Genomic DNA, 106,541 nt, shown 5'->3' on the forward strand with positions numbered 1-106,541 from the left:
GTCTCACATATGGTTGTTCAAATAACTCACTTTCATATTTTTTTGTGGTGGTTGTAAACTACGTATCTTACGTATATTATGCATTGTTCCTACAAACTGAGTTAAGCTCACGAGGACATACACTTTCCTATCTAATTATGTTATGTGGGAAACAAACTAAAAAAAAACCGATTTGAAATTTTGAAGTGGAATAAAATATAGTATTACGTAGATGTAATAATGTATGTATCACGTGCATGTATATATGATATGATGATTGACGATCGTTAGCTACCAATCCTGCATTGAAATTTTCTGAAATTTTTATCTAATATGCCAATAGTAGCTCTTCAACTGTGCCTCTACCCTCTCAAAAAAAAAAAAAAAAAAAACTGTGCCTCTACCCCCAACAAATATTAATCTAATAGCCTCTCAACTGTGCCTCTACCCACAAATTTATCTAAAATATATCCTCTCCTTATCTTTATTTATCACCGTATATTTTCAACCATTGAATATTGAAGTAACGTGACAAAAGTCACTTGTACCCGGAAGAAAAAAAAGGTGACAAATAAAACTTACCACAGTTAAAATGACTACTACTATATTTTTTATGGTGACAGACAGTTATGGTATGTTTGGTTCGCATGAAAGATGATGGAAAGAAAGCCTATGGATGGAAAGCACGCAAATCTAAAAACTTTCCACACCCTTTGGTTCTGATGAACAACAACTAAGGAAAGAAAGATTGGTGGGACCCACCCATAGAAACCTTTCCTCCCAGTAGAGCGCGGAAAGGATAAGAAAGGGCATGTTTTTCATGTTGTTCCACTTTTACCCCTATATGTACCTAAAAACATATAAATTATAAAATTGATAAATATATTTTCCTATTCAACGGAGCACTCGTGAGTATCTATATTTTTATAACGTTTATGTGATAATAAATATTTATATTCATGTACATATGTTAAATTATTAATATTTATGCATTTATATATATTATTAATATATTATTTAAAAGTAACATATAAAGATACAACTCATTTTTTAATAAGGATATTTATGTCATTTACTAAATATTCAATCATTCTTTCCTCTCACTTTTCATTCACTTTCACTAATACCAAACAACTAAAAAATCATCTTACTTTCTTCTCACTTTCTCTTAACTTTCATTCCTTCAACAATCTTTCCTTTTACTATCTTTCCTCACACCAGGCTAGGGTGGGAGAGCTTGATAGGTCTCCCACCGTGAGCAAGTGAAAAAAACAACTTTTGACGGTCAGATATTAAAATTCTATGATTGTTAACATACACCAACAACACCGGATACTTTTAAATTCTCACTTTGTTCTCTCTTCTCCATCTTCAACCTTCTTTCTCTGTTTCTCACCCAAAAATTCAGATCAGCAACATGAGTTTCAAACAGAGTTCACATATAAGCTTGGTCGAACACATCTTCCGTTGATCTGGAGCTCTGCCATTGAAACCAATATATTTTTCTTTGAAATACCAACACGCTTCCATGAAAGAGTAATGAGATAATTTTTTTAAAAAAACTTAATGAATTTATTTAACCAATTTAAGTGTGAAAGATTCAAGTTTTAATAGTTTAAGAAAGAAAAAAGAAATGAATTTAGTGACAAAATTTTGATTTTTCGAAAGCTTCACACATCTTTCAAACCTCTCAACCACCTTTTGGGGCTTTTAGGAACTGCAAGCAAACACCATTTTTCTTTTATGCAGAAGATGCAAGCAAATTATTGAACAAGCAGAAAATTCATTGTTTGGATATTAATAAAGGAACGCAAGTTAATTAGCTAGCTTATTTATTTTTTCTTTTACAATTTCCTTTCATTATATTAATCTTGAACTGGGACAAACCCCCTTCCTTTGTTTTCCAATTCCTTGTCAATTTTCACAATTGATTATGGATTGATTACCGCAAGGAAGGAGAAAGATTTGTTGTGGAAAACTAAAGTAGTTGAAGAAGGACAAAGAGAAGAGTGAGAATGGAAATTGATAAGGTGTTGGTAGTGCATCATAACAATCTTGAAAGCTTACAATCTAACGGTTAATAATACTCTCTCACCGTGAGAGACCTATCAAGGTCACTCACCCTAGAAGGCGCCTCCATGCCAAACACACCTTAAAGTTACTCTAGTCTCTAGTAACGTGGAAAAGGTACAGAGGACAGACTATGATATACCATTATAAAGTACCTTTGTCATGCCACTAGCCCACTACTGTAGACAGAGTGGCATGTTGTTGTCATCGTCAAATAACAAAAATAATAGAGCCTCATGCGTCATGCTCTTGTTTTTTTACGTATATTTTTTATTGTTTTTATTGATATAAACATAATTAGGTTTTGTTTTAAAGGTGACATTTAACATACATAAGTAACTCTTTTTGTGTATCATACAAAAATGAACTTTTTATCATTGATATATTAGTATTTTATTCAATGGTTAGGATTAGAGAAGGGTTACCTCTTTAGTAGGTTTATGTGATGCAATGTGTGTATTTGCAATGTTACCCCCAAATTATATGTAATTATATTTGCAGATTTTTAATTTTAATTAAAAATGTGATGAATTGTTTTAATTGATAAGAAGAACAGTTAATTTTTAGACTAGTTGAATGTTATTCTGCGCATTAGCCTCTAAAAAATTATGTAAATTCTGGGCATTAACCCCTAAAAAAATTAATTATGGGCATTGAATTTATACGTTTTCAGTTTTCACCCTTTTTAATTTTTTTTAATATTATTCTTGACTTTAATTGGAATTAATTCTGGGCACATTTAGCCATAATTTTGGGCATTAATTTTTTTTTTCATTTTAATTTTTTACTTCATCCATTGATATTTAGCCATTAATTCTGGGCATTATTATGCTCTCTAAAAAAATCTGGGCATTATTTTGGACATAAATCTAGGCATTATATCAGTGGAAGGGTTGATAACAACACAGGATCCTTCCTTTTTGTCAAAAAAACAAATAACACTATCCTTTCATTGCTTTTGCTTCTTTCCTATCGGTATCATTACTAGATCGCAAAAAATTCATTTATTAAATATCAGATTGATTTGAAACAGTTTCAGATTGATACTAGAAAAATTCCAGATCAAAAAAGGAAGAGAAAGAATTGCAAATCCATATCGCAAAATCAAAAGAAATGAGAGAGAGTCAAATGATGGTGAGAGAATTAGAATGAGTACGTGAGAGAAAGAAGAAATTGAATTTAATCTGGTGTTGATACTGGTGACATGTTCTTGATGTTCTTCCTGTTCAAACACTTCCTCTTAGTTTGGTTGATAAACATTCAAGTTTTCATTTGGTTTGATAAAAAATTGATGAAAAGTAGTATTTCATTTGGTTTGATAAAAAATTGATGAAAAGTAGTAATTGGTCAAAGTAGTATATGAGATTGATTTGGGGAGATAATTTGAATTAAACAACAATTGGGGCCAATTTAAAATTACACCTAAAACTTGCTTACCTACTATCCAAGGTTAGAAAAACATTTTGTATGATACACAAAAAGAAAGACTTGTGTATCCTAACCTTCACATAATGCACAAAAATATTATTTACCACTAGCGAAAAGACGGGCACTCACGTGTCCGTCTTTCCGCTCTTTTTATTGCGCTAACGTTTGAAAATTATGAACTGTATTTTTTTATGAAATTTTGATTTTGATTAAAACTAAAAGTATAAATTTTTGTTGCTTTCAAGTCATAACAAACAAAATTAACCATGATTATATATTTCAATGACACCAACAATATAACAAAAAAATATAATCTAAATGCGATCTTTATTATAGAAAAAGTTGTTTAAGGGTATAATTGGGGTAATGAAAAAGTAAATATAAATATACTCATCTAATTTGTTACACTTTTTAAATGATAAAGGGAAAAAATCAGGCATATATATTATATCGTGTTTGTTACATTTGTTTTAATATTTAAATTTATTTTTATCTATATGTTACATTTGTTATTTGTATTAAAAATTGCGGGTATTTTTGGAAAGAAAAAATTCAACCTAAAAGTGTTGAAAGGGATAGTTTTCTTTATATATAGTATATATTTGTTACATTTGTTATTTGTATTGAAAATTGGGGGTATTTTTGGAAAGAAAAAATCCAATCCAAAAGTGCTGAAAGGGGTAGTTTTCTTTATATATAGTATCGAATAGATTTCATCAACAAGTTATATCATATCACATTTAGCTTGATAATAAGATTTATTGATCCATCCTTAAAAATAAAAAAAAGACTTATTGATCCAACGGTAAAAAAATGTTTTTTTTGCATGAGATAAGATTTGTATCACTTTTGTACTATAAAATTGACTGAAAAAATAATGTAAGTATAAATTGTGCAAATATATGTTATGAACTAGTTATATGAGGGACAAATTAGATAAGGTTTTTTTTCTTTTATTGCAAGTGAGATAAGGTTTCGGTCATGTACAATTTAGTATTCACCATTGAATCATTAATTTACCATTGTATCAAATGAGATCTCATAAGACTTGCTGATTTAACGATGAAAAACATATTTGTGTATAATGAGGAATTATTTTATTAGTGCACATTAAACAAAGTCATATTATTAAATAAAAGTATTAGTGGTACAATGTATCAAATTTCAAAAGGTAAAATATGGTTTTTTAAGGTCTAGTTTAATTGACGATTTTGATGTTGTTAAGTTGGAGATCTTAACTCGAACTCAGGGTGGGGTTTAGTATGGGAAATGGGAGTTGTTTCCCACCATGAGAAAATTGAAATTTTACCATTAGATTAAAGAGGTGTATTGATCTTATCATAATCTTCCTCTATTTTTTGCTCAAAAAAAAAAAAAATCTTCCTCTATTTTATTCCTCCTTTAGATCTGGAATTTTACACAATAATCAAATAATCTTCATCATCAACAACATGTCCAAAACATTGAATCTAACATTAATTTTACGCTTTACGGTCCTCTTCAATTTTTCAGGAATTGGTTCAAAACATAAAAGCATAAATGATTCAACTAGTTCACACAAGCTATTGATCACAAAAACACTGCTAAGCACCGAAGGAGAATCATTGTAATAACTAAATCTTGAGTTTACATTGGTTACACTGAAACAACCTTGTCACTTGTTTGAGAAACAGAAGAAACATGAACTTTTTTTTTATACTCATTAATTTTGTTTGAAATTAAGTTTAGATTTTATGGGTTTTAGTTTAGAAGTTGTTGTTATGGATGTGCTATATCAGTGTAGATTCTATTCTCTTCTTTTCGATGAATTTTGTTTCTCTGCTTTTTTCTTTCTTTCTGTATGGGCAATGGATCCAATATTTCAATAAAAATGTATGAATTTTTTCTTTTCAATGACAAATGAAATTAAAATACTGTGAAGGTTGTGATTGTTTAATGGCAAAGGTTAAAGACTGTGTTCTTGAGGTAGAGACTAGAGAGAGAGGAGGTAGAGAGAAACTTAGGGAAATTTGATACTGACAGACCATAGTAAATATCTGTTCTTGATTAAATCTAATGGTTTAATTTAAACTTTCCCATAGTGAGAAACAAGTTCACTTACCCAGGCTAAATGCCACCCGAACTCAGAGAACTTTGTAGTTGTTTATGTGAGTTTCAGTGATGCTTACCATTTCGTCTATATAAAAAGAAGAAAATGTTGATGGATCCCACAATCAAGGGACACAAACGGGTAGACTAAAACACCAAACTAGAAACCAAAATTGATTCAAAATGTAGCACGTGAGCTAGAGAAAAACCATAATCCATGCCCCACACTTCCCCTAAAATTGACTAATAAAATAATGTAAGCATAAATTGTGCAAATATATATTATGAACTAGTTATATGATGCACAAGCAGGGCCGTTTATGAGATTTTGATGGCTTAAGGCGAATATACAATAGAATTGTTCTTCTTCCATTTAGAATTGCCCATTCCTACAAAAAAAGTCGAACGTGAATTAACTCACGTAGGTGTATTTTCAACGTCGGTCGGACATTTTTTTTCAGCGTGAGTTAACTCACGTAGCACGGGAATGAGCAAAAACAAATGGGAGAAGAGCAATTCTCAAACATCAAACTTGATAAAAAAAACTAAGCAACTTTTTTTAGGGCCTAATAGACCCCTAAAAAAAATTTGAGGACCCAAATTTCGTACTTATTTTTTTGGGCCTAGGGTGGTCGCCCTCTTCGCCCTGCCTCAGATACGGCCATGTGCACAAGTGAGATAAGGTTTTGCTCATGCACACTTTAGTGTTTGTCGTTGACTCATTAATTCAGCATTGTATCAAATGTGATATGATAATAGTTATTGATTTGGTAGTGAAAAACGTACTTGTGCATAATGCAAAACTATTTTATATGTGCACATTAGACAGAGTTGTTAATATTATTAACAGGGTTGGCCATGTGCAAGTGCATCAAGGCCCTTAGCACATGGCCAAAAACTTAAAGGGGACTCAAAATTTGAAAAAAAAAAGTAGAAAAAGATTGTACCTGCGGATAAAAATCCGTCATTAAATGTTATTTTTCCGTAAGTAAAAGTCCATAATTCAACTATTTTACGGTCAATTATACATTGTCTATAGTTAAATGTCTATTTGTCTGTGGGTAAAAGTTATGTTTGAACCATTTGCTTGTATATTTAACTAGAACTTATATATTTGTTACTCTAAGTGGAGTTGAATTTTTTTTCAATACTTTTTAAATTAGAATTGTCAAGATTACTACGGGGCCTCCGAATTGTCGGAGACGGCCCTAATTATTAAGTACAAGTATTACATTGTATCAAATCTCAAAATAGAAAGGTAAAATGTGGGTTTGATCCGTACGTAAAGTCATAGCTTAATTGACCATGATGATGTTGTTAAATCGGAGATCTTAACTCGAATTCAACTCATAACTTTTTGTTGTTGTTGCTTAAAAAAGAAAAAGAACATTGTTGTTTATGTGAGTTTTAATGAGTTTGCCATTTCTTTTATAAAATAAGAAAAATGCTAACAAGTGTCCTCAGAGTATCCACAATGGAGACTCTCCTCTTTGAGGTCTTAAATGGGTCCCACATTTACACATCACTTTTTAATAATTTTTTAATAATAGTACCTATAATAGGTACTCAACCACTCCAATGGAGACCCTCTAACCACTACACTTTTTAATTATTATTTTAATAAAAAGGTGATGTGGGTCCATTTAAGAATAAGGTCTTAATTTAGACCTTGCATTTTTTAAGACCCTCACTTTTTTTCTACAATGGGGGTACCTATTAGGTACCAGGTCTTAAATGTTTAAGACTCTCCCATTGTGGACGCTCTCATGACACTTGATAAGAAGTATAATGAGAAAATTTTATCCTGAAAATTGTGCATTTATTATATTGAAATTTTAAAAATTAACTTTAACTTTATTAAACTTATAACTTATTTCTATTTTTGTCTTCTTAACAAATATCTTTAAGACACTTGTTATTGATCCTACAATCAAAGGAATAAGCTGATAGAGACTAATTAAAACACCAAACCAGAACCCAAAATTGATTCAAAATGTCATTAGCACACAAGCTAGAGAAAATACCTAATCCATGCCCCACACTTTCCCAACTTGAGAGCCCATATTTATTGACAAAAAAAGCCTCCAGCCAATTATTTCAGCATCTGCTACATTATTAGTCTGCCATGGAGACCTCCATGAAAGAATTAAAACCAGCAGTCACACAACATGTAAAACATTTTTTGTCAGAAAAAAAACATGTAAAACATTTCTTCAAAAAAATAAAATGTAAAACATGAAATCCGTCTCCCTCCCAATAGAGTAATCCACACACCAAGCTCTTGAACGCCCACAACAATAGTCGATTTAAGATTAATCATTTACACTTAAATCTAATAATATTACCCGCCTAAGTAAAAATATCATTAAGGAGAGCAAGCATTTTAGCACCTAGGGGATCTAAGCAGTGCAAGATAATGCAAATGTAAGTGTAAAGTATGAGATTCATGAGACTAAGATATGCTTCGATTCTGTTCATTCTAATTTTCTTGATAACTCAAACTATTTTCTTCCTCAATTTAATTGATATGCGCTGACCGTATAAAATAAGTTTAATCCTCATCCAATATGAACTCATTTCCTAGCCTCTTTTTAAAATAATGTCAAATAGTTTCCCTAAAAAGAATGTCAAATAGTCAAATTTTATTGGACGTCATAGTAAAATTAGTTTGAACTAGAATGGTAAGAGGAGTTCCACCAAAGAATAAATCATTCAAAAAAACTCAAGTTTAATTTATGTTTAAAATAGATTTTTGTCGGACTTTATTTTCGTATCAACCGAACTTCAAATTATTAGAGTCATTTTTCTTTAAGAACCAAAAAGTTAAAAAACAAAAAAAAAAAAAAAGTCAGATGGACAGAACTAGGTAGAGACTAGAGAAGATAAGGGACAGTTGCCACTCTAATGACAAAAAAAAAAAATCAAACCACTTTAGATATTGTCAAATTATTGTATTTTATACTCGCTTCTAGATATTGTCAAAATTTACGGGGTTAATGAATTTCATAACACCATATATAACGATGATGTTGTATTTTAAAATTTAAAAAAAAAAAAAGAATTGTATTTTAAAAATATATTTTTAAAAACACAATAATTGTCCTCCTTAGAACCTCCTAAATTCTTTTCCGTCATTGTTTGCGGTTGTACAATATTGAAAATACTAATGGTCTAATGAAAACATTGTGACCTAATCCTTGGTGGAACTAGTATTTCACGGTAATTGAGTAGATATTTTGGAAAACATAGCTCAATATATTTAGGGTATTTTGGATCATCAAATTTAAATTGGTCAGAATTATACTCCTTCTATTCTTAATTATAAGAATATTTATAAAAAAATGTTTGTCTCTAAATATAAAATCATCTAAAAAAAATTAAATTAAATGCATTTATTAATCTTTTTACAACTATATTCTTTATTAATACTATCAATTACTAATGCAAAAAAAAAAATACTATCAATTACTATTTTGGAATATGAAAATTCAATATTAAATACATTTATGCATAAAGGGCAATTTAGTACTAATAGTTACATATTTTTCAGACAAATTTATTACTCCAACCATTTTCTTAATATCTTGATTTTTGTAAACTATTCCAATACTAATGAACGGAGGGAGTAGTTTTTTCTTATAATTTGGGGGGATAATGTCTTTGTGCTTGTAAAATGAGAGTAATTCATTGCAATGAGTCTACAAAGAGCAATACTCAAATGTGGAGAAAGCAAACTGAAAACGCATGGATATTGATAACATGCAAAATACACTAGTTTTTAACTCGATTCACACTCGTCTTTGAGTAGTTTATTGCTTTTTGTATGGTTGTTGGATGGTATTTTGTTTGCATGTCAGGTACTTGGGTGTTAGAGGCGAAAACAAAAGAAAAAGGACATAAACCTGCTTATGACGACCACATAAGTGATGTTGTATTGTTGTGTTGTTGCACTGTTGCTTCTGTACTGTTGCACCATTGTGTTTGGATCAAAGTCTCCTTTTAGAATGTTATTTTACCATGTCTAAGTAGTTTAATTGAGTCCATAACGAGAGGACCATTATACCAACGGAACTCATAAATTACATGTTTGTTAAACTCTAACGAGAATAACTTTGATGTTATGAAAATTCTGTTTTTCAACTTAAGGCTTTACCATGAAAGTAGAAACATCGAAATACCGTTTACGTGTCGAAAGAGCAAAAATGGTGTTGGACTTAGAATAATTCAGATTTTTTTATTAGTGAGTAGCGAAAGAACTTTTCAAATTAATTAAGGATTTACTGAATATGAAAATGGAATTTTAAACTTGTAGTTAAGCACTATGAAAGTAGGCAATTACGTGTTTAAAATCCGATAACGGACTGCGAAAGTATACGGTATCTCTGATTTAGTATTTTTCTACAAAAATTGATTTTTTGTTATGAATAAGCCCTGTAATTTGTATGAGTAACATAGGTAGATGAAAATCAACGTTTTGGTCTCTCATTATGATTATTGAATTATATCCACTATTTTAATTTTCTGTGCAAAACCAACCATTTAGGTAGCCTTAGCTAAACATATGAACAACAGATAGCGGTAGTTGTAATTGGTCTATGTGGATTAGACAAACCTTTTACTCCCTCCGTTGTCAATTATAAACAAATTTTAACTTTTTAAATTCATTCAATTAATGATATACATGGTTCATACTATAGATCGGATACATCATTAATTAAATGAAACTAAAAAATCAAAAATTACTTGCAATTGACAACAAAGGGAGTATATTGAAATCGATTTAGCCGTATACTTGAGTCTTATGAGCTATTGGCTAAGTATATAGCCAAGTAGACAATGAAAGGCTTGAATAGTATGGCAAGGTAGACAATGAAAGGCTTCAATATTTAAATTGATAGGATAAGCAGATGAAAGAATTGCAACCTCCTTTTGCTCCGTCAATTTTATAATCCATTGGTTGCAGTATAATATGAAAAACGTTGACATTTCAATGTGGAAATTTTGTTTTAGAAATTGTGCAAATTTATTTTTAATAAATATGTTCAGATAAATAAAAGAATTTAAATTAGAGACGAAAAATATTATGTCTCGACCAGAGACATTATTGAAGTCGTCGAACCTTTGGTGTTACAGTCGAGGATATACATTTCAATTTTAGAGATAGGATAGTCTGTTTATAGATAATTTTTTTCTATGTATCCGTACAAACTTGAGTCAATAACAACATGCAATTATGCATTCAAGACAATCATGACCATACGATCAATCCTGATAGGATGGTATTGATCGAACAATTAAGAAAAAAGATATATTTAATTTTTGTTTTATAATTTAAATGCCAACGATTGAAACTGAATTGTTCCATCAATATCAAACATTTTTTTAATGCTCAATTGTGTGGTTGTGGGTTCTTGTTGATTGTAAGGAAACCCGAACCGTATTTGTTACTGGAAAGTCAACATGTGGTATGAATTAACATAGAAACGAAAATTAGAGACAAATGTATTCCCTTTCAAACAAGTTATATCTCAACCCAATATTTTTAAATTGAGAGGATCCTATTCCTAACTCACAATCAACATATACACACATGTGGGGTTAATCATGCGTGTGCGTCAAAAAAAAATATTTGACCTGTTTGTTATAAATTAAAAAAATATTATTAATTTATACCATTAATTATAAAAACTTATTCAAAAATAATAGAAGTTATTATAAAATATTAGATATTTTGGGTCCATAGTACAAAATGACGGAGAAATAGAAGCTGATGTACATCATCGTATTCAAGCTGGTGGTTGAAATGGAGAAGAGCCTCAGGTGTTTTGTGCGATAAGAAAGTACCACTTAAGCTGAAAGGAAAGTTCTATCGGACAGCAGTCAGACCGGCAATGTTGTATGGTACGGAGTGTTGGGCGGTTAAGAGCCAACACGAGAGTAAAGTATGCGTAGCGGAGATGAGGATGTTGCGTTGGATGAGTGGTAAGACTAGACAGGATAGAATTAGGAATGACACCATTAGAGAGAGTGGGGGTAGCACCTATAGTAGAAAAGTTGGTACATAATAGGCTTAGATGGTTTGGACATGTAGAGAGAAGACCCGTAGATGCCGTTGTAAGAAGAGTAGATCAAATGGAGGAGAGTCAGGTTAAAAGAGGTAGAGGAAGACCTAAGAAAACCATTGAGAAACCATTCGAAAAGATTTAGAGGTCAATGAGTTGGATCCAAATATGGTTTTTGATAGAACAATATGGCGTCATTTGATCTATGTAGCCGACTCCACTTAGTGGGATAAGGCTTCGGTGTTGTTGTTGTAATAGAAGTTATTAAAAACTCATTTGTTATATATTAAAATAGTAATTTTGACATTCACTTATTTAAATATTCATTATTAAATACTTTTACTTAAAAAGCGAAAATGATTTTTATGAGAAGCTACTCAAATTAACTTCTCATTTTAATCATTTTAAAATTTAGTATATAAAAAAAAGTTGCAGGAAAAGATGAACAAGTTTTTTTTTTCTTAAAAAAAAATATGAACTAGCTAAAATGACCGACTTTTTTTGTCAAGTCCCAACCCATACCATGTATGTATTATATAAACATTTTCTCACTTGAAATTTATTTATAAAAAAATCTTGTTTAATATAAAAAGTTATAATAAGATATAAAACACTTTAAAAATCATTTAGAAATCCTCTAAAAAAATCATTTAGAAAAAACTGCAACAAACTTGTCTAATTTAAAATGAAGTGTAGTATCTCTGTGAACTTAACTCAATTAGTAAAAATATTAAACATTATTATATGGATCGAGATTTAAACCCTGAATACTCCACTTTTTCATATTTAAAATTTGTAAGTTTTAACCACAAACAAAAATAAAATGAAGTGTAGAATCTAACACTCACCGGTGGAGTTAATTGTAGTTGGTACCACTACCACAGTACCTTAAAAATTAAAATTGTGCTAAAGTTCCCATAAAAAGGGAACGAGCCAATGGTACCACAGTACCTTACAAATTAAAATTGTGCTAAAGTTCCCATAAAAAGGGAACGACATAAAAAGCGTTAAGATGGGTCCTATGGAATCTTAGCATAAAACTTTGGTATCAAGATGGGTCGGGGTGTAATAGGACCCATTGATGCCTCACGAGATAAGAAAATGCATAAGAAACAAACAATAAAAATAAGTATCCAATTTTCATTTTTGTCATTCTCGGTGTCATTATTAATAATTACCATACCTTATGTAAAAAAATAATATTATTATTATAGCATGGACAATTTTAGTTTTGGTCCACAGCACAACGCATTATTGCCTGTACAAATAATTCAAATATTTTATATTACTTTTCTTTAAGGGGGAATATTTTATACTATTATTTATTTATTATTATTCTTTTTATTTCTCATCAATCTCAAAATCACCTACATATTTTTTGAAGTAAAAATCACCAACATATGAATAGTAGTCTTTTATATGATTTTTTTAAAGTAGTTTTTTTATATGATATGATGTCGGATAATAACATGCCTTCTGTTATTTTAGGGTCTTGTTTTTTCCTTTAAATGACAAAGATTATTATGTTAGTGTATTTTAATGTCTTATTATTATGTTAAAATACTTGTTTTTTCATCAACCATTAAGAGAGAGAGAATTTAACAAAAGGTGAATTTTCATGGTTGAGATCAAAACACGTGAGGAGACATTATTTTATTTTCTAGAGAGTTGTCTCCCATTTCATGGGAGTTCATGTTGGAACTTGTGTTGGGGGTCTGCTGCAATAACTTGACCAAGAAGATGATGAAGATGACTATGATGAAGTGTGCACATAAATTCCAAAGATTTGTTGTATATCTTGATTGTTGGGAAGATGCTGCTGTACTTGAAACCTGAAAAGATTAATGGTTATGCATGCAAACTCAAAGCGTATGGGGTTGCCATACTAACCTTTAGGTTCGATTCGCCCCCACCAATAACTGTATATTGGATGCAATAAGGAATGACCGGCGAATCCCCTTCAGGATACTATGAGTTCCTTGACGTGTATTGCACAACCACACCAAGCGTATCTCCTAACAGTATTTTACAGATTTATGGTTCCAGCAATTCACTCATGCATTAGAGAATTGATGGATGATTTAGAGTAAGAGAATGATGGAGAATTATGTTGTTGTTCTTTTCTTTTGTCAAACTAATGCCCAAATGCCAAGCATTTATAATGCATTATATAACCCTTCATATGAGAGAAAACACCCCTTTGATTTGAAACAATGTTATGGTTCATTAAACACCCCTTTCTCAAAGGTTATAATCATATACACTTGAATCAATGCAAAGGTTCATTAAGCACCCCTTTGCCAAAGGTTATAATCATATACATTTGAATCAATGCAAATGTTCATTAAGCATCCCTTTGCCAAAGGTTCCAATGTATATGAATGATTCCCATGAAGAGTTACAACTTTTGGTTCTAAAGTGATTCCATTATTTTGGAAATCACCAACAATCCCCCACCATTTTCAAAATACTAAATCACATAAATCCGGAAATTCCATGCCTTCAGATAATGGTATCTCGCGATTTGAACCATTACTTAGTAAGTTAAGTTTTCGCTCATTCCCAAATAGTATGGTAGGCAAGCTTTGAACCAATTATTCATCAGAACAAGTGTGCATAACTTACACATAGAATCTCGGTACCATTGATAAAGAGACTTGTAAGATGACACATTAAGAAGGCCTTGTGTCATATATCCCTTTTCATGAGAATTTAAGAGTCAAACCCTTGAACTCCGTGAAGCGGCCAAACTTCATTCTCACATAGGTAGACTATATCGGAAATGTCCCATAAGTATGCATTCCAGCAAATATATGCTATATGTCCATTAAGAGGAAAACCTCATCCTACCCTTTTTCTTCTTATGGTCCAAGTACTTTTGCCCCTTGGGATGTTATCTATTGTCAAGTACTTCAATTACTCTAATAGTGTACTTTCACCATTGAACCCAAGACTTGATGCTACTCAAGTGTGGGTTGAGTTTCCACTATTGGTAATCAATTAGATTTGGGTTTGTACCACATCCCTAATAATGTCTTCAATGTATTCAACATCATTTCCAAAGACATCATTCCTTGTCAATCATTTCGTCAAATAATTGCAAGATTTTCTTTTAATTTTTATAAACTTTGAATATTCAATTCTTCACATAGATTTTGTATTCTCATAGCTATGTCTACGGATCAACTTATATACTCTTGATAGTATTCACCAACTATCATCAAACCATGACACACTTTTGTCAATTGAGTATATTGTAATAATGCACAAACTTTTATGTCATTACACCTTTGCTATAACAATATTTAACATGCATTTCAATTTGAACTTCAACTTTTCTTTTATATCTAGCCAAGATATATCATACATTGAATGCATTAAACATAGCAAAATAAAAATTGATCATAAAAGAATGTCATAACCAAACTTCATAAGATGAGATTAAACATGTAAGTCATATACTCCACATAAAATTAAATATAACACAATCATTTTGATTTTAGTTATCATATAACTAATACATATATCATAAATTCATTGTGTTAAATTCAAGTTTATGTTTAAATATGTTCAATACTAAATTTCAATAAACAATGACATAAAAGAATAAACAATGAACCAAAATCATTAATATTTTCTATGACTTTCTTCCATGAACATATATCAACTTACAATAATTCAAAACATACCCAAATTATTTTAATATCATGATAAACAAGAAATTAACCATTACTTTTCATATTATCATGTAAATATAATATCAGCACAATATTAATGATAATAATTTCTTACACAAAGTAAATAATATCATTAAATCAACCACTTGATATTTTGACAATTTATCTACACTACTTTCATAAATAAAATAGTGTTTAAACATTCTTAACATATTACTATACTCATCAAAATTCATATACTTGAACAATTTCTAAATCATGTATATATATGTCACCACATGTTAAATCTAACATATTTATATTTACTTAGATACTATACACATGCATTTAGAACACCAGATATTTCATAATAGGTAATGTAATCACTTATATGCACATTATCTCATGTTCAAATTAACATCAAACAAATTTCAAACAATAATTTCATACATATCAAAATTTATCATGCATATATTATCTATAATCACATGTAAATTTAACATAAACACATCACATATGAAATATTTATCCATAAATTTCCATAACATATGTTCATAAAAGGAATTTGTTTACCGTTCACCGTAGTCATGGATGAAAATGTAAGCTTTCATCTCTCCCAAAATTACAGCCATTAATCACAAGTAAATCATAAATCGAACCTAAAGATTGTTGGAACTTGTGTTGGGGGTCTGCTGCAATAACTTGACCAAGAAGATGATGAAGATGACTATGATGAAGTGTGCACATAAATTCCAAAGATTTGTTGTATATCTTGATTGTTGGGAAGATGCTGTTGTACTTGAAACCTGAAAAGATTAATGGTTATGCATGCAAACTCAAAGCGTATGGGGTTGCCATACTAACCTTTAGGTTCGATTCGCCCCCACCAATAACTGTATATTGGATGCAATAAGGAATGACCGGCGAATCCCCTTCAGGATACTATGAGTTCCTTGACGTGTATTGCACAACCACACCAAGCGTATCTCCTAACAGTATTTTACAGATTTATGGTTCCAGCAATTCACTCATGCATTAGAGAATTGATGGATGATTTAGAGTAAGAGAATGATGGAGAATTATGTTGTTGTTCTTTTTTTTTGTCAAACTAATGCCCAAATGCCAAGCATTTATAATGCATTATATAACCCTTCATATGAGAGAAAACACCCCTTTGATTTGAAACAATGTTATGGTTCATTAAACACCCCTTTCTCAAAGGTTATAATCATATACACTTGAATCAATGCAAAGGTTCATTAAGCACCCCTTTGCCAAAGGTTATAATCATATACATTTGAATCAATGCAAATGTTCATTAAGCATCCCTTTGCCAAAGGTTCCAATGTATATGAATGATTCCCATGAAGAGTTACAACTTTTGGTTCTAAAGTGATTCCATTATTTTGGAAATCACCAACAATCCCCCACCATTTTCAAAATACTAAATCACATAAATCCGGAAATTCCATGCCTTCAGATAATGGTATCTCGCGATTTGAACCATTACTTAGTAAGTTAAGTTTTCGCTCATTCCCAAATAGTATGGTAGGCAAGCTTTGAACCAATTATTCATCAGAACAAGTGTGCATAACTTACACATAGAATCTCGGTACCATTGATAAAGAGACTTGTAAGATGACACATTAAGAAGGCCTTGTGTCATATATCCCTTTTCATGAGAATTTAAGAGTCAAACCCTTGAACTCCGTGAAGCGGCCAAACTTCATTCTCACATAGGTAGACTATATCGGAAATGTCCCATAAGTATGCATTCCAGCAAATATATGCTATATGTCCATTAAGAGGAAAACCTCATCCTACCCTTTTTCTTCTTATGGTCCAAGTACTTTTGCCCCTTGGGATGTTATCTATTGTCAAGTACTTCAATTACTCTAATAGTGTACTTTCACCATTGAACCCAAGACTTGATGCTACTCAAGTGTGGGTTGAGTTTCCACTATTGGTAATCAATTAGATTTGGGTTTGTACCACATCCCTAATAATGTCTTCAATGTATTCAACATCATTTCCAAAGACATCATTCCTTGTCAATCATTTCGTCAAATAATTGCAAGATTTTCTTTTAATTTTTATAAACTTTGAATATTCAATTCTTCACATAGATTTTGTATTCTCATAGCTATGTCTACGGATCAACTTATATACTCTTGATAGTATTCACCAACTATCATCAAACCATGACACACTTTTGTCAATTGAGTATATTGTAATAATGCACAAACTTTTATGTCATTACACCTTTGCTATAACAATATTTAACATGCATTTCAATTTGAACTTCAACTTTTCTTTTATATCTAGCCAAGATATATCATACATTGAATGCATTAAACATAGCAAAATAAAAATTGATCATAAAAGAATGTCATAACCAAACTTCATAAGATGAGATTAAACATGTAAGTCATATACTCCACATAAAATTAAATATAACACAATCATTTTGATTTTAGTTATCATATAACTAATACATATATCATAAATTCATTGTGTTAAATTCAAGTTTATGTTTAAATATGTTCAATACTAAATTTCAATAAACAATGACATAAAAGAATAAACAATGAACCAAAATCATTAATATTTTCTATGACTTTCTTCCATGAACATATATCAACTTACAATAATTCAAAACATACCCAAATTATTTTAATATCATGATAAACAAGAAATTAACCATTACTTTTCATATTATCATGTAAATATAATATCAGCACAATATTAATGATAATAATTTCTTACACAAAGTAAATAATATCATTAAATCAACCACTTGATATTTTGACAATTTATCTACACTACTTTCATAAATAAAATAGTGTTTAAACATTCTTAACATATTACTATACTCATCAAAATTCATATACTTGAACAATTTCTAAATCATGTATATATATGTCACCACATGTTAAATCTAACATATTTATATTTACTTAGATACTATACACATGCATTTAGAACACCAGATATTTCATAATAGGTAATGTAATCACTTATATGCACATTATCTCATGTTCAAATTAACATCAAACAAATTTCAAACAATAATTTCATACATATCAAAATTTATCATGCATATATTATCTATAATCACATGTAAATTTAACATAAACACATCACATATGAAATATTTATCCATAAATTTCCATAACATATGTTCATAAAAGGAATTTGTTTACCGTTCACCGTAGTCATGGATGAAAATGTAAGCTTTCATCTCTCCCAAAATTACAGCCATTAATCACAAGTAAATCATAAATCGAACCTAAAGATTGTTGGAACTTGTGTTGGGGGTCTGCTGCAATAACTTGACCAAGAAGATGATGAAGATGACTATGATGAAGTGTGCACATAAATTCCAAAGATTTGTTGTATATCTTGATTGTTGGGAAGATGCTGTTGTACTTGAAACCTGAAAAGATTAATGGTTATGCATGCAAACTCAAAGCGTATGGGGTTGCCATACTAACCTTTAGGTTCGATTCGCCCCCACCAATAACTGTATATTGGATGCAATAAGGAATGACCGGCGAATCCCCTTCAGGATACTATGAGTTCCTTGACGTGTATTGCACAACCACACCAAGCGTATCTCCTAACAGTATTTTACAGATTTATGGTTCCAGCAATTCACTCATGCATTAGAGAATTGATGGATGATTTAGAGTAAGAGAATGATGGAGAATTATGTTGTTGTTCTTTTTTTTTGTCAAACTAATGCCCAAATGCCAAGCATTTATAATGCATTATATAACCCTTCATATGAGAGAAAACACCCCTTTGATTTGAAACAATGTTATGGTTCATTAAACACCCCTTTCTCAAAGGTTATAATCATATACACTTGAATCAATGCAAAGGTTCATTAAGCACCCCTTTGCCAAAGGTTATAATCATATACATTTGAATCAATGCAAATGTTCATTAAGCATCCCTTTGCCAAAGGTTCCAATGTATATGAATGATTCCCATGAAGAGTTACAACTTTTGGTTCTAAAGTGATTCCATTATTTTGGAAATCACCAACAGTTCATCCCATCTTCTCCCTACTAATTTCTCTTATTAGAATTGAATTGAATGGTAGCATGTGCAAATGAACTCCTTACACAAGATGGAGAAGTAGACATGTATAAAGGATGAGTTTTTCCGAGTTATATTTGACCTGAGTCCAGTCCTGATATTTTATCAGATCAATTTTTTATCTAAATTCGTCCATGAACTTAATTAAACCTTATGATGTTTGAATTCAATAATGACAGAACAGTACGAAAACAGACCGAGTTTGTCCTATGACAAGTCGTAAATACATTCATTTAAAACAATTAATAATAATAATAATAATAATAATAATAATAATAATAATAATAATGATAATAATAATAATAATAATAATAATAATAATAATAATAATAATAATAATAATAATAATAATAATAATCAATAATTTTTTTGAATTGTAGGAAACAACAACATAATCAAAAGTAGCATAGAACAACAACATAATTTTTTTCTTTTCGATAGGCCAAAAGAAAGGTTAGGCATCAAGTTGAGTCTCATCCCAACTAGGTAACAACAACATAATTAAAAGTAGGCTAAATTGCATTTTTGGTCCCTTAACTAGTTATGTAGTATCGCTTTGGTCCCTTAATTAAAATTCGATTTATTTTGGTCCCTTAACTTCTCTCTGTTACACATTTTGGTCATTTCCGTTAATTTTACTTCAAAAACGTTAGGTTTTCTTCATTTTCTTCTAAATTTTTTTTGGGATTCTTGTTGTTGAAGGTTGATGGAGATGATATGAAGATGAAAAAGAGGAGAAAAAGATGAAGAAAATCTAACGTTTTTGAATTTAAACTAACGGAAATGACCAAAATGTGTAACGGAGAGAAGGTAAGAGACCAAAGCGATACTACTTAAATAGTTAAGGGACCAAAAATGCAATTTAGCCTTAAAAGTAAGATAATCTTACAAACTAATCAAAAGTGGTAGCAACATTATGTTATAAATTGATTGACAGTTTGCGGTCAATATAATCAAAATAAATGATGTATAAATTAAAGAGTACAATCACCACTCAAAATACAATCATTTGTGACAATGTAAGGCTGATTTGGAGAAGCGACGACATGAGATTTATCCAAAGGAGGCGAGGAGCGGAGCTGTGTCAAGTGAACCCTAGGTTGAATGATAAACTTTTAGTAAGTGTACTAAAAATGCATCGAAGTAATAAAAAATTTAAGTTCGTCTCCACAAAGATTATTTCAATCTCAACTCGGCAATTTAATTATAATAAGGATTTAACAAATAAGGGGTATGCATATCATATATTTGAGTTTAACAGAAAATAAAAATAAAAATAAAAATAAATTGTTTTGAAAAATAATAGAGAAAAAGTGATCAGGTCATTCGAATCAATTAGTTCTCGTTGTTTGGTGATTGCATATAGTCTCTATAATTATTCTCCTAATTTCACGACAAATTAAAAAAAATAGTTCCGATCAATCTCCTGACTCAGAACCCTCTTGTAAAGATACAACACCCTAATCTCTTGTGTGAGTCCGTAACCGTTGAAGGTTTGATACAAACGTTAATTTAAATGTCATAACTCAACAATTATCTATCTATAGCTTAATTCGTTAAGTTAATCAGATTTCCTAAGTCAAATTTAAAAGCCATAGCTAGTAGTCATTTAAATTCTAAGACTAATTCATATATTTAAGGGTTAATTATGTTTCTAGTCCCTATAAAATAGCGACCTTGTAAGTTTAGTCCCTACTTAATTTTAATAGCATTTTTAGTCCCTATAAAAATAAAATTTACTTATAATTTTAGTCCCTGCTAAAACAAAGTTTGATTAATTATCCTTAAACTCTTAAATTTTTGAACGATTTTTTTGAGACAAGATTAGAACACTGTGAAAGGTTCGTTTACTAAAATTTAGAATTTTCTGACATGAAATGAATTAAATATGAATTTTTTAAAACGACAAAAGTTAAAGATAAAAAGTAATAAAATCTGGATGTAGAAATCAAATTTTGCGATAATTTTTTGCGGACGAACTTTTAGTAATGTTCTAAACATGTCTGCAAAAAATTGTTCAAAAATTTAAGAGTTTAAGCATAAATTAAACAAATTTGAATTGAGTAGGGACTAATACTCAGTGCAGAAAAACAAAATTAGGGACTAAAAATGCTATTAAAATTAAGTAGGGACTAAACTTACAAGGTCGCTATTTTATAGGGACTAGAAACATAATTAACCCTATATTTAAAGATAGGGTTAGTCATTCATAAACATACAAAAAACATTTCACTCAAGCAAATTTAAATAAAATTAAGATTATAATTGCATTGGAAAAAGTTTATACAATCATATGCTTCAAACAACTAAAATTATCATCTATAACCTGATCAAAGGACATTATCTACTCATGTTCATGGAAATAAACAACATAAAAAGAAAATAAAACCGAGAGTTTCGTTGTTGTCGACGTTGCTCCTAAATTTTCTTTCCAATTAGTGATGTTGTACATACCGTAGCTTCAATCTCCCATATTGTTGGCCTCCGTTTTCTTTCTCAAAAACGTTCCAAAACGTGATTGTTTGACCTAGTTTCCTTTCACCCATTTGCCATGTAACAACCCGATTTTCGTTAGATTTATTTTATTATTTATTTGTGTTTGTTATATGTGCTCTTATGTTATTAATTGCCTCTGTGTGTATTTTTGGTTGGGGTTCGTAGAATTCGGTGTTAGAAGGGTATTTTAGTCATTTTGGACTCAGGGGTATTTTGGTCATTTTGAGGGCAGGGGTAATTTTGTAATTTTTGCCGAAGGTTATTTTTAGTGCTTAGTGAGGGTTTTATTTTACTAAGTGTTGGAGAGTGTAGTAATTATTTTATTTACCGGTAAGTGACCGTTAGTGATGTATTTTACCGTTAGTGTTATATTTTACCGGTAAGTGAGTAGTAACATTTTTGAGGTTGAAATAGAAATGGGTTAGGCCCATTAAGGTTTGTGAGATAAGCCCAATTAAGTGAGCCTTTATAAACTTGTGTTAGTGAAGAGATAGGGTTACAAACATTTTCATTTCATTTCATTTCACAATTAGAGAGAGTTAGAGAGAAAAGCTCAAGAGGAGAAAAAGGGTTTTGAAGAGAAGGGACTGGAGAGAGCTAGAAGAGGCTAGAGAATCAAGGGTTGGAGCTAAAGTGAGGCACTAGCTAGTGATTGTGGAGAATTAAGGTAAGAGGGTTAGGCTTCACTCATAATTTCATAACTTTTCTCTTTTACCCATTTTCATGAAATTGATGAATTGGTTTTAATTGATCTAAATTCGTGCATAATTGTTGTTGTTATGTTTGAGAACATGATTTGTATGATAATTGTGTTGTTGTTGTTGAATTTGTATGTCAAAATGGATATATATGAATATGATATGATTTTGTGTGAAATTGATGAAGAATGAAGTTGTGGTTGTTAAATTGTGGATGATTTCATGATTGGATGTTGTTGTTGTTGTTATATGTGTTGTTGATGAATTGATGCATTGGGTATCATGAATTGGAGAATTATGATGAGATTTGTTGTTGTGGTTCAAACTTGTGAAGTTGTGTTAAGTTGTTCATGTGAAGGACCAAAATGAAATTTTGATATATGAAGTTGTTGGCTGAGTTTTTGATGTTGATGGATGAATTGAACTTGGTAGAATTTCTATTTTCATGTTGTGATTTTGTTAGTCGAGTCGTTTGGGAGAAAACGGGATTTTCGTGTGAAAATTCGAGTGTTAACCGTTTTGAAAAATGAGTATGATGTGAGGTTTTGGAAAATGATTTTGGGATGGTTGAAACTTGAATTTTTCTGTACATTATGATAGAGCTAAGTGTTAGGAGAATGTAGGCGAAAACGACATCGAAAACGGATTAACGGTTTGATTTTTATGCTCGAAAACGTGAAGGTTAAAAATCTGATGCTGTCTGTCAAACTAAGAACGTGCCAAGATGCGGGACCAACGTGCCACGATTCTGCCCAGAAATTTTAGTGTTTTTGACTCTGGAAAAATCGTGCCACGATGGGAGACCCACGTGCCACGATCCTGTTTGACAAGGAACCCTAAAAATGCATTTTTCTTCAATCCAATTGCTTCCAAACTTGTTCCAAAGTGTAGGGGCTTTATCCTAACCATCTAGGGGTGTTTTATGAAGGAAATAACTTTGTTTAAAGGGGTCTATTGAGTTCTTATGTTGCTTGGCATTGAAAGGAATTAATTAAGAGACGAACTTAGTGAATCGTATAATTTCGTTGTGTCTGGCCGATGAATTGCTTATGTAATCTCTATTGCACGCATATGTGACTTATGAGAATACATGGCATAGGCAATTAGGCTTGTTTACTTGGTTTTGACTCAAATGTTCAATTAATTTAATGTTATGATTTTGAGAGACGAACTTGACTAAAGATGATTTTTGAGAACCAATTGATTGTGAATCCTTTATGGAGAATTGTTATATGTTATGTGAAAATGATTGGTGGTGTAATTATGTGACAACTTTATGTTGTGTGATTTTTGAATGTTGTTGGTGATTGTATATATGATATATTGGTGGTGAATTATTGATGATTGCATATATACATGTATTGGTGATGGTGAGGTGATTATTGTTTGTGTGAACATATGCATTTGTAGTTGAGTCATATGTTCATGCATTCATGACTGATGGTGGTGGATTTTATATCCAAGACTGATGGTGGCGGATTTTATATCCAATTGAGGTGAGTACGATGTTTTTGTTGCATCGAAGGTGACGACCTTGAGGTGTTTTGGTACCACATGCATCTAGAGAAGAGTCTAGAACATTGCATGCATTTGAATAGTTGATGAGTTGTGTCATAATTGAATATATGACTTGGTGAATTGTGTGTTGGTGAAATTTGGTGAATCTTGTGATTGTGTGGATTGATGTATAAGTACATTGGTGGATTTTGTGGATGGTTGTGAATAATTGATTTATGCTCTAATTGCATGTCGTATTTGTTTGTACTTATACACTTGGTGAATCTATTTGATGATAATGATGAGGTGAGAATTGTATATGTATATACATAAGATGTGGTGATTTCTTTGATGATGATGATTGATTGCTTGTAACTTGAAATGATGAATTGTACTTGTTGAATTAAGCATGCTGAATTGAGTAATGAGGTAAGTGATGTGATCATTGATTGATGTTGATAAATGATGAGCTTTTGTTGATGACTTGATTAGAGGTTGAATATGCATGCTATGCTATGATAATAATGTGATAGCTTGAAATGTAAGTGATGGAGGATAATAATAATCATGTGATGCTAGTGTTCTAGGAGGAAGGGTTATGTATATGTGATACGTGTATGGTACACTTGTTGATATGAACTTGGAATGATGATATGGAATGGTTTTGAATGGTATGAGAATCATGAATACTTGTGAATACATGTATGATTTTTTATTCTGTATTCTTGAATATATCTTTCATTTCCAATGTTCTTGTTTAAATCTTTGATGGATTATGATGATGTAATGCTAACCCTCAGTGGTCTGTGGTGGACCGCCTACCTTTCTGTATGGACGGGTAGACGGCGTGCAGGATGCTTAATTGTTTGCTTGTTGATGCCGAGGAGTGGAGTTCCTCTTTTTCATGCAAGTGTCTAGATTAGGGCTCTAATCTAGGATAGTTCTTGCAAGTTGGTTTTTATTTTTGGACCATGTATTTTGGAGTTGAGATGTTATTTGTTATTTGAGATTTGGAGAATACAATTGTATTTTGTGGAGATGTTTTGTGAGTTATATGTCTGTTCCGCTGCTATGTTGTGTAACATGATCTTTATGCATGTATGTATTGTGGTTTATTCGGAGACGTAACATCTATTTCTAGAATATGTTTGTATATTCGCGCGTTTTACCGCTTATTAGAAATAGGGTGTTACAAGTTGGTATCAGAGCCGTGGTCGGTCTTGTCCATACCAAAACCTGTTGAATTCCCTGTTGTATGCGACATGTACGGGAGTACTGTCGGTACTTGTTGTGTTGTTTCGTTCTTTCAAGTGGTTTTGAGCGTAGTGGGGGAGTAGCAGTTTGTTTCAGGTTCGTTGGGTCTGGCAAGGGAAGGTATCTTTGGCTGCAGAGACTCAGTTGGTTGTGGTTTGTGTTAAGGTTCATGTTGATTTTGAGTTGGATCTTGTGTGTCTTCCGTTGAAACTTATGGACGTAATTATTGGTATGGATTGGATGTTGACTTTTGGTGTTAACATTAATTGTTTGACCAAGAGTGTAACGTTTTCTAAACCGGTAGCTGAAGAAGGTGGAAGGTTTTTAACCGCGGAGCAAGTGAAGAAGTCTTTGGATGGCGAAGCTTGTGTGTTCATGATGTTTGCTTCATTGAAGGAAAATAGTGCGAAAGGAGTTGGTGATTTACCGGTAGTGCAAGAATTTCCAGAAGTTTTTCCGGACGACATTACCGAGTTATCGCCGGAGAGGGAAGTTGAGTTTGCAATTGATTTGGTTCCAGGAACGAGTCCTATTTCGATTGCGCCTTATCGGATGTCTGCATCAGAATTGGGTGAGTTGAAGAAACAGTTGGAAGAGTTGCTCGAGAAACAGTTTATCAGGCCGAGTGTTTCTCCGTGGGGTGCTCCTGTGTTGTTGGTAAAGAAGAAAGATGGAAGCATGAGGTTGTGTGTGGATTATCGGCAGTTGAACAAGGTGACAATCAAGAATCAGTATCCGCTTTCGAGGATTGATGATTTGATGGATCAGTTGGTTGGTGCGGAAGTGTTTAGCAAGATTGATTTGAGATTAGGATATCATCAGATTAGAGTGAAGGCGAAAGATATATCCAAAACTGCGTTCAGAACGAGGTATGGACACTATGAGTATTCTGTGATGCCATTTGGAGTATCTAATGCGCCAGGTGTCTTCATGGAATATATGAATATGATATTTCATCCTTTTCTGGACCGTTTTATGGTGGTGTTTATAGATGATATTTTGGTGTATTCGAAGTCTGAAGAGGAGCATGCCGAGCATTTGAGGATTGTGTTGGGAGTGTTGAAAGAGAAGAAGTTGTTTGCTAAGTTGTCCAAGTGTGAGTTTTGGTTGCGGGAAGTGAGTTTCCTTGGTCATGTAATTTCTAAAGGTGGTATTGCCGTGGATCCGTTGAAGGTTGATGTAGTGTTGCAATGGGAATCACCTAAGTCTGTTTTTGAAGTGAGGAGCTTTCTTGGATTGGCAGGTTATTATCGGAGGTTCATTGAGGGATTCTCTAAGTTGGCGTTGCCATTGACGCAGTTGACTCGGAAACGACAAGCTTATGTTTGGGATGCTAGGTGTGAGAAGAGTTTCCAAGAGTTGAAGAAGAGGTTGACGTCAGCTCCAGTGTTGATTTGACCGAATCCGAAGGAATCTTTTGTTGTGTATTGTGATGCTTCTAAGATGGGTCTTGGTGGTGTACTTATGCAGAATCGTCAGGTTGTGGCTTATGCTTCGAGGCAGTTGAAAGTGCATGAGAAGAATTATCCGACTCATGATTTGGAATTAGCGGTTGTTGTGTATGTGTTGAAGATTTTGAGGCATTATCTGTATGGTTCTAAGTTTGAAGTGTTCAGTGACCATAAGAGTTTGAAGTACTTGTTTGACCAGAAAGAGTTGAATATGAGGCAGAGGAGATGGTTGGAGTATCTTAAGGATTTTGACTTCCAGTTGAGCTATCATCCTGGAAAGACCAATGTTGTTGCTGATGCTTTGAGTAGAAAGTCGTTGCATATGTCTGCTTTGATGGTGAAAGAGTTGGAGTTGATTGAGCAATTTCGAGACTTGAGTTTGGTTAGTGAGTTAACGCCGGATGGTGTGAGGTTGGGAATGTTGAAGCTGACAAGTAATATTCTGGAGGAGATCAAGAATGGTCAGAAGGAAGATTTGGAACTTGTAGATCGAGTGGTGTTGGTTAATCAGGGTAAGGGTGGAGACTTCAAGTTGGATGAGAACGGTGTTTTGATGTTTTGTGATTGTGTTTGTGTGCCAAGTGTTATTGAGCTTAAGAGAAGGATTTTGGAAGAAGGTCATAGAAGTAGTTTGAGTATTCATCCAGGAGCGACTAAGATGTATCAGGATTTGAAGAGGTTGTTCTGGTGGCCTGGAATGAAGAAGGAGATCGCAGAGTTTGTGTATGCTTGTTTGGTTTGTCAGAAGTCCAAGATTGAACATCATAGACCGTCAAGTTTGATGCAACCGTTGTTTGTGCCAGAGTGGAAGTGGGATAGTATATCGATGGACTTGGTGGGAGCGTTGCCGAAGACTGTTAAGGGTTTTGATTCAATTTGGGTGATTGTTGATCGGTTGATGAAGTCGGCACATTTTGTTCCTATTAAGACCGGTATGTCTGTGGCGAAGTTGGCTGAGATCTACATTGAGCAGATTGTTAGATTGCTTGGTGTTCCTTCTAGTATTGTGTCGGATCTAGATCCGAGGTTTACTTCTAAGTTTTGGTAGAGTTTGAAAGTTGCTTTGGGAACTAAGTTGAGGTTGAGTTCTGCTTATCATCCCCAGACTGATGGTCAGACGGAGAGGACTATTCAGAGTTTGGAAGATTTGTTGAGGGCTTGTGTTTTGGAACAAGGTGTCAGTTGGGTTGAATGTTTACCGTTGATTGAGTTTACTTACAACAACAATTTTCATTCTAGTATTGGAATGGCACCGTTTGAGGCTTTGTATGGTCGGAGGTGTAGAACTCCTTTGTGTTGGTAAGAGTCAGGAGAGAGTGCTTTGTTAGGACCGGAGTGGTGCAAGAAACTACGGAAAAGGTTAAGATGATCCAAGAGAAGATGAAAGCGTCTCAGAGTAGGCAGAAGAGTTATCATGATAAGAGGAGGAAGGACATCGAGTTTCAGGTTGGTGATCATGTGTTTTTGAGAGTGAATCCTGTAACCGGTGTTGGACGTGCTTTGAAGTGTCGGAAGTTAACTCCTCGTTTTGTTGGACCTTTTGAGATTGTTAAGAAGGTTGGGGTTGTAGCGTATCGGATTGCGTTACCACCATCTTTGTCGAATCTTCATGATGTGTTTCATGTGTCTCAGTTGAGGAAGTATGTGTATGATGCGTCTCATGTGATCCAAGTGGATGATTTGGAAGTAAGGGATAATTTGACTGTTGAGACTTGGCAGTTAGGATTGAGGATCGTGAAGTGAAGCGTTTGCGTGGCAAGGAGATCGTTTTGGTTAAAGTGATTTGGGTTGGACCGACGGGTGAGAGTACCACTTGGGAATCGGAGAGTAGGATGAAGGTTTCGTATCCGGAGTTGTTTCCTTCCGGTAATTTTCGAGGGCGAAAATTCTTTTTAGTGGGGGAGAGTTGTAACAACCCGATTTTCGTTAGATTTATTTTATTATTTATTTGTGTTTGTTATATGTGCTCTTATGTTATTAATTGCCTCTGTGTGTATTTTTGGTTGGGGTTCGTAGAATTCGGTGTTAGAAGGGTATTTTAGTCATTTTGGACTCAGGGGTATTTTGGTCATTTTGAGGGCAGGGGTAATTTTGTAATTTTTGCCGAAGGTTATTTTTAGTGCTTAGTGAGGGTTTTATTTTACTAAGTGTTGGAGAGTGTAGTAATTATTTTATTTACCGGTAAGTGACCGTTAGTGATGTATTTTACCGTTAGTGTTATATTTTACCGGTAAGTGAGTAGTAACATTTTTGAGGTTGAAATAGAAATGGGTTAGGCCCATTAAGGTTTGTGAGATAAGCCCAATTAAGTGAGCCTTTATAAACTTGTGTTAGTGAAGAGATAGGGTTACAAACATTTTCATTTCATTTCATTTCACAATTAGAGAGAGTTAGAGAGAAAAGCTCAAGAGGAGAAAAAAGGTTTTGAAGAGAAGGGACTGGAGAGAGCTAGAAGAGGCTAGAGAATCAAGGGTTGGAGCTAAAGTGAGGCACTAGCTAGTGATTGTGGAGAATTAAGGTAAGAGGGTTAGGCTTCACTCATAATTTCATAACTTTTCTCTTTTACCCATTTTCATGAAATTGATGAATTGGTTTTAATTGATCTAAATTCGTGCATAATTGTTGTTGTTATGTTTGAGAACATGATTTGTATGATAATTGTGTTGTTGTTGTTGAATTTGTATGTCAAAATGGATATATATGAATATGATATGATTTTGTGTGAAATTGATGAAAAATGAAGTTGTGGTTGTTAAATTGTGGATGATTTCATGATTAGATGTTGTTGTTGTTGTTAGATGTGTTGTTGATGAATTGATGCATTGGGTATCATGAATTGGAGAATTATGATGAGATTTGTTGTCGTGGTTCAAACTTGTGAAGTTGTGTTAAGTTGTTCATGTGAAGGACCAAAATGAAATTTTGATATATGAAGTTGTTGGCTGAGTTTTTGATGTTGATGGATGAATTGAACTTGGTAGAATTTCTATTTTCATGTTGTGATTTTGTTAGTCGAGTCGTTTGGGAGAAAACGGGATTTTCGTGTGAAAATTCGAGTGTTAACCGTTTTGAAAAATGAGTATGATGTGAGGTTTTGGAAAATGATTTTGGGATGGTTGAAACTTGAATTTTTCTGTACATTATGATAGAGCTAAGTGTTAGGAGAATGTAGGCGAAAACGGCATGGAAAACGGATTAACAGTTTGATTTTTATGCTCGAAAACGTGAAGGTTAAAAATCTGATGCTGTCTGTCAAACTAAGAACGTGCCACGATGCGGGACCAACGTGCCACGATTCTGCCCAGAAATTTTAGTGTTTTTGACTCTGGAAAAATCGTGCCACGATGGGAGACCCACGTGCCACGATCCTGTTTGACAAGGAACCCTAAAAATGCATTTTTCTTCAATCCAATTGCTTCCAAACTTGTTCCAAAGTGTAGGGGCTTTATCCTAACCATCTAGGGGTGTTTTATGAAGGAAATAACTTTGTTTAAAGGGGTCTATTGAGTTCTTATGTTGCTTGGCATTGAAAGGAATTAATTAAGAGACGAACTTAGTGAATCGTATAATTTCGTTGTGTTTGGCCGATGAATTGCTTATGTAATCTCTATTGCACGCATATGTGACTTATGAGAATACATGGCATAGGCAATTAGGCTTGTTTACTTGGTTTTGACTCAAATGTTCAATTAATTTAATGTTATGATTTTGAGAGACGAACTTGACTAAAGATGATTTTTGAGAACCAATTGATTGTGAATCCTTTATGGAGAATTGTTATATGTTATGTGAAAATGATTGGTGGTGTAATTATGTGACAACTTTATGTTGTGTGATTTTTGAATGTTGTTGGTGATTGTATATATGATATATTGGTGGTGAATTATTGATGATTGCATATATACATGTATTGGTGATGGTGAGGTGATTATTGTTTGTGTGAACATATGCATTTGTAGTTGAGTCATATGTTCATGCATTCATGACTGATAGTGGTGGATTTTATATCCAAGACTGATGGTGGCGGATTTTATATCCAATTGAGGTGAGTACGATGTTTTTGTTGCATCGAAGGTGACGACCTTGAGGTGTTTTGGTACCACATGCATCTAGAGAAGAGTCTAGAACATTGCATGCATTTGAATAGTTGATGAGTTGTGTCATAATTGAATATATGACTTGGTGAATTGTGTGTTGGTGAAATTTGGTGAATCTTGTGATTTTGTGGATTGATGTATAAGTACATTGGTGGATTTTGTGGATGGTTGTGAATAATTGATTTATGCTCTAATTGCATGTCTTATTTGTTTGTACTTATACACTTGGTGAATCTATTTGATGATAATTGATTGGATGATAATGATGAGGTGAGAATTGTATATGTATATACATAAGATGTGGTGATTTCTTTGATGATGATGATTGATTGCTTGTAACTTGAAATGATGAATTGTACTTGTTGAATTAAGCATGCTGAATTGAGTAATGAGGTAAGTGATGTGATCATTGATTGATGTTGATAAATGATGAACTTTTGTTGATGACTTGATTAGAGGTTAAATATGCATGCTATGCTATGATAATAATGTGATAGCTTGAAATGTAAGTGATGGGGGATAATAATAATCATGTGATGCTAGTGTTCTAGGAGGAAGGGTTATGTATATGTGATACGTGTATGATACACTTGTTGATATGAACTAGGAATGATGATATGGAATGGTTTTGAATGGTATGAGAATCATGAATACTTGTGAATACATGTATGATTTGTTATTCTGTATTCTTGAATATATCTTTCATTTCCAATGTTCTTGTTTAAATCTTTGATGGATTATGATGATGTAATGCTAACCCTCAGTGGTTTGTGGTGGACCGCCTACCTTTCTGTATGGACGGGTAGACGGCGTGCAGGATGCTTAGTTGTTTGCTTGTTGATGCCGAGGAGTGGAGTTCCTCTTTTTCATGCAAGTGTCTAGATTAGGGCTCTGATCTAGGATAGTTCTTGCAAGTTGGTTTTTATTTTTGGACCATGTATTTTGGAGTTGAGATGTTATTTGTTATTTGAGATTTGGAGAATACAATTGTATTTTGTTGAGATGTGGAGATGTTTTGTGAGTTATATGTCTGTTCCGCTGCTATGTTGTGTAACATGATCTTTATGCATGTATGTATTGTGGTTTATTCGGAGACGTAGCATCTATTTCTAGAATATGTTTGTATATTCGCGCATTTTACCGCTTATTAGAAATAGGGTGTTACATGCCACGTCACTGTCATGTCAAAACCAAATGATCTCCATATTGGACCAATGTTGAATGTTGAGCTACATTCTTTTTATTCTTATTCTTTTTGTTGTTCAGCCCTCCATATTTCCTTCTTTTTAATTAACAATAGTTGATGATACAACACTTGATTCAATAAATCAAACACGATAATTTATTCAAAACATCTCTAAGCTAAATACCAAATTAATAAAAGTAGACTAAAAACTTAATTAAAAGTACTTTAAAAATGTGATATGACGGATTGTCCTGTCATCATTGAAGTTTTGAATAAAATTAATGTGAGTATTGTTGAAGTGAAAGAGTCGTGCGTGAGAGACAAATCTAAGAGAATATATAGAATAACATTAAAAACACGATTTGTCCTCCAATTAAATTGGGACGAAATGGGTAACTCGAGGGGGGTAATCCAAACCCAGTTCATATTTCAATTATGTCCTTGTGCTGTCCCATATTTTCTGTCCATATTTTTTTAACTGCGTTAAACCCGGCCTATTGCAGTCGGGTTGGGATAAGACAGGGTCGTGTTTTATTGATATAGAGAAGTGAACTGAGACACTTTTATCTCTCTTTTTTTTAATCAATTCTTACATAAATAAGTATTTGTATAATATTTACTAATTCTGAGCTACCATTTAAGAAAAGAATAATCCCTTTCTATATAATTTTCAATAATAATTGAATTTGAATATTTTATTATTAATTTTATGATTTATAATATAAAATTAATTTTTAAATAGCTATATTTGACTGACTTTAGTAATTTAACCACAATTTTATTTTTTATTGGTCGTCTTTTATGATAAGATTAAAAATCATATGTTAATGGTATTGTGACTCAAAATTTTATGACAGAAAATAATTTTGAATTAAAATAGAGAAAAAATACGCGTTAGATTTTTTATTATAGGAGTACTAGGACCCACTATATCCAATTTATCTGCAATTTATGTGTTAGAATTTTGTCGCTAAACTATAAGAGATGAGATAAATGTAGTTTAAGATTCTCAATAGAAAATGGAGTGCAATTCTGGCTAATATATGTATAAGAGAAGATAAGAGCGTAAATTTTAATATAAGAAAGATATAAATATAATTCAGATATCTCATATGAGAGTGGAGTGTAGTTTACTTTTCTTTTAAACTAATTTGATTAAAATAGAATTTGAAGTAGAATTGATTGTTTTTTCTCTAAAAGTAAGTTGGGCTTAAAACTTCGTGTAATATTATATGAGTGAAGTTTGAAAATAACACCTGTACAAATAAAAGCATAAATTCTTCTCTTATAATTTGAGATTTGAGATTCTTTCTATCAAAATTATAATACAAAAGAGGTGTCTTCAAGATCTTTCATCGCTAAACTTTTGTTAGAGATTTTTTTGGTTTCACATAACTGACATATATCACGGTCGACTAAATAAAATAAAATAGACTCCCACTGAACTTGTTAAATCCGCAACTCTTCATAACATTATCTGAAAACCAAATGAGCTAGTTACTTTATGAGAATTTGTGGCGACGCTAAAAAAGACTAATTTTTTAACTCATGGGTGGATTTCATGGTTTTGCAAACCATCTACTTTATATTTATTGATACAAATTTTCTTCGGTTGCACCATATTTAATCATTAATGTTGCTATTAAGAAACACTGAATTGACATCTATCTTATGCAGCTCCAAAATTATAATAAGCAAACTAATATTATGACCGTTCTAATAGAGTCTTTCAATTATACTGAATATAATTTTTTTTTCCAGTCAATTCTTTATGATACTTAATGCCCTAATTCTTGAGGGTGTTGAGTTTGAACTATATGAATTAATTTCTTAAATTAAATGAGAGAAAGAACAATTAGAATGTGACCCGCGCGACGCGCAGGGTTGATATAATTTATTTGAAAAAGCACATGCACACCATACATTTTGTCATAATTGATTTGAATTTAAAGATAGCTGAATTTTTAGATGGTATGCTGAATTCTGTCTTTTGTCAACATTAAGAATAGTTGTGAAAGATATAAGTCATTATTCCCTTTGCCTTTTGACAGTTGTCTTGGTGTCTCAACTGCAAAATTTAGTCATGTAAAGTCAACAAATTTAGAGAAGAGGATCAAACTATGGATGTATTGAGACGAAGATGCATAAATTAAGTTCAAGGCAATGTAAAATAGTGGAATACATGATGAAAATGAAAAGATGTGTCAACATGTACCTATCGATAAATGTCATTAGTTATACTTCAAACAAAATCAAAATCCTACAACTAAATGCGTAACAAACCAATCCATACTGGAAAGGAACTTACCCATGGAATCATATGGACAATTTGGATTGACAAACATAGCTGTTGAGTGAGAAGATAAAGTTGGTATTGTTTGTACATCAGAACATGCAATATTTGATGTTCTTAGGAAGATGATTTTTTTTAGCAAGTGAATTGAACTTTTGGACAATAATGGAATTTAAGGACCATTACTTCAGTTTATGGTATAAACTATGAAGTAGTCAAAGAGATTGAGATCAACATATATAATAGAAGATGGTTAAAACTAAGAAAGAATGATTGGAAACATACCTTCAGAGACATAAATGAGGATTAGGAAAGCAAGAGAAAATGTAAGTGTACGTATGTCCAAGGGTGAGACCAAGAATGGATTTTTTTAGATAGACGAAATGACAAAACCGTTATACACTTCTCGTCTTAAATTCTATTGTATAAAATAATACTTCTCGTCTTAAATTATAAGTCGTTTTGAAAAAAAATTTGTCTTAAATTATAAGTTGTTTTACAATACGCATTATTGTTAATTTTTATATCATATCCTTAATTATTTTTTTGGACTAATATATTCTTCACTATTTATTAATTTATCTTTTTTTAAAAGTTGCATTTTTTTTGACCGAAAAAGTTGCATCTTTTTTTTTTGAAGGAAAGAAACTTATATCATTTCATTACTTAAAATGTGTTCAATACAATCTGGTATTTCTACCAAAATTTGGAAACTAGCTGAGGATGTGGCCGCCTTAGCTAATCTATGGGCTGCCTCATTTGCTTGTCTCCTCACAAACTCAACACTAGAGTTGACATAGTATTGTTCAAAGATAGTTTTACAATTATGAATAATCATCCCAAATTCTGTAACATCCTGATGTGCAGATGAAAAACTTTCCACCACTTTTTTAGCATCAAGCTCAAAATCAATAGGTCCTAATTGTAAGTGATGAACCCATTCTAAAGCTGATAATAGTCCAAGAGCTTCGCCGACGTGTACCTCACAGACTGGAGTAAACCATTCAGTTTTTGCCAAAACAAAAGTGCCTGTATCATCCCTTATACAAACTCCTATTCCCACTCTATTAGAAAGTTGGGAGAAAGAAGCATCAATATTGCACTTAAATCTTCCTTCAGCTGGTTGATCCATTTCACAATTCCTTCTTGTCGTAGATGTGCAGAAGATGTATTACAAATCCTACGTGCATCTTGCCAATCATGAAGCATAACTTTTGCTCTCTCGACAACATAAACTGGAGCATCAATTACCTCATTCCACACTCTGTTGTTTCTTTGTTTCCATATACTCCACAACACACAGCAAAATAAATTTGCATCATCCTTAGATAAATCCTGTAATGCTTTGAAGATAATATTCTTGCTATCCAGATCTTGTTGTAGCAAAATAGAAATAGATGAAAAGAAAGGAAGCATACTCCAAACATTTAAGCTACTTGGACATTGAAAAAATAAATGAAGTGTATCCTCATTGCTCACCGTACACAGTGTACAATTCATAGGGCATGTGACTTCTTTATCTTTTAGACGTACACGAGTTGGTAAGCAATTCCTACAAATTCGCCAAATAAATTTTTTTACCTTTGGAGGAATCTTGAGCTTCCAAATTAGATTCCAAGAGCCTTGTACCTTGAAATGGGATGTATCAAGTAATTCTTGCACACAAAAACGGTATGCACTACGAACAGAGTATTCACCATGATTTTCTTTTTTTCAGATGAGTCGATTTTCTGTCACTGATGGGTAGAGCGGTGTCTTCACTATATGTTCAACCACCTGGTGATCGAAAATTGACTGCAGGAAAGGTAAATTCCATTCCTTGCGGTCATGTAGCATGCAATCTGAGACTCTTAGATCAGCTAGAGGGAAATCTCCATCAGGATGTGGGATAAGTGTAATATCATTTGCAATCCACTTGTTATACCAAAATGAGATATCATCACCATCGCCTATCCTCCATCTGCTTCCAGCTTTGAGAATAAAATTAGAGTTACATATGCTTCGCCATACAAAGCTAGGCTTATGCCCTAAAGTCGACTCAAAGAAATTGCACTTGGGATAATATTTTGCCTTGTAAAGTCTAGCTACCAAAGAATCAGGATTTGTCATAAGTCTCCAGCCCTGTTTTAATTTGTGTCAAATGTTGCAAAAAACTTGAATAACCTAACCTTCCCTAAAAAAAAAAAAAAAAACTAACCTACCACCAAATAATGATGAATGATTATTGAAAATGATTATGTGCTAATAAAAAACAAAACCAAAAACAACCCTCTTTTCTCTTCTCTTTACATTCAACAATCGAATCAACCAACACACTTGCGATTTTGTTTCTCTTCAATGGCACTCTCGCGCCTTCGTCACCCTATCATCTCTCATTCCATCCGTATCCTCTCTTCTTCCACCAGATCCATTTCGAGGTACGTAGTACTCTCTCAAATCTTGCTACGCAATTATGATCATTTTTTTTAATATTAGTAAAGTTTTGATTTTTATCTGATTTCCTTTAACTTTGGTCGAAATTACTTAATGGGGTTTTGAGTTTTTAGCTCATAGGTTAGTTGGTAGGTTGATCATGTTTTTCATGTTCAATTAGGGGGTTTATGAATGATGATGGATATAGATTTTGTGATCATGATTTTGAACTTATTGATGTTGATTATGCATTTTAGTATTGTAGTTGAAGTTTATTTTGTGATGTTTTTGTTTAGAGTTACTTTGTGAGTTTGTTTTGTACTCAACTAGATGGTTATAGTGCTGAGTTTGGACCTTGTTTGATTAAAAAATCGTTGCATTTTATATTTGGGTATAGAATTTCTTATGTGAAATTTAGAGGATTGGTTTAGTTTAGGGTTTAAGGGTTTATGCTTCATTTGGATGAACATGAAACTGAAATGGTGCTATTGATCAGTTAGTGATAGTATTCTGCTTGTCGTGTTTACTTGCACGAGTCGTCCGGCTTACATTAGGTGAATTGAGTATTAATTTGAGATGTTGCTAGCAAGTTCTTAGTGTTGTTGGATTTCTTCCAATTTTGATTAATCCATTTATACATATAGTATATCATACATGGGGTCTGTTTGGATTGATTTATTTGAGATTATCTACTGACATAAGTTTTGTGAGGCTGTTTGGGATAACTTATGACACTGTTATAAGCTGTCTATAACTTGTTTTCGTATAGCTTATATGAAAACAATTTAACTTTATTTTATCTTTTGCAATAGAAATAACTTATACATAAGCGCTTATCATGATAAACACTTACGTTATAAGCTGTAAATAAGCTGGTTATCCAAATAGGGACATAGTATCGTTTGGTGGCATGGCATCTTTTACTTAGGACGTGCCAATTTTTACTTATTAATTGCTTTCTTTACTTTTGAAAGAATGGTAGGCTTTTTTAATGTTTGTAGCATCATATTTATTGTAATTCTGCCTTGGTGGGTTTTTCTCCTTCTAAGAATGCTGCTTCTATGTTTCTAACACACTGTTTTCTGTTATCATCTTGGCACAGAACTCCTAATTCAAGGATTTATTCCATCGTTGGTAATGGGAATCTAAGGTTTGCATCCATTAACCTGTATTTTTTCTCACTAGCTGCAAACTCAGTTTTTTTTAAAGCTATCTTATTATGTCTATTAGGATAAAAGGTGTCCCCTTTTTCGACCACCAATAAGCCATTTTCATTGATTGAGCCTAAAAATAAAAAATCTACGTCATTCTCTATCTCCTCTAGTTCATCCTCCTTCCTCAACTTTGTATGATCTAATTGACAGTTTACCATTGGTGATGTTTATCAGGCCTGCATCTTGGTCTGGGCTTACTGGAGTTTGTAACAGACCTTTAAAGTCAAGGGTTAGTATTTAAATAGATACATTTTTTCAATCATGACTACAATATTCTCTGACATCAACCGTCAACATTTTTGGCAGTGGATTGATGTTAAATTCTTCTCGTCTTCAGGTACTCAATGTTCCTGTTACCTAATTTTAAAAGCTTCTACTTGTTTAGGATTTTTGTTTTATGGTTTCTCTTTTATGATTAACAGAGGATAATCTGCAAATTCAATCATGTGTATCTAATTATGTTCTGATCATTGTTCCCCCATTTAATAGATTTTCCACATGAAGTCCTTGGGATGCCAGCTTTATCTCCTACAATGGTGAGCTTGGAGAAACAAATAGTTTTCTCTCCCTTTTCTGATCACTTTTCATTTAGGGCTTTCATGGAATTTTGACCTCTTCTCTTTGTTTCAGACCCAAGGTAATATTGCAAAATGGAGGAAAAAAGAAGGAGATAAGGTCTGTTTGCACATAGTTTTTATGTTTTGATTGTTGCATTATTGCATATCATAATTCTGTTTGCTTTGATGCTTTCATTTTGAAAATTGATTTCTTTGAATGAATTAATCATTTTCTCCTTGCTACTGTTTAATCTTACAGATAGCAGTGGGTGATATACTATGTGAAATTGAAACTGACAAAGCTACACTTGAATTTGAAAGTCTTGAAGAAGGGTATTTTTTTTCTTCCTAAGTACTGGATGGCCTTTAATTTAAAATTTATAAACTTGAGTTTCTTACTGTTGAAGTTAAAGGAAGCAACGCAAATGTTAGTCCTGTTACAATTCAACATATCCCAGCTGGACTGTTTAGCAACTTGAATGTTGCTCGTGATATGTGTATCTCAGGCCATCTTTGGAGTAATACAGTTTTGATGGTTACATGATTGATCCAGTATCAAGCTCTCTCCCAGTATGACTTGACAATCCAAGAAAATCTTCCTGTCAGATTTCCTAGTAAGGCAGAAATCTATTTAAAAACATGCCACCCCGCTCTTGGATGTGATAAGATGCCCCTCCCTTTTCTTAAAGCACGTATTAGCTATAGCTAGATCAAAAGGCGCGAAAAAATTATGATGGATTTACCCTCCACATTCACCTCTCCGAGGACATATGGAACCCCTCATAACCTCTCGATACACTCTGACATGCCCATTTAGATCCACTCCTAGAAAAATATTTTCTCCTACTGAAATTTCCTAAGCTAAGCATTCTAAATCCCCCAAAAAATTTACTTTATGGTGTTCTTATAACCATACTTAAAGGTGTCTTGTTCAACTTCAAATTTAGGCAATGATCCGATCTTGTATCCTTTTTACATCCACAATATCCTTCTTCCACTTCTTACCAACAATAATGCCTACCCCATTTATCGATCTTACATTGCCAGTGTATTAAAGCTTAACATTTGAACTGTCCAATTCTTTTGCCTTTTCACACACTCACTTAGTTTCTTGTATGCACACCACAATTGATCCTCCTCGTAATCATTGTGTCCACTATTTCCGTAGGTTTTCCTTTTAAGCATGCCTATATTCGATGTTCTAAAATGAGTCCTAATCTCATGAACTAGATTTCTTACCCACACCAATCCACAAAAATGTTGCAACCCTTTTCTTATTTTTCACTGCATCCAGGTGGTGGTGCAGCAACAACTATTACTCGTATGACACTGTACTCGAGCTATACATTGTGTTGCTTCTGGGCAACGACTTAAATTTAACGTTATTACATATTCAGTCCATGCCGTATTGATTCGACCAAGTTTTACGTTGGTTGTAAATGCCAAATACAAACCTCTCTTTTGTTTGGGTTTCGGACAACTATGCATAGCAAGGCTAACATAGGCATGCTTATTTTAATTTATTTTTAGCTTATAGGAAAAAATAAGTTGAAGTGTAAAGCTAGAGGGACTAGAGAGAATAAAGACTTAGAATTATTATGATCTTTTGATATTATGATACAAAAGACTAAATACTAACCTTTGTTCGTACTTATACTAACCTCCTAGTCGGTAGCATTAACTGAGACTAAAACATTAGCGTCGGTCACATAGATCGATTATCTGGTGCTGTATGACCATCACAATACTCGTCTAACTGGTAAGAACAAACATGTAGAAACCACCCTTGAATTGTAGTCATTCATTGTTTTTCGAAGTGACTGTCTTCTGTACTTTATATGTGTTGGACATGCATGTGTCTGTTTAAGACAATAATGTCTTTGATTTAATTTTTTTTTCTCAATGTTATTTTCTTATGCCTATTTGGGCCTTCTATTATATCTGGCTTACTATAATTGAACTGATTTTGACCCTTACTATAATTGAACTGATTTTGACCCTAGAGTGTAAATCATATAAAACATCCAAATTTTAGCATACAATTAAAATGTGTTGTAGTGATTGGATGACTCCTGCAGATTTCTGGCTAAGATATTGGTACCTGATGGTTCAAAGGATGTGCCAGTTGGACAACCGATTGCAATAACAGTAAGTCAAGCCAACATTAAGTTCCAACTCTTGTATCTATTTGTTACTGTTATGTGGACACCATAGCAATGTTTACTTCCAACATTACTGGATTCTGCAGATGAAAGTAGCTTTCCTAGACAGAAAATTAATAATGTCATTTTGCACACTGGATTTATTTAATCTCTTTTGACAAAATTGACGCAACAATTGTTTTCATTGTGTGTTCCAATGTGCACCTTTATGTTTTTTAATCTGCCAATGAAAACTTTGCAATTTATCCGTTGCCCAAGAGTTGCTTTTATTTCTCTGTCTTCTCTCCAATTTAATAAAATTGTGTTACACGCTCACTATTACTGGCTTAAATAACTTAAAGTCTTACTTTTCTTAAAAAAGACACACACACACACACACATTTGCCATAGGAAGTCTATTCCAGTTCATTGGAAAAATATAGACTTTAAATGTTAACTTAATGATTCTAACCTACAATTCTGGAGTTCAAGTGAGATTTGCATCCGAAATATTTGATCATGTAAGCTCTAACGGTGAGCCTTGACAAGGTTGAGGAAGAAAGCGACATTCAAAATGTTCCTGCTTCTGTGGGGGGTGAGAGCGGGGTTGAAGAGAAGAAACCAGCACACCAGGATGCCGCAGTTGAGGAGAGAAAACCAGAAACAACTACGATTGATACATCAAATCTTCCACCTCACATTGTTCTTGGAATGCCTGCTTTGTCCCCAACAATGGTGAGACATTTTTATGCTACTTGTAACTATTTCCGACATAAACTTTTCTTCCACGAAATGATTTTCAATTTTTTTCTTCACAGAACCAAGGAAACATTGCTAAATGGAATAAAAAAGAAGGAGACAAGGTTAGTTATGTTTTTAACATAAGATTTCAAGTGAGATTTCCTTTTTAATGTATTTTTTTAAAATTTTAAAATGTGAAGGATGTAAGTAAGTCATTACATCCGTTTTATTTATTCTGTGTTCCATGAATTAACATCTAATTATCTAATAGATTGAAGTGGGTGACATATTATGCGAGATAGAGACAGACAAAGCTACCCTTGAATTTGAAAGTCTTGAAGAGGGGTAAATGTCTTTCCTTGTACTTAAAGCCTTTCACTGTGAATATTGTGTTTGGTATAGTTGCCTGTTCGCATTGCAACATGTTGTGTTATTAAACAACATTTTTAGGCCAAGCAGCTTCATCTTAAATAATGTTTTTGCACATAATGAAGACTTGAGGCATATAATATGGGTTGTAAACATATTTATTACATGCCTGATATCTTACTGAAGTGTTTATAGACATGCCTAGTACTAAACAGTTTCCTTCAATAAAGTATGAAAGAAACCCAGGAATGGTGGCTAACCTCTTTCCTTTTGATATTGTTAATTATATTACTGACCAGTTTTTTAGCACAAAGCTGGTATTCTATTTGGTCTATTTTACAGACGATCACTATTTGTGTTTCTTTCTTCTCCTCGATAAAGTTTTGCCATCTAGCTGACCAACTTATGTCTGACATTTTGAGGGACTAGGTACCTAGCTAAGATAGTTGCACCAGAAGGTTCAAAAGAAGTGGCAGTTGGACAGCCTATTGCAATAACAGTAAGTGTGAAAATGCTTTGTAACTTCTTCTGTCAACACATTGTAAAGTTTGAGTTCCAACGATCTGGCATCTACTTTTGAAATACAAACTAAAAATGTCTGATGATGTTCCGTAAATTTATTGGTTAATTTACCAAATTGATACTCTTTGCTTTTGTCTTGAAAAGCATTGTAGTGTATGAAATAATTATGCTGCCTGCTCTTTCGCAAGGTTGAAGATGCAAGTGATATTGAAGCTGTTAAGAATTCTATTGGCAGCAGCTCAGTAAACCAAAAGGAGAAGACCACCCAACATGACACTAAAAGTGAAGTCAAAACAAAGAAAACGAACACAGCACGAATCAGTCCAGCTGCAAAGTTGCTAATTTTGGAATATGGATTGGACACATCAACATTGAATGCAACTGGTCCTCACGGCACCCTACTGAAAGGTGATGTTCTTTCTGCAATTAAATCAGGAAAATTGTCTTCAAAACCTGCTTCATCTAAAGAAAAGGCATCATCATCTCAAAGTCATCAAGTTGCGACTTCACAAGAATCAAAGTCTAGCTTAAAGCAGTCAGATAGTTATGATGATTTTCCGAATAGTCAAATTCGCAAGGTAGGACCCTCAAATATTCAGTTTTAAATATAAATAAGGTTCTTCAATTCTTTCACAGAATATGTTGCATGGTAATGAAAATTATTTTTGCCAAATAAGATTGTACGAAAAGTATTAAAAAGGGACCAAGGGAAGACATTGTTTGGTGTCTATCGTTGGGAGTTGAATGCTAAAAAATCTTACGAATTTTTATTTGTTATTACACCTAATATTGATCCTAATTGTATTTGTTGCCTCTATATAGTGAATTCAGCATATTGTTTTGGTAATACTTGGTCATTGTTGTACATGCAGAGCTCAGTTTTGTAATGTTTTTGTTCTATTATGGATGTCCTGTCCTTTCTATTTACATCTCTACTAACTAAATACTTAGGAAAATTGATAGTTAATGGACTATATTTCAACTCTGCTTCCTTCCACTCATCTCAAATATTTTTGACTGTTTTGTAGGTGATTGCCAAGAGGTTATTGGAATCTAAACAAAATACGCCACACTTATATTTATCATCAGGTTTTAATCCCCTTATGTCGTGCATATTATTGCAGAATAATCTATTTTTGTACAAACTAATTAATATAAATTTTTATTGGAATGTGTCAGATGTTACGCTGGATCCTCTTCTTTCCCTTAGAAAGGATCTTAAAGGTATGACTGATATTAATTTTTCAATGGCACATTTTAGATGTTACGGCTTGGTCCTGGTACATCTGTAATCCAATATAATCTTGATTTGGTCCTTCATTGCAGAGCAGTATGACGTCAAAGTTTCAGTGAATGACATTATTATCAAAGTTGTAGCAGCTGCTCTCAGAAATGTTCCAGAAGCGAATGGTAAACAGTTTCCTATTATTTTTCTATCCATTTGTGTTGTATTTACCTTAATTATCTTAGGTGTTAGAACTAGTGGTGACGGACCCAGAAGGTGCGGAGCAACTGACATATAAATTTATAGCTATTACATATAATTTTTGCAACAAAAATACGCAAGTACCGTATACATTACTGTGAATGTTGCCGAATTGTTGACTGAAGTGTTTATCCCACAAAACCAAACTCGCAAACTCTCTTGTCAAACGCGGCCGCTCCCGGCGCTATCGCGGCGCGGAGCGGCCAAAAACGAGGAGCCGCTTCACAACGCCACCAAGTCACGCGTTTGTGGAAAGCGGGTTTCGCGGCCGCGAAACTGCGAAGCGGAGCGGGTCAATAGCGGGTCAAAGCGCCCGCTTTTCCGGTTCGGAGCTCAAAACGACTGTGTTTTGGTTGTTTCCGGTTAGATCTGCGCTTTTACATCACTGTAGGAGAGAGATGACGGGAGGAAGAGGAAGGAGAAGGGAGGAAAGAGAAAGAGAGAGAAAAGTGAAGGAAGAGGAAAGAGAGTTAAGATCAACGGTAGATCTGTGTTTTTGTTTTGTGGTGGAATACAACTGTATTTTTTCCTTATAATAAAGTGGGACACACAGCTGTCTCGTACTACTTTGCAATCCGTTTTTATTTTTTTTAGGCAGTTCTTTTTCCTCCTTGAATTATTAGTATTATTAACAGTAAAGTTGTGTAGGTATACAAGTTTTAATTCAACTATGTGATTTAAAAAAGTCAAACTCATATAATAATAATAATAATAATAATAATTTGTTTTACAAAATTAATAGTAATAATACTTTCTGCTTCATAAAAAAAAATAGTAATAATAGTTTTTTAAAGGAATAATAATTAATACATAGTATAGTATATTGGTTTTAAATTATTGCATGATATATTATTTGTCTTTATAAAAAAAATATAATATGATATATAGTTTTTAAATTAATAAGTATATACATTTAATCTGTTTCTTAAATACATTGTTTAAGGTATTTTAGTAATTTTTTTAGCATTATGGTATATTGTTTAAGTATATTATTTAAGGTATTTTAATACTTCTTTTTTAACATTATGATATTTTATTTCAAATTATGAATACATTATGAATTTTGAGTAATATTTAAGTTGTTTTAGTATTTCTTTTTCAACATTATAGTATTTTAGTATTAAATATATTAGTGTCCGCGTCATGTAATAGCGCCCGCGTCGCGCCCGCATACCGCGCCGCGTTTCCGCTTTGACAACTATGCTCGCAAAGGCTGTTTGAAGCATACTCAAGTAGCATAAACTCATCTGGACTCCCCGAGCTTCATAACCATGTGGCTAGAAGGCTGTTGGAGATAGGTGGCTAGTGGTAAAACATAGAAAGGCTTATTCGCCTGATACTTTAACCCATATAGTTTGAAACATTCTGAGTCGAATTGTAGGATCATATCGGCAGTCAAATATGATATTTTATTTCAAATTATGAATACATTATGAATTTTGAGTAATATTTAAGTTGTTTTAGTATTTCTTTTTCAACATTATAGTATTTTAGTATTAAATATATTAGTGTCCGCGTCATGTAATAGCGCCCGCGTCGCGCCCGCATACCGCGCCGCGTTTCCGCTTTGACAACTATGCTCGCAAAGGCTGTTTGAAGCATACTCAAGTAGCATAAACTCATCTGGACTCCCCGAGCTTCATAACCATGTGGCTAGAAGGCTGTTGGAGATAGGTGGCTAGTGGTAAAACATAGAAAGGCTTATTCGCCTGATACTTTAACCCATATAGTTTGAAACATTCTGAGTCGAATTGTAGGATCATATCGGCAGTCAAATCTGAGTACATGCAGGAAATGGAGACAGAAACTGTTGCAGACAGTGATGGTTGCCAAAGACTAAAAAGTAGGACAAAAACAGATGGCATCAAACAACAGAACTGTATATTTTTGAAGCTTAAGAGAAGAATAATGGCATCAAACAACAGAACTGTATATTTTTGAAGCTTAACGGAAGAATAAGAATGGGATTAGATTATGGGGAATTGTACTGGTGATTTCCATGTTGAAATCACATATTTTTCAACCCCCGGAAAAAGTTGACTTAAAGGATTTGTTGCAAAAGGAAGGGATGGAAGAAACATTATATTTTACTGATAAGAAGTTCTTAAGATATAATACATATCAAATACAAAGCATTGGCATATATAATTGTTGGATGTTTTCCTTAATTGCAGGCCACTTCCAGCCGCCTTAATTGCGGTTACTTTAGACCGCCGTTATCGCAGCCTCCAGCACCTTTGTGCTAGATATGGCCTAAGTAGTACGTAAGGTTTGGATATTTCTCATCTTACAAGCCGATTTTTTTGAGGATGAGTTAGGCCTTAAGCCTAGGTTCTCTATACAATTGTAAAATCTACGCCAAGCATACTTAACATAACCAAATGCAGTACGATTAATAAAATAACTAGACTCCTAAACATGAATAACTTGGCTCCTTACAGAAGCCTAAATCCTCACGTATTATCAAAACCAGATTTTCTGTATAGAAGTCTCTAATGCTTAAATCCAACTTACAGCATACTGGAATGATGAGAAAGGGGAAGTCATCTTATGCGACTCCGTTGACATATCAATAGCAGTTGCCACAGAGAAGGTAATTGATGGTTGTTTCACAGTCATTTTACAAAATACTCAATCCTTTTGTGTGGCTATAGGGCTTGATGACTCCAAATTTTACAAAATACTCAATCCTTGTGTGGCTATAGGGCTTGATGACTCCAATATTAAAAAATGCGGATCACAAGACAATATCTGCCATCTCCTCGGAGGTAATTTTATGTCATTGACATAGGTTCCTATTTAATGTTTTTTCAGGAATCTTGACTGTTTGTGTTTAGGCATTTTTATTTGAAATTTTAATACTTTTAGTGGTACTTTAGGTCAAGGAGCTAGCTGCAAAAGCTCGTGAAGGGAAGTTGAAGCCGCAAGAATTTCAAGGGGGGACTTTTAGGTGAGTTTACTACTGAATGCATATATTTCCATGAATGTCGGGAAATTCTCTATTTATCATTTTTTTTTTTTGCCAAAACCAATAACTCCGGGCTTTGTACAACCCCTTGCAGCATTTCAAACTTAGGAATGTATCCTGTGGATAAATTCTGTGCTATTATAAATCCCCCACAGGTTCTCTCTCTCTCTCTCTCTCTCTCTCTCTCTCTCTCTCTCTCTCTCTCTCTCTCATACACACGCACACACACACAGCCCAGTATTTACAACATCTAATTAACTGGCCTTGTGTATAAGTGAAATTGGTTAAGTTTTTACCTTGTATTAGGGGTGAATGTTGTTAGTTAAGAGCCAATAAGCAAATAAGCTTACTGTCACAGAAGAGAATGTTATGATGCATAAGTAGTTACACAAGACAGGATACTGTTAAATATACAATCGTTAGAGAGAATTTTGGGTAGCTCACATTATTGAAAATATAATTGATTCTTGTGGGGACTGTATAAGACCCAATAAAGCACCATTAAGAAGGGTTGATTGGATAGAAGACAGGTGTTGGGTGTTTGTGGGGACTGTAGAAGACCCAATAAAGCAATAAGAGGGGTTGATTGGATAGAAGACTGTCCAATAATTAAGTATGGGGGGACCGAGAAAAAACTGTAGGTCAAACCATTATAAGAGAGTTGGAGATGAATGATTTATTTGTGAATTTTAAATAGAAAAAGGATAAGACATTATTCTACCGTATAATATGTAGCCAATCCCACCTTGTTCGGAAAAGTCTTGGTTATCATCATTGTTGTATAGGGGAGAATTTAGTCAAATGGGTTGTATATCTGCCTTGTGCAGGTCCAATTCCATTCAATTACCCACAAGTAGATTAATGAATATATACAACTTTTATTAAAATCAGTAAAAAAAAAAAAAATCTTATTAAGATTCTACCAAATTTTGTTGTATTTTGCCTGTGATCTCGGTTAATTTCTACTTTTCTTTTATTTCCAATGTTTTTTCATTCACTTTTTGAAGATGATATGATAAACCAGTTTACATCTTTTTCTACTCGTCTATTTACCATTTCAACGAAGGAGCAAAGTATCGTGGTGAACAAAGGATGATTGTCACCTAATTTGATTTTCTTTAATAGAAAGAAAGGAAATTATAACTGAAGATTTTGTTTTTACAGCTATCTTAAATAATAGTCACTTAGTCGCATACCTTTCATGAAATTACTCCTATTTTTTTTTTTTTTTACTTATTTCCCTATTTTGTAATCGTATCGTCAAAGATGTTTCATTTCAGAATGCTTGTTTTATTGATCCGAGAAACAGTTGCCCAAGTTTCCAATCCCTTTGGGGCCTGGATTTCAAAATGATTCAAGTGTTCTGTTGCTTTGTATTAATATAGCTCTTTATTAATTTGTATATCATTTGATGCAGGCTTGCATTCTTGCCGTAGGGAGAGGCAACAAAGTAGTTGAAGCAGTAATTGGAGCTGATGGTATAAATTTATGGATGTTCTGTATGCCACTTAATGCTTAAACTTTAACTTGTTTTGACATTGATTTTTATTTGCTAGGAATTGAGAAGCCATCTGTTGCCACTAAGTTGAACTTAACATTGTCTGCCGATCATCGCGTCTTTGATGGCAAAGTTGGAGGTATGTGTAATTGGAATACTTTAATTAGGTAATAGGAAGTATGAAGGCACACATGAAGATATTTTGTTTATAGATTATATGCTTGTTGACATGTGATAATATATGCCATATAGGTGACTTTTTATGTGCGGACAAATTATTTCTGGGATTAATATTGGGAAAATGACCCAAAAAGAAGATTGGATCACTACTAAAGACATGTTTGGTTTTGGAGATGTTTGGTTTTGGAGAATGTTTTCTGTTTTCAAAGATTTGTATAGGGAACATTTGAAACAAAAAAAATATTTATTTTTATCATTTCCTATACAAATCTTTGAAAATATTAAGCAGAGTAAAAACAAGGTGGTTGTTTGTAATTAAAAGTGAAAATCGGAACCATTAATACTTCATTGAGGCACATAAAATGTTACTTTCCCATTAATAATTGACATATTGAATAGAACCTATGAACCATTATTGCAGCGTTCCACCTTTTAAAGGTTGGCTTATGTGGTTTATCTCTATTTTGCAGGTGCATTTCTCTCTGCTCTTCAGTCAAACTTCGAAGATATAAGACGACTTCTTTTATAATGACATACGACACATTTTCCTGGTGTTTGATTATTGTGCTTCTCATGACAAATCATGTTGATGAACCACAACCTGGCTTGGAGTTGCATAACATAATCATTTTTGTCCATTTTATATCTTCATCGGGTTTTGTAAGATAATATATTGGGTGGCATTACCCATATCTTGAGCAAATACACACCAAGGTACCATCTAACATTAGGCTTCCAACAATTGAGATTTCAACAACTGAGATTCCAGCATGTTGGTAATTGTGTTCATTAGGCAATTTTCTGCCTTTGATGTTTAATAATTTCGTATGAACAGTTTTGTATAGACTAAATAAATACCAGCATTATTTTGATGAATAAAATTTCCATTCATGTGCTGCATCCCCTACCTAAGGTAATGTTACTATTTTCTTGTTCAGGGTGTTTCAATGTTCATCTTACTTTTTGCACCAGAATTAGGGTTTTTTCGATATAGTCACACAGTTAAATGTAGCACCTTCCATTCATTGTACATTTGCTTCTGCTGTAGCTGACCTCCCACTACGTGGTAGATGAACCTTCAAAATACAAGCTTCGTTTTGAATATGCGGTCACACACCAAAAACAGTTAATGCACGCTTAGTTTTTGAATCTATTTGCAAAGATGAAAATTTTGGTATTTGATCGATACATTCAACTTCATGAAAAGCCTCAGGAGCTCGGCCATCTGCATATTGTAGCCAACCTTACCTCGTTCATCGATGATTCTAGACAAATTCCATGTTCCTTTCTATAACCTTTCTTGAACTTATAAAGTTAATCTAACATTCAACTGTCTAAACTTTTGAATATAAAAATGTAAGTGAATAAAACATGATTTTTGGAACAAAATTGAAATAATGTTTTTTCATTATTATACCGTTCTAGTTCAAAACTATAGTTGCTAATCAAACAACAAATTTGAAGCTGCACAACCATTTTGTCACTCAAAAACTTACTAATAGAATTCTATTACATCACTCTAATTAGTGCATTTTATTATGCAAATGACAATTTCTAATCTTCAAGTTCAATAATCTTCACAACTGACGAGTCACCAACTTTCTGGCAAACAACAACTCGGTCATGTGGTTTTATGATGCCAAAAGCCTTGCCATGGTCTAAAGCAACCTTCAAGATTGATTCATTTGATCCAGTATTTGATTCGGCCTGCACGAAGAAAGGCAAATTCACTTAGTTTAACAAACTACAAAGTGATTCATTTGATCCAGTATTCGACTCGGCCTGCACAGCATTTTCCCGATTGAGGTTTTAATATCGTTCCTTGGTTACCCTTCCCCATATATAACAACACTATATGAATTTACATTTAATCATTCTTACAGGGTGTCGAGGATCCGCCAGCATAGGGAAAAGACCTCTCACAATAAGTGACTGCCGAGCCTGAAATGCACCGGTGAATGTCCATCGGAGTTGATTTGTCTTCAATTGAGGAATGACGACAGATATCACAGGCATGGTTGGTCTGTACTTAGCAAGCAACCTACATAACATAAAAAAATAAATAATTAATGATATGTTACCATGTCAGCAAGATACCAAAATTGCAACAAAATCGAATATGACTGTCATATCCGAATGTGGAACTAAATAAATACTGAAAGAAAGAAGAAGGAAAAAAAAGTGAAATCATGTATCAGCTATTCAAATATGAGAAGTCTTTTTAATAAAGGGTAATCATAAGAGAACCTTGCAGCCCTTCCAGATGAGGTGAAGCAGATGATAACAGAAGCCTTAACCTTGACGGCTGCTCGAACCTGTATGTTTCAGGAAAAAGAAGTTTACTACAAAATATATACTTCAGTTAGTATATAGTCCCTTTGAGCAAGTGAATAGAATAATGTTAATGAGAAATGTACTGCAGAGGAAGCTATTGATTCCATGTGGCTCATCGGCTCTCCCACATATTTGACAGTCTTCTTAAAATACAAATCTTGATTGTAAACTTTCTCTGCCTGGACAGTGCAGTAGAATAATTAGTTTACATTTATGATAGATCTATTTCAATTTACCATAATGTAATGATAAAATCATATTGTAATTTATATATCTACACTCCACAGAATATCTGAACAAATTAGTATGACAAGAATACAAAAGAGGATTTTACCGCAGATAACTAACAAGTGACAGGATCACAGGAATAAATTTTAATTGCAAAAAGTATGGTAGGAAGTGTTGTTTAAAGGTAAAGCACAAACTTACTTCAGCACAAATTTTTCCAACTGTAGAAATGGTTTCTACAGGGTATAATCCAGTAAGGGTCTCTGCCCCAAGGAGAATTGCATCACTGCCTGATATAAAAGACAAAAAATTTAAACATGTAAGTTACAATGCAAATTTATGCACAATGTGATGAACACAATAAACTAAAGATATATATATTGATGAACACAAGTGTTTAGACAATTCAACGACGCAATTATAAGTAGATACCCCATAACTTAGATCATACCGGACTGTTCAAATACGACAAAAAAGAACTTAGATGAGGGGGAAAAAATTACCATCCAATACTGCATTGGCAACATCGGTTGCTTCAGCACGAGTAGGTCTCAGATTATTAGTCATAGTATCGACCACACGTGTGACAACAACGGGCTTTCCCGCCATGTTACACTTATAAATAGCAGCTTTTTGGAACAAAAACACCTGTCAAATTCATACATACATATTCAGGATTCTATTCAAACGTATACTAGAGAGACGGAGGAATGCTGTAAAAGGCATATGTAGACAAAAATCTCCGTGACACTAAAAAATACAAATAAACAAAATGGAAGCATAGGATAACATCAGATTTTTCTGACCGGAAGTAGATACCGACCTTCTCAGGTGGGAGATCTATCCCCAAATTTCCACGAGAGACAATGATACCATCTGCTTCTCTCAATATCTCATCAAAATGTTTCAATCCCTATATGAATTTTAGAGAAGAAAGATTAACTTTACAACCACAATTAAGCACAATCATAAAAGACTGTGAACTACAGCATTTGTCTGGTTAGTATAAAAGCAGAAAGTCTATTGTTTAGGGATCTTCAAGTTTCTTACCTCTACATTTTCGATCTTTGCAAAAATATGTGTCTGCTTGAGGTCTTCAAATTTGGAGATATATTCACGGGCCTGCAAATGAAAATCGGACGCATTGTTTATGTTTTCTAATGGCGAGGAATACAAAAACGCAAATGATTCACTTCATCGACAGTGTTATACAAGCTAAGCAAAGTTATAAGTTGAAAAGCATGTGATAGAAAACAAAAAATTAGAGAGAACATAAAACGTAGCAGGTATATCCCTTACATGGCGAACATCTTCAGCGTGCCGGGTGTATAATGAGAGGAAGTCTATTTTGTTTCGAACCCCCCATGTGCGTATTACCTAAGTTAGTAAGTAAAATGTCAAAAGGAGCATTTAAGTATGCAATAATAATAAAATGGTATACGTATACCATTCGTGATTGTATAATGGTCAACCAAATCAGTTTTACATTTGTTATCAATGTGCAGATAATAGAATTTACCTCATCAATTGTGTAAATAGTTGTACACTTACATTTAATCTTTGGATTTGCCAAAAAAAAAAAAAATCTATTTTCCATATTTACAGACCAACAGAAAGATAAGTCATTTTACAACAAAATTTTTAAGAAATTTTGCATTGATGTAATCAAGCTGCAGGTTTAATAATATAGTATAATTCAGTTTTGTCAACCACATTATGTCAATTTCACTACTTTATGTACACAAAATTCTTTTTGTACCTCTTTATCCTTATCAGTAAGAGTAGGAAGATCGATACGAATCTGAGAGACATGTAAAGTATACAATGATCCAGAAAGTGTCGCATCGTTTTTTATGAGACAAGTTACATCGTCACCATTCACCTCGCTGACCTGTATTGTGAAACAGATACCACTTACACTTAGAGTACAAAAGAGAATGATTCTAACTTTAACTGTAAGCAATATTCTACTTTCTGCATCCTGTTTCATATAATGCTTCCTATAAATCTAACTACGAATATAAGAAGGAAATTTGGTAGACTTATAGGATCCAAAAAATAACTTGGAGAAAATTTCAGTTTTAAGATTATTTATTAACTTGTTAAGTAGAAAGACTAAGGAGAAAATATATTAATAAAGAAGTCTATGGTATTTTTTCTCATTTGATCTACATTCATAAACTGCGCTGTATACCCTTATAAGTTATAACTGAATTACCCTAAGGAGGTCAAAGAAAAGTATTTAATAACATATGCAACAGAAAATATTAAGATAATAACTAAATCAGAATAAACTATAGCGTAAGCCTTAAAGATTGAACTATGTCTGCATCACCTCTAGCCATACAGAAGTTGTTTCACTTCCTGTAAACAGATATTTACCGATAAAAATAGTATCACCCTTCTTCACAGCCTGCATAATCATGGATACCTTAGTTAAAGGAGATAATCACATTGTAGTACACATTATCATGGCTAATATGAAAGTATTGGAAAGTAAACATGTGATCCAACAAATGGAAAAAGGTAGACTGACCTTTGAAAGGCCGCTAAAATTTACTGGTAATAGATTTGAAGTAGCTTCTTTGTTCTGATCTGGAGTTAAGACAAGTGATGTGTCTGCTTCAAGGGTAATTGGGCGATCAGTTTTATTCACGACTTGTAATTCTGGACCTACAGTATCTAGCATAACCTGTAATTGAACCAAAATGCATGTATATTGTTACACTAATTACCCTTCAGAAGGAATTTGCACGTATGGAAAATAAATTGGATAGAAGCCAATGTATGAAAACCACAATCATTTAATAGTATGTCATATAAACAAGTAAAATAATAGCAAATGTGTGTCAAGTTTACCGCGCAGAGTTTTTTTGTGCTTTTGATAGCAGCCCTTAAATTTTCCAATGTCTCTTGGTGGTATTCTGGATCACCCCATGAGAAGTCAAACCGTGCAACTGGCATATGGTAAGAAAGAAACAATTAGACGACAGAACAAATGACAAAGACATGCAACTTGCAAGGACCAATCCAAATTATAACAGAAGAACAGCAAGAAACTACTATTGAAATTGAACTCATTCATGATGTGTAATTTCCACAAAGTGTTACTCCCTCCATTCCATTTAGCTAAGGTTATTTACACATAACATATATTAAGAAATCCAATAAATTTTGTTACTTGTGATAAAATTATGTCATTTACTCTTATTCCTGTAATACCATTTATCCTCTTATTCAACTTATATATATCTCTCTGCAATAAATACTCAACACTATTATTGACAAATCAGCAGTTAATGTTGCATCGAACTTTGAAAACGACAAATAATTAAGAACGAAAAATTTCTACAAAGAGACAGTTAAAAATGAAGGAGTGAAAAGTGCAGTAAATCTGATAAAGGAAAACCTATAATCAACTTATGAACAAAGATCACAAACAATGAATGAAATGTTTTAATGGAATACTACCAGACATTCCTGCATCAAGGCATCGGGTAATTGTATCAACTGATCGTGACTTCGAACCAAGTGTGCCTATAATTTTTGTCATAGCTGGAAAGAAAGTCTGCAGAATGCATTTTAAACTTTGATCAAAATCTTGACAAACACTGAAAATCTTCATTGAATAAAGTTTTGTAAACAAATTTTCTAGCAAATGTATATAAACCTTTCTTTTAGTAGTTCTCTTGATTCACCAAAACAAATGTGAAAAACAAGGAAACAACCTAAAGAGTAAATTACTTACATCACCCCCATCTCTAATCATAAATAGACGCAATCAAACGCAGCAGCATCAAAACTTACACAACAACTACTCCAAATAATAATGCAACAACTGGATCACCAAAAGCTGATTTCAATTTATTTTATAAGAATTTGTCAAAAGAAAAATTATTTTATAAGAATGACAATGCTTATGTTTGGTTTCACTTTTGAAGTGGTCCAAATTGGTTCTGGAGGTGTAGAATTGATTTTGACATAATCAATTTTACATTCAACTTACTTTTAGTAAGAATCAATTTTACATAATCAATTCATTCAAGATGAATCTATGTCACTATAGAACCAAACACACAGAAGAAGACAAGATCAGCAGAATCAAAACACAACACATCTTAGCTAAGAAACCAACAAAACTACACTAGCATTTTTCAACTTGATCTACCATACTGGACAACAACAACACAAATGAGTCACAAGAAATTGATTACTTTCTCAAAATACCAATTATTTACATCAAGAAATGAATAACAAAACCAACCAAAAAAAAAAAAAAAACATCAAACACAACACTTGAAATAAATAAATAAATGAAGAGAGAGAAGGAGATACTGACAGGTTTGGATGGCTCTAGGATGGAAGCCATCCTAATAGGTTCTTCAAGAAGCAAAGGGCTTGACTGCATTTTGTTTTTCTTCTAAACTGTAAACTGCACCAAACCTAAACAAATTAACCAGTGATGAAGAAGAAAGTAAATATATATGAGAAAGGTGTACGGCAAAGTGAATGAATACTATCAATAATACCAAACCAACTGTGATTGAAAAGGAAACTTTAACTAAACTGTGTGCATCAATACTAATGAATATATATCTGTAACCAACCAACCAACCATGTCAATCATGTAGGGAACACTGTTTCAAAAAGGAAAGAAAAATATATGACTACTAACCGTAGTCATAGATAGATGGTAAAAACGTGAATATAATGAAAATTAACCGTACACATTTATTAAGATCTTATAAACTCGATCATATTATGTAATATCTGTGTCAATTAAGCTAAGTTACGGTGTTTTATTCACTTATAAAATCAAAACTCTAAATCAACAACTTTCTTTAGAAATAAAAATAAAATTTTATGATCCTTCTCACTTTTACAACTAAGACCATGAATTATAGTTGTCAATTCGACGTAAATAAAAACAAATATGAACATATATCTCCTCTAAAGAAAAAGAACATATATTTGTTTTTTCTCAAATTTTGTTGATTCTTCAACAGCACCGATTCTAAATACTACATTATTATACTAATTTGCTATAATATTTAAATCTATGTATGTACAAGTGTCCATTACCGATAGCGACACAACGTGCCTTGGATTTTGGTAGAAGTGAGAGATACGTTCACGATATTTGACACATAACATAATAACATCATCACTTGCTAAACTAAACTAAAACTAAACAACGGCTGTAAAAAAGAAAACACTGCCGGTAGTTGTATTATATAATCTTTTTTGTTTGTTTTGGACCACAGCACAAACATAAATGCTGTAGATATGTCACTTCTACTCTTCCTCAACAATAATGTCTATTCCATTTTTCGATTTAACTTTGAAAACTTAAAACATCAATTATCTAATTCTTTTGCGTTTTTGCTCATCCACCTGGTTTCTAGTAGGCACATCAAATCAGTCATTCTCCTGATCAAAACGTCCATTATTTCTATAGATTTTTCGGTAAGAGTGTTTATATTTTAAGTTTTGAAACAAATTCTACTCTTGGAAATTAACTTCTTTACTCCACATTTGTTCACGAAAAATATGGGAACCTTTGCTTATTTTTCATTGCATTCAGGCGGCAATACAATGAACATTGCTCATTTGACATTATACTCAACCTATACAACACGTTGCTTTTGGACAATGACCTAACCTTCGCATTATTGTGTATTCGATTCATGTCATATAGGTCGGACGAAGTTTCATGTTTGTTGCTCAAGCTTAACACAACTCTCTCCTTTTATGTGAGTTTGAGACCGACAATGGATAGTAAAGCTAAACATAGTCATGGTTAAAAGATAAATTAAAGAATGGATGTATATATTCATTTTAACCGATCAACGTTAAATTTAAATTTTCAATCAAACGCATTTTTTTTTACTCCAACAAATAGTTTATCATCATTTTAAATTATGTAATTTACGATCATTTTAAACTATATTTTTTTCAAATTTAATTATTTTTTGAATTCTTAATAAAAGATGTTTTCAAAAAAGACACTTTTTTTTATAATTTAATATTTCAAAAAATTTGATAAGTATAAACGAACAAATAATTTTTTTTGAAGGAAAATAACAAATAAATTATTGTTACAATTTAATGATATCAAGTTATTGTTGGGACACACTTGATAATTTTTTTTAAGGTGTTCGGTTGAAAAAATTATGTGCTTATTGAATATTAGTTACAAAACGAGTTATATGTATATACTCATTTAAGCACCCAAACGAAATGTTGCTTTTAAGGGTGTAAGCGGTTCAGACAAAACCGACGAAACCGAAAGTCCAAACCAAAAATGTATCCGGTTTTTCATTTTGAGATCCAAGAAACCGATGAACTGAACCGATGCTAACCCTACTCTCAATTTTACTAATATTATCCCTCTTTACACACACTTATGATTAGGCCCAAAATTAAATCCTAACATAAAATACTACTTAATTCATTCACTCTCTCACATCATCATTTTATCTCATCACTTAGAATCTATTTCATTTTTACTAAAAAAGAAATCCTAGTCGAGTAGCTGTCAACCACACCTATGACCTAACCCAACGTTCCTCATCACCGCTGAGATTGTCCATCTTTTGGTTAGTTTATCATGTTTATGCCATCAAATTTTTAAAATATATCGTTTTCTTTTCTCGTTTTCTATGCCTTTGAAATATTGAGTAAGATTAGTTATAAAAAGTTGTTCGAAAAATAAAGAACATGAAAAAACAAAATATGAAATATTTTAGTATGACGTATGTTTTATGCATGAAATACAAATTTGGTAAATATATGTTTTTTTTAATTGTATTTTCAAACAAACCGAAGCAAACTGATTAGTTTGGTTTGGTTCCTTTTTTGAAAAAAAGTAAAAACCGAACTGATGAAGATTTAATTGGTTCGGATATTTTTTAACTTAAAATTTATCCAAACCGAACCGTCACATCCTTTTTTTTTGTGGTGGTCGAGGTTTGAACTCCGGAACTTGCATATATTATGCATTGTCCATACCAACTGAGTTATGCTCACGAGGACTACATCCTTAATTGTTTTATAGATGGTCTAATTGCTCATTTGAATAAACCACTTTTTTTTAATGAAGGAAGAAATTAGTCTCGAGATAAAGAAAAAAAAAGAATTACTTGAGTTATTTTTGGAAACTACTCAATCAAATTGAGTAAGAAAATAAAATAAGAACATTATTAATACTCTGAAAAGAAAGAAAGAAAGAAAAAAAACTGTCGTGTTTTCTTGTTCCTTGGTTCCTTTTTATCTGTAGTTTCTGAATTAGGGTTCACACACTCACACTCGAATCATCCCTTCCATCCACTGCAGGTCGTTCAACTATGCAAATCAGTTCATTGGTATGCTCCTCAATCCTCCTTCACTCCATTTATTTTTTGGTTTTATTATTTATTTTGAATTGGAATTAGTAGTAATAATAATTTTGTGAATAATAAAGATGAAGAACTTCCAAATCGGCGATGATAAACTAGGGTTTCTCAAGGCAGTGAAAGCTGCGTTTGAATATAACAAAATAAAGTATCATCAATTTTTAAAACTCCTGAAATATTTGAGGGCTGGAGGAAGAATTGATACAAGAGGTGTCATGACTAGAGTGAAGAGACTGTTTAAAGGACATAAAGATTTAATTTTGGGATTCAACACCTTCCTTCCAACTGGTTAGTTACTACTTTTTCCATTGCACTTCACATTTGTTCACACTTTTCTGTTGTTTTTTATTTTTTTGCTATATGTTTCTACCATATATCTTTATCTGCATCTTTTAACAAGATAATTTTTTAGGAGCATTTTCTATGTGTAGTTACATCACTTACATTGTTGAAATATTTATGTCTATTATTTATGTGTGGTTTAACGAACCATGTAATTGTTCATCATGTTAGTTTATCTACGTATTGTATTGCTGTGATCCTTGAAGGTATTTCTATTTTCTTTTTTCTTTTCTCTTTTTAGTGTGAGTATAAAATGCAATATGCATTTGATGGGATTCTAATTTGTTTAACTAATGTTTTTAGAAAGTGAATATTTTTTATGAAGTGCGTTTTCATAACTTTCTTATGAAATGGTTTCAGCTATTACTAAAAATATATATGTCTCATTGGATAATTATATCATTGGATATAATATATCATGGATAGATCTTTATAGAGTTGAGTTGCTTGATCCATGTAACCGATCACACTTAGTAGAATAAGACTTGATTAATTTTTGTTTTAGGGGAAGAATTGATTGTTGTTGTTATATATTTTACTGATGTATGAGAACTATATTTATGATGGAAAAGTACACAAGGTTTCAAAAACTTATTTCAATAATTTTTTTAGAAGTTGAATTGTACTTTAGGACCTGTTTGGATTGACTTATTTCAGCTTATCTACTAACGTGAGCTTGGTTAGACTGTTTACTAGAACTTATGAAAATAGCTTATGACAATTTTCATAAGCTTTTTTCAACTTATTTTCATAAGTTTTCCAATATGGTATATAAAACCAAATTATAGCATATACTAAAACAATTTAACATTATTTTATCTTTTGCTATAAAAATATAGTTTATGTAAATCTATACATAAGCGTTTATCATGATAAGTTATTTATCCAAACAACCCTAAATGTCTTCACGTAGATCTTTGGAAGCTATTTGATCTAGTATCTCAAAACTATGAAGAGTATTCTCATAAATATATATGTTGTATTTTTTTTTTGTTCATGCAACTAAAACCCTTATCACCTTGTAGGTTATTCATGTTATTCATTTTTTTCTTTGACAGCAGAAATTATTTATCTCCTCATTTTCCATGATATTATCAAATACACAATAAAATATCTTATGTTTTAGAAATAAATAAAATCAAAACATATGGTTAGAAATCAACTAACACTATCCTTGTTGTGATAAAAGGGAAAAAGGTGAAGAAGGTAGAAGAGAACTATGAACTTCCTTTGGATGTGTTTGGTATCACTTACAAAATATTAGATTTTGACGACCTATTTCAGTTTTCCGGCGTGTGCAAGAATTGGAGGACTTTTCATAAATTTTACTGGAGAAATTTTTTGGCATCCCAAGAACCATTACTTCTTGCGATATCGCCTTATGCTAAGAGTTATTATTCCTTTATTAGCATACCCAACTAAAAAGTTTATCACTTGGAGATGATGGATTACTTCATCCGCTCTAACTATGTTACATATTCTAGCCGATATTTTATACTGGCAAAGGCCAATAATTCATTTCTACTAATCGATCCATTTACAAGAATAATGAAATCAATTCCCCCTACCTCTGAAGGTAAAAAAAAGGGCAACCCGGTGCACTGAAGCTCCCGCATATGCAGGGTCCGGGAAGGGGTCCCACCATTTGGTGTATTGTACGCAGCCTTACCCTGTGTTTACACAAGAGGAAAACTTGAACCCGTGAAGGTAACTCTTCTTTAACTATGCGTGCCTTGCTTGCTTTTATCAAATGCTCTGAGGAATTTGTCTTTGTGGTTTTATGCAAACAACTACGTTTGCATGTCTATCAATCTCGAAATTGTGGATGGGTTACTTATTCAACAATAGAAAATAGAGAGTGGGTTGTTGACTTTGTGGTTTTGCATGATATAATATATGTCATCACTAACAAGGCCAAGATAGGGGTACTGAGCTTGAATTCTGCAAATATTAAATTTCTTAAATTGAGGAGTGCTCCAGCTATAGCAATTCCTATGTTCCTTAAGTTGGTTATTTGTGATGAGTAACTTTTAGTACTTTATTTATTGTCCAAGGAAACAATTGTGTACAAGATAGACTTCTCAACCATGAATTATTTCAGACTAGAAACTTTGGGCAACATTGCATTATTTTCTATTTCGATTGGTTTGAAGAAAAATTGTTATGCGTTGAGCAACCCGAACAAGTGGGGATATGAGAGCAACTCTGTGTATTACACTAGTGTTTATTCAACATTATGCAACGTTTATTCAAGGGATGATAAAAAATTGCAAAAATGCATTACACTCCCAGCTCCTCTTGAATCTCATCCTACAATTGTTGTTTGGAAGGTCGATTGGTGTTTTAGGCATTTGCAATATGAGGTAGATTATTCTCTAGTTAAGTAACTTGCATATTGTACATTGTGTTACTTTTGGTGTTTGTGTTTTGACATATTTCCTTTTTGTTTGCCAATAATTTGACTAATGTAGAAAAAACTTTTGATGGTTTATAGTTTCAATATTATACAAGTATTGAGATACAAGAATATATTAAATGCGTTGGACATTAATAGTTTGAGTTCTTTTGGTATTTTCAGTTTTCGTTTTTGTTCATTAAATAAATATTAGAAAATGCATTTTATAGGAATAAGAAGAAAAAAAATTAAAGCCTAATGAAGGTTGCCCCTAAACATCAAATCAAATATGTAAGACAAGGCGGAGGAAAGCAAGTGTAAGACCCGTAATTTTGAAAATAAATAAATATTAATAATATAATATTATGTTACTTCGTCTATTTTAAAATATGATCAAATAAAAATAAATAATACATTCGACGATGAATTTTTATCGCTACTCGAATATTTTGTAGTTTTTGTCGCGATAGCAACTCATGATAAATTTTCAGAAAATTTTTCGAGAATTTAATTTTCAGTCTCTTCCACAAACGGAAATTTTACCGTGTTTAATTTTTAAAAACAAACTCCGTTTTGTACGAATTTTTTTTGTATAGACTCATAAAATTATTTATGATAGATTTATGCAATAAAAATATTTTTTCCATCAAAAATTTTCTCATAAGAAAACGTCGTAGAGAATACTCGAATAAAAAGTAATTTTATCGATAAAAACGACATTTTTATCAGTATCATGTATCACCATAAATTGTATTCATACGCAACGAAAATTAACTTGGTGATCAATTAAGAATGAATGGGTAAGATTTAGAGCACATGTATTTCAATCCAATTACATTTAATCCTATCTTATTTAGTTAGAAATCTTGGTGACCAAGAATAAGAGAAGGGCCAAGATGTAATGAACATGCTTCTACTATGATCCAATGGCTAGAAATTGTTGTGGTTGTTTTATAAGTGAACCAATGCAAACCAAATTCATATCCTCTCATCTCATTTTTCTTTCTTCTGTCACGGTTCTCTCTCTCTCTTGTCTCTCTCTTCTCTCTTCTCTCTTCTCTCTTATGTCTTCTCTCTTCTTCCTTTATGTTTCTCTCTCTTCTTTTCTATCTTCTATAAAAATGTTCACTTCTACATTCACATAGATCAAACATTTCTCATTGCATCCTTTCCTTTCCACTCTCTTCTTTCTTCCTTCTTCACTCTTCTTTATTCTTCTCTCTCCCTCGTTACTCTTCTATGTTCTTCCATCTTTCTTACTTCTTCTTTCCTCTTGTTCTACAAAAACATTTCTACCTCTATATACATATACACCACAAACCAAAACCATATCAATTTAAAAGGTTGGATTCTTTTAAGCGTTCACTTTTCTTTCTTGTTCCTTTTGCTTTCGAATTATTGCTACATATTTCATTTTTGACCTTATCCCTTCTCGGCCATATTCTCACTTCACTTGGTATGTTGTATTTTATGATCCTTCTATATACTTTTCACTAAATTATTAGAAAAACTTCATCCATGACCATGCATATATGTTGTTGTGAACATGGGATCACATGACGTATGCTATCCTATTTCCCCAATTTTAACTACTAGAAAGATGATTGGTGTTTTGTCAACCACTTAAATTATAGATTTAATCCAAGATAATAGAGAATAAGTAAATACATGACCATTTATTAATTTTTTATAATTTTATCAGTTGATCCTAATTAATAATATCAACTATGTGTTGCTTCACCATCACCACAGTGATTTTAAACATTGTTTCATTATTTTTCTATTCTCCAAAAAAAATGGGCACACGGATCTTTTCCTCTTTGATATTCACTCTATATTTAGCCTTATACCTTCTTTCCTTTATTTAATCATTTCTAAAATTGATTTTAATTTAAAGGAAAAGAATAGGAAATTAGATGGATGCACTCTCTAAAAACCGATTCCAACTCATTCATACTAGTAATAAAAAGAAAGTGTATATATAGAGCCACTTGAGGATTTGTTGACCGAGTTTTGGATGTCTGGGTCAGTGTCTTTCTTTTTTTTATAATTTAATGTTAGTATTTTTGTTAAGGAATGGATTTTGGTAGAGAAAATTTCATCTTTTTGTGAAGGTTACGATTTTAAATAATAATGAAAAAAAAAAGTGGACAAAGTAACAAAAATAATTTTACTATATTTTTATGATTCCTGAAGATGAACCTTGATAATTGTAAGTTTCTTCTTGATGAGAAAAAAATAAAATAATGTCTAGTCTCTCCTTTTCACGGTACACATTTATAGGCTTTAATTTTCATTTTTACTTCTATATTAACCTTGTTAGTGTTGTTCATGAACACTATGAACATTTAGTTCACTTTAGAAGAAGAATAGAGAACATGTAGGACTTTGATTTCTCTTCAAACCATCACTACTAAGAGCATAATCATGGACTTGTAAAACATAAATATTAAGTAAATTTGGTAGACTTCCTTAAAAATAAAGGGTAATTTAGTAGACTTAAGAGTTATAGTCATGGACTTTAAAAAGGATAATTAGACACTAAAAATACTATTATATTTAGAATAGAAAGTTTAGAATTTAATTTTTATCTATGGGCTGGATTTTCTCATACCAACGTTTGTAGAAAAATAAATTGGTGTATTATGATACGAGTCCTTTAGAATAAAATATTTGATTAAATTGTCATTTGACTTAGAAATAATGAATATATAATGTTCGTGTCGTTGTTGATTAATTTGGGCTGCACGTTTAAAGTTTTAACGAACTTAAAAGAGTTCGAGAATGAAGTAAAAACAGAAGAGACATCGTCAAACCTTTTTAGAAATAAAAACGTTAAGACTTGTTTAAAACAGGATAACCTTAAATCTAAGCATTTTTTTTAATCAAAAGTTCTTTTGACATGTTAGTTTATTTTAGAAAAAAGACATCTAAAAATGTTAACTTTCATCAAAAGAAATAAAATAAATAATAATAGTAACAATAAAACCTGGCCTTATTCTCGATCTTCAACATCGTAGTCTCCTTTGGTAGAAACTAGCCGAGTTCTATCATTCTTGCTTTCTCTCAAGTCCGGTCATCTCTCTTTGCACTCCTTTAGTTTTCTTTTCCGTTTCCTTGAGTGTCAGTGTCATGAACTTTGAGAGACAAGTGAGGGTTGAGTGAGACTAAAGTGAGATTGTAGGAGAGTTTGAGTGAGAGTTTAGAGAAATGAGTAAAATGAGAAATAAAAGCATTTAATTGGAATGGTATTGGATTCTTGGGGGACTTTGATGACTAAAAGAAGTAAAAGAGAGAAAGACATATTGTTTTGATGAAAAGATATTTGAGGTAAGGGCACCTATCCATTTGTAGATATATTTATATATGATAATTTATTAAGTATAATTGCTCCGTATTTTCATGCGTGTTTGATGATGCTTAAATTCCAAGGTGAATAAATGAATATATATATATATATATATATATATATATATATATGTATATATATGCAGTCATTTATGAATGAGATTAATGATTTACATATGCTTATGCTAAAATTAAGATATTGCATATTATTAGAAATACTTAGCATATAAGGGGAATCATATGCTCATGCATTTCATAGTAAACGTGACCACTAGAGATGAGTCACGAGGTGCACACCGGAGAGGTGGCACGGGGTGTATTTTAAAACCACCTTATCCCGTAGTGGATCATTGAGTCTCATAGATGAGTAGATACTCATCTCCTTTGTGGAGTTGCCACAACCCTCTGCGGAGCGGTATTAATTCCGGAATCATATGCATCGACATATAGGCATTGCATTAGGAATCGAGTCTTAATTATCTTTATTATGAGCATTATTTCTCTAGTTGTGTCTTGTAAATTATTCAGTTGACATACAAGGCTCTATATAACTCCGACGTTCATTTTGGAAAAGGAACCTTTAATTTATTTTGTGAATAAAAGTTTATAACTTGAGCTTAAAAAGGTTTAACAGTTTTCTTTCGTTTTCGTTAAAAAAAAAAAAAAAAAAACTAACACAATTTTTGGTGCTGAAAAACGGGGCGTTACATCAAGGGAGGGAAGAAATCTATTTTCTTTAAATCTTAGATTGAAGTAGCTCCAAATTTAGTCAACCAATCAACCTAACTCTCAAGATATGCATTTACAACAAGCCCCACTCAAGTTATTTGAAATGCATATGTTTAACCAAAGAAGCATATGGATGAATATAAGAAACCTCATATTGGTCAACTTGACAACTATTAAAGAGTAAACTTAAACACCTTTTTTGTCCCTTATCTTTATATCAGAGTTCATATTGGTCCCTTATTTAAAAAAGGTGCATATAGGTCCCTAGTTAACCGGGTAGACAATGTAGGATTAAAAGAGCATTTGTCATTAAGATAGTACCCTCATCTTGTAATATTCAAGTTAGAACTGCTCGATCTTTACCTCCCAACTTTATGGTAGCTGTGAGTTAGTTACGAGAGCTGTGAGTTAGTTACTCTCTCATTTTATTTAGGCTAAATTACCTTTTTGGTCCCTTAACTATTTAATTGGTTTCGATTTGGTCCCTTAACTAAATTTTGAATTATTTTGGTCCCTTAACTTTCTCTTGTTACACATTTTGGTCATTTCCGTTAAATTTAATTAAAAAAACGTTAGGGTTTAATAAAAAAATATTAACTGTTGTACACGTGTCATTATGACATTGGCTCTGGAAATTTTTATTATATTTTTTTCCTTATCTTCAACTTCTTCATTAAAATTTCTAGATCTGTTTCACATTTTCCAGATCTTCATCTTCTCACAGCAAAAAAAAAAAAAAAAATCTTTTCTTCTCTCTTCTCTTTTCAACAACCACAAATACCCAATCTCAATTTCAACAACAACAATTCCATCAAATCATTTCAACAAATTATTTGAGCAACAACAATTTCAACAATTCCAGCAAAATTTCTTTCTCAAATCATTTCTTTCTCAAATCGTAAATTGTTGAATTCGTTTTCCCCAATTCTGGAACCCTAATCGTTTTTCCGTTTTCCCCAATCGAAGAACCATAATCGATTGTTTGCTGTGTTATGATTATTGAGAGTGTGATTTGTGAGCGGTTTGCTGTGTTTGTTGTTTTTCTGTGTTTGTTGTCATGGATGTGGTGCGATTTGTGTGCCTCATTTGCTGTTTTTCTATTTGGTCTTTGGACTTATGGTTTTGGGTTATGATTATTGAGAGTTGAAAGATGATGAAGATTATGATTATGATTTTTGTTTATGCTTTTGGAATTTGTATGGAAAAGATTCTGGGAAGATGAGTTAGAAATGATTTTTCTTGTTAATGGTTTTTGTTATAAAATTTGGATTTCTTTTTGTTTATGAAGTTCTGGGTTTGTGTATGAATTTTATGAGTTTCTAGGTTTTTTTCTTGTTGTTGTTGCTGAGTTATAAACTCTAACGTTTTTTAATTAAATTTAACGGAAAGGACCAAAATGTGTAACGGAGAGAAAGTTAAAGGACCAAAATAATTCAAAAGAGAAAGTTAAGGGACCAAAATAATTCAAAATTTAGTTAAGGGACCAAACCGAAACCAATTAAATAGTAAAGGGACCAAAAAGGTAATTTAGCCTTTTATTTAAGGTAAAAAGTCCTCTTTTTAATTCGGTTTTTGGTAATCAATTTATAAAAGGATTAGAGTATTGCTCTCTCCACCAAAGGTTTTCTCTCCTTTTCTCTCATTTTTCATTCATGGATAATGCAATCTATAAACTCCAATAATTATAACAACTTCTAAAGTCACACACATAATAAGTTGCGATATATTGAGAGTGTAAAACATTTTACATTGACATTGCATGAAAATTAAACTGAAATAAAAATCAACAAACAATTCAATACAAATATAATTCAAAACATTATTGAGCAGAATTCTAAAACTAAAGCGATAATTTGCAATATGACCTTTTTGATTATCAATAAATTGTTTCATGTTATAAATATTAATAGTGGATGTCCAAATAGCAAATTGGTTAATGGGCCATTCCACTAGGTTATTGGGCTTAGTTCATATGCTACTCTATTTCCCTATAAATAGAGCTCATTGTAACATTCATAAACACATCAGTGAATAAGAATACTTCTCCTTATTCTCTCTTCTTCTCCTTCTCTCTACTTCTGTCTCTATTTACTTATATTTATAACACGTTATCAGCACGCTCTAATCAACTAAGAAGGTACATAACTCTTCTTAATCTATTATAGTAGATTGTAATTTTGTATCGATGATTATAGGCTATTGTTGTAATTCCATCAATTTGGAATCAATGCCTTATAGATACACTTTATCGTTATTATGCAAATTATATACTGTTTGTTTATTTTTTAATTAAAAAATTCAAGCATCCCTGAAGGATTGCATAAAAGATTGATCATATCTATAATATAGTTCCTGAAGAACTATATTCAAAAAGAAACGCATCCCTAAAGGATTGCTTAAAAACTCAAACTGTTTTCCAATGAATTCCTGATGAATTCAAAGGTGCTGCATCCCTGAAGGATTGCTTAAAAACTCAAATTGTTATCCAATAAATTCCTGATGAATTCAAAGATGTTGCATCCCTGAAGGATTGCTTAAAAAAAAACACAATTTTTACTGAATTCCAGATGAATTCAACAAAGATACGTCCCTGAAGGATTGTAAAAATGAATTAATTATATTTATTATATTTTTGATCAAGATAAAATTTATTATATAGTTCCAGAAGAACTCAAAAAGAATTCAGTAAGTATTTTAATATCCCTGAAGGATTGCAAAACTAACACAATTTTCATTATTTTTTTTTATCGTAAATTTGCTCTATTTTAGTATGATCATCTTTAGTGTTTATTTTAATATTTGTGATGAATAATATCTTAATGTGCAAGAATAGTGACAAATTTTTTTAATATGAATTTTATTGTATTTTAATATTGTAATCAATAGTATTTTAATATGCATGAATAATTACCATATTAAAACATTATGTCATTATGGTTAGCATTATATCATTATGGTCACAGAGTATTAACATATGAAACAAAACCATGAATATTTTAAATTTTAAAAGTTAATTTATTAATTTACTTATGTTTACGCATGTCTATCCCAAGGAACAAATTAAGTTCTTAATGCTTCATAATAATAGTGATATTGTTACTTAATGATTTTCCCTTTTACTATTATTCTTCCATTAAAACTTCCTTAGTATAAAACAAACTTATTGCGAAACAATTTTTTTTTTAGGGAATGCAACCTTAAGGTATATATTACGAAACAAATTTCACTTTTATTATTAAGTTTTCACTTAAAATATTTATTAGTTGTATTTTATCTAACTTGATTAATCTTATAATTTGATGATAGTAGTAAGAATGTCAAATCTCTCAAAACTCCACTTTGAGGCCCTTAACATTTCTGGAGACAACTATTTGACTTGGGCCGTAGATGCTGAAATGTTCTTAGCTGCTGAAGGAAATGGAGATGCCATAAAAGAAGGAAATATGGCATCCGAGCAACAAAAAGCAAAAGTATTGATATTCCTTCGTCATCATATTAATGAAGCACTTAAGAATGAATACCTCACTGTGAAAGATCCACTTGTGCTCTGGAATAAACTAAAAGAAAGATACGAGCACTTGAAAGCCATTATCCTCCCAAAAGCTAGGTATGATTGGATGCACTTGCGCTTACAGGACTTTAAATCTGTAACTGCCTATAATTCTGAAGTATACAAAATTACTTCTCAATTAGAATTGTGTGGTGAAAAGGTAACAGATGCGGATCTGTTAGAGAAAACATTTTCAACCTTTCATGCATCCAATATGCTCCTGCAGCAGCAATACCGTGAAAAGGGGTTTCAAAAATACTCTGAATTAATTTCTTGTCTTCTGGTTGCTGAACAGAATAATGAGCTATTAATGAAAAATCATGAAGCTCGCCCTGCTGGTGTAGCTCCATTCCCTGAAGTGAATGCATCACAACACAATCACTTTGGAAAAGCTCGTGGTCGTGGACGCGGTCGTGGTCGCGGTCGAGGTCGTGGCAATGTACATGGTCGCGGTCGTGGTCATGCCCACAATCCTAATGGAAATTTCAAAAATCCATTTTTCCACCAGAAGTGGAAAAATAATGAAAAGAATGAAAACGAAAAAGGTGGACAAAGTAGCAAAACAAATGAAAATCTCTGCTATCGATGTGGGGGCAAAGGTCATTGGTCTCGTACATGTCGTACTCCAAAGCATTTGGTTGACCTTTATCAGCAATCACTGAAAAACAAAGAAAAAAAGGTTGAAACTCATTATGCTTATAATGATGGTGATGATGCTGATTATGATATTTATGGTGACATGGATACTACTCCTTTGGATATTGGTGATTTCTTTGAAGATCCAAATGGAAAAATTGATCACCTTATTGGAGATGGAACCGTGAAGAAGTAGTTTTTTTTTATGATAGTAATAAAGTCTTATGTTTTAGTGTGTTTTGAATTTCTCCATGTTAAGTGTGTTTTTGAATTTCTCAATGTTATTGACAATGTCATTTTATGATAATAAAAGTTATTTCCTCGTCGTTTAAATAATTACTTATCATTCTTATTCTTCTTGTTTATGTATTTTTTTATTTTGTTTCTATTTTTATAGAATGAGTAGCTATGGAGAAATGTGTCTCGCTGATAGTGCAACTACCCACACAATTCTCAAAGATAAAAAATATTTTTCTTACCTATTAAAAGGAGAATCGAACGTTAATACCATATCTGGTACTACTAAGATAATTGAAGGCTCCGGAAGAGCTAATATATCATTATGTGGAGGGACAAAATTATATATTAAGAATGCGTTGTACTCACCTAAGTCCCATAGAAATTTATTAAGTTTCAAAGATATTCGCCTGAATGGATACCATCTCGAAACAAGAAACGAAGAAAGTGTTGAATATCTTTGCATTACAAAACATGACTTAGATAAAACATGTGTATTGGAAAAACTACCTGCTTTTTCCTCTGGATTGTACTACACTTACATTAGTACAATTGAAGCAAATGTAATTGTAAACCAGAAGTTTACAAATCATGATAACTTTGTGGTTTGGCATGAACGGTTGGGCCATCCCGGATCTATAATGATGCGAAAAAATTGAAAATTCATGTGGTCATCAATTGAAGAGCTGGGAGATTCTTCAATCTAATAAATTTTCATGCACTTCTTGTTCACAAGGGAAGTTAATAACTCGACCATCACCAACAAAAATTGGAAATGAATCTCTAAATTTTTTAGAACGTATACATGGTGATATTTGTGGGCCAATACACCCACCGTGTAGACCATTTAGATATTTTATGGTTTTAATCGATGCATCAACTAAATGGTCACATGTTTGTTTATTGTCAACACGCAACCAGGCGTTTGCGAGATTGCTAGCTCAATTAATTCGAATAAGAGCTCACTTCCCTGATTATCCTGTAAAGAAAATACGTCTTGATAATGCTTCAGAGTTTTCATCTCAAGCATTCAATGAGTATTGCATGTCCATTGGAATTGACATTGAACATCCTGTAGCACATGTCATACACAAAATGGACTTGCAGAATCATTTATTAAGCGCTTAAAGTTAATTGCAAGACCACTTCTGATGAGATGTAAACTCCCAATTTCCACTTGGGGACATGCAATTCTGCATGCTGCAACATTGATTCGCATTAGGCCAACCAGTTATCATGACTCTTCCCCTTTGAAATTGGTTTTTGGTCAAGAACCTAATATTTCCCATCTACGAATTTTTGGATGTGCGGTGTATGTTCCAATTTCTCCACCACAACGCACTAAGATGGGTCCTCAAAGAAGGTTGGGAATATACGTTGGATATGAATCTCCATCAATTATAAAGTATCTCAAGCCCACAACAGGAGATTTATTTACAGCTAGATTTGCTGATTGTCACTTTGATGAATCAAATTTCCCAACATTAGGGGGAGAGAAAATGCAGCTGAAAAAGGAGATCAGTTGGAATGAACTTTCATTGTCTCATCTTGATCCTCGAACTAAACAATGTGAACTAGAAGTTCAAAAGATAATTCATTTGCAAAGCTTAGGAAACCAATTGCCAAATGCATTCACTGATCCAAAAGGTGTGACTAAATCATACATACCAGCTGCTAATGCTCCAATAAAAATGGATGTTCCTGTTGGACTATCTCATATTGCAAACAAGTCTCAACCACGCATGAAGCGTGGTAGACCAGTCGGTTCCAAAGATAAAAATCCTCGAGCAAGAAAAGGAGCTAAAAGAAAAGATGGTCCAAATGAGGATATAGAAACTTTAAAAGAACCTTCTGACATAATCAATATTTCAGTTCCAGAAGAAGCTGATCAGGTACCTGAAATACATGAAAATCAAGAGATCTCAATAAATTATGTCACTAATGGAATACAATGGAACCGACATGAAGTCAACGTTGACGATATTTTTGCATATAATATAGCGCTAAATATGATGAATGATAACGAGGATCATGAACCTAGGTCTATTAAAGATTGTAGACAAAGCGAGAATTGGCCAAAATGGAAAGATGCAATTGAAGCAGAATTAAACTCGCTCAACAAGAGAAAAGTCTTTGGACCTGTCGTCCGAACACCTAAAGGTGTGAAACCAGTTGGGTATAAATGGGTGTTTGTGCGAAAACGTAACGAGAATGGTGAAATTGCAAGATATAAAGCAAGACTCGTTGCTCAAGGATTTTCGCAAAGACCTGGGATTGACTTTAATGAGACATATTCACCTGTAGTTGATGCAACTACTTTTAGATATTTAATTAGTCTTATAGCTCATGAAGGGCTAAATTTGCACATGATGGATGTGGTCACTGCCTACTTGTATGGCTCACTTGATAGTGACATCTACATGAAGATCCCTGAAGGATTTAACTTGCCTGATGCAAATAGTTCAGGATCTAGGGAAGACTACTCCATAAAATTAAATAAGTCTCTCTATGGGCTAAAACAATCTGGACGCATGTGGTATAATCGCCTCAGTGAATATTTGCTAAAGGAGGGATACAAAAATGACTCTGTTTGTCCATGTATTTTTATGAAAAGATCTGAAAATGAATTTGCTATAATTGTTGTCTATGTTGATGACATAAACATTATTGGGACTCCCGAAGAGCTTCCAAAAGCCATAGATTGCCTGAAGAAAGAATTTGAAATGAAAGACTTGGGAAAGACAAAGTTTTGTCTCGGATTACAAATCGAACATTTAAATGATGGAATTTTTGTGCATCAAGAAACTTACATAGCAAAAGTGTTAAAACGTTTCTACATGGACAAATCTCATCCATTGCCGACTCCAATGGTTGTTAGATCACTAGATGTGGAGAAAGATCCTTTTAGACCTCGAGAAGATGGTGAAGAACTACTTGGTCCTGAAGTACCATATCTTAGTGCAATAGGAGCACTAATGTACCTTGCTAATTATACGCGTCCAGATATATCATTTTCTGTCAACCTATTATCAAGATACAGTTCTTCACCTACACAAAGACATTGGAATGGGGTCAAGCATGTATTTCGTTATCTTCGAGGTACAATGGATATGGGTTTGTTTTATCCTAAAGTACCCAAACTAGAATTAATTGGTTATGCAGATGCAGGTTATTTGTCAGATCCTCATCATGGTAGATCACAAACAGGTTATTTGTTTACAAGTGGAGATACAGCAATTTCATGGAGATCTGTGAAACAGACAATAACAGCAACATCATCAAATCATGCGGAACTTTTAGCATTACATGAGGCAAGTAGAGAATGTGTTTGGTTACGATCCATGATTGAGCACATACAAAAGAATTGTGGTTTATCCTCCGGAAAAATGGATGCAACAATTATTTACGAAGATAACACGGCATGCATCGCTCAGTTGAAAGAAGGATACATTAAAGGAGACCGAACAAAACATATTTCTCCAAAATTCTTTTTCACTCATGATCTTCAGAAGAATGGTGATATCAGCATTCAACAAATTCGGTCGTGTGATAATCTTGCAGATGTTTTTACAAAGTCACTCCCATGTAAAGTTTTTGAGAAACTTGTACTAAAAATTGGTCTTTGTCGTCTAAGAGATATTTGTCTTCATGAGGGGGAGAAATAAATGTGTTCTGCACTCTTTTTCCCTTCACCTAGGCTTTATCCCATTGGGTTTTCCTGGTAAGGTTTTTAATGAGGCAGCTCACACTCAAAAGGATATTGTACTCTTTTTCCTTGACTAAATTTTTTCCCACTGGGTTTTTATTTTAGTAAGGTTTTAATGAGGCATATCCTCAATGGACATCCAAGGGGGAGTGTTATAAATATTAATAGTGGATGTCCAAATAGCAAATTGGTTAATGGGCCATTCCACTAGGTTATTGGGCTTAGTTCATATGCTACTATATTTCCCTATAAATAGAGCTCATTGTAACATTCATAAACACATCAGTGAATAAGAATACTTCTCCTTATTCTCTCTTCTTCTCCTTCTCTCTACTTCTGTCTCTATTTACTTATATTTATAACATTTCATAAGTTGATTTAATTTTTACCCATTTTTTTTGTGAACAAGCCAAATGAATATATATAACAATCAAGCGGTTCTCCTCATCACAAGACGCGCACAAAGAGAACACCAAGAATCAACAATATTACAACACATAAAAACAAAGCGCCGAAAAGGTAACACATGATATTACCCCATGTGAAAAATAGGATTAATCCACCACCGATGAATATCAATAATAAAAGTAGGATTGTTTGCCTTTAGCCACCAAAAAGTAGCACCTTAACTCGATCCAACATGGTGGCCTTAGTTTCATCCTTTTGTCGAAAAACAACGTGCATTTCTCTCGTGTTAAATAACCTAAATTGTAGCTAACCATACAATATGCATCAAAAACCTTATGTTCTTAGAATATCCACACAAAGAAGAAAAATACAAAACATGATAAGAGAAATGGAAAGGAGTCGCATAAAGAATACTCATCCATTGCCTAACTAAGCTCGATAAGCTGCCAAAAATATGACACCCAAAAAATAAATGATCTATAGATTCAGCATGCCCACACCCAGTAACACAAGCATTCAAGTTCGATTGAATTATACCACGCTGAACCAAATTGTCCTTAGTTGGAATGCGATTCCTGAATAGACGCCAAGCGTAAATAAATACTTTCAATGGTAGCATTTTATTCTAGATAATATTTTGAAAGTAATTACAATAATCATGGTATGTCACCTTCAAGGATTGATACACACATATGACAATAGAGCCTTTATCGGTGATAACTGCTGCTCCAAATAATCATTCACATCATCCTGCAAAACAATGTTAGATAATAATTCAGTGCACTCCATTCATAACTCCTCCTCCCAATCAAACAACCATCGCCGCCACTTCTAACCTTGCCCCACCTAAGCTCCAATCTAAAGCAGCCATATCAGCGACTGTTACATCCTTATTATCTACCAAATCAGACAACCTCATATATCTATCACAATGTGTCCCTCCCTCTAATCATCCATCTGTGTCCAAAACCAAGAATTCACCCCATCACCCACAACCCGAACCAAAGTATTGGCAAACCACCTACCCACCTCTAAAACCATCCTCCGCCTCATTACTTGCAACTGATTCCACAACACTGATCATGCACAACTACCCTCTCTCACCCTTCCTCCCTCCAAACAATATATTGTTACAAAAACCTTGAACCACAAACTATCCTTCTCCACATGCATCATCCAACACCACTTTTCTAACAAAGCCAAATTAAATTTCCTAATTCTTCTAACCCCCCAAACCTCTGTTCTTATTTTCTAAGCAAATTGCATCTCATCCAATCCATGGAAGTTTCCTCATTTCCTCACTCCCACCCTAAAAGAAACATTTAAATAAAGATTCGATAAAAGAGGTGATATATGTGTGAGTCTTGAAGAAGAAGAGGAAATAAAGCAGTAGCAAACACAATACCTATTTCAAAAAGTATCAAATGACCCCCCGCAGATAAATGACGACTCTTCCAACTCGACAAGTGATTTTTAATTCCGTCTAGTAAGAGATAATCTCCGACATCAATAACCCATCAATAACCCACCAACATGGTGGCCTTAGTTTCATCCTTTTGTCGAAAAACAACGTGCATTTCTCTCGTGTTAAATAACCTAAATTGTAGCTAACCATACAATATGCATCAAAAACCTTATGTTCTTAGAATATCCACACAAAGAAGAAAAATACAAAACATGATAAGAGAAATGGAAGGGAGTCGCATAAAGAATACTCATCCATTGCCTAACTAAGCTCGATAAGCTGCCAAAAATATGACACCCAAAAAATAAATGATCTATAGATTCAGCATGCCCACACCCAGTAACACAAGCATTCAAGTTCGATTGAATTATACCACGCTGAACCAAATTGTCCTTAGTTGGAATGCGATTCCTGAATAGACGCCAAGCGTAAATAAATACTTTCAATGGTAGCATTTTATTCTAGATAATATTTTGAAAGTAATTACAATAATCATGGTATGTCACCTTCAAGGATTGATACACACATATGACAATAGAGCCTTTATCGGTGATAACTGCTGCTCCAAATAATCATTCACATCATCCTGCAAAACAATGTTAGATAATAATTCAGTGCACTCCATTCATAACTCCTCCTCCCAATCAAACAACCATCGCCGCCACTTCCAACCTTGCCCCACCTAAGCTCCAATCTAAAGCAGCCATATCAGCGACTGTTACATCCTTATTATCTACCAAATCAGACAACCTCATATATCTATCACAATGTGTCCCTCCCTCTAATCATCCATCTGTGTCCAAAACCAAGAATTCACCCCATCACCCACAACCCGAACCAAAGTATTGGCAAACCACCTACCCACCTCTAAAACCATCCTCCGCCTCATTACTTGCAACTGATTCCACAACACTGATCATGCACAACTACCCTCTCTCACCCTTCCTCCCTCCAAACAATATATTGTTACAAAAACCTTGAACCACAAACTATCCTTCTCCACATGCATCATCCAACACCACTTTTCTAACAAAGCCAAATTAAATTTCCTAATTCTTCTAACCCCCCAAACCTCTGTTCTTATTTTCTAAGCAAATTGCATCTCATCCAATCCATGGAAGTTTCCTCATTTCCTCACTCCCACCCTAAAAGAAACATTTAAATAAAGATTCGATAAAAGAGGTGATATATGTGTGAGTCTTGAAGAAGAAGAGGAAATAAAGCAGTAGCAAACACAATACCTATTTCAAAAAGTATCAAATGACCCCCCGCAGATAAATGACGACTCTTCCAACTCGACAAGTGATTTTTAATTCCGTCTAGTAAGAGATAATCTCCGACATCAATAACCCACCAAAGCCTAACCCACCCCCCCCCCCCCCCCCCCCAGTCTCCGTGCAGCTTCAAGTCACGTTACTCTCACCAAGATAGAATCATGGTCACATCTGTAGTATATATCTAGTTTATAGAAGCGGAATGGCAATCGACACTGGTAGCCATCGGGTGTCTCCCTGACAGGATCCCTTCCCCATCCATGTGACATCTCTACCGGCGAAAACGAAAACCGCACGGTGGTCCTTAGTTTGAGCTAGGTAGCCGCCTCTCTCTACCCCATGCAGTAAATTACGTTCAGATACAAGGATGCAATTCGATTTGTAAAGTCTTGATGAGGCTATATTAGTAAAAGGATACAATGCCGTGTGGTTGCCACTAAAAATAAATGATTCAGTAAGCACCAATTGCAATTGCAATTGAATTGCGCAACCGTGTTTTAACTTTTCAACACTTTATCTTATGCGTCAACCTGTCGATAATATTGAACAGAACTTTTCAACTAATGTTTTTGGAAAAAATTTCAATTAAATATTTTTTTTTTTTTGTGTACAGCGTATTGAATTTTTTCCTCTCGCATTTATCCTTCTAAAGAGAAAAACAAAAACTACATAACGTGTCTTTTAATTGAATCAATAAACACTTTTTTCTAAAACGATAAATATTACTCCATCCATTTCATAATGAGTGTCACTTTAGCTAAAAAAAATTGTTTTAAAATGAATGTCACGTTACATTTTCAATACAACTTTAATTTTTTTCTTCCAACTCCACCTTCAATAAATACTCCAACTTTTCTCTCACACAATTTTCTATCTAACTTTAAGTTTGTCTTTTTCTTATAAAGTAAGAGCAGTTTAGTAAAAGTGTTATATCTAATGATTATTTCATTCCATTTCTTAATATGTGTGTTAAAATCTTAAACAACACTCATTATAAAACGGAAGGAGTAACATATATATTGTTACATGTTTTACTAAGAGTGAAATTAAATTATTTATCTTTTTATCGCTCAATTTCTCAATGGTTCCGGTTCAGGTTGAAAATAGAGTAGACTGTATTAGGCTTCGTAAGACCTGAATGACTTATAAAAAAAATTAAGGTATAAATCTGATATATAGTGTATCCTATCATAAACTTATATTTTGTTTTATTTTGGTCTTTCGAAATCTAATATGACATGTTAACCTATTTTAAAAGATAATCATATTTAAATGGTTATTTCATATAAACATATTTAAACTTGAATAGATTAATTAATTAATTAATTAATAGACCAATGAAAGTAAACTCCATTTTGATATTTATCATGACCTTTTAGAGAATTTGACTATATTATGATATCGTATTTTAATTTTAGTTTATAATAATACATTTAAATACACACATAAAAAATCAATTAAAGTGAGCCAGTTTGACTTTTTAAGAAAAAATATACAAAAAATTAAAGTAGACTAATATGCTTAAACTATCGAAAAAGATAACAATTTTTTTGTTATTTTTTTTATAATTTAATTCAAGTAATAGTGGTTTACGTTTAGAAATGTTGATAATGTTCGACCAATTGTAAAATTTTACTCTCAGTCATCATTTCTATGCCTTGTTCTCCTTTCAATTAACAAGTCTTTGATGGATCCACCTCTTCCTATCTTTTATAAGAAATGTAAGCAAGACTCATTCTAACACTATCTCAATCACTCTCTCTTATTGAATACAATGCATATTCCCATTTTATTTTTTTATAATGGATTCCATATAAAAATAGTGAGACACATATGAATTTTACATGTTAAAAAAAAATAAAGTTAAAAAAGAGTCAAAGTGAACGTTGATATTACCATAAAATTGCACTCCGTATGTTTAAACATCCTCAAACATCCATCTAGTGCTCTAGGTTCATCACAACTCACGTATTTTATATACTGACCTGGTGATATGGCAAGGTGTTTTATATTTGATTTTTTTCAATTAAAATAAATGTCCATAAGTATTTTTCTAATTTCATATTGACTTAGACTATTATCCATTGACTGACTATAACTAATATCGACATAAAGACCTTGTTGTTTTTCGATTAAAAATATACCGAACGAAATTACTGGGTGAGTCACGACCAGGTCGCTTTCTTTAAGACGTTTCGCGGCACTACCCTAGTTTGTGCAAGGTAGACTATCAACCACGCCGTCTCCAGGATAAAACAGCCCAGATCACTGTTACGAGTATATACTGCACAGTATATAGTCGCTCGAGAATTACACCTCAAAGTATGGTTCAATCGTTTGATCGAAGCCACTCGATACGGTACGTAACCGCTCTATTCGAAACCGACGGGACAGAAAGGAGTAGAAGAAGAAGAACGATTTTTTAAAATCGAAAGAGAGAAGAGAGAAAACCGCACAGGAAGCATCAACTGTGAGATTTTGGTGTGTAGAATGAGTGGGGGGAGCTCTCCTTTTATAGGCAGAGTTCGCGAGAATTACTTGGGGATTAAGTTTGCTTAATCCTTAAGCAAACACGTTTTACGCGTGACTTGGGGATTAAGTTTGCTTAATCCTTAAGCAAAGCAACGCGTTTTCTTAATTGGAAATATCCGGAAGTTTCTGGATACTGGTTTGGATCAGGTCGAAATGTAACACATCAATTTGTTACGCGAACGCTTTCGTATAATGAAAAATTAATTAATTAATTTAACATTTTCAAGTGACAAAAAAATATATATCAATTTTCCAACCCACGACCCACGACCCAAGCCCAAGCCACTACAAAAAAACGCGAGAATAGCGGCGGCTAAATTTTGCATATTGCGGCAGTTTTAGCCGCCACTATGCACTTAACTGGCGGTCCTAAAAACTGCCGAAATTTTTCCTGCCACTAGGAGTAAAATGGCAGTTTCCCGTTGTCCGCCGTAATATACAATGTTTATAATGGCGGCTCTATTTTTGTAATTAACGGCAGTTTTGACTGCCAGAATTGTCACTTTTTTGTTAAAAAATTATGCAAATTGTGGCAGTTTCACCTGCCAGAATCGTCGCGTTTTTTTAAAAAATATATGCGAATTGCGGCAGTTTCAGCCGCCACAATTACCACTTAATTTAAAAAAAAAAACAATTTATGCAGTAGATAAATTGAAGACATTTTATGGCCAACAAATATTAAAAATGTACTATATTAATAAAAAATGATAACAAACATATAGAGATGTGGACAACATATTAAAATGATAAGAAACTCTACAACTAAATATACATTGTATAGTGCAGTTGCAGTATAGTTGAACTTCCAAGTATGTTCCTATTCCCTCAAGCCAAAAAGTGAGAATTCTGTTCAAGACACCAGCTCTTGTTTGATATCCTCCCATTGTTCTTACCTTCTTGCATTTAGTACCATTCCAAATGTGTTACCATGAGGCAAAAATGTTCTGCTGAAACTATTCTCCGTCATCAAATCAAATACATGAATTTATAAAACCAAATCAAAGTAAACAAATATGGTACCTAATTATTTGATATAGTTATGTTAAACTGGACAGAAACACAACAGCTATTTTAGCTAATCATGACAGCTGAAACATAAAAAACCAATCAACTCACAACAAAAATCCCAGCTGATGAATAAAAACAGCTTATAGAGTAACAGAAGTAACATAGGCACATCATATAAAGGAAGATAACTAGGCCGAAACACAAACAGCACCCAATAACTAACACACCAGAGAGAAATAGACTAAAAACAGCAGAACTCACACAAGAGGGTCGAACAAAACAGACTCATCACCCATGGATCGATCAAGTTGATTAAAGATCATTCAAAGACAGAATGTTAAAAAATTAATTAAGAGAAAACTCATAATTTTACCAACTAGAAGATTAACAAATCACAATGTAAGAACTGCAAATTAATCACACTGTCACAGGACTTGCAACTCTTACCAATATTACCTTATATTAAAATCAAAAAACTTGCAACTTTACCACTAAATTTTCCATCTAATGTGTATCAAATCATGAGATTTAGCATATAGGGGAGGCCAATCGTAGTTGAATATGTTTATTTACTCTCATTCATTTGCCTCTGCCTAAAATTCAAGGGTTCATATAATCCAACATCCAGCAAAAAATCATTAACAAAAAGAACAATTGCTGAAATGAAACACAATAAAGCCTAGGGTTCAAAATTGTACCTGAGTTAGGGATTACGGCGAGAACACTTTGAAGTCAAGCCACAACGTTCATATACTAAAGACGAGAATCTTCAAGAGCTCATCCTGTCATACTCCTCTTTCAACTTCCAACGAAAGGAGCCTAGTCCTAAAAAAACACATAATCACAAATCTATTAAATTCAAAACACGGTTTAGTTCTTTGGTGAAAGAGACGAATGAAACAGACACAAATTACTCACAACATCATACATCGTTTTCTATTCTTTTCCACCGCCTTAGCCAACCTAATTGAAATTCGAAGAAAATTGCATAAGAAATCTTGAAACAACATTCAAGTTTCATAAACATAATCAAGAATAGTAACACAAGATATCAAAACTCACCAGAGATGAATTTATTGCTAGGACTTTCCTTCTTGAACTTTATCTCTGAACTCTCAGACCTAAAAGTCAACAAAAAACAAGCAACTGAAATCAGAGTCAAATCAAATTTCACCGCAACAAAGTTACGCCAAATCAGAATCAAACCATTACTATGCCTTTACACAAATGCAATCCACAGACAGTACAAACAATGAATATAAGAAGGAAAAAAACTCTACAAAAGTTATACTTTTAATAAACCCCAATACTCTATATAATACACTATCACTCACACATCAATTTTAACATAGCAACCACAGATCTCACTTTTATTACACTTTTACACTCTCAGCACAAGCTAGATGAGTTTAAAAAGACAAAAAATAAAAAAATAAATACCTGATAAGTATCAGTATCAACCATCAGTTTCAGATCTGAATAAAGAAAAAAAAAATACCTAGATCAGTATGAATTTCTATTCTTTCTCAATATCCCAAAAAAAACCCAAAAAAGAGAAAATAAATCACTAATAAAAATATAAAAGAACACAGATTATTCAAGAACCTGAATGGAGGCTTTCGATGGATTTAGATGGATTGAAGCTTACAATGGTTATCTTCACCCCATACAAACAAACTTGAGAACAAAACAATTGACAGACCCGTGAAAAAAATCAAGACAAAACGTAAACAAAAGATTGGTGCGAAATTTAACAAATTTAACAAATTAGAATCATCAAACCCTAAATAAACCAACAAAAATTTGGGAGGAATTGCGACTTTGAGACTAAATGTGAAGACCTAGGTTGAAATTTGAATAGATCGAGTGAGAGAGAGGACCTGAGAAGCAAGTGAGACGGAGAGAGTGACGGAAGGGAAAGCGGTGGCCGGAGAGAGTGACGGAAGGGAAAGCGGTGAGAGTAACAATTTCGATGGGAGAAGATGAGACGATGAGAGAGAGGGCTTGAAGGAAAAAGACTGAAGTTTTTGTTATAAAATAAAATATTATGTGTTAAGAAAAAAAGGGGAAAAGAAAAGATGGAGGGATTTTTCACTCAAAACATAAAAAACAAGTTGGAGGGATTTTCTAAAATTTTAGGGAAAAAAAAAGAGGGAAGTTAGTGCGCCAAATGTTGTGGGGTTGAAAAAATTAAAAACGTTAATACTGGCGGTCTAAAATGCCATAATAAACAAGGTTAAGTGTGCCATAATATTTGTTAATACCGGCAGTCGAAACCGCCGTAATGTACTGTAAAAAGCGGCGGCCATAAAAACTGCCGCAATACACTGGATATAGTGGCGGTTAACAGGGACCGCCGGTAAAAAACCGCCAGAATTAACACGTTTTTTTGTAGTGAGCCCGGCCCGGCCGGTCGGACGGACGGCGGCGTCGTCGTCGCGCGTGTGATATATGTATTTTGTAAGCGTTCACAAAAATGGGTACCCCAAGGGCACACCCTTGGAGGTCACCCCACCCTTATATAAACACTTACTAGTTGGGGTGACTCTCCAATGTGGGACATTTTTAAGTCACATACCCACACACTAGTTTCTCATAGTGTTTTCTTTCTTTCCAATTTTTTTCACTAGACTTTAACTAGTGTTCCAACAATCCCCCACTTGACTTCAAAATGGTTTCGAGAAATAATGTAAAACGTTTCCATAAGATTTGCTAATATACAAAGGTGTTGTTAACAACTTGAACCTTTGCATAGTGGAAGGTATTCTGATTTAACAAGAGTTGCTTACAGCATTGAACTCTATCTCAGACATAGAATCCACACACAAACCTTTTCATAGGTGTATTCTAAAAGCCCGTGCGTTTTAAGGCCCTGCACGTGTATCCCGGTTTTAACGAATGCTCTAGAAATTCTGCCTCAAAATTCCATAGGACCGGCCTAAGTTCCACATTCGTATAGGTGAGTCTATCAAGGGTACTCCTGTAGCTGTGTACCCCACTCAACATAGAGTATAGATCTCATTAAGAGTTACTATTACCTCATCCTTCTTTCGCTGCAGGATCATGCTTTCTATATTCTTTCTCTCATAGCATGTTCTACCACTTCATGACTTGTTTTTACCCATTGAACCTAAATCTTGGGATCTCCAGTCATATAGGTCGGGTTACCATCATTTAGTGGGCTATAGACATTAGTCCCATCCTACTGGATGTTTCTCGGACTTTCTCTCTATTAAGTCCTTTCGTCAAAGGATCAGCTAAGTTTTCATTCGTACGTACAAAATCAACTCTAACCGCTCCATTAGAGACACACTCTCTAATCGTGCTGTGTTTTCGCCTTATCTGTCGTCTCTTACCATTGTAATAACGATTCTTAATCTTTGCAATAGCCGCGGTACTATCACAATGAATTAACACAGCTGGTAACGGTTTCTCCCATAAAGGGATTTCAGCTAGCAAGGATCTTAGCCAACTTGCTTCTTCACTAGCAGTAGCTAGTGCTATCATCTCAGATTCCATTGTGGACTGAGCCAGGATAGTTTGTTTCTTAGACTTCCAAGAAACAGCTCCTCCAGCTATGCTAAATATATAGCCGCTGGTCGCTTTGGAATCATCCGACAAGGTGTTCCAATCTGCATCACTATACCCTTCAAGTACAGCAGGATATTTTTGATAATGCAGTCCTAATGTCATAGTCCCTTTCAGGTATCTCATGACTCTCTCAATAGCATGCCAATGCTCCTTGCTTGGCCTACTTGTAAATCTGCATAAGAGTCCCACGACATAGGCAATGTCGGGTCTAGTACAATCAGTGGCATATCTGAGACTGCCAATGATGCTCGCATATTCAGTTTGTCTAACACCATCTCCAGTGTTCTTAAAAAGTTTTACACTTGGATCATAAGGTGTGCTTGCAGGTTTACAATCAATGTAGTTGTATTTCCTTAATATCTTCTCAACATAATGAGACTGATCCAAGGAAATTCCTTTATCTGATCTAGTAATCTTGATGCCAAGAATTACATCAGCTTCTCCTAGGTCCTTCATATCAAAGTTGTTACTCAACAGTGATTTCACAGAATTTATGGCAGGAATGTTTGACCCAAATATGAGTAGATCGTCTACATATAGACATATGATAGTGCAAATGTTTTTATCATACTTGTAGTAGATACATTTGTCACTTTCATTCACTTTGAACTCATTCGTAATCATTAAGTTGTCAAACTTTTCATGCCATTGCTTAGGGGCTTGTTTTAGACCATACAGAGATTTGTCTAACTTACAGACTTTGCTTTCCTGTCCATGGACTACAAAACCTTCAGGTTGTTCCATATAGATTTCTTCTTCCAACTCACCATTCAAGAAGGCAGTTTTCACATCCATTTGGTGTACTATCAAGTTATAAACAGCAGCCAAAGAAATTAGTACCCTTATGGATGTGATTCGAGTAACTGGTGAGTAGGTATCGAAAAAATCTATATTTTCTCTTTGTCTGAAACCTTTGGCTACAAGGCGTGCCTTGTATTTATCAACAGTTCCATCAGGTTTCAGTTTCTTTTTCAAAATCCATTTACAACCTATTGGTTTGCAGCCTGGAGGCAGTTCAGTCAAGTGCCAAGTTTCATTAGACTGTAGAGAATCCATCTCATCATTTATGGCTTCTTGCCATAGGTCAGCATCCAAGGAAGACAGAGCTTCCTTAAGATTTGATGGATCCTCTTCTAATGTATTGACCACATATTCAGGTCCATACTCTTTAGCAGTTCTTGCTCTCTTACTTCTTCGAAGTTCTGTTACATCAGTTATGATGTTCTTATCACTATCCTTAATCACCGGAGTGTGATCAGGTGTAGTGTTCATATTTGCGCCCCCACTATTACCCCCACTATCTCTTGATAGAAAGGGAAATTTCGTTTCATAGAAATCGGCATCATTTGATTCTATGATCACCTTAGCCTTTAGGTCATAAAACCTATATGCTTTACTGTTCAAGGCATACCCAATGAATACACATTCATAGGCTCTACTTGCTAGTTTGACTCTCTTGGGATTAGGAATCCTTACATAGGCTAGACAGCCCCATGTTCGAATGTAAGACAAATTTGGTTGTCTTTTCTTTAAAATTTCATAAGGAGAAATTTTGTTCTTAGTTTTAGGTACTCTATTTAGCACGTAGCTAACAGTTAATAGAATTTCCCCCCACCAATGAGGCGCTGCACCAGAATTAAGCATGATGGCAACTACTAATTCGGTAAAGGTTCTATTTTTTCTTTCCGCTTTACCGTTCATCTCAGGAGAGTAAGGTGCAGTTGTTTCATGAATGATTCCGTGCTCTTTATAATACTCATTGGATGTGTGTGATAAATATTCAGTGCCTCTGTCACTACGATAGCGCTTGATTCTTTTATTGAATTGAGTTTCAATTTCTTTGACAAAAATTTTAAACATATCAAGCGCATCACTTTTGTTTTTCATTAAATACACATAAGTGTAATCAGAGCAATCATCGATAAAAGTTATAAAGTATCTTTGCCCGTTTCTAGTCAAGTTACCATCAAGTTCGCATATATCAGAATGTACTAATTCAAATGGTTCGGTTTCTCTTGTTACAGATTTATGAGATCCTTTTGTTATTTTTGCTTGACTACAAAATTGACATTTTTCAAATTCATTCAAAGATAACTTAGGAATTAAACCGAGATTGCTCATATTAGAAATGATTCGTTTATTAACGTGACAGAGTCGTGCATGCCAAATATTAAAATCACACAACATATAAGCAGAAGGAGAAATTTTATTAATAAGATTCAACTTAAACATACCATCAGTAGCATACCCTTTCCCAACAAAAACCATATCCTTAGTAATAGAGTACATATCACATGCTATGATTTGTTCAAAACCAGCCTTATTCAGTAAAAAGCCAGAAACTAAATTCTTCCTAATTCTAGGAGTGTGCAGCACATCCTTCAATATGAGAGTCTTCCCGGAGGTGAATTTCAGCTCCACATCTCCGGTTCCAGCAACTTCAGTGGTGTGAGAATCTCCCAACAGCACCTTCTGATCTTCAGCAGCAGTGTATGTCTTGAACATAGCACGTTCATAACAGACATGGCGAGAGGCACCAGTGTCTATCCACCAACCATCAGATCCACCCACCATGTTGATTTCAGTTATCATTGCAGTATACGGCTGCTCCTCATTTGTTGTCAAGTGAGCCTGAGCTTGAGCCGGTCGAGTGGATGGGTTTCTACACTTTCGTGCCATATGACCTGGTTGTCCGCAATTGTAGCAATTAAACGGTTGAGCAGGGTCATTCTTTGATGGTTGAGCTCTTGGGGCCTTTTGAGGGTTCCCATTCTTATTCCGATTGGAATTCTTATTTGCAGGACGGTTCTGATTCTTGAATTGTTTGCCAGCAGGCTTCAGAACAGCACCCACAGATTTCTTTTTAGTGTTGCTGTGCGAGACAGCAAACACCTCTTCATTCAGTTCTTGTTTTCTTGCCTCTTCTTCAATACGAAGTCGAGTAATCAGGCTTTCAAGAGAAAACTCCTTAGTCTTATGCCTAAGAGCATTCTTGAATTCCTTCCAAGCAGGGGGCAATTTATCAATTATCACAGCAATCTGAAACTGTTCAGGTAATTGAATCCCTTCAACACAAATCTCATGAGCAATTTTCTGAAGCTCATGAGACTGTTCTTCGACAGATTTCTCGTCGTTCATCTTATAGTTTAGGTACCGGCTCACAGCAAATTTCTTTGAGCCAGCCTCTTCAGTGTTATATTTATTCTGAAGAGCATCCCAAACTTCCTTAGCTGTCTCATAAATCAGATGCAGATCATATAGATGATCCGCAAGACAGTTCAAAATGTAATTCTTGCACAGATAATCATCATCTTGCCAGAGGAGTATATCCTTTTCGGCCTGTTTCACCTTTTCAGCATGTTCGGCATTAAGCCTTTCCAACTCAGCATTTGTAGCAGATACAGAAGCATCTGTAGCCGCTGCTGACTTACCGTTATTAGTCGTTTCCATAGGAACCGACATCGATGGTATCACAGGTACGTTGTTCTTCAAGACGTGGGCAACCTTTTTAGTAGTTAGAAAAAACATCATCTTTGTTTGCCAACGCTTGAAGTTACTACCGTGAAACTTAAACGGTTTGTTGAAATCGACAGCTGTTCCGGATACAGTAATTTCGTTGTTGGTACTCATGGTTTTAGAAACGTCTTAAAATTGTTGTTTTTCGATTAAAAATATACCGAACGAAATTACTGGGTGAGTCACGACCAGGTCGCTTTCTTTAAGACGTTTCGCGGCACTACCCTAGTTTGTGCAAGGTAGACTATCAACCACGCCGTCTCCAGGATAAAACAGCCCAGATCACTGTTACGAGTATATACTGCACAGTATATAGTCGCTCGAGAATTACACCTCAAAGTATGGTTCAATCGTTTGATCGAAGCCACTCGATACGGTACGTAACCGCTCTATTCGAAACCGACGGGACAGAAAGGAGTAGAAGAAGAAGAACGATTTTTTAAAATCGAAAGGGAGAAGAGAGAAAACCGCACAGGAAGCATCAACTGTGAGATTTTGGTGTGTAGAATGAGTGGGGGGAGCTCTCCTTTTATAGGCAGAGTTCGCGAGAATTACTTGGGGATTAAGCAAACCTTTTATAGGCAGAGTTCGCGAGAATTACTTGGGGATTAAGTTTGCTTAATCCTTAAGCAAACACGTTTTACGCGTGACTTGGGGATTAAGTTTGCTTAATCCTTAAGCAAAGCAACGCGTTTTCTTAATTGGAAATATCCGGAAGTTTCTGGATACTGGTTTGGATCAGGTCGAAATGTAACACATCAATTTGTTACGCGAACGCTTTCGTATAATGAAAAATTAATTAATTAATTTAACATTTTCAAGTGACAAAAAAATATATATCAATTTTCCAACCCACGACCCAAGCCCAAGCCCGGCCGGTCGGACGGACGGCGGCGTCGTCGTCGCGCGTGTGATATATGTATTTTGTAAGCGTTCACCCGTTCACAAAAATGGGTACCCCAAGGGCACACCCTTGGAGGTCACCCCACCCTTATATAAACACTTACTAGTTGGGGTGACTCTCCAATGTGGGACATTTTTAAGTCACATACCCACACACTAGTTTCTCATAGTGTTTTCTTTCTTTCCAATTTTTTTCACTAGACTTTAACTAGTGTTCCAACAGACCTTAATGCCATGTATTCATTTTTTAGGTTCCTTTCATAGAATTATAAATCTCAAGCAGTATTAATAAAAGATAAAACCAAAAAAAGAAATTAAATATAATATATTTTTTAATGACAAATGTTTTTTTTAAGAGTTTTAATGACAAATGTTAGTATGTTTAATGACACTTAGACCTTTAACTTCTCAACTCTTAAATCCCTTAATATTAAACCAATTGAGTTATTCGTTCCCCATTAATTAGATTATAGTGAATCAATTTCATCGCCAAATACAATAAAAAAACATTTGTACGAGATGATAAGATGTCTCGAATTTAACCAAATGTATGTATGAATTCGAATCTAGTATTTAAAAATTCAACAATATTAAATTTCTTACCAAATAAAAAAAGGTAAAACCACATTAGTATTATTAATTAATTTCATTTCAAATAATACTGTAAAAACATACTGTGATGTGTGAACAAGGGAATAAAAAATAGTAAAAACGAAGATGGAAATTCTTTATTTTGATTTTCACACGCTCGCTTTCTCTTTCTCTCTCTCTCTCTGTTTCTGAGCAATTTCCACTTTTATTTTCATTTTACTGAGCGCACGCACACGCGCACATTCATTTTCCATACACACTTCCCTTTCTCTTTCTCTCTCCTCTACACTTCCCATTTTCCACTGTTTACTTCTCACCTCAACGATTCATCTGCTAAGTCTTGTCTCGGTGAGTTTCTGGGTCTTCTCCTTTTGTTTGTTTCTGTTATTATGCTTCTTACTCCCACTTTAATTGCTTAATTATGACCCATGTGAACCATTTAATGTCTCTAGTGTTTGATTTTTTAATTAAATGCTTCACAATTTCAAACCAAAATTCAATTTTTGAATCTGGGTTTTGCTGATTTACATCAATACAGTCAGAATTGGTGTCAAGTGGAGCCACTCACCTCCTACAAGATTCAATAGAATCTTCAGATTTTTGTCCATGTCATGTTATTCTTTTTTTTTTTTTTTTTTTAATTAGTAGTAGTGTATTATTAGAAGTTGATGCAAGAAATTACTAATTTTTTGAGGAAGCAAATTTGTTTTTTGGTTTTACTGGCCTATTTATTTAATCTTTTCTTATTTTTTAATTGAAAAGCTACTCATTCTGTAATGTTTTTTTTTTTTTTTTGGTTTAGCAATACGGTTGGTGGTAACTTTACATAATTATGACCAATCCCAAGTTAAGTTGAATATTTTCAGCCATATTTTGCAAGAGGAAAAGTATGTTTTTTTTTTTTTTTTAAACTTGGTGTCCTGCTCAAGGATCGACTAATTAGAGGGGTCCAGTTCCATCATCCACATGTGGAGGTCTCGTTTAAAGTCAGACCAAAGCTCTGTATGGACTAGCCCACTGAAATTGGCACTGGGGGAATCGAACTCGAGACCTTGAGAGGAGCATACTTCAAGGTCTTTAGCCAACACCACCAGGCCAACCCATGTGGGTTGAAAATGATGCTTTTTAATTCCCAAATAGTTGTTGGTACTTTGAATCATGAAATTTTCAAAACAAAAGATGATATATTCAACTTTTAAATAAATAAAAAAATGCTTGGGATAGTTTGGCATGAGTTGAAATTGAAATATATCTGTAGCTCTATATTTAGTTCCCTTTTTAAAATATTTTGTGTTATTTGCTGAGTATTGCAGAGCTATTACCAAGGACTTGTCTTAAAGAGCATTTTTTTTGCCATTCTTAGGTAAGCGATGGTAGCTGAATCATGGTTTCGAAATCTATGGAAGACTCAACGTAAGGATGATTCTAATTCTGAGAAAGCAGTGATTGGAGTGTTAGCATTTGAAGCTGCGAAATCGATGTCCAAGCTTGTCAATGTGTGGCAGTCTTTGAGTGATAAACAGGTTGCCAAGTTGCGAGACGAGATTTCAAATTCGGTCGGTATCAAGAAGCTTGTTTCAGACGATGAGAATTTTATCGTACGTTTAATCAGTCAAGAGATGCTTGAGAGTATGGCACATGTGGCCGAATCTGTGGCTAGGCTTGCGAAGAAATGCAGTGACCCAAGACTGAAGAATTTTGAGAAGGCCTTCGATATGTTTATTACCCGTGGTTTTGATTCGTATGGGTGGGTAATGTCTTTTAAGAAAATGGATAAAAAGGTCAAAAGGATGGAAAAGTTTGTATCGATTAATGCAAGCTTGTACCAAGAGATGGAAATGCTCACCGATCTTGAGCAAACTCTGAAGAGAATGAAGGTTTACAGTGAGTCGGACGGGCCGAATTTGATCGAGTATCAGAAGCAGGTTGCGTGGAAGAAGCTGGAGGTGAAGAACTTACAGTCTAATTCTGTGTGGAACAGGACATATGATTACACTGTTCTCTTTTTAGCAAGATCTTTATTTACAATACTCAGTAGGATCAACAAAGTTTTTGGAATTGAAGAGGTAATAAATGTTGGTAAAACCACGAATCGTAGTGTTCCGAATTCTGATCACATTCGAGGCAGTCAGGCGGTCTCAGAGTTATTGCAATCTTCGGTCCATCCATCCCAAAATAATGTTACCAGATTTGCTTCAGGACCCCTTGGTCCTTCTACTGCTAAATCAGATCAAAATGTTAGAGCAAATAAAACTAGCATTCTTCACTCGGTTGGCGACTCTTCGACAAAGTCAGGCCCGATTTCGGGAAAGTATAGAGGCATCAATTTTTTCTCGGGACCTCTCGGAAGAAGTTCAAAAAAACCTGTCCCGGATAATGTAACAGGTAAAAACAGCAAGTTTTGGAAGTTTAATTATGGCCACTCAACAACCACGAGTGGGAAGGAAAATAACACTAGACATAGTCGAGCAACTCAAGTAGGACCTTTCAAAGGCTGTATTGCCGCAGATAGTTCCTCAGTCATCGACTGTCACTCAAACCCTAATGATATTCCCTTGGAAACTCAGAATCACAAAGATGCTGATTTAGACCTTCATACTCCTGGAAATGTAACTCATTGTACTAAACCGACATTCAGTTCTCTTTGCAAGTTAAAGCCTCCATCTGAATCCCTTGGTGCCGCTTCTTTAGCCCTGCACTACGCAAATGTTATTGTCGTGATTGAGAAGCTATCAGCCTCTCCACACTTGATTGGTCTCGATGCAAGGGATGATCTATACAACATGCTGCCGAGGCGTGTAAGAGCTTCTCTCAGGACCAGGCTTAAGCCATATTCCATGGCTGCGGCTGTTTACGACGCAAGTCTAGCAGAAGAATGGAGCGAAGCAATGACAAAAATATTAGAATGGTTAGCTCCACTTGCTCACAACATGTTAAGATGGCAATCTGAGAGAAGTTACGAGCAGCTGAGCTTTGTTTCGCGGACAAACGTGTTGTTGGTACAAACCCTTTACTTTGCAAATCAAGAAAAAACAGAAGCAATAATCACCGAGCTTCTTGTCGGTCTGAATTATGTGTGGAGATATGTGAAGGAGCTCAATACAGGTATCTTAGAGATTGGCAATAGTGTAGTAGATAATGGATATTCTCTGCTGAATGCATAAAGAAATTTTCATCAATCTCATGGCAGCTTTCAACATACACTATGATAGAATTTGTGTTAGAATGTATTAATGATGAGGAATGTTATTATGTTTTAAATATTTAGCATTATTTTTTCTTTGAGGAGATCTTAGTTGATTTAACATGATCACTGGTCTCATCTTTGAAAGGTTGTCCTATGGTTCCTACCTGCTGTTGAGAGTGTGCATATATGTTAATTAATTGTATAGCTTTTATTACCATAATGGTTATTTCTATTTCTATATGATTTCTTTTTATTACTATTTCTATATGATATTTGAGTGGTTGGACATGATAATTTGGATATGCCAGTTTGCAAACATTTGGCTTATGATTTTATTGCATTATTCACATTTTATAATAAGTTAACCATAATATATAATTTTAATATAATATAAAATTTGTCGATTTAGACCATACAAATATTTTCTTTTTTTAAATAAGCTAAACTAGCCCATCTAAATTGGCACCGGAGATAATCGAACCTGAGACCTTGAGGAGGAGCATACTCCAAGGTACCAAGTCAATACCACTAGGCCAACCCAATTGGGTTGACCATACAAATATTATTAATGCATGTTTTGGAAAAATCCAAACCACATATTAAAAAGAGATAAAGTCTTAATAGAGTTTATAGAAAGGGACACTCTTCATCTTATAATTTGGTTTTACAAGGATGGATTATACCAAAAAAAAACTAGAACAATACGAAAGGTTTATCAGCGACATGTAAGTAATATATGGAAATTCTTGGCAAGAGTGGAATGTAACAAAGACAAGTGGATTTGACTTTCCAAATGTATTCAGTGTAGTGGCATAATAAAGTTTGTGTGGTCATGAAATCTTTATTATATACATTTGCCTTAATTTTTTTTGAAGAGTACATGTGGCATCTTCACATTCTTCATCTCATTTAATACTTTGTTATCATCCAATCAAATTGAATTATGACTCATTCATTTTTTTATTAGCCAATCAAGATGAACCATGACTAATTTAGTTTTCATCAACCAATCAAAATTGATCATGCCTTGATTTTTTCCCTATATATTGACAATTTGTTTTTCATTATTTTCATGTGTCTCTTCCCCCATAATTTTTATTTTGTAATAACAAGTATTTTATGTGTTTTAAAAGCATAGAAGTTTAACCATTTGGTTGTAGATTATAGGGTTGATTTTCTTTTTTATTTGTATCTAATTGTTAATTGTTGATGCTACTTTCTCAGGGTCCATTGGAGAGCATGTGTCTACATTCTACGACTTCAAGACGTTCAACATCAACAATATAATTTTTAGTCAAGACAATGTTTTGTATTTGATATAGAATCAAGATGTTAGAGTTTAGATACCTTAGGTTGATTGAATATTTTTAATGAATTGATATGTCGAAAAACTAATCTCAATAAATTGATTTAGTCTTTATCTATAATTATTTTATGAACTTTTGTCTTACACAAATGATATATTACACATGAACTCTTATTTGATGAATCATAATTGATGCTTTTAAACACATCTCCAGACATGTCCAGATATGTTAAACATCATCCTAAAGGTTGCATACAATTGGTTCACATCATCTAATTTGGACAAATCTTTTCTTATAAGAAGACATCTAAACTTCATCATGTTTTACTATGACGGATTTTCACTTAACATAGTTTCTTCAATAGAATGTATCAAAAGCTTCAATCAACCATTGATGAATAATCATGGTTTATTTTTTATTTTTTTGACAATATAGGACATGATCCTTTAATTGTCATTTCATCTCATTTATTTGACAATCAATATATGACTTTTTTTCTCCTTTGATTTGTCAATTAGATAGTTACTATTAAATAATTTTTTTTCAGGGACTATTAAAAATATTGTAAATTTTGCTATCTACACTGTATTATAAATAACCTCCATTTGCACGGATTTTCACTTAACATAGTTTCTTCAATAGAATGTATCAAAAGCTTCAATCAACCATTGATCAATAATCATGGTTTATTTTTTATTTTTTTGACAATATAGGACATGATCCTTTAAGTGTCATTTCATCTCATTTATTTGACAATCAATATATGACTTTTTTTCTCCTTTGATTTGTCAATTAGATAGTTACTATTAAATAATTTTTTTCAGGGACTATTAAAAATATTGTTAATTTTGCTATCTACACTGTATTATAAATAACCTCCATTTGCAAGCAATTCCACGCACAATTTCAATAAAAAAAATTGTATTCTTTTCAATCTTTTGTCTCAATGTCGTGTCTTTTTTCTTTTTGTTTTCTTTTTTTTCTTTCTAAGTTTCACGTATTTGGTATTATTAACAAGTCAAAATGAATTATATTAACACGGAAGTTTCATATATTTGTATACTTAATAATTTTATATAGTTCACAAATATTCTTTTTTTCCTTTTATTAAGGATAATAATGATAAAACAATTTAAGAGTAATTAATATGTCATTTAATTTAAATTAGAATGATTTCTTAAAGGTTAAAACGTCCCATTTAATTATTAAGAATGAAAATACCTCATTTGATGGATGAGAAGGAAAAAAGAAAACAAATTAAATAATAGTGTTAATTATAACCCTTAATTAAAGGAAATAACTAAACCAAAAAAAGATGGAAACAAACAAATATTGAAGTATATTATATCAAATAAATGAAAGATATTTAAAATTCAAAAAGTTCAATTTTTCTATCCGTATAAAAAAACTGAATTATTTGAATCTTTTAACTTTTTTTTATTAATGTTTTACATTCATTTCTTTTGAGGTACTATTTAATTTACAAACAAAAAAATTTGTCAATAGTTTTGAAATATTATATTTTTATAATTTATAATTATTATATTTTATGCGTCATTTTAATTGGGTTGATCCTATAAATATTAAATTGTGTCGTTTAATAGGCCAGACATTTTTTTTAAAGAGGTCAACCAAAAAATTAAAATGTTCTTTAAATAATATCCTTAATTGTAGCCATTAATTAAACAAAATAAAAAATTTAAATTATATTGCAAAGAAAGAATGATGTGCTATCGAAATTCAAATAATTGAGATTACTTAGAAAAAAACTATTGAATATTTTAAGTTTTTTTAAATAAACAAAAAATAAAAATATTTTTTGTTTTTTGGGAATATTTCATGTATTTGAAAAAATTATCATTAAATTTTCAAAAAAAAACAAATCTCTAAATTTCAAATACTTTAATTTGAATAATTTGACATATTTAATATTTTCTTTTTTTGTGAATTTTTTCATTTTATTAAGTATAATCATGATAAAATAAATTAAGAGTCATTAATGTGGTCATTTAAATTAAAATGATTCTATTAAATGTCTCATTTATTGGATCAGATAAAAAAAAATGTTATTTAAATGATATCATTATATGATAACATCTTTTGATTCACTATTTTTTCTATTAGTACTAATAATAACATTCCTAATCAAGGTTGACTCAACTAATAATGAGTTGACTCAATCTTTTGGGTGTGGATTCAATCCCCGCTACTAGCGTAATAATCTCTTTGACAGGGGATCTCTAGGTAACTTTGTAAGTGTTCATTGAGTCATGAGACATGTCCTGACCTTGATGTGTTCTCCAGAGTCTAACTCACCTAAATATTTTATAATAAAAAAAAACACAATTTTGTTTAAATTGTAAATTGTAGATTCCGATAGCAGTCGTTGAAAAGCCTCAATCTTTTTATGAAAAATTAAAGTTTGTTCGGCGTATTCTAAATGAACTTTTTTTAAAGAAATAACAATAACAAACACAATATAAAAGGAGAATTGAATGATATCAAAAATTAAATTTTAGCTATAATTCAGTGATTTTTCAAATTCAATTTTACGAATTTTCGATAATGTTTATCTTAATTTTTTTTAAATTATGTCATGTCTTTTAATAACAAATGCACGTAAATGTGTTTTAATACAAAAAAAAACTATTTAATACATTTACGTCTAATTTTAAAAAAGAAAAATGTAACGAGATATCACTAATGATCATTGCACCATAATGATTCTTGGGGTACAACATTTATGGTGAGAGAGTGTTCATTTTGTCCAATGTAGGAAAGACCTTAGACCATCCACATGGAGCACCTATTTTAGGTGCTTAAGTGGGTCATATATATACACATCATCAATTTTACAATTTTTAAATATTAAAACCGAATAAGCACTCAATCTCGCCAACCGAGCACCTCACAAAAAAATGACCAAATTAGTCACACCAATAACTCTAAATCGTTAAATTTCAACAATTTTTTTATACAATTTATTTAGGTAGGGCCTCAAAAAAGTGAAGAGAGAGAGAGAGAGAGAGAGAGAGAGAGAGAGAGAGAGAGAGAGGGTGCTTCCATAGCCACCCTTCTCTACAAGCATCATATTTATTTGCTCCATAATTTGGTGCTTATTTAGTATGGTGCTAAATAGATGAAGTACCCACCATTGTGGATAGTCTTAGAGATAAAAGAGCACTCAAAAATATATTTACCTATCTCCAAGGATACTAACAGAGCTCGAAACTCTGAATCTTGAAATTCAAAGTTTGTCCTTCTACTGCTAGGTTAAACCCTTAAGTTGGAAAATTGCCGTGAACTTGAAAATGAATTTTTGTTTCAAATTAATCATGAAAAATGAAATATCCCTTATACTTAAACCATCTCTAATCTTGATTTTTTTTTACTGAATGAATGTGTTGGTTTAATCATTCATGCTAATTGGGATTTCTTGGTCAAACATATTGTCCGAAAGTTGTTGGTAATTTTATGGTTTTTTTTAAGGAGTTAAAAAAATGACACCACATAATGAACGAAAATCTAAGCGTGTTTGTTTCAAGGTAAGAAATTACATTCCTTGAAATGATATTCCTAGGAATGATATTTCTAGGAATAGCATTCCAACTCATGTGTTGTTAAAAATTTAGATTTCATAGAAGTGTTTTAGAAATTATTTAGTTAAAACGATAAAAAATGAAAATAAATGTGAGTGGTAGTGGGAAGTTATGGCAAGCTGAGTTCTATTCTCATGAGAATGTTATGGGCAAATAACATTCCAGGGAACAAATTTTCAAAACTTGAAACAAACATGTGAATGTTGCATTTCCAATGTCACATTCCCGGGAATCATATTACAAACCTTGAAACAAACACACCCTAAGTCATCAGGTATATTGGTCATCTGGCATATATGTTGTTTAACATCTACTTTTGCATCCAATGTGGAACTTTAACTCACATTTGATGTATTAACATATCTCCTTTAACTGTGAGACTCTTTACGACCCTGATATAGAGAAATAACAATATAATGTTAGACGGATGCACGACATGCTAAAAAAGGTAGGTTGGTGGCGGTTTCATGCAAATGGTTTTTTTCCCTTTCTTTCATGAGAAACAAAGGATTAAGCAAATGAAATCCAAAAACGAAGAAAACAGTTCATCATAATGTAACGACTTTCGCGGGAGCGTAAACTGAGTTGCATAATCACATTAGACTAAGAGAAACTACTCAAGCAAGATTAACATCACATCTTCATTCAAATCCTAAAGGCATTGGATTTATGGATCATCTCACTTATATGTTTGTCACTCTATTCTCTTGCATCCAATCTGAAAGTTTAACTCATATAAGACATATTAACATCTTTCCCTCTAAGTGTGAGACTCTTCCCTTCTGTGATTTGGTAACAAAGCCAAATAAAATTAGATGAAGGCATATCCTGGTAAAGAAGGTGGGTTGGTGGTGATTTAATGGAGGTCGTTTATGTTCCTTTCTTTCATGAGAAGTTATGAAATAAATTAGAAAAGGAGAGAAGATAAAAAAATAATTTGAACATGAGAGAAATGATAAGGAAAATAAGGAGTGTGTGCTTTTCTATGAGCGTGTAAGGAATAGAGTGAATTGCCTATAATTTTACTGGTTTCATTAAGGAGTTGGAGATTTTTGAGTAAATATTTAACCAAAAAATTAGACTAACTAAAAAAACACAACATTATTTTAAAATTTCTAATAAGCATTTATTTTGTCAATTCAACAACACGCATATGCTTATTTCCTTTGTCAAATTCACCAAAGAATAAAAGTGAGGGAATTTGAAGTAGTTGAGGTTGAATAAAAAAATATAGCATGAAAGAGAATAACATCCAATAACTAAATTTTAAGATAATAAAAAATAAACAATTGACAACCAAAAACTAACAAAATAAATTATCATAATATTGGGATTTCAAGGTGATTTTTTACCGGGTTGGATGATCGTATTAGGTCAATAGCAACCATACAAATGATATTGACACCACAACTTCACATGAAACCTTAAGACATTAGTCATTTTGGTCATCTGACTTATATGTTGCTGAAAATCTACTCTTCCATCCAATGTATAACGTTAACTCACATTTGACACATTAACATATCCTAATCAATTGTGCATCTATCTACGTCCGTAATTATGTTACGTAGTCAAATAAGGTCAAAATTAGACACAACATGTTCAAACAAGTTGAATGATGGTGATTTCATGAAGGAAGGTTTATATTCCTTTCATCTATTAGAATAGAGAAAGGAAACTAGAAAGAAAAATAAAACAAATATCAAAGAAAAAAATTAACATGAGAGAAAAATTAAGGTGAAAAATATGTACTGTGTGTTTTATCCGTGAGAGTACATAAAATATATTGAATTATCGGTAATTATGTGGTTTTGTTGAAGGAGTTGAAAATTTTTGGGTAATTATTACCAAAAAATTAGACTTAATTAAAAAAACGTTGTATCATTTTAAAATTTCTAATAAACATGTATTTTGTAAACTCATCATAGCACATGTGCATTTTCCATTGTCACACCCCATCATAGACCATATGTGAAGGAGTTTGAAAAAATAGAGGTTGAATAGAAGAATAGAATGAAAGCGATTGACATCCACAAATGAAGTTTTACCGAAAAAAACGGTTAATTAAGTAAATGTTTCCTATAAATATAAAGTTTTTTTTTTAGTTTCTTGAAAAAAAATTGCATTTTTTTAATCGTTGTAACATTTTTATTTGGCATTTTTAGGGACCAAAAACACGGACTGAAAATTTTACAGGGACTAAGAATGCTGATAAAAAAACTTGACAAAGACTAAAACTGCTGACGAATTTTTTTACAATAACTAAAAAGTGCGATTTATTTTTGTATGGACTAAAAATGAAATTCTGGATATTTATAGGGACCATTTACTTAATTAACTCTACAAAAAAAATAACAAATGAAATTAAAACACCAGTAAATTAGTTCGTCATAATGTTGGGACTACGGAGGAAACCTACATTGGGTCGGAACATCATATTATGGTAAGAGCAATCACACAAGTGAGATTGACACCACATCTTCACCTGAAGTGTCTAATAAGCATGTATTTTGCCAACTCAGCATAACACATCTACATTTTTCCATTTTCAGATCACACCAAAGACCAAAAGTGAAGTAATTTAAAATAATAAAGGTTGACTAAAAAAATTGCGTCAAACCAAATGACATTCGAAAACTAAAATTTTAACATGATAAAAAATTAAACAAATGACATCTAAAACTAACAAAAAAGTTCATCGTAATGTTATGACTTCCAGGGGGAGCCTAAACTGAGTTGGATAATCACATTTGGGTAAAAGCACCCATAAAAGTGAAACTAACACCACATCCTCATCCAAAATTTTAAGGCATTAGTTATTTGTGTCATCTCACTTATATTTTTTTTTGACCACCTACTCTTGCATCCAATATGAAACTTTAACTCGCATACGACAAATTAACTTCTCTCTCCTAAATGTGAGACTTTCTACATCTGTAATCAGGTGACATAACCAAATAAAGTAATATTGAGACACAACATGGTAGAAAAGGTTGGTTGATGGGGGGTTTCAAGAAGAGGTGGTTATATTCATTTATTTCATGAGTATAGAGAAAATGAACCAGAAAAAGAAATAAATAAAAAAGGAATTTTAACATGAGGGAAATGATAAGGAAAAAATGAATGCGTGCTTTTACCGTGAGAGTATGGAACAATGTGAGTTGCTGGTAATTTTGCGGGATTGTTGAAGAATTAGGAGTTTTGGGGTAATTATTTTATGACAAATTAGCCTCAATTAAAGAATCGCAACATCAATTTAATTTTTTTAATAAGTATGTTTTTGTCATCTCAGTGGAACACATATGCATTTTTCCATTGTTAGATTCTACAAAAGACCAAAAGTGAAGGAATTTGAAATAAGGGAGGTTGAATAAAAAAAATAGCATGGAAGCGAATGGAGTTCAATAATCAAAATTTAGGATAATTTTTTTTTTAAAGATGAGATATAAAAGCTAACAAAACAATTCATCATAACTTTGAGACTTCCAAGGGATCTTACACTGAGTTTTACCACCATATTAGACTAAGAGATACCATACAAGTGAGATTGATATCACATATTCACAGAAAACCTTAAGCCAGTAGTATGTATATGAGTCATCTCACTTATATGTTATTCAAAATCTACTCTTCTATCCACTATAGAATTCTAACTCATACTTGACACATTAACATCTCTTATTCACGTTTGCTACTCTCTGTGTCCATAATTACGTGACATAGTCAAATAATATCAAATGAAGACGCCATATGTTTAAAAAGGTTGGTTGGTGATGGTTTCATTGAGGGAGGTTTATGTTCCTTTCTCACATGAGAAGAGAGAAAGGAAATTAGAAGTAAAAAAAAAAAGATACGAAAAAAGGATTTGAACATGAGAGAAGATAAGGGAAAAAAACTAATCATTGTGTGTTTTGTTTGTGAAGGTATAGAAAACAGTGTGAGTTGTATGATAAATCTATGATTTTACTCAAGGAGTTGGAGATTTTTTGGACAACTATTTTACCAAAAAATTAGATTCAATTAAAAAAACACCACATATTTTTAAATATCTAATAAGCATATAATTATCAACCCAACATAACACATTGGCAATTTTTCATTATCATTTGCCACAAAAGGCCAAAAGTAAATAAATTTGAAATAATTGAGGTTGAATGAAAAATTCACAAGAAAGAGAATGACATTCAAAAACTAAATTTTAAGATTGAAAAGTTAAAGACTTAATTGCAGATTTTGTCCCATATTTTCAGCAACTCATGAATTGGTCCGTTCATTTTAAAATCACTCAGCTTCACTGCTAGGAAAAGCAAAATTAGGGAGGAAAATTAGTGATAGAAAAAATAAAATCCCTCATAAATTCCTTGGTCACAAAATTTAGTAACATAATTAGAGAGGGATTTCATGTTATCCCTCACTAATTTTTGTTTTTTAGTGGTATTTTGGTCCCTTTCTGCTATTTTTAGACTAAAAAACAATGATGTGACATATTTTAGATGACCTTGCATTTAGTCTGATGATGTAGCATGATCAATACCCATGTAATTACATGAAAACTCCTTTAAAATTTTAATTTAAATATGACATATCACCATTTTTAAGTTCAAAAATCTGAAAGAGGCACCAAGACTGTGTAATTTTGAAATGGAAGGACAATTTCCGTGAGTGAGTGAAAATAGAAGAACCAAAACTGTAATTAAGCCAAAATTAAACAAATGACATCCAAAAGAAACCAAACAAGTGAGATTAAAAGAAACCAAACAAGTGAAAGTACTTGAAATGTAGAGGTTGGATAAAAAAATTGCATGAAAGGGAACAACATCCAAAAACTTATATTTAATATAAAAAAATAAGCAATTAAAAACTAAAAAAAGTTCATTATAATGTTCAAAGTTCTGAGGGAGCCTATAATGGGTTTGAGCATCATATTTGACTACGAAAAAAAATCCTACAAGTTAGATTGACACCATATCTTTACCCTAAAAGCTTAAGACATTAGATATATTAGTCTTCCCACTTATATGTTGTTCAATATATACTATTTCATTCAATTTATAATTTTAACTCACACATGGTACATTAACATCTCTCCCTTAAATGTAAGACTCTCTGTATATCTGATCTGGTGTGATAGTCAAATGAGGTCAGAGGCATAACATGGTAAAAATGTGGGTTGGTGGCGGTTACATATATGAATTTTTTTGTTTGTTTTTTTCATGAGAAGATATAAAGTAAATTAGAAAAAGAAATAAGATGAAAAAGGAATTTGAACACGAGAGAAAATATAAGTGAAAAAACTAAGGAGTGCGTGTTTTATCCGTGATGGTATAGAAAATAGAGTGAGTTGCATGTAATTATATAGATTTGTAAAAGGTGTTAGAGATTACTGAGTAATTATGTTACCAAAGTATTAGTCTCATTAAAAAACATCAATTTAAAATGTCTAATAAACATGTATTTTGTAAACTCAGCATAACACATCTATATTTTTCCATTGTCATATCTCACCAAAAACCTAAAGTGAAGGAATTAGAAATAACAGAGGTTGAATAAAAAAAAACTGGCATGAAAGTGAATGACGACTAAAATTCAAGCCAAAAGAATTCAAAGCCACTCAGAAACTAACAAAATAAATCATCATATTATTAGGACTTATGCAGGAGTCTACAATTGATTGTATCATCACATTGGGCTAAGACTAACTACACAACTGAAATTGACACCACATCTTCTCCTGAAGTCTTAAAACATTAGATATATGGGTTACCTCACTTATATGTTTCTTAACATAAACTATTTCATACAAAGTGAAATTTTTACTAACACTTGACACAATATATGTGTTCCACCACCAAGAACTTCTCCCCCGCAATGTTAAACATAAATAACATACCATCGTTGGACTTTCTGGAGGAGCCAGCACCGGTCGATCGACACATTTGAGAAGGAACAACCACACAAGTGGGAATGATACTGCATCTTCATCCAAAAATTTCATGCTTAAATATTAGTTTTTTTTCCTCTTATTAGTTAATAAACCTCCGTTGTTTTATCCCATGTTTGAATTTAACTGACACTAGATACATCATAATATTGTCTCCCTCAACTATGACGAAATTCTAGCCCGTGCTTGGCACGGGTGTCCATACTAGTATTATCTTCTTTCGAATGAAAGGATTGAACATTTTGCTAATTATCGACACTTTATTACCCCATTTCACGTGGCTTCTTTTACCATTTTTATATAATTTTTCTCAACCTTTTTTTTCTCTGTTTTTATTAGACAAAAACAATAGAAAAAGAAAAGAAGAAGAGTAAGAATACAATGAGAGGATGAGAGTTATCGTAAAAATTGTTAAAAAATGGTTTTATAAATATTATTTTTCATAAATAAATTAATTTTCTTTTCCAAATTTAGAAATCACTTGAATTATTATTTTAAGTGGGAAACTTATTGTATATTTGGATACCAGTTGCAAAGCAATCGCGAATGGTTTTTTTTAGATTACCCTCTCTTGTTTAGAGGGTATTTACCCTCTCACGATATCAACCAATTAAAATGCAATATACATTGGCAACATTAAATGTCAAATAAATGAGTCACTTTTTTCTATAAAAAAATCATTTTTAATCATAAGGTAACTTTTAATACTTTTAATTTTTATTTAATTATAGACAAGATTACATTAGAGATCTTTTATCTTGTTTATTTGTCAAACTTTGGTCCTTTATCTTTATTTTTTTCCGTTTAGGTCTTTTATCTCTCATAAAAGCACACATACATCCTTTTTCTCATTTTTTTATTAAAAAAATACATAATTTTATTTTTTAAAATATATTTTTATTAAAAATGAAAAAAAATCCAGAAATATGATCAAGATGTTCATCATCTTCATCTTCTTCCTTTGAATCTTCATCATTTTCATTGAATCAAAAAAATTTCTACACAAATATATCTCCAAATATCATGAATTAATGTTATGTTCACCTCAAATCTTCTTTTAAACACAAAAATCAAAACCCTATAGAGAAAGAGATTTAGTTTCATCACCAAAAAAAAAAGATTTTGTTATATAAATTGTCACACCGGCATCTATTATTGTTGTTGTTTTCAACTTATCTCATCTATTATTATTATTATTATTATTATTATTATTATTATTATTATTATTATTATTATTATTATTATTATTATTATTATTATTATTATTATTATTATTATTATTATTATTATTATTTTCTAACTCAATATTTAAACCCGGCATAAAAATAACCCCAAAATTGAGAGTAGCTTTGCAAATATCATGAGAATCGTCGTCATTCGTTTGATTTCAAATATCGTGAGAATTGTCGTTATTTCCAGAACCACGTCAGGTATGGTGACTTGATTTTTTTTTTGATTTGATTTTTCTTGGTTGTGAGATAGGTAATTATAACAATTGAGTAAGTCATCCATTGTACTTTGAGAACTGCTAGCAGGTGTTGCCGCTGAAATGGTTATGTCATGAGGCTTTTGTCTTTTGTTTGGACTTAAAGGCTTTGGCTGATAGTGAGGCAGGTCTAGGCGTGTTAGCAGATTTTATTAGGTTGGCTGCTTAAATAAAAAAAATAAGTCACGATACCTGAAGCGGTTCTAGAAACAACGACAATTCTCATTATAATTGGAAACTGAAGCAGTTTGGAACGACGACAAAATTGAACAATCAAAATGGGAAGAAGAATGAAAAAGAAACAAGAATTGATCGATAGGGAAGAATAAAGAAGAAGAAATTTGAATGAAGGAGATGTTTTTGTTCTCACGTTCGGATTTTTGAAATGGAAGAAATTTTATGAATGTAAGTGATGAATTTAAGGACATCCAGATGAAAGAAATTTGATGTAAAATTTTATTTGTTATAAGTCTTGTAGTGTAAATTAATTAAGATTGAACTCCTTAATATAATTAAATAAAAATTAAAAGTATTAAAAGTTACCTTATGATTAAGATTTACTTTTTTATTTTTAGAAAAAATTGACTCATTTATTTGACATTTAATGTTGCCTATGTATATTACATTTTGATTGGTTGATATCATAAGAGGGTAATTACCCTCTAAACAAGAGAGGGTAATGTAGTCATCACGAATTTGTTCTAAACTTGATTTCAATAATTTTTTGATGTTATGATGTTTTAACGTCATTCTCTCACGAACTTATAATGATGTTAACGAACAACTCTAGCACCGATTTAAGATTGTGGTTTGACCTTGTCAAACATAGCCTTAAAAATCAAATCAGTTTTAAGCAAAAACATCATAACATCAAAACTCACGAACTTATAATAACATCATAACATCAAAACTCACGAACTTATAATATTTTTTTTTTGTGGTGGTCAGGATTCGAACCTCGGACTTTGCATATGTTATGCATTGTCCATACCAACTGAGCTAAGCTCTCGAGGATATATCATTTTATTATTTTTAACCTCATTATCTTAATTGAAATAATTAAAATATTAATATTAATTATTTTTTTTTTCAAATGAAAAATATATGTATGTTATCGTTTTATATTTATTACATAGTTCAGCGGCTAATTTTAGTAAACACTTGAACATCAATCAACTAATTTATTTGAGTTTGTACTCATCATCTAATAATTCAATGCCACGTGATATATTTAAAATAAATTTAATTTTAAATGAATTTTTTTCTACATGATACCTATATCCGACCATTTTTTTTTTTACACGATACCAATATCCGACTAAATATCTAACAACGTACCTCCTTTCAAAAAAAAAAAAAAACAACGTACTTATTTTTCTTTTTTTTAATATATAAAAGCAAGCATAAATCTCGAATTGACCAAAAATGATAAATGATAGGTGGCAAACGTGGGAAGAAAGTATTAATTAGTAGCTATGAGAGGAACAAGATTCATCGAGACTCCAAGAGTATCATTCTTTGCCTCAAAGTGACATTATTTTAAGTTAACTAGCAACAATGATATAGTGATAAACTGATAACTTCTTAAATTAAGAAAAAAATTAAAATATGAATAAAATATTTTCTTGAGATTAATATTGCAGTATATTATATAAGAAGACTCTTGAGATTATGTGATTAATATTGCAGTATATTATATAAGAAGACTCTTGAGATTATGTATATATGAACTCGATTTTTATTTAGTTATATTTTTCTTTTCAAATGACATCAATGGTTACAAATGATCCATTAGAAAAAGAAAGAAGTTGTAAATGATGTATTTTTTTTTTTATACATTATCCGATACATTGTGAAAAAAAAATATATTCAAATGACGCGAGTCTACGATTATTAATTCTAGTTGAAAATCAAGATTTTTAATTTTGAGGATTTAATAAATCAAGATTCTTAGCTGGAGGAGACCTCTTTTTGTTTGGGAGGCGGATTTGAAAATCAAGATTTTTAATTTTGAGGATTTAATAAATCAAGATTCTTAGCTGGAGGAGACCTCTTTTTGTTTGGGAGGCGGATTTGCTGGCTAATCTCCTGTTGGTCGTGACCAGACTCCCGCGGGTTGATAGGGAAGATGTTTGGTTTTAGACTCACACTCCTGATGGTCGGTTTTCCATTAAGTCAGCCTACTATAATCTTATGATGGGTCTGCCGGCTACGGGTATCCCGGGGGGGGGGGGGGGATGTGTTGCAGGCGGTTTCTAGGGTTTGGAAGTCTTGGGCTCCATCTAAAGTCATTGTCTTCTCGTGGTAGCTCCAACTCGATAGGATCCCTACACGGAGTAACCTGATTAGGCGAGGGGTGCTGCTTCCTGTGGGTGGGGTGGGGTGTG

At 32.8% G+C, this 106,541-nt stretch overlaps 5 protein-coding genes, 2 long non-coding RNA genes and 1 pseudogene across 19 annotated transcripts; 5 read left to right on the forward strand and 3 right to left on the reverse strand.

Moving 5' to 3' along the window:
* Positions 1-29,170: 29,170 nt before the first annotated feature.
* LOC146957860 (uncharacterized) lies at positions 29,171-31,995 on the forward strand. Its single transcript, XR_015020136.1, has 2 exons — positions 29,171-29,301; positions 31,687-31,995. It is a non-coding gene; the product is annotated as an uncharacterized LOC146957860 (long non-coding RNA).
* Positions 31,996-34,065: 2,070 nt separating this feature from the next.
* LOC146957861 (uncharacterized) lies at positions 34,066-35,491 on the reverse strand. Its single transcript, XM_085751252.1, has 2 exons — positions 35,060-35,491; positions 34,066-34,134 (listed from the first exon to the last, which is right to left on the reverse strand). The coding sequence occupies exons 1-2, from the start codon at positions 35,489-35,491 to the stop codon at positions 34,066-34,068; spliced, it is 501 nt and encodes a 166-aa protein (XP_085607378.1).
* Positions 35,492-36,646: 1,155 nt separating this feature from the next.
* LTA3 (Dihydrolipoamide acetyltransferase, long form protein) lies at positions 36,647-49,347 on the forward strand. 2 transcript variants are annotated; one of them, XM_085739529.1, is made up of 23 exons: positions 36,647-36,776; positions 37,874-37,921; positions 38,136-38,214; positions 38,292-38,322; positions 38,475-38,521; positions 38,616-38,660; positions 38,802-38,875; positions 40,621-40,690; positions 41,233-41,418; positions 41,502-41,546; positions 41,696-41,769; positions 42,223-42,292; positions 42,504-42,893; positions 43,344-43,404; positions 43,495-43,539; positions 43,642-43,725; positions 46,318-46,394; positions 46,507-46,569; positions 46,681-46,751; positions 46,864-46,924; positions 48,187-48,247; positions 48,326-48,406; positions 48,918-49,347. In XM_085739529.1, the coding sequence occupies exons 1-23, from the start codon at positions 36,697-36,699 to the stop codon at positions 48,974-48,976; spliced, it is 1,902 nt and encodes a 633-aa protein (XP_085595655.1). In that variant the 5' UTR covers positions 36,647-36,696; the 3' UTR covers positions 48,977-49,347. The 2 variants fall into 2 exon arrangements, with proteins under 2 accessions (XP_085595655.1, XP_085595656.1); XM_085739530.1 differs by having other exon boundaries at positions 38,160-38,214.
* Positions 49,348-49,822: 475 nt separating this feature from the next.
* Positions 49,823-56,009, reverse strand: LOC146957863 (pyruvate kinase 1, cytosolic-like). 7 transcript variants are annotated; one of them, XM_085739533.1, is made up of 16 exons: positions 55,887-56,009; positions 55,349-55,441; positions 54,481-54,577; positions 53,869-53,966; positions 53,546-53,701; positions 53,345-53,422; positions 52,769-52,900; positions 52,309-52,386; positions 52,060-52,131; positions 51,833-51,922; positions 51,513-51,657; positions 51,211-51,299; positions 50,865-50,960; positions 50,695-50,762; positions 50,329-50,488; positions 49,823-50,154 (listed from the first exon to the last, which is right to left on the reverse strand). In XM_085739533.1, the coding sequence occupies exons 2-16, from the start codon at positions 55,415-55,417 to the stop codon at positions 50,002-50,004; spliced, it is 1,581 nt and encodes a 526-aa protein (XP_085595659.1). In that variant the 5' UTR covers positions 55,418-55,441; positions 55,887-56,009; the 3' UTR covers positions 49,823-50,001. The 7 variants fall into 7 exon arrangements, with proteins under 7 accessions (XP_085595659.1, XP_085595662.1, XP_085595660.1 ...); XM_085739536.1 differs by having other exon boundaries at positions 55,737-56,009; XM_085739534.1 differs by having other exon boundaries at positions 55,685-56,009.
* Positions 56,010-59,939: 3,930 nt separating this feature from the next.
* On the forward strand, positions 59,940-61,179 carry LOC146957864 (uncharacterized; annotated as a pseudogene).
* A 7,352-nt stretch (positions 61,180-68,531) lies between these two features.
* Positions 68,532-69,599, forward strand: LOC146957865 (uncharacterized). The gene has a single exon (XM_085751260.1). It carries the CDS (start codon positions 68,532-68,534, stop codon positions 69,597-69,599), a length of 1,068 nt encoding a protein of 355 aa, XP_085607386.1.
* Positions 69,600-79,703: 10,104 nt separating this feature from the next.
* On the reverse strand, positions 79,704-82,425 carry LOC146957866 (uncharacterized). 5 transcript variants are annotated; one of them, XR_015024461.1, is made up of 7 exons: positions 81,639-82,425; positions 81,474-81,508; positions 81,096-81,154; positions 80,952-80,996; positions 80,732-80,858; positions 80,046-80,113; positions 79,704-79,969 (listed from the first exon to the last, which is right to left on the reverse strand). It is a non-coding gene; the product is annotated as an uncharacterized LOC146957866 (long non-coding RNA). The 5 variants fall into 5 exon arrangements; XR_015024466.1 differs by lacking the exon at positions 80,046-80,113 and having other exon boundaries at positions 80,962-80,996; XR_015024443.1 differs by lacking the exon at positions 80,046-80,113.
* A 6,444-nt stretch (positions 82,426-88,869) lies between these two features.
* On the forward strand, positions 88,870-92,059 carry LOC146957867 (uncharacterized). 2 transcript variants are annotated; one of them, XM_085739541.1, is made up of 2 exons: positions 88,870-88,982; positions 89,948-92,059. In XM_085739541.1, exon 2 carries the CDS (start codon positions 90,005-90,007, stop codon positions 91,796-91,798), a length of 1,794 nt encoding a protein of 597 aa, XP_085595667.1. In that variant the 5' UTR covers positions 88,870-88,982; positions 89,948-90,004; the 3' UTR covers positions 91,799-92,059. The 2 variants fall into 2 exon arrangements, with proteins under 2 accessions (XP_085595667.1, XP_085595665.1); XM_085739539.1 differs by having other exon boundaries at positions 89,998-92,059.
* Positions 92,060-106,541: the final 14,482 nt, after the last annotated feature.

Source organism: Medicago sativa, chromosome 1, assembly GCF_051527215.1.
Source record: "Medicago sativa cultivar Bolivia chromosome 1, Bolivia_mono, whole genome shotgun sequence".
NCBI lineage: Eukaryota > Viridiplantae > Streptophyta > Magnoliopsida > Fabales > Fabaceae > Medicago > Medicago sativa.

Bases quoted from the DNA above. Each gene is read 5' to 3' on its own strand.
- LOC146957861 (XM_085751252.1), bottom strand. From the start codon at position 35,491: ATGGATCAACCAGCTGAAGGAAGATTTAAGTGCAATATTGATGCTTCT. The intron at 34,135-35,059 runs GTAGAAATACCA...TAAATTTTGCAG, and splicing joins CAGCTAGTTTCCAAATTTTG to TTGAGACACCAAGACAACTG.
- LOC146957863 (XM_085739533.1), bottom strand. From the start codon at position 55,417: ATGCAGTCAAGCCCTTTGCTTCTTGAAGAACCTATTAGGATGGCTTCC. The intron at 53,967-54,480 runs GTAGTATTCCAT...ACCATATGCCAG, and splicing joins CCTTGATGCAGGAATGTCTG to TTGCACGGTTTGACTTCTCA. The intron at 50,961-51,210 runs GTAAGTTTGTGC...TGCACTGTCCAG, and splicing joins TTGGAAAAATTTGTGCTGAA to GCAGAGAAAGTTTACAATCA.
- LOC146957865 (XM_085751260.1), top strand. From the start codon at position 68,532: ATGTCAAATCTCTCAAAACTCCACTTTGAGGCCCTTAACATTTCTGGA.
- LOC146957867 (XM_085739541.1), top strand. From the start codon at position 90,005: ATGGTAGCTGAATCATGGTTTCGAAATCTATGGAAGACTCAACGTAAG.
- LTA3 (XM_085739529.1), top strand. From the start codon at position 36,697: ATGGCACTCTCGCGCCTTCGTCACCCTATCATCTCTCATTCCATCCGT. The intron at 41,770-42,222 runs GTAAATGTCTTT...TTGAGGGACTAG, and splicing joins TTTGAAAGTCTTGAAGAGGG to GTACCTAGCTAAGATAGTTG. The intron at 46,752-46,863 runs GTGAGTTTACTA...AACCCCTTGCAG, and splicing joins TTTCAAGGGGGGACTTTTAG to CATTTCAAACTTAGGAATGT.